Source organism: Clavelina lepadiformis, chromosome 6 (assembly GCF_947623445.1).
Source record: "Clavelina lepadiformis chromosome 6, kaClaLepa1.1, whole genome shotgun sequence".
NCBI lineage: Eukaryota > Metazoa > Chordata > Ascidiacea > Aplousobranchia > Clavelinidae > Clavelina > Clavelina lepadiformis.
In genome coordinates this window covers 18,821,392-18,961,245 of record NC_135245.1, presented here as the reverse complement: position 1 = coordinate 18,961,245, position 139,854 = coordinate 18,821,392, and the positions used below count along the sequence as shown (strand labels likewise).

The 139,854-nt window shown below is 37.0% G+C and overlaps 15 protein-coding genes and 2 long non-coding RNA genes across 27 annotated transcripts in view; 9 read left to right on the top strand and 8 right to left on the bottom strand.

The window, feature by feature from the left end:
- LOC143462292 (uncharacterized) overlaps positions 1 to 1,972 on the bottom strand; it is a 2,954-nt gene extending 982 nt beyond the window's left edge. Inside the window, exon 1 of the mRNA XM_076960387.1 lies at positions 1,494 to 1,972. Coding sequence (XP_076816502.1) covers positions 1,494 to 1,876 — 383 coding nt within the window. The 5' untranslated portion in view covers positions 1,877 to 1,972. The remainder of the gene's footprint in view (positions 1 to 1,493) is intronic.
- Positions 1,973 to 2,745: 773 nt separating this feature from the next.
- Positions 2,746 to 5,044, bottom strand: LOC143462991 (uncharacterized). Of its 2 annotated transcripts, XR_013118231.1 has the most exons (3): positions 4,552 to 5,044; positions 3,804 to 4,121; positions 2,746 to 3,721 (listed from the first exon to the last, which is right to left on the bottom strand). XR_013118231.1 is itself a non-coding variant. In XM_076961333.1 (2 exons), the coding sequence occupies exons 1-2, from the start codon at positions 4,926 to 4,928 to the stop codon at positions 3,649 to 3,651; spliced, it is 450 nt and encodes a 149-aa protein (XP_076817448.1). In that variant the 5' UTR covers positions 4,929 to 5,020; the 3' UTR covers positions 2,757 to 3,648. The 2 variants fall into 2 exon arrangements, 1 of the variants encoding a protein (XP_076817448.1); XM_076961333.1 differs by lacking the exon at positions 3,804 to 4,121 and having other exon boundaries at positions 2,757 to 3,721; positions 4,552 to 5,020.
- A 401-nt stretch (positions 5,045 to 5,445) lies between these two features.
- On the bottom strand, positions 5,446 to 6,403 carry LOC143462990 (mitochondrial import inner membrane translocase subunit Tim17-B-like). The gene has a single exon (XM_076961331.1). The coding sequence runs from the start codon at positions 6,308 to 6,310 to the stop codon at positions 5,816 to 5,818; it is 495 nt and encodes a 164-aa protein (XP_076817446.1). The 5' UTR covers positions 6,311 to 6,403; the 3' UTR covers positions 5,446 to 5,815.
- Positions 6,404 to 10,370: 3,967 nt separating this feature from the next.
- Positions 10,371 to 15,111, top strand: LOC143463158 (uncharacterized). Its single transcript, XM_076961559.1, has 10 exons — positions 10,371 to 10,542; positions 10,906 to 11,008; positions 11,227 to 11,349; positions 11,719 to 12,667; positions 12,770 to 12,847; positions 13,209 to 13,335; positions 13,717 to 13,748; positions 13,858 to 13,912; positions 14,075 to 14,139; positions 14,215 to 15,111. Exons 1-10 carry the CDS (start codon positions 10,475 to 10,477, stop codon positions 14,310 to 14,312), a joined length of 1,698 nt encoding a protein of 565 aa, XP_076817674.1. The 5' UTR covers positions 10,371 to 10,474; the 3' UTR covers positions 14,313 to 15,111.
- A 2,599-nt stretch (positions 15,112 to 17,710) lies between these two features.
- Positions 17,711 to 26,656, top strand: LOC143462355 (MAM domain-containing glycosylphosphatidylinositol anchor protein 2-like). Of its 2 annotated transcripts, XM_076960487.1 has the most exons (22): positions 17,711 to 17,897; positions 18,505 to 18,646; positions 18,945 to 19,090; positions 19,298 to 19,426; positions 19,649 to 19,807; positions 19,941 to 20,103; positions 20,199 to 20,308; positions 20,422 to 20,561; positions 20,625 to 20,737; positions 20,961 to 21,082; positions 22,044 to 22,201; positions 22,388 to 22,520; positions 22,718 to 22,811; positions 23,016 to 23,336; positions 24,156 to 24,217; positions 24,308 to 24,445; positions 24,663 to 24,686; positions 24,774 to 24,932; positions 25,035 to 25,173; positions 25,694 to 25,817; positions 25,949 to 26,066; positions 26,245 to 26,656. In XM_076960487.1, exons 1-22 carry the CDS (start codon positions 17,804 to 17,806, stop codon positions 26,373 to 26,375), a joined length of 2,919 nt encoding a protein of 972 aa, XP_076816602.1. In that variant the 5' UTR covers positions 17,711 to 17,803; the 3' UTR covers positions 26,376 to 26,656. The 2 variants fall into 2 exon arrangements, with proteins under 2 accessions (XP_076816602.1, XP_076816603.1); XM_076960488.1 differs by lacking the exon at positions 26,245 to 26,656 and having other exon boundaries at positions 25,949 to 26,233.
- Positions 26,657 to 34,964: 8,308 nt separating this feature from the next.
- On the bottom strand, positions 34,965 to 35,642 carry LOC143463342 (uncharacterized). Its single transcript, XR_013118295.1, has 3 exons — positions 35,544 to 35,642; positions 35,330 to 35,461; positions 34,965 to 35,205 (listed from the first exon to the last, which is right to left on the bottom strand). It is a non-coding gene; the product is annotated as an uncharacterized LOC143463342 (long non-coding RNA).
- A 4,909-nt stretch (positions 35,643 to 40,551) lies between these two features.
- On the top strand, positions 40,552 to 43,160 carry LOC143463108 (uncharacterized). Its single transcript, XM_076961485.1, has 4 exons — positions 40,552 to 41,085; positions 41,203 to 41,298; positions 41,492 to 41,706; positions 41,817 to 43,160. The coding sequence occupies exons 1-4, from the start codon at positions 41,008 to 41,010 to the stop codon at positions 42,565 to 42,567; spliced, it is 1,140 nt and encodes a 379-aa protein (XP_076817600.1). The 5' UTR covers positions 40,552 to 41,007; the 3' UTR covers positions 42,568 to 43,160.
- A 9,939-nt stretch (positions 43,161 to 53,099) lies between these two features.
- LOC143463452 (biogenesis of lysosome-related organelles complex 1 subunit 4-like) lies at positions 53,100 to 55,690 on the bottom strand. The gene is made up of 5 exons (XM_076961927.1): positions 55,517 to 55,690; positions 54,771 to 54,842; positions 54,575 to 54,676; positions 53,742 to 53,873; positions 53,100 to 53,394 (listed from the first exon to the last, which is right to left on the bottom strand). The coding sequence occupies exons 1-5, from the start codon at positions 55,619 to 55,621 to the stop codon at positions 53,293 to 53,295; spliced, it is 513 nt and encodes a 170-aa protein (XP_076818042.1). The 5' UTR covers positions 55,622 to 55,690; the 3' UTR covers positions 53,100 to 53,292.
- Positions 55,691 to 57,492: 1,802 nt separating this feature from the next.
- LOC143463090 (putative sodium-coupled neutral amino acid transporter 6) lies at positions 57,493 to 64,570 on the bottom strand. The gene is made up of 12 exons (XM_076961461.1): positions 64,330 to 64,570; positions 63,479 to 63,620; positions 61,854 to 62,017; positions 61,451 to 61,577; positions 60,081 to 60,202; positions 59,794 to 59,935; positions 59,374 to 59,697; positions 59,146 to 59,225; positions 58,938 to 59,038; positions 58,654 to 58,778; positions 58,270 to 58,414; positions 57,493 to 58,039 (listed from the first exon to the last, which is right to left on the bottom strand). Exons 1-12 carry the CDS (start codon positions 64,389 to 64,391, stop codon positions 57,867 to 57,869), a joined length of 1,707 nt encoding a protein of 568 aa, XP_076817576.1. The 5' UTR covers positions 64,392 to 64,570; the 3' UTR covers positions 57,493 to 57,866.
- On the top strand, positions 60,197 to 61,401 carry LOC143463091 (uncharacterized). Of its 2 annotated transcripts, none has more exons than XR_013118245.1 (2): positions 60,197 to 60,918; positions 61,058 to 61,401. It is a non-coding gene; the product is annotated as an uncharacterized LOC143463091 (long non-coding RNA). The 2 variants fall into 2 exon arrangements; XR_013118246.1 differs by having other exon boundaries at positions 61,055 to 61,401.
- Positions 64,571 to 65,169: 599 nt separating the features above from the next.
- On the top strand, positions 65,170 to 89,701 carry LOC143463089 (uncharacterized). 2 transcript variants are annotated; one of them, XM_076961460.1, is made up of 15 exons: positions 65,170 to 66,025; positions 69,964 to 70,117; positions 85,725 to 85,901; positions 86,198 to 86,315; positions 86,396 to 86,649; positions 86,787 to 86,996; positions 87,124 to 87,227; positions 87,407 to 87,499; positions 87,638 to 87,814; positions 88,040 to 88,177; positions 88,287 to 88,492; positions 88,727 to 88,743; positions 88,971 to 89,026; positions 89,139 to 89,187; positions 89,276 to 89,701. In XM_076961460.1, the coding sequence occupies exons 3-15, from the start codon at positions 85,880 to 85,882 to the stop codon at positions 89,380 to 89,382; spliced, it is 1,551 nt and encodes a 516-aa protein (XP_076817575.1). In that variant the 5' UTR covers positions 65,170 to 66,025; positions 69,964 to 70,117; positions 85,725 to 85,879; the 3' UTR covers positions 89,383 to 89,701. The 2 variants fall into 2 exon arrangements, with proteins under 2 accessions (XP_076817575.1, XP_076817574.1); XM_076961459.1 differs by lacking the exons at positions 65,170 to 66,025; positions 69,964 to 70,117 and adding an exon at positions 85,284 to 85,489.
- Positions 89,702 to 91,332: 1,631 nt separating this feature from the next.
- LOC143463403 (heat shock protein 30C-like) lies at positions 91,333 to 91,914 on the bottom strand. Its single transcript, XM_076961869.1, has one exon. The coding sequence runs from the start codon at positions 91,912 to 91,914 to the stop codon at positions 91,333 to 91,335; it is 582 nt and encodes a 193-aa protein (XP_076817984.1).
- A 3,537-nt stretch (positions 91,915 to 95,451) lies between these two features.
- On the top strand, positions 95,452 to 114,052 carry LOC143461928 (membrane-associated phosphatidylinositol transfer protein 2-like). 3 transcript variants are annotated; one of them, XM_076959875.1, is made up of 31 exons: positions 95,452 to 95,543; positions 99,479 to 99,693; positions 99,768 to 99,900; positions 100,028 to 100,231; positions 100,731 to 100,906; positions 101,081 to 101,138; positions 101,309 to 101,493; positions 101,682 to 101,787; positions 102,170 to 102,247; positions 102,369 to 102,470; positions 104,412 to 104,513; positions 104,916 to 104,983; positions 105,191 to 105,298; positions 105,566 to 105,699; positions 105,954 to 106,131; positions 106,326 to 106,454; positions 106,990 to 107,226; positions 108,002 to 108,119; positions 108,277 to 108,454; positions 108,681 to 108,757; positions 108,932 to 109,057; positions 109,621 to 109,713; positions 110,088 to 110,236; positions 110,665 to 110,781; positions 110,885 to 111,025; positions 111,134 to 111,258; positions 111,458 to 111,607; positions 111,957 to 112,140; positions 112,388 to 112,516; positions 112,668 to 112,748; positions 112,966 to 114,052. In XM_076959875.1, the coding sequence occupies exons 2-31, from the start codon at positions 99,616 to 99,618 to the stop codon at positions 113,086 to 113,088; spliced, it is 3,867 nt and encodes a 1,288-aa protein (XP_076815990.1). In that variant the 5' UTR covers positions 95,452 to 95,543; positions 99,479 to 99,615; the 3' UTR covers positions 113,089 to 114,052. The 3 variants fall into 3 exon arrangements, with proteins under 3 accessions (XP_076815990.1, XP_076815991.1, XP_076815992.1); XM_076959876.1 differs by lacking the exon at positions 109,621 to 109,713; XM_076959877.1 differs by lacking the exon at positions 106,990 to 107,226 and having other exon boundaries at positions 95,453 to 95,543.
- Positions 114,053 to 115,384: 1,332 nt separating this feature from the next.
- Positions 115,385 to 123,628, top strand: LOC143462442 (E3 SUMO-protein ligase PIAS3-like). 5 transcript variants are annotated; one of them, XM_076960614.1, is made up of 13 exons: positions 115,385 to 116,741; positions 116,805 to 116,939; positions 117,156 to 117,253; positions 117,387 to 117,538; positions 117,841 to 117,958; positions 118,090 to 118,153; positions 118,241 to 118,399; positions 118,579 to 118,773; positions 119,012 to 119,106; positions 119,359 to 119,549; positions 120,207 to 120,375; positions 121,293 to 121,415; positions 122,891 to 123,026. In XM_076960614.1, the coding sequence occupies exons 1-12, from the start codon at positions 116,703 to 116,705 to the stop codon at positions 121,390 to 121,392; spliced, it is 1,515 nt and encodes a 504-aa protein (XP_076816729.1). In that variant the 5' UTR covers positions 115,385 to 116,702; the 3' UTR covers positions 121,393 to 121,415; positions 122,891 to 123,026. The 5 variants fall into 5 exon arrangements, with proteins under 5 accessions (XP_076816729.1, XP_076816731.1, XP_076816730.1 ...); XM_076960616.1 differs by having other exon boundaries at positions 115,386 to 116,741; positions 121,322 to 121,415; XM_076960612.1 differs by lacking the exon at positions 121,293 to 121,415 and adding an exon at positions 121,576 to 122,039 and having other exon boundaries at positions 115,389 to 116,741; positions 122,891 to 123,628.
- A 2,727-nt stretch (positions 123,629 to 126,355) lies between these two features.
- On the top strand, positions 126,356 to 130,455 carry LOC143463145 (cytochrome P450 2B4-like). Its single transcript, XM_076961531.1, has 9 exons — positions 126,356 to 127,307; positions 127,513 to 127,658; positions 127,851 to 127,953; positions 128,102 to 128,211; positions 128,344 to 128,465; positions 128,594 to 128,706; positions 128,849 to 128,993; positions 129,088 to 129,245; positions 129,443 to 130,455. The coding sequence occupies exons 1-9, from the start codon at positions 127,035 to 127,037 to the stop codon at positions 129,761 to 129,763; spliced, it is 1,491 nt and encodes a 496-aa protein (XP_076817646.1). The 5' UTR covers positions 126,356 to 127,034; the 3' UTR covers positions 129,764 to 130,455.
- A 118-nt stretch (positions 130,456 to 130,573) lies between these two features.
- LOC143462266 (uncharacterized) lies at positions 130,574 to 132,850 on the top strand. The gene is made up of 4 exons (XM_076960352.1): positions 130,574 to 131,093; positions 131,821 to 131,965; positions 132,053 to 132,162; positions 132,249 to 132,850. Exons 1-4 carry the CDS (start codon positions 130,839 to 130,841, stop codon positions 132,540 to 132,542), a joined length of 804 nt encoding a protein of 267 aa, XP_076816467.1. The 5' UTR covers positions 130,574 to 130,838; the 3' UTR covers positions 132,543 to 132,850.
- Positions 132,851 to 135,453: 2,603 nt separating this feature from the next.
- LOC143462246 (uncharacterized) lies at positions 135,454 to 136,568 on the bottom strand. The gene is made up of 4 exons (XM_076960326.1): positions 136,295 to 136,568; positions 136,080 to 136,197; positions 135,891 to 136,011; positions 135,454 to 135,764 (listed from the first exon to the last, which is right to left on the bottom strand). The coding sequence occupies exons 1-4, from the start codon at positions 136,503 to 136,505 to the stop codon at positions 135,555 to 135,557; spliced, it is 660 nt and encodes a 219-aa protein (XP_076816441.1). The 5' UTR covers positions 136,506 to 136,568; the 3' UTR covers positions 135,454 to 135,554.
- Positions 136,569 to 139,854: the final 3,286 nt, after the last annotated feature.

Sequence of the window (139,854 nt, the reverse complement as noted above, 5' to 3'; positions counted from 1 at the left end):
TCCGAATGATTTACTCACATGTTGTGGTGTTTTGTTTGCTTGTGATTTTATTGTAACCTGCTTTGCTTATACGTTCAGATTTAAAATAGGGTTATACTCAAAATCAGCTGTTAATTTGTTAAATGTTATATGCCCTAATAAAGAAGAATGTTTGTGGAAGCAGTGCTAAGTTTTTAGAATAAGAAAAAGATTTTAGCAGCTTTTCTTGGCACTTAGTTATGTCACTTCTGATAAGTGTTGGTCTACTTCTAAAAAATAAGGGAAGGACTATGTCTATCTTAAACATACTCATACGAAAACTCCACACAGGCCAACCTTATCAGCATTTCAAAACTTGAGCAACTACGTTCTAAACACAGCAACCATGTAGGCCTATGCCAGCGGTTCCCAAGCTTAGGCTTTCTATAGGAAACAAATATGCGGCCCGCAGTGCCGTATTGTCTTCAAGCGACAATTAAGGCCCGCTACAAGCCTACTGTCAATTTAACGCGTTTAATGAGCAAGTCGTTTGATAAACTTTATTCTAATTTACCTTACACCAGCGTTCTAAAACTTTTTATGCCACAAAACCTGTGGAAATCGCCAAGGAACGTTGAGGAACTCCTCGTGATAAAAATGTAGGTTAATAAACACTACAGTGTAGGTATAGGCATATGTTGTTTCGATGACTCCGATCAATGATTATGGGTTTACACTGTACGACATGCTCAATAAGTCACGTATAAGTATAAATATAACAACAATTTGCTTTATGACGGCACAAGGTAGCGTCTTTTCTATTGGCTGGGACCTCGATTCAACATCACTTTGGTTGTATGGCCCTTCGCCCATAAAAATGGCAAGGCCCTGCTATAAGCCACTATTGCTGGGATATAGCGGCATTTATGATTTACAAGCACAATGGGTTAGTATCGTGTGTTAGCATAACTAAGCAGCCATCCCATATATCAGGGGTGGCCAGACCTGCTTCATGCTCGAGCCGCATATTACAAATTCGAGCTTTAAAAGAGCCGCAACACAAACACAATAAAAAATACGAATTTATTCACTCACAACGAAGTGTAGCTATTGATTAACATTCGTACTGCGTGGTGATACTATGAGTCTCCACCTGGGCTTCACCAACTCTTTTTGCAATTATTAGTAAAACCGTAACCAAGACTTAAAACTAGGTCAACCCTGACGTACAGCTTCAATCTGACAGTTTACTTAACTACAGTGTACAAGTTAGCACACTTCTGTACAATAATGCCCTTTTTGGAGTGTAATTTGATTATTACTAACAATGAGTCCATTGTTACTACGTGTGATAGAACGCATTGTTTGATATAATCTGATCAAACAACTCGTCTAGACCGGGAAAATGCATGTCTAATTCAACAATGATAATTCATTAAAGAGCCGCAATCAAAGGCTCAAAGAGCAGCATGCGGCTCGAGAGCCACAGTTTGGCCACCCCTGCCATATATCATACTCATAACTTTCCAGCTTACCTGTCCCTTTCACTATCAGACGACGGAGGAGAAATTGCCACAGCATGGGGCAATGTTCCGCCTTGTCTTAAAGTAACGGAGATGCCATTGTTCAAAGTACTAAAACGGGCCGGTTGAAATTGACTGGGACTGGCTTTTAACACAGTGACCGTTCTAAGGCAGCCTCTTTTCTCTAAAACTCTGTAGACGTACAATCTTCTGTTGTCAAAAGCATAATAACGACCATTTCTTTTGACCACTCTTATCATTGGTAAATCATCGACACTCATTAAACCGTTTTCAATGTTATAAACAGTTTGATTGACAGATCGGCCATCGCTAAAACGATTGTTTATCTGATGATGCATGAATCTTATTTGCGACGGAGCAAGTTCGAGATGCATTTTCAAGAGTTTCTCCAACTTCTGCTACATAATGTTTGAAACCTGTCTACATAGGCCACTAAAGTCCACAACGAAACTGTTTTCAAACTGGTCTCATATACAGCATAAAAACGAGGGCGAAATTATTGTCTTACCCGAGGGAATTCCCCTAGATGATCATGTCACTCACGATTACATCATTGCGCAATGTGTAGTTTATACATAACCAAGAACACAGTTACACACAGATTACTGCGTATGGGTTACAATTGTGTCGCTTGGTTTATTTTTCGTTATTGTTTGTGGGAGAACGAAAAATAAAATGCTAACCATTATAAAAAAAGCATTTCCTCCAACAAACAATGAGCTGGAAAAAGCAGCTAAGTCTAAGGGCACGTAACCGCGTGATGAAAACGAGTAATAGCTAGCACGGCCACTAAACCAGGTACAATGGGAACGTAAAAGAATTTGATTATTAAATAGACTGCAGAGGTATGGCTACATTTGCAGTATGAAGTCTCGACGTGTTTTTAAACTGTGCATCCTAAGACTTGGAATCCATTCATTGAAATTCAGACGTCTCTCGTGTGGTCTAAAAATAAATTTATCGACATCTGCTGACCTATGAAGTGTAAAACAATCGCAGGAGTCATTTCCTGTTGAATCACTAAAATGAACCCAGCTCTGGTCAATGCACAGTAGAGTTTCTCGGATCTTCTTTTCTCTTTAGCGCTACTAGGGGAAAATCAAAAGGAAATAATGCGAAACCCCAACCAGAAAAACGTCCGGCAATTTGCGAGGTTTCGAGCAATCTTGACAAAATGTTCCTTCATGAAGATTCAACAAGTGAACAACTTTTCATACAAAGAATGTGAGTCCGAAAATTATTTTATTTGATATAGTTAATTTGATGAACGGCAAAGATAAAGGGAGAGAAATTAAGTAATAAGGTTTGGAATGTATTCGATAGCATTAAATCATGAAGTGCAAGTAGACTTATGGCTAATGCTAAAACCCGCTGCTTGAATTCTTTAGTAGTAAGTTATATAAAACGTAACATTGCAGTTGTAGTCTAAAAATGCGGCTTTTAAAGCAAACATAAAACTTCTAAACAGTTAAAAGAATCTGAAAAAGTTCTCATACAATTTGGGAATCAACAATTTCTGATGAAAAAAGCCACAGAAACAATGCACACGCAAATAAAAAGAATTTAAAAACACACAACATTCTTCCTTATATAAAGAAGCGAAAACAGACGCCAAAAACAAAAGCGGGTAGTATCTGTCATAAAATACCGCAAACAAAGTCTTATAATTTACGAATAAAGGCTTGGTTTTTGTTGATACCATTTTACAGCGCTAATGTTTAAAAGAAGTAATAATAGGAATGGAAAACCATAGAAATCAGGAATGCGACACTAAAAGCACCCATATAGTACGCACAAATTTCAGTTTAGTGGTATAAATATATAATTGTGAAAATACATAGGTTATAGGCTATATCGTACTAAAAAATACAAATAGGCCTACTCTACTTATCATACGTCACATAATCACACATGCTTTCAGTATTTATAATGTCGATATCGAAACGTCGCGGCCACTGAAGATATAATTTAGAAGAAAACAGAGAATTCCAAAAAATTATTCGTCACCTGCTCCGTTTTGTGCTGTGACAGTGACGATGATTGCTTCACACGTTAATGGTAAAAAATTAAAGAGGCGACAGCGAGAAAAAATACTTCTATGCACCGGCTCTGGAGAAAAATCACTCCCCAGTTTTCTGCCATTAGTTTACTGTTGGTGATAATCAAGTGAACACAAACGTCCAAACATCCATGAAACTTCGGCAAAACTGTCCACTTCCCTATAAAAGCAACACAGAAGTGAACTCATTTACTTCAAAAGAAGTGAAAGTAGAAAAAACTTGTACACGTTAAATGTTATACCTGCGGAGGTTATCACAGCAGATGCAGAGCTTATCTGTCTTAACTGACGTTATTTTGACTTAATTTACTTGCTGAATTAATTGCCTGACTCTATTGTTGCGTGCGGTTAGAATTCTCTATCCTCTTGTCAGCCGAAAGTTTTTATGTTACAACAGATACAGTTTACCAGAAAAGGTTTTTTTATTGTAGGTACTGTACACGTTCTGAATATTACGCATAATCAAGAACCTGGTAAAATCACTGCTTAAAAAAGGTCTGACCTTTTCTCGCGTAGAAGTTCGAGCTTATAAAACGTGGAGCGATGTGAGCGGAAATATCCTACAAAAAAACACGAGCATTTCAGAACGTGTGAACGAGAAAAACAATGCGTTGGCAAAGGGGGTTACATTCAGTTAAAACTGGCGTGTTTTGAAACAACCTGATAAGTGATAACGTACTAAAAGGAGTTTTCACACGAAGTTATTCAGAGCAAGTTTCCAAATATCAAACGACAATTGAAGTGTTATTAAAAAACAAACTTCAATCTATAACTGGAAAACACTTTTCCAAGACTGATGTGATGGTTTTAAAAATGCCACCCAGGCCGCTACATACCAAAGCTAAAATATTTGGACAAATACCTAATTAGTAATTACCTATGCTGTAGGTTAGACTACAAATGATACTTAGCCCACTTTTGTGGCTTGAATACAGGTTTAGCTGAAAATAGCTTCTTACAACCATAAAATACAGATACTTTTTCGTTTACCTGTCACTGTCGAACGACGAAGGAGAAATTGCCACAGCATGGGGCAATGTGACGTCACCTCGTACAGTGATGGAAATGCCATTGTTCAAGGTGGTAAAACGTCTCGGTTGAAATTGACCAGAACTGGCTTTCAACACAGTGACCGTTCTAAGGCAACCTCTGTTCTCTAAAACTCTGAAGACGTACAATCTTCTGTTGTCAAAAGCATAATAACGACCGTTTCTTCTGACCACTCTTATCATTGGTAAATCATCGACATTCATTAAACCGTTTTCAATGTCATAAACAGTTTGATTGACAGATCGGCCATCTCTAAAACGATTGTTTATCTCATGATGCATGAACCTTATTTGCGACGGGACTAGCTCAAGATACATTTTCCAACTGCACTCCACAGCTATGGCTGTGCATTACTGGCAGCACCTTTATGAAGTTTGAAGCAAAATTCACGTCACAGCCAAGGGTATTCCCCCATCACTTGCGTCCCTTTCCCGTTTAACAGATTACATCATGGCATTCAAAGGCGTAATGAGTAATGACACGTTCAGTATCGTTGTTGCGTAAGCTGGTAGCTTGAGTACCTGGGCTTACTTATATCTACACCTGGAGTGAATTAACTACATAATGCGCGTCATAACTAGTGGTGTACATTTTGCCAATTTGCTCGATGCCACAAATGCCTACCATGGACCACAGAATGTTTCCAGCGTTCCACTTTCGTAATTTGTTGATGAAGTAAGAGCTTGTGAATCGGTGAGGGAAAGTTTATAAGCAATTTAGGCTAGCAACATTTTAGCTACCACAGACATGGGTAAATAATATTAAAATAAACGAAATTCTTTACAACTTAAAGGTTTACCTGCAGTAAATTATACAAGTACGCGTATATTTCATGCAAGACCTTGTAACAATTTATGCGGTGGCTTTATTTTCTATTACTATTAAAAACAAGAGAATTTGAACAAGCAATGAATATGTTCCACAAAGAAGTATGCGAAAAAATTTGTTGGCCTTTATATTACAATTTTACATTAAGGAGGTATCGATAACCTGCCCAAAAATATTGTATGACCACATTTTACTGCGTTTTTCAAACCCTAAAATTGACGAGATCAGAAAAGCAAAACAAGGATTGGAGATTTTGTGTGAAAAACATTCGTCAATTATCCAGCAACTTCAAGTATTTTTTAAAATGTTAGACTATATCTTTGGTTTTGAAAGTCTTAAATAGAAAAATGAAACACAATTGAAAAAGAAAGTTTGGTCACTGAAACGATTGCAGAGGCACACCCGCTGTTGGAAGGCTCGAAGTGTCCTCAAACTGTGGGGGTTGTGGCTTGTACATTTCAGCTTGAAATCTGTTCAGTGCAATTCCAACACCTTCTATAAGCGCCAAGAGAACCCCACCAATAGCTGCGGACCCAAGAGCAGGAGCCATTCCTTGTCGAATCGCTAAAATAAACCCAGTCCCCGCCCCACTCATTATCGAGTTCCACGGGTCTTCTTTTCTTCTTAGCGCAACTAATGAACAGTCACAAAGAGAAAATGTGAAACCCCAAACACCAAAACTTCCGGCCGTTCGTGGGGCTTTGATTCTTGCATTCGCCAGTCCACCCATTAATCTGTTTGTTATTCCTTTTGGAGCATTTCTGGCGCCTCCAACCATTGAAAATAATCCACCACCGATAAATCCAAGACCAAAAGCTCCCCCGCAGTCATCCAGGATGCGCCAAGGACAGGGATCTCTTGTATAATCCATTGCAAGGTTGCAAAGTACCACAAGTACAACTTATGCAATGGTATTTAGACAACTAATGCATGTGCTGTAAAGTAAAAATATACAAAAATTACTAGAAACAAATATTCTATAACCCACTCAGTTTTTCTGGTAAACATGTTCACGACCTGATACTCAATTTTACATTACTTAGTTTTTAAAACATATTCCATTTTTACATCTTCATAAAAATAAGTCCACTTGGTCTTCATTGAAAGCTTTATATTCAGACTTATTTACTATTAGGTGTTACAGTTAAGACAAGATAGCAACCACTGCTCTAATAAAACTTAATAACTCTAACACGCTATATCATAGTTGTATAAACTGTATCAATAGATAACAAACAACGTTGCCGATAGCTTAAAAAATCAACTCTTTTTTCAAGTGGCGGTCAGAAACGAAGTAGTTTAACTACCACTGTTTCTTTTTTGTACGGTAGCCTATATAGTCTGCATATCTGAGGTATCGGTATAGGTCTATGACGGACAGAGGTATGAAGAATTGCAAATCAAAACAAAATATTTAATAAAATTATATAACTTCAGTAATCATGTTTGCATTTTCTCGCAAGATATAAATTTCCTGTCAAATGTCGTAACATATCGCTTCTCTAAATTGCCTGCAAACAATTTCCTGTTAAACGTTTTCTAACAGCTACGCTTTGTGTAGCTTGTACGTTAATTTCTTTGTGATGTGACTTCCTGTACTATCCAGAAAAGCTGTGTATATTATTATGGGTTGAAACCAAAATAACTCATTCTTATTACTCTTCTACTATTACCCAGTCTAATTTAGACTTTCATCAGTCTAGCACTCAAGAGTGTGTTTCGTGATGTTGGTCTAGTCCAGGGATGTCCAACCTGCAGCCCGCGGGCCACAGTGCGGCCCACCTGAGATTTTTGTGCGGCCCACTATTCATTTTCACTCTAAGTAGTATTTTGAGCTTTGAACTTTAGCCTAATTAAAATGTACCAGTCAGCTCTTTATGTATCCATTTTCTTGAAATTTAATAGGTTCTGTGGCCCAATGAATTATTTCAAGTGACCATGCGGCCCACTATAATAACAGGTTGGACATCCCTGGTCTAGTCTTTTTAGTGAAATTGGAATATATTGCAAAGTTAATAAAATGAACTTTTACAACGACAAACTTTGTAAAGTTGAATTGAAAGTTAATGATATCAGAATTTTGGCTGCAGAAGATTTCACGACTGAAAAATACGAGACTCATTGAATATAACCAGAACAATTCAAGCTGTAGCCATGAACTATGAGTGTAACTCTAACAACTGAAGCACTCCAAAAGGTTACAACATTTAGTAACAACCAACAAGATTGGCCATGGGCCTAAAACCTCAACTATAAAGCCATAACAAATTAACTCCAACAGAATTTTGCTTGATATCATTCATCTAAAAAATTTTATAGGAAATTTTTAGAAAAACACAAATTAAATGTTTCAGAATGGCCTGAAAGCTCACCAAATCTTAACGCCAATGGCAATTCATGTCCAATTACAAAATCTCGACTACAGAAATTAGACTAGACAACCATGACCAAGCTGATAGAAGCCTTTGATCAAGTATAGTATTGACAACACTAAAATCAGAGAAAGTAGAATCTAAATCAAAAAGAGTAGGCCTAGGCTATATCAGTTACAAATTTTCTGAAAATTTATGTCAAAGAACAGTTGAAATTAAGTTATTTTACTTTTTTAGTCAATCAATTTGAACAAACTGCACATGTTTAAACATCTGTATAGCCTAAGTTTGCTCATCTTTTCATGACCATGTTGTCCCGACTGCCGACTGGAAAAAAAAGAAGTATAGGCTTAGGCCTACGACAATTTTCTTGCTGTTGCTTTTTATACCTATCTATTTTACGACTTCGCTGGCCAAAGTTTGACTATTTGCAGAGAACATCGACTTATTGATAGGAAGCCAAAATGAGTCCATCTTATCAATTTTGGAAGACAGCAGGTAAGAAAGAGTCAAAGTTTCTAGTATTGGTCCTTCAATGAATCAAAACGGCAAACCGTGCACAAAACTTAAACAAAAGTCACAAGAAGGTTAAAAAATGATGTAATAACGTGGTCCCCAACCACTCGGTGATGCTAACGGTATTTAAATCTGACATTACATAAGCAAAGCAAGTTTTTGAGGGTTGCATTTACTTGGTAGTAGTCTTAAAAATTCCGAATGATGTAAAAGTTAAAATTACGTAACTTATTTAATAAAAACATGCTACATTTATATTAATCAACAAAAAGATGACTTCCTGTAAACAAACAATGTCTTATATTAAAAATTTGGGATCAAATATACAATTTACTGATATTTTATAAACTGTAAATAATATCAGTTTTTATTTATTTAGTTTTATAACAAAGTGAAGTTTAAAAACATTTAAGTTAATTAATGACAACCATGAGTTGGTTTAGCGAGATGTTTATTATACCCGTTTATAAAGAGGGAAATCCCCCAATTTTCCGGTATCCCAGAAACAATTCAAACTTTTCCTGTTCAGCTTAGTCTTCTTACTCGTTTGGACTTCAGTCTACTTCAGGTCTTGGAGGCTAAGAAATCATTCAGAGCCTGGGGATATCTTCGCTAATTACTCTGTTACTTATTTTGTCTTTGGCTTTCTTTGTTTTCTGGCTTATCGGCTCTGTAGCGGAGTGCCAAATGTCAACTGACGCCAGACCAAGTGTTTGGTTCAAAGAGTGTGAGACCCGCATAAAGGCAGAATGAAAAACCTATGTCTGTTATGCATTTATGTATACCTACTTTAATGAAGGTTGAACTTTTAGCAACGGTTAACTTTTGCTTCAATTTGTAATCGCTATTTTATTTCCTATTTGCTGCCGCTCTGAATTTTATGGTGCCAGGATTTGCCGAGATCTTGGTTTTGCAGACGCTCTAACTCAGGTGTGCGACGGCCAACGAAGTGTGCACCTATTCGATCTTTTTCGGTGCATTTCTAGGCTAACAATTGTAATTAGTCTATAGATTTGTCTAATACCCTACCAAAAAAATGTTTTGTGCCAAATAAATTTCATCGATTCTTATCGAAATTTTGCCAATCCTTGTGGCTAAATAGATTATAGCCAGCCTTGCTGATTCATCATGCTTTGATGACTCTACACATTTTTCACCACGTCACTTGTTACCTTTTCCCAGCTATGATTATGTTTTTACGTTGTATTTTGATAGCGACTGGGCTCACCTGCCACTGCATAATATCCAAAGTGTTGGGACTGACTCACACCTTGATAGAAAGTATGCCATGGTCAAATATGTATATTAATAAGCTATATTGACTTTGCGTATGTGGTCCCTTCCGATTTATAATGAATAAACAAAGAAAAACCGTTCGTTTAAACACCAATATATAATAAATAAACAAAGAATTGAGGTTTAAGTGCATGCCAAAACTCGCTACTCTACACGCACGAGTTCTCGGTGAAAAATGCTGTACATTCAAGTTGGGGTGGCAAGCAAGTCGCTACGGCTTTGAAACTTGTAGTTAGCTTCCTGCTGTGATAGGTTGAAACAAACAAACAAACACAAACAGAAGTTGCAGTGTAGTATTATATAGCATTTGAGTGAATATTTATGTGAGTCAATGAGTGTAAATTTAGACTATAAAGTGGCTATTAATTTAGTTCTTCTACAAAGTTAAGTGTGCAGAAAGTTTATTTGAAATTTATATCGGATGTGCAGCCGCCACGAAATACAGACCAGATTTGTGATGTGATGTCACATCTTTATCCTGAGATCAAGGAAAGGTTTTGCACGACTTAAACCAGGCATTGGATTCTCCATCCCGCAATCTTACAGCAATTATTATTTTAAATGGCAATGAACGCAATGTAAATTATTATAAGTATAAGTTTTATATAAGCTAGATTTTTATGTTAAAGTTCTAACATACTGCGTGTAAATGTTGTTAGTGCAATCAACTGCTAGTCAGCTGTTATAAAACATAAGCAAGTTTCTCATTAATTCAAACTTTTTTAAAATGCTTTGCTCGCTTACCTAAAAATCTGATATTGATAGTATATTTGTATATAAGCTTTCCAAAGCATAAAAATATCTGAAATAAAAATCCCAAAGTGACCTAAATAAATCTGTGAGCAGTGACCATGGATAGAACAGAAGACATTGAATTCTATGAAAGACAAATTAACTTTGAAGAAAATCTTGGCAAAATGTGAGTAAACTACTATTTAGGTTGATGTCAAATAGCAAATTTTCTTTGGTAATTGTAAAACGGTTTAAATTTGCATCCAATGACAAAAAAATCAATCTAATTATAGGTTCAAACCTAAAACTAAGTCATTTTTGGATGAAATATCATTCATATAGTAGAAGCTACAGTTGTACACTTTTATTTATTATCCCCCTTATTGCAAATTATCTACTGTAGTGTAGCTGGTTTGTCTTTTTTTGAGTGATTTACCGTGTATATGTATGCAACTGCGTTTTTAAACAATAAACTATCCATTTATTTATGTCCGTAGTTTGGATAAGATAGCAATACTTTAATAATGTTATGTCATGTGTGCACTTGTAGCCAGAAAGAAAGGTCAAAATTGGAACGGGAATTTCATACTTTAGTTCGAAATGACAAGAAATTACAATCAATTCGGGCAACAAAACTTAGAAGTTACTGGAGAGTAAGTGACGTTAAACTAGCTACAGAAAAAGTTAATCATTAAAAGTAGCTTTTTATTAGTTGCATAATAACTTTACTTAGTATACGGTGTTTAATTTTTTACACACAATTAATCTTTATAATTTCGTGAAAAAATTTGTTTTTTATTACAGAAGTACTGATATGTGTTAATGTGATACAAAATGACATTTTTGACATTTTCTTATCTTTAAATCCCAGCAAGTTACGGAGAGAGAAAAGAGAGCAAGGACTCGAAACGAGGAACTCATAAGAGATTTTTCCGACATGGAAGAAAGGATCGCGTTGTTGCAAAAAGAAACAGACAAGCTACAAAAAACGAAAGTAAGAGCTGATAGTTTGCGCTTTAACCACATTGATACTTTTAAAACTTTGTTTACATCTGACCGAGCTCAGAATAACAACAAAACATACAAAAGCCATTTAAAACTCGTGCAATAACTCAGTTCAGTTGGTTTTATCGTATCAAGCTCAGTCCTACACTGGTCTAAGTTGCATTCACTTGCAGATGGGGATTCATTGAGTTCATCTTGATTAATAGGCTTGTGAGCATTTTACACTACTGGCTGGAACTACTACGCAATAACGCCAAGTGGTTCCTCAAGCTTTGAGTCAACGTGGTCACTAAAGCACCACGAGCTTAAGCAACAACGACGATGAACTGTCATTTATATTTTCGATGTATTTTTGTAGAAAGAATATGAAGCCAAGGTCCTGGAGCTCTATCCCAAATGGCGGCAAGAAGTAGAAATCGCTCGTGCTAGAAAGCAACTGAAAGACAGGGGAATCGATTTAACGGACCCCAGAGTTACAAAAGAAATGGTTGATCATACAGCAACCAGCTCACAAGCACTGGCAGCAACTGAAAGTAATGTGTCATTGGTTAATCAAAACATGGTCACAAGCCAAATGCGGGGTGGGCCATTGTTTCAGCTGGTACCATACGGCCAGTCCACCTCAACAAACCCAACCCCTCATGTATGCCCAGACGGCGAAGAAAAATTTCTGCAACCGGAGTTTGTAGAAACAAAGCGAAGCCCCAAATCACCATCTACCGACCCCAACTTAGACAAAGCATCTGTATCAGCTAACAGTCCTTCAAGAGTTTCGATCCCACCTCTCGAATTGCCATCTAGTGCCGAAAGACAGAATGTTGACTCTGAGGTCCAAATATCACCCGTTACTCAGACAAGTGTCGAAGCAAAAGAGCCGTTGTCTTCAGCAAATATACCTGATGCTCCTTCACCAACGTATTCAAGCTTTGGTACAAGTTCAAGTGAGAGTGAGCATGATAACCCAACTCCTGTTACTTCGACACGACACAACCCACTACAAGACAGTCACATCCAACGCGTTGAAATCAGTAACTCAGGCAAAACGTCGCCCGTGCATTTTGCCAAACCCGCAGTTAATGAAGATCTGCTAGATGACTTGTCCATTAGTGACATAAGTGAAGTTTCAAGTAAACCTGTCCAATTTAGAGGAAACTTCTCTGATGCCGAGCTGCTAGTTACTACAGAGAAGCCACCGTCTCCTCGACGAATGGCCAGTGTGACCCACGATGCAAATACAGATACTATCACCTCCATCTCTCCTGTACTGATGTCTCCGAGACGAAGCGTTATCAAAGTTCCTCAGGCTGGTATGGAGGACTTTGTTCCGCTATTTTCACTCAATCTATATTTTTAGTTTTCGATTTGGTTGAGTAAGATTGTGATATTTTAATCATGTTTCTATTATTTAGCTCATGACAATGTAGAAAGCGTCTTCAGTGAGAGCCTAACAACAGAGACATCACATAAAACTGACCTTCCATTGACATGTGAATATTTCACTTAATGTTTTGTAATTGGCTGCTTAAGCTTGTTGCATATTTGTTATAGATCATTACCTTGTTCATTTTTTACAATTCGGAATGATAAGAACAGTCCTCTTGATAAAATTCTACTAGTCATGCCCAGGTTTTTTTTTAAGGTTTGGTTTGGGTGACCGCTAAGTAGTTTTAAGAGACCGCAAGTGTTTCATTTACTGTAGTAGTGTAGTTGCAAGTCCAAATTTTGGGAAACCGCTGGAGAAATTTGGGGGACCGTTTCGGTCCCCCAAAACACCTTAAAAAAAACACTGGGCATGCCAAACATGGTGTAGGTTCAACTTTTGCCACAATATGTCTTTAAATCTTTCAGCGAGTGCAGCTTACCAGGAGTTACGGAAAGGCCATGATTTTGGAAGTACTTTGGTGGGAGGAGGGTTCTCGGAAGAGGAAGATGAATTAGAAGAAGTACTTTCTCCGAAACCAGCCAATAATTATCAGTGAGGACTGTTAAATTTAACTCAATTTTCACCAAGCTAATCAATAAAAACTAATTAAAATGTAATCATTTACATATTTTATTACTTTTTCCAATGCTGCACAATACAATTTTTATGACTGATGTCCAGTGGTGTATTGGTAAAAAAAGTATTGGGCATTCCCTTCAGACCCGCTTATTCAAATTTAATATGTTGATATCAAAAGAAATTAAGGTCAATTCATTTTAATGAACTTTTACTAGTCACAACAAACTTACTTTTTGCAATGTTAATATGCAAAAAAAAATAAAATAGGCCTAATAGACATAAACCCTACAACGCACCACTGCAGAATTACTTTTATTTGTTAATTTCCTGGTGATGCAATTTATTTTATCGCAGACTACATGACGAAGATAGTGAGAGAGAACAAGGTATTGGAATAATAACATTTTAAACCACTACAATGCATATTGCACTGGATGAACATCTTTGCGTGTAACGATTATCTACAAACTAATAGTTGTCTTGATTTTCGTACAGATTCCCAGGTAAAAGCTCTACCCGTTAGACCGACAACAATAGACTCAGAAAGCAGGTAAATTATCATTTAGGCTAATGTACACAAAGTCATTTCAATACTTCTTGTACCGATGTCGTCACTTTTTAGCTTCGTCCACTTTTTGCTTTAACTTTCCATCATGACTTTGTGAACCATGAGAGGGATTTAGGTAATAATTATCCGTCTTCAATTTTTCAGTGAAACCTTGACCGAACCCAAGCAAAATATTGCAAGCAGTGCCCCATACAAACCCATGGTGAAAGGTTAGTGTTTGATTTTAATTTGTCGCCTCTGACTTAAAGTACCATTTCCATGTAATCTAAAGTCTCTCCTTCCAGCTCCATGGGACACTGATTCTGATGATGACAGTTTCGATTCACGTGATGTCGCTAGAAGCAATCGTCTCAACGATGATGATTATGATTTCTATGACTAGAGTAACCCTATTACAAATCACCTACTTGTACCGTAGAAGCTATATGTAGGAAGATTGTTTCTTGTTTTACAGACAATGCGTCGTTCATAAGTTAACACCTATCTTTGTGCTTAGAGCAGGCATGCACAACATACGGCCCGCGGGCCGCATGCGGCCCACGAGATATTCCGTGATTTCGCTCATTCAGGCATTTTCTCCACGGTTACAGTTACATAATCAACGAATCCGATGCTTTACCGCCGCTAAGCGTTAAAAACAATTAAATACTGTAGTGCGAGAGGCAACCGTCTCCTGACAGTAACCATCTTCTCAACGATATCTCTTATTCAACGGTTAATCGGTCACATTATATAAAGTAGGCTACACGTTAGTTACAACAACGTTAGCACGCGGCCCGCGAAAAATATTTTTTCGCTAAAACGGCCCGTGTACTGTTTTGAGTTGTGCATGCCTGGCTTAGAGCGATAATGTTATTATTGCTAGTCAAGAAATGATAAACATACTGTATTTGTTTTCACAGTTTAGATTTTTATGACACAATGCATTGTAAAAATTGAACTTATAACGCACGTTGGTGATATTATTTGCATGAAAATACAACGGTATGTTGATGTGTGGTGAATTTTGATATGTCGTTTCTTAACTCTCGTAATAATAACGCCCAGGTTTATGTTAAACATTAAAAAAGTTCAGCTCTTACCTCTTTGCTATGTTATGTGAAATATAGTTTTAGAATATGTTGTGCGTGAAATTTCTTTCGTAATGTCGCAGGTAATGTAATGTCCGTATGTAGTCGATTAGAAAACGCATGAAATATAGTGCAAAAAAGTTACCGTACGAGAAGTGTGAAAACATTTTCTTACCGACACAGGAGAGCCGAAGAAGTTGGCGCAGCTACCACACGTCCATACCTGTACTGATGGAACAGGATTAGCAACTCAGTCACAGTAGTGCAAACGGTACAGACCATAAGGATTTATTGCGGCAAGAAAAAATAGAATATAAAAGGCGCTGCCACTAACTTGGTAAGCTGTATGCACAGAGCAGCTTATAAGATTTGAGGCCGCGTTAACTTTCGGAGAATTTTTAACCGTTTTTTTGCGCATGCGTATGATCTAACGTCGCCGTGGCAGCATAGTTTCGGAGCAAATATTTCTGTCAAGTGATTCTGATATACAAGACCGCTTGAAAAACATAAACGCGGAAAAACAAGCTTGGCAACCGTGAGAAATCGGCTTGAACAGTGAGGAATGTCTTCAGCTTACCAGGCTAAACCCGACGTAAAATCCGCCAACGAGAAGGCTTTGTGTGAACCTGACGTTAGAAAATGTCGAATATTACACAGAGTGAGGGGACTTTTACCCGTAAACGCGTCCAACTGATTCCAGCGAGTTGAAGAAAAGGCAACTTTGCCGCAAACACGTAGTTTTCGATCGTCTGTGCCATCATGCATCAAATATTAATGATCAGAGCGTTTCAGCTACAGTCCAAGTCGCCTTTGGCTGGTTGGAACTTGCCCGTTAAGAGCCTGATGGCAGTCCCTTTAACCCCTTGTGTATTTTCGGACAAATTTAATTTGCTTTTATAGCCGTTGCCAGCTTTTTTCACGCCTTCACTGCATCGACGTTTCTTCTTGACTTGATTCTATTTCAGTGAGGTTAATGGAAAGGAATTAATCCCCAGCTCAGTCACTAAGTGGAGTCAGCCACGCTGGAGAAATCATAGACTATAATGCTTTATGTGTCCGGTTTTATTAATACGACGAGATACCATTGTGGTGCATTCACGAACAAAACTTATTGGTATCTCTGTTTAATGCCTTTAGTTATAATTATCATCTTATTTGGTAAATTATTATTTTTAGATTAAAAGTTTTATAAATGTGCTGTTATTGTGAATTTCATGACCTACTTAGGCTACAAGTTGTGTAAATGTTCAAACCCATAAACTGCATAATCCTGATTAAAAACTTTAACCACTGTTAACTGAGAAAAAGCCGAACTTTGTCCATAGATTGTCTGTCAGCGTACGGATAGTTAGAGAAAAATTTCTAGAACGCGTCAAACAAATCGATGCAAAAATGCATTTTATTGATAGTCAGATTATTTTCAAAACTTAACTGATTGAAATAAGTTGTAAGTTATATGTATACCTAGAGGAACTGGATTCTTATGGATGCAAACAAACGTTTGTGTCGTAGAAGGTTATCTGTATAACAGCACTCATTCTTTTTCTCAGTTTGCATTGAATTGCTATAAGACAGAATCCGCAAACATCAATTAATGCGGCGGTGTTCGTAAAACAAGTTACCAGTTAAAAAAAATTGTCGTAATCCTCATATGTGTTCTTAATATGGAAAATACTAAACACCCAGCATTGCAACCGATTATCTCTAATAGCATTAGGCACTGTGGTTGTAATACACGTAGAATAACTTTATTATCTAAAACTATAACACACTCTTATAACTGAATATTCATAATAGAGCGAGGCTGCTTTCATAAATTCAGCTTAAGTGTTACATTAACATACTTCCAAATCAAAACATGCGATAATGTTATAAGAGGAACTAAAATTAGCTTAATAACGCATCAATAGCCTGTCAGTCGTTATCAACAGGGAAGTTTTCAGGACGTCAGCCTAACTGTAAGGTCATATTTTATTGATCGATGCCTGCTGTAAAAACCAACAGAGAAAGAAGAAACAACTTTGTGTCTGGCACTCGCGAGACATCGACGAGCTTTCCACACACAAGGATTGTTGTCAGGTTTGCGCCAGCAGATGATGTTTGGACTCAAAAAACGTAAATTTTAAGATCAAAGTTTTGTTTGCAATGAAAAAAGCCTGTTGATAACGAAACAATGAAATACTTGCAAAATTAGGCTGTTTCCAAAAATATTTTTGAACGTGTTGACTTTAAGATTTGTAGCAAAGTGACCTTAATAAATTTATCAGTTGCAAAGAAACTTAATGGGAATTTTTCAAAGCTTGTTATATATTTTTTGATTTATTTTTATGAGTTTTATTCAATTTATTTAATTTGTTTAATTTAATCATTTAATGTTCGCAAAATATAAAAAGAATAATAGCATTCTCTAAGTGGAAATGCATGTTGGAAACCAGATGATGAACATATTTTAGAAACATTTTTGCTGAAAACCTGAGTTATTTCGTCAAAAGTAATATTTCATTCCAAAGCGAGCGGCACCAAAATCGATAATTCGTGTGCAGAAAAATCAACACAAAGAGAATAAAATATTAGCAAAATCAGTTAAAAGCCAACGTTAAAGTAAAATAAGTTAGTTTTCTGTAGAAAAAAGACCATTATAAGAGGAAAAGCCGCAAAAAATGGATCAAATGCCTGTAACTATTATATCTTTATTGTCAGAGAATGGGCTGAGATGAGTATTTAATACGTATAAAGCTACTTCAAACAATATTTTTGTTTATGTATCTATTCATAAACTACGGAAGGTTTACTGGATGGAAACATGTGTACTGCTCTTGTCAAAGTTCTTTTATTAATTTCTATTTCGGTCAGTTTCGCGGAGTTACAAAGATTCGCAAGAGCACCTTCATCGTACAGTAAGAAGTCGATTTACAATATAAAGTCAGTTGTGTTATCTAAGTATTTTTAACAAATTTTATTCAGCCGCTTTGAAATGATAAAGGCAGGTACTATAATTCCTTGTTGTGAAGCCTTCAAGGCATGTTCGAAATGTCAACGGTATGACATATACCCTGTCTAGTACTACGCCGAAATCCGCGATTCTGTCATGAGTTGGACACGATTTATTGAAAAAAAAGTACTTTTAAAAGTTTAACTTGTGTTTTAAGATTAGGCTTCTGTGAAACACGGAAGTAAGTTGGACCCTTGGGAATAAAAGCGCAAAGCACTCACCGACTTGTAAAGTAGCTAAGTCTCCAATACCCACTTTAAGCATGACCGGGGTAGCCTATCTCGGTATTGATTTTCTCCTGTATCGCCGTTAGTGATATATTGCAACTTTCAATTACCAAAACCGTTGGTAAGACACGTTAATCTTAATAATCCCAAACCCATACATAATCGATGCCAATATATACAACCTGTCGATATTTGAAATTATTGTCGCCCAGGGGATGGTAAAGGCTTTAACCTGCCGTCGTAAAAGTTAACATCACTTTTAATTGTCATTTTCATTTTCATTAGAAGCACCATCAGCAAGGATATCCCCTGGTGGGAGTAACAATTACGTCATAAACGAAGGAGGAGAGGTCCGGTTGACGTGTGAAGGGGCCGGCCATCCACGACCCAGCCTCAGGTGGTCAATCACAGGGTCACGCTTGGTCAGGTGGGGCAAATGTGGGGTTCTGTTGATCTCTTTTTTAGTGGTTTGGAGGGAATTTCCCCGGCATATTTTGTGACTCGAGCAACAGGCATTGTTTGAAGAAATTATTTGTTTTTATACTTTTTGATAAGGAATAAAACGCGCTTATTTGCGAATTGTATATAGAGTTAAACTTTACGGCTAATATCAGAATATTCTAAGGTGCATTTTTTGTGTTTTAATGGCAATGTTTGTTCGCATTATTCGTTTGACTAAGCTCTTTCCTTTCCATTAACCTATGTTTTACATTTTTATCATAAAGGAATGACTTAAACGTAATCACGTCCGGATCTGCATCAAATTTGACCATTTCTAATATCACAAGAAAACAACGAGGTCGTGTCTATTGTGAAGCCGACAACGGAATCCGCTCTCCTTACAAAGTGTCCAAGAAGATTGTCGTCGCCTGTAGGTTTAACATAGAATATATCAACATGGTACAGCTGCGTTATTGAAATTGACGATGTGGAAATATATAAAATAAGAAATCTTCACAGGATTTTTAACAGTTTTACAGTTTTAACAGGTCCACATTCCAAAAGTAATTAATAGATAAAAGAACCATTCGACTTGGCATAAAAAATAAAAAGAGTTTCCTATTCATTGTAATTACAGACTTGGATCGTCCTGTACTCAAGGTAAGAAGTGGTTTCAAGAACAACATCTCCATTCTGTGTGAAGTGAAGAGCATTCCTCGGGCATATTTTGTTTGGAGAAGAAATGGAGCAAGGATCTATCCGGAGGGTAAATTTAAGCCCGATTGGAGTCATTTTGATTTCGTCAAGGGTTTCAATAAAATGTTTGAAAACATCTTTGGATGAAATTAACCATTTCAAACCAAACTTTTCTCGACTGGCTTGTTATACTGCAATCGTATTATTATATATGCAATAATAATATAATCAACACACACATGCGCTATTAGATGCAAAGTAGAATTTACTCATAAGTGTAAAATACATTTAGCTACTGTTACTCGCAAAAGCGATGTTACAAGTGTGTCCTCGTCGAAGTTAATTCTAGAACGGACCCCATCTAATGTTGGCAGTTATGAGTGTAGGGCTTACAACAAGAAAGGATACAACGTGTACACTGCCGAAAGTTTCAACTACACGCTTGACATCGGTATGTGTTGCATCTACAACATTTTTAAATATCGTCACGTACATTTAGAGGCTGCAATAGCCCTAGATTACAGAGAAGACCAAGATGTCGGCCGTTTATGGAACAAGCTTAACAAGGCACACTTTCCTTCCAGAGAGCACAAAACTTGCAAGGGTCACACCCAAACAGATCGTCGTAAACCAGGGAGATGATGTTGATGTAATCTGCAATGTGACCGCAGGGACACCTACTCCGAAAATGGTCTGGCGAAGAGACAACAATATGAAACTATCGAACAGAACCAAAATCAACGACGGGTGAGCAATGAGAAACAAAGCTAGCAAAATATGAACTAAGCATTAATAAAACAATCGAACTTCAATGAGTTGCTCGTTGTTTTTTGTATTCACAGTGTCTTGACCATTGCCAAAGTGACGACTGATGATAGCGGTCAGTACATCTGCTGTGGATACAACCGCTTCGAATCTGCCAAATGCATTTCAAACACAGTAATAGTGAGACGTAAGAAAAATAACACAACTTGATTAAACACGAAAGATATCATCAGTAGCGGGCACATTGAATCCTTCAGAGAACTTTGAAAGTTTTTTACTGAACCGAATACCATGCTGTAGGCCTGACAGCCATGACGTACTGGCTTACCCCGGATCCAACTGAAGAGACGAGAACACTGGCAGTGCAGACTGACGTCACACTGACGTGTTTTGCCGACGCAGCACCGAGTTCGGAGCTTCGTTATTTCTGGTTCAAACGAGTAAGTTTTCTATCTTTAAAAACTGTCTTTGTTAAAAGCAAGCATCTAGATTTTCATTTTAAGGACAATCGAGGTCAAAGGGAACCCATTGTTACGTCCTTGAGCAACAACTTATCAATTGATTCATCGAATAACGTGAAGGTTGTTGGGGGATTTAAGTTTCCGGCAATGTCCAGGTAATTCTTTGAATGGTTGATGCAAATTCTCGGTGATCACTTAATGTGCTGTACGTTGAACATCTTGAGTGCATGAATATTGAAAACGCTTTTACCCGTTTGAGTATAATTCTTTGACACATTGCACTTGAAAACCCCAGACTCCAGTTGACTCGAGCATGCTCAAATACTACTAACAGAACACGGCCTACTGGCAAAGCCAAAAAACAAAATTTTTCCGCAGCCAACTTGAAATTCGGTCTCTGAGGGAGAATGATTATGGCATTTACGAATGTTCGGCAAAGTTGGACGGAGACATGACATCGAAGAACGTTTCCGCGAGCTTCATGGTCACCCGTGAAATTGGTAAATGCATTTCTGCTTTAAAAATAGATGACTTTTTGCACAATCCTAACCATAACGGACTAAGCAATTTCCATGAATGAGTCAGCTAAAGTCGGTGAAGTTCCAAAATGAAATTAACTTCCCAATGAAACAACAAAGAGTATAAAAGCCTTTAAATTTCTTTGCAGAACAACCTTAGACAAACGATTAATAAACGCGACACCATGCGGTAGAGCACCAAGACCATTTTGTTGTAAAAGTCACTCAGAGAAGCTAAGTAACTCGTTTCAGTTTTGAAGAAATCGTGTAAAACATATTTTAATGTTCAACAACACCGTATGATGAATTTAATACTAAAAAATATCCTCGTAATCAGTAAATTCAATCAGTCATCGTTGAAGTAATCCTCCTTTCATGCCACGTTAGTTCAAGCCACGCATATTAAGTCAACATTTCTTAATGGGATTGAACACAAGGCACTGTGGTAGTTTAATCAATTTGAGAAAGAGCAATTTTGATCTTGAATACAAAAAATATCAGCTAATACTTTTAACAAATATAGTTATGTTCTTTAAAAATATTAAGTTTTAAGTTAAATTTTTGTCTATTTACGCCTTGGCCATACAAAATAAGAAAGACGACCTTTACAAAACGAGCTTGTAAGTGGACAAATATACCAGCCAGTATAATAAACCGGATTTTTATTATAAGATAAACGCAATTCTGATTGTTTCCGGAAATGGGTAGAAATATCGCTTGAACAAAAGTACACATTGTTTGAAGCTTGAATTCTTAAAACATTGATTTCAAAGCCCCAATCCGAAATTTATGGTCCTACAGACCTAATTACCATACCCAGTAGGTTATATGGATAGGTCTATGCATCTGTATTTATCGTGTACAGTTTAGGCGTTTTATTACATATTTTAAAGTTTATTTTCAATAAACGACAATAGCAACTAAGAAGCTTTTCTTTTCAAAGAACCTCCAAAGATAAGCACCATAGAACGTGACGTCATCGTGCTAGAAGGCAGCACTGCCACCTTGCGGTGCAAAGCTGATGGCTACCAATCCATGATAAGATTTTTTCGAGCTGACAATCTTACTATGCCCAGTGGCGAATCCAACGTCGTAACCAAAGTATATTACTTGTCTATTTGTCTTAGGTGTGTGTATGAGGATCGCACAAATGTCAAACTTTGAGCTTTTATTGAGATTTAGGCATCCAAGACGTATAACTAACATTTTACATATTCTCTCTCAGACAGCGTTGATGGAAGCTCTTAATTCAAAGATTACATTATTTTACATTGATTTTTTTTTCAGTCCGGCACACTGAGGATAACCAATGTAAACCGGAATGACGCGGGCATCTATATTTGCTCGGCGGTTCGCTACAACGGGTTCAGCAAGTTAGCTAAACAACAGACGGACGCTTTTGTAAATTTAATTGTACAATGTAAGCGGCTTTAAGACTTTGCCAAACAACGACTAAAATGTCTAAAGTAATTACAAGTAATATTTTTGCTAAGATAAGGAAGATTATTTTTACAAAATAACTTCAAAGATACCGCAGGATTTTGAAATCGGTGTTCTGTGAAAGTAAGATTATGTTTGATGTTTTGATGGGAGGTTGTTATTTGCTCAATCAAACAGATCCTCCTACAGTTGAACAACAAAACGTAGAAATTCGTAAACCTCTTGGAAGCCGGGCTAGTTTCACATGTAGCACCGCGGAAGGACGAGTTAGGTATCCTGTGATTAATGATTTGTACAAGGTTGCAAACATACTAACCTTTTCAACGGAATTACTTAAACCTGGTGTCAGTTTTTAATAATATTACAGTAACTTTTGGCTTAGACTGTTTTTATTTAAAGTTTAACATTTTTCTTCTGTAATAAAAAATGGAATCGGTCAAACGAAATTCCAATTCATACGCCTTTACGAACGCAGCACATTCACATGGTTCAAGGGACTTAACGGCAGTTCATCAGACGAACTAGGTAGTTCGTCATCGTGGCAATCTAAGTACGAGATATATCAGATTAACGGTAGCGACTACGGAAGGTATACCTGCGTGGTAAAAGACCCGCTGGGTACAAGCAACTGCTCGATTAACTTTATCAACAAACCTTATCCGCCCGAGTTTCTCTACAATGATTATCTCACCAATGATGCCGAGATTTCTTCGAAAGGAAAAGACTTGTTCTACCGTTTCACTTTGATGTGGACGCAAAAGCAGCCGCAGAGCACAGACCAAATCCGTAAATACAGGTATTTGTAGCTTAGTGGAAACGTCTAATACAGTGGTTCTCAACCTTCTGATCTTGGCGGACCCCTTTTGCTGCTGTCAAAGCAGTGGCGGACCCCTGAAGTTTAAGCAAACTAAGGGTTCTGAGACTGCACTTAAATGTTTCTTTGCTTAGTTTTACTTAATAGTCTTGGTGCACAACTGCGCTATTCGTTCAAAATAACATCAAACTATGCGGATATTTTTACTTAAAATCACTGTATCCAGCTGTCTTCTCGTATAATCCGCAATCTAGTGCATCACAATAGGCCTTCCCTACGGGTGATAAATCTCAATAAGCTTTTGTATTGTCCCATCACAATAGGCAATTAAGCAAATGTTCAAGCCTATTTCAAAAAGCAATGATAAACAGCAAAAATTTTTTAAAAACTCGTACTGTACTTTATGTTGCAAATTTCGAAGTTCTCACGGACCAACTGAAAACGTTTCGCGGACCCCCAGGGGTCCGCGGACCACCGGTTGAGAACCACTGGTCTAATATATACGCACACCTAATAAATTCTTACCGTGGATGGCAAGGATCTTCAATCTAGTCTAACAGCAATATGATAAACATTAATTAATAAACAGGATATAGTTTGGCATTCTGAAAGTTAACTTTATATTTTTCGACATGAGCTTTCGCAAGCATAAGCTTGTTTCTTCAGGTGTACCGCGAAAATTTAGTTAACACGGTTCAGACAACATCAATCATGATAAATATTGAAATGGAAAAGAAAAGTACTTTTTTTATACTTTTTTGTGCATATATACTATTTTTAATGCTAATACTTTTTTTGCAGAATACAGTGGCGAAGGTATGGCGCCAGCAAGTGGGAAAAGAATATCGAAAAAAGCACACCTGGTAAGAAATCAATTTTCTGGTACCTGACTGTCTTCTATTTTCCAAATTAACCAACAAAATTCACAGCTTACACAAAACTTTGCTTAACAGGCGGTGTAGGGTACGGCGAAAAAGTATCCTACGTTTTCGACAAACTACATGAAGGAAAATATGAAGTAAAAGTGCAAGCGATAACAGATTATGCAAGAGGAGATCCTTCAACACGATTTTTCACAATCACTGAACAGAGTATGATATAACAGAGTATTAATTTTTATAAAACTTTCTTGCATTTTATTGATTAATTATTTGACCCCTAAAATTCAAGCCACTAGTGCGCTTTAAGTGAAGGCCACGAATATAACTGGACCTAGCGTTAATGCTCTCAATGTTAAATATCTCATTTCTACTGTACTGGGCGTGATAAAGTTATAACCAAATGTAAACGATTACATCATGTTTTTAGCGTCGCCAACTGTTCCAGCTGTAGGTGAGTTGATTCTCTGTATATTTTTTTGTATATATTCGTGAACCACAAACGCCGCTAAATGCCAGACATTGTGATTTCTATGTATAGTAAACCAGGAGTTTTATTGCACATTCGAAATGGACGACAAATGTGGCTGGCTGCCACAGGTCAATGGATCCTTAAAGTGGCAGTTCAACGATGATTCCTACAGAATCCGAACGCCAGGCACCGGACCGGACAAAGACAAAACTCTTGCAATCAAGGAAGGTCGAATGTCAACAACTCTACGAATCGCCTAAGTCACCGAGTCTATAGTTTTCACTTGCTTTTTATCTGGCTTTTGACAACAGGTCATTTTTTTATTTTCAGCCGGCTACGCGTTTATTGATTCTTCCTACAAAAAGCCTGGTGACAAAGCTCGCTTGATTAGCCCACTCTTCTCTTACGATCCTTTAAAGTCGACCTGCCTGACATTCTTCTACCACATGATGGGAAGACACATAGGTAGGTTTGACATAAGCTTTCACTTGTAGAAAAGGTCTCGCGCTTGTTGGTTCTGAACAACATCTTTTAGGATATTTTTTCCTACTTACTTCTAAATATTGTACTTTGTTCAACTTCACAAGCATCCCTGTTTTATGCTAACGTATTACCGGCTGTTTTGGAAATGAAGTCGGACAACTTAGCAAGCTATACACGTACCGTAAGGATGATGTTTAACCATGCAAAAGTTTCAAAAAACATTCATATTCATCCTATGTATATCCTGTTCGCGTACGTCACTGAAATAGTATATCACGGTGTAATTTAGCGATGTTGGCATGTTACGGCCAACCAGTTTGGGTAGAAACGTAGATGCATATTTTCTAACAGTACTTAATTTTTTGTGTGTTCACTGTAGTCTTCGATACTGAAATTACGAGATCAAATGACAGAATTAGGAACAGCGTGTCTTCTTGTTATTATAATATCAGTCTGAGAAAACTGAAGTTAATCTTCACGAAAAAGCTACTTTTAAATCCAGGTAGATTACGAGTGTTGACAAAGTTGGGTCAAACCGGTGTCGAGGAAGAGCTTTGGAGAAAGGAAGGAAACCAGGGGAAAGGATGGAAGCGGGCTTTTTTCGAAATAACCCCGCTGGCAACCTACCAGGCTAGTTGCTAATTGCATAACTTGTCCAAAAAAATCGACCTAATACCAACACCATTTGCACACGTTTGACCTATAGACTTAGAACATATAGATATAAACTTAGTTAACTCTGATATCCATCGGCTGACCAGATTGTGTTTGAAGCCACGATCACGAGGAAGCGTGGTTACCAGGGCGACATAGCAATAGATGACATCGTACTGGAATCAAGTCAAGGCTGCACAAATCATCTTCCAGTGACAACCACCGGTGAAGCTTAATCTTTTATAACAACAATATCGACAAGTGAAAAATGTTCATCGAAATCAGGAAACTAATTTTTCATCCTGAAAATTACCGCATCATTAAGTTGTCAATATTCTGTGGGCAGTACGCAGGCCGCTTTCATGTCAGTGTGTAACCGATGTCTTTGTGTATTGTGTTTCAGTTTCCAAGATAGTTACGGCGCAAGGCAGAGGCAAAGGGCCATCCATACATCATCATGGGTTGTTTTCATGTTTAAATGCATTAACTTACTTTTTTTACAGTTTTGTTTTATTTAGGTTTTTCTTATACTAGACACATTTCAGTCTCTACTTATTATACAGTCTGTTTCATACGCTCTTTGTCATTCAACTTATTGAATATATACGAACACAGCAAAATATCTTTAAATAGACAACTTAAATCGGATAAAATGGAAGATTTTGAGCAAAAGGGTGAACGCTAATAACAAGTCACACTAGGTGGCAGCCAAGGAACAAGTATAACGATAAAACAAAGAATCTACAACTGACAGTATTCTTATTGATCAACTTTTTGGCCATCTTTTAATAAAAAGTTTCAGGGTCCATTTCTACTTTTTATATGAGTTTTAAGGAAATGTCTTCTAATGTCTATCTATACTATTCGTAAAATGACTTCACTTCACTAAACTTCACCACTTCTTTGCAATGTTAGCTTTTATAAGAGACATCAGTTGCAGCTTAGAAACGCTTGGTCAAAACTTCTACTCTGTGACATTAATAACTAACGGTTTGAGAGGAGAAAATTTTCACAGCGGCCAACTTTGTGGTCATAATAACGTAAAACTGGTAGTTGGGGCTTCATGATAATATGAAAGTAATGAAATGGAAGTCGCCGTCTTGATCGCGGATTACACATTCCTTTCCCACACAGCGAAGGTCCCTTATCTAGCTATGTAAAGTATAGGGTATCGGAGTAAAAGCCTTAAGTAAAGTGCTGTGTTGTAGCAGGAGCGTGTGAACTGTCCAACAAGCCCTTCATGTAGTATTAGATAACCTAACAGCACGTCGCGCACTACTCGGAGGACAGAAATTACTTTTCATTCACGAACAGTGATAAGATTTCACACGGCCCGTGCCCGTTCATGTCGCGAGCGCTCTTTTCTTTTAAACAAACTTTTGGTCGCCACCGGGCCAGGTTTCTTTGGGTCATTTGGGTTAATTGAGCGCATTCCAGAATTACAGGAAGAAATAGCTGAGTCTCAAACGGCCGCGCTACAGTTAATTTGACTTAATCGACGTTGAAAATATTTTAATATTAGGTTACACATACTTGGATAATCGTTGCCATTTTTCGACCAAGTTTCATTGGTCGTTGTTGAACAATGTGAATGTAGCCACTGGGAACTAATATAAGTTATTTGGCTTGTTAGCTGAACGCACCAGTATCTGTGACTCACAGTACAACTTGCTTGGGAGTCAACGCTTCCCGAAGCAAAACGTTTGATTACCTTCACAGATGTTTTTAGTTACTGGCGCGAATTTGGTTTCAAGTTCCCTGGAAACGTCTTTGGCTGCGTATTCACTGTTGATAACAAACCTCATGTACGAATAAGTAAACGGTGAAAGTAAAATAACAGTAGCATGTACCCATCTTTATCATATAAGTAAAAAATTAAATAGGATATCACACAACTGGTTACCGAAATCGTGTTTTGAATAAGTAACCTTGGAGCCGGTGACCAACTTCAGGCTGGGATTTTCAATTTCGATTTAAAGCCAAACAGAAATCCGATAAACAAATCATCTTCGGTGGTTTTTGGAAACAACCCTGAAAATTCAATTATGAAGCAGCGAAACAAAACTCAGGAATTTCTGCCAAAACAGCACGAAATTCAAATCGAAAAATTTATCTGGCAGTTTCCAGCCGAGTCCTAAAGGTGAAATTTTCCATTGTAGGTCTTCATACCGGGCACGTTTAAGAAAAGGCGATAGATCATCGTAAGGTTCATTGCAAGTTATGTACAAAGGACTCAACGCTATTTGTCTACATGTCGAGTCTTTCGGTCTTGGTTGGGTCTCGTTCTATGCTCCAACAGACGAATGTTGTATGGAAGTTGGTCATTCAGAGTCCTGGTGGAAACCGCGCTGTCCAGGTCACGCGTGCACCTGAACCTGGCCCAAGAGTTAGACAAGCTCTGTAAGTCAGCCGTGACGAAAGCGACTCGTGCCTTAGGAGCCGTTGAGCACGACGGACATGGGAAATTACCACGAGGACCTCCGAACAACTGGCACTAATCTCTTTTACGAGTACGTCAACCGTAACCCATTATCCAACCCCGTGCACCCAATATCACCTGCAGGTGGAGTGTTTCGACATCGGCGGACAGCAAACTCCTATCATCCCAGCTTTGAGAATAGGATTAACCAGAAGGGATTAGGCGCTTTACACCGCCCAAAATGAACTTCCCCCTACAGACAAAAGCGCCGACTACAAATACGTGCAAACACAGTAGGTCACATCCTAGCAACCTCAAAAAGCGCTTTACGCTTCCAAACAACCTTAGATGAACCGGTCGCCATGGAAGCTGTCTGATAACATATTTGCACGTTACTTGGGGAACGCTATCGGTTAAATCTTAGTCATACCAAAACTGCAACAAAGATTAGAAGGCTTTACTCAGAAGCTAAACTTAGGCGACTTGATGACAAGCGAAGACAAAGTTAAAAGAAGCTGCTGTCGACCGCCGGAGTTGAAAATACCCAATTAAAACTGTGGTTTCGTGTTTGCCGACCTCAAGATTCTTTTGATATGTCTTATTTTGGTAAGTTTTTGCCTTCTACAAATAAAGAATGAGCACAACTAAATAGCTTGAAAATCAGACAATATTTTCGAAAATTTTTGAAAACTTTTCGGAATCAACCTTCCAAAATTGGCTTCAAATGTCCAGTAGGATTTCAACAGCGCAAAATAGGAATTTTCTTACAGAATATTTTCCAGTTTTGTCTCTAATTAAGGGAAATTCATTTTCCGGCGTTTCAGTCGACCAGTTACGACGTCACAAACACTTTCGTGCGACGACGATTATTTGGTGCCATTGAAAATCGATCAAGCGCGTTTTGGTCTCAATACTTTGCTTGTTTATGCAAAGTCACAACGGGATAAAGCATACACGCGCGGTCGGCGTCTTGTTACACGGGCAAGAGCTCGTGCGCTGTCTTGTGTGTGCGCGCACCGATGACGTAGTGTGGGAAAGTGTCCCGTTCTTTCACGCCCGATCGCTTTTCACTCGTCGCGGCTCTTTTAAGAATCCAGCGCGTGCCGAGGCAAACGATCCTGTTACGAATTACGGAAGAGTATTGTTGTTGTTCGATTTGTACGAAAAGGAATCTCGCCGCTTATTCGTCCGGTAAATTAGGCGGGACGTCAGCCGGGCTCGTTTATTATTTCTCTAACAAAATGCGCGGAAAAAGCTTGGTAATGACTTTAAAGAATTCGTATATTTCAACGCACTGGCCCTCAAATTACCGCAAAAAGTGACGAAAACATTTAAATCACTTCAAAAACAACAAATAAATGAACAAAGTTCAGGAGCGATCTTGAACAACATTTGAAAGTGTTTTGGACAACAACAGCTTGACGATAACGACGTAACGATTATCTGATCGTGTTATCGTTATTATTTATGTGTTTACTAACAATCGATTCATAATCAAATCGGCGACGCTATATGCTTGTTTCCCGCCAATTATGTCGTCACTTCCACCATTTTTCACCGAAAAGTGGTTTTTGTCGTAAAATATTGCGGCCCAAGTACCAGGATACAGTAATTCTTTAGTAATTTACAGGGAAAGTGATTTGATGGAGGAGTTGATAGAGCTTATATGGCGGCACTTTGCCTTAAATTTATACCAAAATGTTTAAATCGTAATAAAACCTCTCAACTTCAGTCTTGCAATACATGCGATACATGCAATAGGACAATGCCATCATTTCTAAACATTTTCCTCCCTAATCGAGATTACAACAGGAACAAGCTTTCGAAATCTTCCATCTAAAGTGCTGCTTTCACAGCAGTAGTAAAAGAAGTTGCAAGAAGTTTGCAACTGGGCATAAACTGCATGAGAGCAAAAGCGAAGCATATTTTTAAAATGGAAATAATTTGAACACGATCTTGAAATACAAAGCAGCCCTATACCCTCAGAATATCACTCGCAGTAGGGTGATGGCGGGGTCAAAGAACCCACTCAAATGCGATGGGTTCAGGTGTGTGAAAACTCAACAGTGACTAACCCCAGCGTATGCACGGTAAAGGGGTTCAGAAACGGTTTCCAACGATGGTATAGGTGGTATAACCGCCTTTCACTCGGGTCGGGTCACCTCACACGACCGTGAGAACTTCCGGGATTAACGAACCGAAGAAACTACGTAAACATCGAAAGACAAAAAAAATTTGAAAATTTAGACTATATGACCCCTATAAAACACTTATCCGGAATTGACTGGAACGGCAGGTGCGCCGTAATCAATTCAAGTTTCTGATTTAGAATAATCGAGCGACTTTATGTTTGCCTGTATATCGTTTGCTCTACTTAGCCTCGCTCCATTTTCACAGAAGAATGCGCCACCCAGTTTAATTTGAAGGATTTAAATGCAACGAACAGAAATGCCGCCTTACAAAGCCGATCATAATTGGCGGCAATTTTGAGTTTTTATTTCCAATAATTTTGCCATTTGGAAAAAGTTGTCAATCTTTTACAGAATTTCACGAGTTTAAGAGCGTTTTATGAGCAACTGTAAAAGTATAAATGTAAATGCGCTTCTCGTATTATGGTGTATTATCAACAGCATCATATTTTATCTGGTTTCAGTTATATAGGAGCAAAGATTTTGGAACGAAATTAGAGTCGTTTGAGAGCAACATAATATCGTTCCACATATTTTAACAACTACAGTAATTATAACGAGCAAATTAGCAAAGGATTTCCCAAATCGAATCCATCATTGCTCGCAAAATGAATGTGTTCGGTGCCTCCAACTCCAACTCCAACTTGTTTATTTTACCAGAACCATTTTCCACCATGATTCGACGCCTGTGTTTACTTAGCCAGTTTCCGAGTACGCAATTTAATCTCTATTTCGATCAGATCAAAAACTTCTCACCCCACATGCTCAGCGAAGCGTAACATAACCACGTGACGCCGTCTTCCGTTGAAAGTTTTTAATATCAAATCTTCTCCGCAAATTTCGCCTTTTGAAGGTATGTCGTCATTTTCATCATACCGGACCAACGCTAACAATATACCGTCATATGATACGTTGTAAGCGGAATGTCACTGGCGTATGTCACCATACGCTGTATGGTGTAAATGACGTGTCGCTGTCAGTATTTGAGGCTTTATTCGATAAAAGCTAATATTTGATTTTAAATAGCGTAAGACGCAGGCGATTGTGGCGTCACAAAATACGCAAATTGATAGTTTTCTTGTTCGTTTTGGGGACAGAGTTGTGACAATCGCTCAAAACTTTACGTTAAAATTTCAATTTTTACAATAAAACCTTGTTTATGTGCGTCAATTGTGACGCAAAAATACATTTTTGTGCACAGTATGAAAGTAAATAAACGTCAAACTGGTTATTTTAACGGCTGGTAGCCAAAAAAGTCAACCCAGACGGAAAACAAAACTTCTCATGTTTGGTTGCTTGTGGACTGTGTCACCAAAGCTACTTTTATTTGTCTAAATTAGCCGGTGACATGCCGCTACACCAAAGGCTCTGTGTTTTATTGTCATCATAATTATGACGTTATTTACACAGTAATAAAACCTAAAGCAATTAGTCAATAAACTACAGAAGTTGAAACGAACTATTTATTGGGTTGTTAAACAAATAGCTGCAATAAAACGTCTTTTCGGTGCAACATCAATCGAAAAATTCTATAGTGTATTAGCGGCGCAGAGAAAGGTGGTGGAACTCGCCAATTAGACAGCGTTGTATCTCCATAACTTCATACGTTGTTTGTTGTTTACTGTGTAATCAGATTACTTCAATTGCCCGGCAATCAATCACACTCACACCATTACCCCCGTCCTGCAGTCTTGTCATTAAAAGCAGTAATCCCTTATACATATACGCCGCCTTCAATCAATCAATCGGAGTTAACGAGATCGGCGGTTTTGAAAAATTGCAGCCGTGGTAAAATAATGCAAATTGGGCTGAAATCAACAATAGTTCGCCGGGGTCACAAATCAGGCCTGCGCTTTCGTTGTCGTGGGAAAATAACGAAACAATATGTAACGGGAAATTGTAATTAGTGCGGCTGCAGTAAAATCTCGTATGGAATCAATCGGCTATTATGCGCAAACAGTTGCAAATTTACAACAGCGGGGCCTCGGGCTGCGTGGATGCCCCATTCAATCTTAGCAATTACCGCAATAGATTCTAGAAAGGGAGGAAAATTTACAATGGCTCACAACCAACCAGATGTTTTCTATCCAGGGGATAAAAAGTTTACTTTCTCACGGTTTGAAATCTCTTCCACAGAAGCGTCATTGACAAAATTTGACTGTTTTTTAACATCCCGTTTTACCATTGATAGCCTTCGAAACAAATGTTTTTTGCCGCATTCGTGTCGCGCTGATGGTGAAATGCGTTGGAAATGACCATCAGAACGAAAAAAAGACATTTTCAAAAAGGGCTTTGAAGCTTACCCAAACATACGTCACAGCACTAGTGTCAATTGGTATCATATTTACCGAATTCAGGTTGCCTCGGATAAGTCTGGGTTAAAACCGGTCCATTTCCAAACTTTACAAGAAACGACCTCATGGGCCGTCATGAGTTCCTACGGACAATTTTTAGACCGGATTTCGTGTCTCTCGTAATTATCACATCACAACAAGGTTTGTCACGTAGTGGGCTAAATCCAGAAAGCCTTAAATAGGTCAAATGAGGCGGTAAGTCGCCCGAAAACAAAGCAAACAAGGGTTCCTTTCCTGGATTTTCCTCGTGATTTTCCGCCGTCGTTTGCTCAAAAGACGCATCCAACAATCAACAACGCGCAACGTGACGTCACAGGATGACCCATTCTACGTCAAGGGTATCAATTCTTGAAAAATCGTGTCTTTAACACACCAGAGTGTTTCGAGACAAAAGGAATTATCCGCAAACACTGAGTTTAGTGACCTCATAATGCCCCAACTCACTCGAACTTTAATGCTTTTGAATAGATTTTATGACGTCATAATTACTATTTAGTTACAACTGAATACCATTGAGACGCGGGATGATTCAGCTCACCCACTCGGAACAAAAATTTTGTTTAGTTTTTTTACGACGAGCTGTCGTAACTTCTGTTTTAGCGCGCTCGTAATTGGGCCTTTGGGAGAAAAGGAACCTACTTTAAAGCTTTTTATCCAAACAAGGTAATGCTCTAAGTATAACATCGAGCTTCGACCGGATATCTTCAAGACTTTGTCGAATTGAAAATATTGTTTATATCCTATCTATAGCATAGAAACAATATATTTGTCAAGCAAAAATAACTTAAAATAGCGCGTTAGTACACTACACCTGTTGTTACCGAAGTGATTCCAAGGTGGAAAAATCATTTAGGTATTTGTGTTTCGATTACTTTGACGTAATAATGCAAACAAGCCGAGATTTTATGAACTTTTCAAAATAAAACAGAAAATATTCAGAACTTTTCAGCGACAATTTTGAGCGGTTTTTCACAAGGACAAAATATCAAGATCTGTAATTTTATGCGGCAACATGATATTTTGTTTCTGACTAATATTTTTACAACGCATGGACTAAAAATATAGCAATAAACGAACGCAATGATTGTTTTAATTTAGAACAAGTGGTTCTTATTGGTTGAAAAATACACAAGTGCCCAAAACTTTGCCACAAACTTCAATTTGCTTTCTTGTTGAGTTATAGGTTAGGTTAGAGCTGTGCTTGTTGTGATAAAGTCTTTTGAGCGCTTCCGTTATCATACAGCGACGGGGAATTTCGCAACTAAGCAAATAATTTTCACACTGGAAATTCCGATTGCGAAAGATACGTTGGTAGGGTGATTTGTTGAGCTATTTTATTTACTTTTGTTTCGCAAGAAGCCATACCATGAGGGTTATCCTTGTTGCAAAACAATGTGTGATTGAATCCAACTTGTGCAATCTTAAAATTGTCACAAAACAAGTTTTTAACTTTTTGCTGATATGAAAAAGTTTCAATTTTGAATTATTACCAAAAACCCGAGGTTTCCAAATTTGGATTTGGTTGAAAACTTTCGGTGATAAAAACCAACCATTTACGAATGAAATAATTTTTTCGTAATTTGCTGACTCTCGTCACATTCCAGGCCTGCTACTACAAGTATCAAAATGTGAATCATGAGCGACGTTAGACGAAGGTTAAAAATATTTGCGTTAATCAGGTCCAGCATATTATGTAAGAACGTGTTTTCCGATAGAATGTACAGTTTATATCGGTTGGCGGCCTATAGAATCTTACATGCATATTTGTGACGTATGTGGCGTAAAATATTAGGGATTTGGGTAAAAATTCAAATGCGATTCGCCATTGACAGCTTTTGTGTACATTTTAAGAAGTTTTTCCACGCCTATTAATATAATCGTTCTCCTAACCGTCAAACGAGTAATGATTGTTGTGAGTATCTGATCACTTTTAACCGATTTGTTTCGGTCATAATATGACAATACAATACACAAAGCAGGTGAAATTACCTAGAACAAAAACACAATTATATGCGCGGATGATGCCTGTACTTTGCACGGCGCAATTAACCTCGTACTAATGCGAGCAAACCTAAATGCCGCAGAAATTTTACCATGAAGCGATTTGACACCGGTTCAAATTACTGTTTAGAAAGCCAATTTTTGTCATGAAAAACGCGAAACTTTACATTCTGCACATGGATATATTTGCTTTGATAAGGAACATTTTTTACAAACCGCCTACAGCTTTTATTCTAATGATACCAGTATAGGCCATAATTTTCTTAAAATTTTGCCTTACCAAACAAACATTGCGTCATTGAACGCGAGTCGAGAATTGAAAATAAACATTTTGATCGGATTGTTTCGTTTCGGTGTCATTTTCTCCTCTTCTTTCTCCGGAAATCTTTCTCCGGAAAAACCTTGCGCCGCAATTACAGTTAAATTTAGCCCAGTAACCGTATCAACGGCTTGACATTTTAGATGTCTGTAAATTTTAAACACCCGTTTGTGACTAAAAAGCATGTTATATGAGAACACACTAACCATGGGCAGAATCAACTTTAAACTTATTCCAGACTAGAAGAAGCAACCAAAATATTGTAGGTGGACGAGTTTCATCGCAATTATTATCTGTTTTCAGGTTTTCCAAAGTTGTACAGAAAGACAATTCGTCTGCTAAACGTAGGTTATAATTTTAACCATGATTGATCTATAATTACACATTCACAAGAAAAAATATGTTAAATTTTATTTTTACCTACGTTTATCTTCGTTGCCATATATGGTAAGGTATCTTCAGACGAAAACAAATCGAACCGTTTATCTTGTGTTTATATGATTGTAAAAAAATCATTAAATTAAATCATTAATTGTCGTGGAATCATTCATCATTCTATATTTATCATCGGTGATTTTTCATGTCAAGTCATCTTTTAAATCTAAATTTAAGCATCAGACATGTTAAACCCAACCCTAAAATTACTCAAACTTAATACAAGTGATCTTGTCAAACAGGTGACGTAACCTAAAAGAGGCAAAAAAGCATAACTATGATGAAGTTATCAATCATTGCATAATAGCACCGCACAAAATGTACAAGCCCATTATCTCAACAATAACTGGTTTTTAGTCTTGTAAAACAGCATGTTGGGCGGCGGGTTGAACTGTTAATAAAGCGAATTTGGCGTAGTTCGGTACATTACGTGGGCTGTATTTGGAAAGAACGTGACGTTTTAATGCCTTATCTGTATCCACTGACAAGTGGCGGAGGCGCCAACGTTCGGTTAGACGAAAGGCCAACCACGGATACAAGATGCCAATTACACGTTTAAGAGTCGCAATAAACCTCTTGCATATTGTTAAAATCGAGTCTCAAAAACGTTAATTTCGGGCAAAAACTTCATAAGAAATGATCTCGTTTGCTCTCGGACTAATTGGTCGATGGTGACATGGTGCCGGTGCAAGGTGTGGGCATCCGAAGCGTCTCACCTTTGTTAATGTCATTACGTCATTTATTTTTGGTGAACGGCCACCGTTGAAGAATGACATCATACTTAAAAAAGTACTTCATCTGGAAGCGGGAAGCCTGTAATTGACGTTTTCCACTTAAGTTGTAACTAACTGTTAAGTTAATTCACCTCCGCTCTATATTGAGTCGGTTGCTTTTGCCTCGGTGGTAAGCGACCAATCTTAATTTCTAATTTAATTTAAGATAAAAATGAACAATCAAACGCACCCAAAGTACTTCCTTGAGAGAAATTAATGAGTGGATAAGCCGTTGCTATAAATACAAACCACACGAAACCATCAAGAAAAATAGAACATTCTTGAACCTTTTGCTACCACGATTATGTAACCATTTTTACGAGACAAAGGATAAAAGCAGGTGACGTTATATTGATTGCTTTATGGCGTCAGGTTCTCAACTAGCTCAGCTTTTCTCACGAGTGCATGGCAACAAATTGCACTTTTCAACAATTTGTAAACGGCGAAGCGTCCAATGAAAAAGTTGTCCTTTATTGGGTCATAAAGGGTGTCGGGCGTTCGACACCGGCTTGCTGAACAACGCGACACGACCGACAATGGAGACAATATTAAACCACAATCAAACAAACGAGCCGCGTGAAATGTTGAAGACAACAACATAGAAATCTGCTCCCACGCTATATGTGCTACGTAGAACTTTATGCAAATATTTCAATGGTCTTGTTTTGGTTTTGTTTATATAAATAACAAGTTGGTGTTCCGTGGAATATTGACCGTATATCAACCTAAACACTGGTCCATCGCTGTTTGAGTCTATTTATTCGATTCCCAGACACGCCTAATCGTGTATAAACAAGCAAAACTATTCATTAATCGTGCACTGTAATTGTGCACATAATTTACAAACGGAATTGTGTAGCAAATGTGCAAACGTGTTGCAATAGGCGAGTGACTATATTGGCCATAACTCTGCTTGACAACTACCTATCGCGCCATGTGTTTAGAATTGTCGTTTCCTCGCGTTTAACCTGACATGACAAGACCTATTGGCAGTAATTTCACAATTGCTCTACCGGGAACAAAATATCTGGAATAGGTCCCTTTTCTCAACGCTAATGGCCAATCTGTCAGAGCTATGGCGACCTGGAACGACGTAATTGTGCACGTGACTAACGACAGTCGGGTGTTTATTGGTTGAAAAATGAAAAACGATTGTCAATAGACTTGTATTTTATTAGGCGGCTCGAGTGGATTCGTAAGCGTGGGAAAGACCATTTTCAGCGCGGTGCATCCATAATTAATGGCGCCCTACACACTGTGAGAAAATGAACCTGCTTAGACACACGCTTATTTGCGTTTGGAAATGAGAGCTTTGCGAATGGAGCGGAGTGGCATCACACTTTTATGATGAACGCCCACGCTTGGATTCGCTGAACGATGTCAACATCAAACGGAGCCGAACTTTTACGGGGGTTGGTTTGTTTAGCGACGGGCTGTAGAGGTTATTCTGTATATAGAGTATTCTAAATTGATAAGACATTTCCACAACTTGCTGCACTACCTCCTATACGTATGTATACGTTTATATAACCTAAAATGGAAAATTATAGATTCATTAACAAAAGCATTCAATACCGTATTTTGGTAATGGTTAAAGAGCATTATACGCTTTAACACTTAGACTCGTTACATAACACAAATTAGGAGGAGACATTTACGATAACTTACAAAGTTTAAATAAAGCACAAATGCATCTGTCATTTTGATTTGTGTGCAAAAAAACGGTTGTTATTTTAGCCAAAAAAGAAAATACTATTTTTAATACAAACCTATTTTTATGACGACATTCTTATCTTGACACTGTTTTTGGTCAAGGGAGTGTGATATTCAGAAGACAATAAACACGGAAAATATGCGCTAAACGTCGTGAATTTTTAATGAAACCCGCTTTACTGCACAAGTGCTGTTTCTGACACCTGGTAAACGAATGAGAAAACCCAACCGTCACTATGCGTCTAAACCCGGACGTGACAGTATTCGGCGTGGGAAATTGTTCCAGTCATAAATATTATGTCGGTAGGAGCAGCTCCAATCGCAACCTGGACCCTTTGTTTATTTATTGTTTTACTCGAAAAGAAACAATTTCGTCAACGATATGACATGGTTACGTCACAATTGATGGACGTTGTTCGTGCCAGACAACCGCGCAAGGTGTCAAAGAACCATTTAAAGATACTTGTTTGTTGTCCTTGTCTTGGTAAAATCCATTCTACGTGGACCGATAACAAAGAGGGAAAAGACCGATCGATTATAAACTCGATTTAAAAATCGTTGGTATGGAGAAGAAACGAAAACAAGAAATTGACAGACAGGCAATTAGCACAGTTTTTCACTTACAATTGCAGACTAATAATCGCATGCTGTAATAAAAAGTAACAAAACGAAGAGTGTAAAATCGAATGCGAAAGTGAATCTTCTCTACGGAACAAATAACAGTTGGAAATCTTTTGCAAACACCGAAAGTTTGCCACAATTTTGCCAACGTTTACGTCACGTCTCTATGACGTGAAAGCAACGTTAACGCAACCAAAATCAATGCAAATGAATGAAAGCGAACAAAAATTTTCAAGCACAGAAATATTCAGTGTTTTTGCATATTTGAAAGAAAACGTAAGGATACGTAAATTTACGCAAATCGAATTCTTGTTACGTGGACCGGATTATTGTAACCTTGGAATTAAAACTGGGGCCATTTTGATAACATGATATAACAATCCTATCGGCTATTAATGTGGCTTAAAAATTGAACGAGTTTCTAAACGTCGTTGATTAGTTTCCTTGCAAACAAACCGTAAAAGGCAATCAAATAATTTAGGACCAGTTTGTTTAAGTTTCTTTCACTATATTACCTGCTTATGGACAAGTCCTTGTCGCTATTTGAAAAGATTTTTTAATTTGCTTTGAATAACAGTTATATTTTCCGCCGATCTATTCACCCAGCAACCGGTAATCTCCTGCCCCCGGAATTAAGCAACCGCAAAAAAAATATGACGTCAATTTTAAATACGTCAGCAAACTCTGCGTTCCAACCAACACCATATTTCGTCGCCTCTTGTTCTTAAAATAGACTTGAGTGTCGAGCATTGTTGCGTATTTACCGCGCATAATGTGTCCGATTATGAGCGAACAATCCCCTTTTGAAAAGGTCATAATTACCAAGTCTGTTGCTTTTATTGAGCAAGACCCTCTTTCTCGACCCCTCAAAAAACCTCGCCAAATTTGAGTGGCGAATCGAGATTTACTGAAAAAATTTTCGCTTTTACTCTTTAAGCGCTTTAACATGCAATTTTCCAGTTATCAGAACTAGCACTACCGACTATGCCCAAATCGGATACAAACAATATTTGTTTGATTCTTCAATTAACCGCGCATACAAATCAGTAATCACTTAACACAAAGCAACCGGTAGGTTCAGGTAACATTTTTGCTCGTCACTTTATTTGAGATGTCGTCATAGTAGGGGAAACTGCAATCACTTTAGGGAAATGGAATTCTGCTGGAAATTGCTATGACGTAATTGTTACCGGGATATCAAAAATCAGGGCCGAAATGTTTTCGGGCAAGCCAACACAATGGCAACGCGGCCACCATTTCTATTGATTAGCGCTCAAGCATGGGCGATTGAGGCGTAATAACACGCTTAAAAGCGCCTGGATCGCGTTAATGATACCGAGGGTAAGCAAAGGCAGCTTGGATTAGTCGTTTTTAACCGACGTGCCACAAGAGGATCAAGTGGTTAGAGCGAGTGGGAGGAGAAGAGAAAGGGAAGAGAAAGGAAATTAAAAAGTGAGAAGGGCTAGGCCGCACGCGTCGGCTCGTACGCTCGTGTTTACACTCTGGATGATTGCTGTCAAGGACCGTGGGAACACGCGACTTACGACGTTCGCACAGGCTGCCTGGCGGTTTCTTCCCCTCAAAAGCTCAATCATCGGGCCTTTTTCCCTCCCCACGTTAGTTGGTGAGACTGTTCTCTGTTTGTTTTTTAAAACTGGTCTTTTCATCGTCGCGTATTGTACGGCGGGACTTCGCTTTGAATAAGATTCGGAGATTTCGTCTGAAAAAGGAAAAAAAGAACCGGGCAAGCGAAAGTGGCCTTATACAAACGTCAGCATAACATATAAGGAATCGCGACCTACACGCGACAGTCGCATTTATAAGGTTCGGAGCCGCGATTTCGTTTCACATTTCGGTCGGTGAAGCTTTCGCGGAAAGATGTTATTGGTTAAGGTGTTAGCAAAAGTAATTAGTTATGATATTTAGTTGTGATAATAGAAGAAAGGTTACATAGGACAGTTTGTCTGGCGTTGGAGGTTTAAAATTTCAGTTTGCTGTAATTGAATGTAAAAATACAGCTTCAGTAAAAGTATACGAAGTACGGATGAAGCACTTGGTTTAATTTCTGTATTTATTGTTTTACAAAACACACACCGGGTCTTACTGAGTAAGCTAAGTGGATGTTGATATTGAGTGATGGATTCCTAATCAAAGATTTCTTCTATTTTACAGAAATTACTCTAAACTATACTTTTGTTATCTTTTGACAAATCGCGAATTACCGCGACAAACGAAACCTACGTAAGCTCTTTGAGCAACTACAAAGCTCATTGGAATTATCTAGAAGCTGCTTCGTTTTTTTGGCAAAATATTATCACTTCGACAGTTTATCCATTATTTAAATGAAGACCGTGATGGCACCACACACCGCCAACGTACAAATGGTTTCCTCGGGATCCGTGATGAAAAATGACCGCAGAGTAAGTAAAATATTCCCGATGTCTAGGGTGCAACCATCACCAGATTACGGCGTCCACTTGAAACGTTTCGTAATATTTAGATACAACGATAAACTTACAATGAATTTATTATTACAGGCGTCAAAACCGCTTATGGAAAAAAGACGGCGGGAGAGGATTAATAAAAGCCTGAATGAGCTGAAAAGCATTCTCTTAAACGCATTACGAAAAGACGTAAGTAATTTTATTCACCTTTCATTTAAATAAAATCGTTACAGTGTGTCATACTGGAGGCAGTGCCGGGTGTAAGAGACAAACGTACTGTAAATGATAAAATTAGTAATTACAAATTAAGAAACATAATTCAAAGTCTGCAAAACAGTTCATCTCATTTTTGTTTATCTTTATTATATCTTTGTTTCTTCAGCAAAGCACATGTCATTCAAAATTGGAAAAGGCGGATATTCTAGAAATGACGGTTCGCTATTTGAAAGGAATTCAGAGACAGAGATTAAACGCAGCGATGGCGATTGATCCAAGCGTCATGAGTAAATACAGAAGCGGATTCGTCGAATGTAAAAACGAGGTTTCTCAGTTTCTCGAGAACACAAACGACAGGATCCAGCCCGACGTTAAAACGAGGTGAGTTTTTCAAGACAAATGTTTTCACAAGTTTTTGTAAGTTATTTTTAAGTTGGGTCTTTGCCGTTTGTGGCACATTTTTTAAACATTCTCCGATAATTTGATTCCAGACTTATGAACCACCTCGGCAACAATGTGCCGCAGCCACACATCCCCTCGCATTTGATGGGTCAAGCAAGAAATCCCCGTCTAATGACAACCGCGCCCCCGGTCACCGCAGTTAACGCCATCTCACCCCTGCAGATTCAGATGTCCCCGAACACACAAATACAACAAGCAATGGCGGCAGCAGCGGCCGCCATGGCGCAAAACAGAAGCCTGATGCAACAGAGACAGCATGGACTTCCTTTCAACATCCACGAGGCCATGGAGCAACATGGCGCCGCCAGGGACACTCGTTCGCCGGCACAAGGCACTTCAAAGATGAGCCCATGCGCCAGCGCTGACGGAAGGTCCCCAAGACACGTCAGGCACAACAGCGGGTCATCCTGCACGTCATCGGGTTTTGCGTCTCCCGGATCTCCCCTCTCTTTGTCTCCTTCCGCGACTCCACAAAGGTCCGGATGCGAGAGTGTAAATAAGCACAACGTCCAAGGAAGCTTTGTTCTCATCCCGCAATCGACGTCAACCGCCGTCCCCCCACCAGCCCCCGTATCCATGGAAACAGAACAGCGCAAATCCGCATCGCCGCCCAAAAAGTCCTACCCGATGTGTTGCGTGTCCCCGATCAGCCCAGCTTCATCTCCTGTCCCGAGAGTCCAAGATATTTCGATGACGTCATCATCAATGACGCGTTCTTATTCGCCTGCGTCATCAGCGGGTAGCGACAGCGACTCGGAACCGGTGTGGAGGCCTTGGTAATTGGCGGCTTCGTTGGAACTGAATCAGTTAAAGGACCAATTCCGTGGAAGTTATTTATATTTTTCTACTTCTTTGCTCTTGCCTTGCCAGTCTGAGCGAAAAAATTCCTTCGTTTCGAGTTTGGCTTCATGTTAAGGTGTGCGTTGTATCTTTAGTATTCTTGCTAACTGCCCTCTCTCCTTGTGAAAATGTGCTGCAGTAATTTTAACGAAACTCGGCCGACTAAGTTGTAACCAACTAACATTATGTTGGGTGGCTGCTTGCTTAAATTTGGAACTTTTTTGACCAAATTCTGACCCGAGAATAACCCGTTCTCGTCCACTAAGACACGACGTAAAAACCGTAGAGTTGTAGATTTCCGTCAATTATGACCGTTGACTTTTTCTAGTAATTTGACTATTTTCGCGCTGTATTTGTGACTATTTTCAACTGAGACACTGCTTGTGCCTTCTCGTATGTAGACCATACGCTACTAAGCGTTATCCTGCGGTTTATTTTTCTTTGTGTTATTTCATTACTTTTACATTCAGTTCATGTATTTCTTGTCAAGAATTTCCTTTCTTTTAAAACAATAAATTTGAATTCGAAACACATTTGTGAGTGTACCTGTTGGTAGTAAGGAGTTTGTCGGTTTTTATTCTGATGTAGCTGTAACAAAAACTTCTCCTAATTGACTAAAACAACAGAAACATTTTTTGTTGGTGGCGAACTTTATGCGCAAAGAGATTCTGATTGGGCGGAATAAGTTATCAGGCTGAATCACAACCCTTTTAAGGAATTCTGACATGCGCTTTACACATTACTCACATTAGACCGAAAACAATTATCTAGAACCATGTAATCACATCTAATAACCAGGCAAGGGTGGGTACAGTGGTAAAGCAACAGACGATAAACAGGACAAGTCTGGCAAATGTAAACAACACCTTCATTGCTCGCGTAATACCGAAGTGCGTTACCTTACTGGTAGGGACCGTAATACAAGATCTAGAAAAGATATGAAGGTCCCGTGTCTTTTTCGAGAGGTCCCAGGTGCGGCGGGTAGCCAATGTGGTGTCGGATATCAAAGTTGTCAGCATAAACTGACGGGCTGAAATAGCATTTACACATTGAACAGCAATTACTGGGGCTTCGTTTCAATAGACGCGCGGCGACGGATTGGAAATATTCGAAGGCAATCAAACAACAGTCGCTTTTGATCGAAAGTGCAAACAATTTACGGAAGCCCAAAACAAAGAAAAATCAATTGTTTAAAGCTGTGAGAATGTCGCTAAATGGGCTCCAGTTTCATGTTCTGGACGCGTGTTTTAATTGTAAGCGCATGGGAACGTCTTTGTCCTTCAGTCGAGTTCTTTCCACTGATTATGTATTCAACCTACTAACAGCAAAATCATGGAGCAAACAATACCTAAAAGCGACCAGCAACAGAGCTTCATATACAGGGTAGGCACGAGTTCTTTGTTTATCGCGGTCAGCGCGGTTTTCAGCGTTCAACCGCGGTTATTTCGTAAATTAAATGTTTACAATTAATCATTTGATTACCGTGAGTAGTTTAATCGCACCAGAGAAAATCCTCCTGAATGCATTAAAGCCGAACTTTTGAACTAAAACGTTATTACGACATTGAGAAAGTGGAGGTTGAAAAATGGTCACGGTGCGTTCTTACAAGTAAGTAATATCACGACCAAGCGTTTGTTTTGAAAAGTAGTTTTGCTTCAAGTAATCGGGTGGAAAATAAGTGAAACAATTACACACAAACTGTGGTCTTCTCCCTTCCAATTTCATAATCTTTGGTGTAAGATTTTATATAATGTTTCACATCAACACATAGCTTCGACGTCATAACTAACTACACAATGGGTTGTTTGCGACTTAAGGAAACAGAAAAATAGGGTTTAGAATATCCATGCATCAGGATACAAGGTCAATTACCATGCCAGCAACTCTATCATATCCTGTGTTTTCTACGAATTCGGGAAATCAGTTCTTTTTACAATGTGAGATGATTACTGGAAACGGAAGATAAAATTCGTCGCAAATGATTCACAATTTAAAGGCCTTCGTACTGCTGCCATAATATTATTTACACCACGACAAACCCAAATGACATTATTTACCTCTGACCTGGCAACTGGGTTAACCTCACGTTTCGTGGAAATATTTAATCCTCGCCATCTGACGTCACTTATTTATTTCAAACCAAAATAAAAGTGACCAAAGTTGGCTCATGGGCGACCACACCCACGATCTCTAAATGGTCGAAAGTGGTGAAAATTGAAAAAATATTTTTCATTTTATTTTCGTCAACTGTCTTTACTCATTCCGTTGTTTTTAATTTTCTGCAAAATCCTTTACTGGCCGAAGAGGTGACCCCGGTACTTAACTCATTACCGGGTTAATATTTACGGGTTTGAGCCAAGGCGCCATAATGTTTTGAACAAACTGAGATCCATTCTATTTTAGTTAAAAGACAGTAGGGAAACCATGGACGGAAAATCGGAAGTCAGGCCACGCCACAAGCAGATTTAAAACCATTGCCTATATCGCTTGTCATGATCTACATGTGTTTAGGAGAAATTCATGTAATTTCACGCCCATACAAAACGTTAATTGCTGAAAAAAGACCGAAAAAGTCATGATCCGAACAGCCAGTTTTCAAGTACGCTCCGTTAACGTTGACTTCCATGTTGTATCGTGGTCAAGACCACACACAATTTAATATGAAAATTAATTAATTATATAACCTCAAATAACAAATGTAAAAAGTGTTACGTGACGTTAAACACAGAACCTAGAGAAAACGTGACGCAAGAGTTGACCAATCTGCTAACTCTTGACAAGGGTTGAAATTATTGCAACTTCGCCTTTGACACGAATGACGTAATCCGTTCGAGTGCCGTCATAAGAACGGCAAAACGGTGAAGTACCGACACCGCCGTGGTCTTATAGTGTCACAGGTAAGTGGACGTCGATGACGTTAAGTTCTGTAATTACCGAATATGAAGTGTCAGAACATTTCAAAATGCATTCGATGGAGTTTCCCTGGAATATTAAAGGTCGTTTCAAAGTGTTACGCGATAATTGCGTAGAATGTGTTTACTTTCATGTCCACACAAACACACATTGATTGAAAACTAGCATTGCCAATTTCCTACAACCAGGCTTGCCTATGGAACATTTCTTTTTGTCTGATTTCCAAAACCATAGTGTTTCTTATTTCATGAACAAAAACTACATTACATCATGTCACATGTTCGGTGTTTAGGTCTATAGCCTACGGGTAGCATACATACATATAATGATTTTATGAAAGCTACGAATGTCCTTCTATTTTCTGGCGTCGGAGTTGCTCAGTTAATATCATGAAATAATAATATTAAATAATCTTACACATGTCTAGGGAAAAGACTATATTGAAAACAACTTTTACATTAAACATTTTCTTACATTCAAAACCTTTCCGTGGGAGTGAGTGTGGGACATTACAAATTTTTTGTCCACTTTCCTATCCCATGCTCGAAACCCTGTTCCCATGGCAACCCTGGATACAGCAATCTACCACATACCTATATGTTGATCTACAAAAACGTTGCAATTCATTTCAACCTTGCTCATTAACAAATTGTTAATTACATTCATTTTAAGACAAAAGAAACAAAATTTACAGGATTTTAAGCTCGAAACGCGTCATGACACTTGAATCGCCGAACAACTGGAATTTAGGAGGGCTAAGGACGATTGCGTCATAAAAACATTGTCACTTCTTTCTTTATTTCAAGTTATTTTGCGTTGGTTATTATTATTATGGTAAAATAAACTCATAAGCGCCGCTAACCAATTCGTTTCACTCGTGGGCGCACTTCAAAGATTTCTTTTAAGCGACCCTGAAATTTGTGATTTCTATTAAATGTCATCGTCATTGTGGGCGCGCTGTTGACTTATTTTAAGGAGGTTGTCGTTCTTTGAGGTTGAATCCAACCACCACCATTCACCCATCGGGGATGAAAAGTCGTAAATATTAGAACAAAAATCTTGTTTACTGACCTCTAAAAAGTGACCTGAAGTTCGGTCTAAGAAGGAACAACGGTCGCTATAAAGTCTTTTTCAGTTCATCATCTTATTGGATGAAGCAGAAAAAGAAATCTCTAACGTAGGCGGTTTTATGCAAAATTCACTCATTGTGTGGCCATGAATCACATGTTCCATGTTACAATGACGTAATGGTCACAGAGTGGCTAGGAGCGTCATCGAGAAGTGCTTTATGATGTCATACGGAGGCTAAAAGTTCGGCAACAATCGTTGCCATTGTTTAGGTTATACGGCTACAGTTGTTGCCACTATGTTGGAGATAATTCATGAAAGTCCGCAAAATCCGTAAACAAGTAATTATTATTGTTTAAGTGTAGTATTGCTCCTAAAAACAGTTAGCGGTAACTTGTTATCAGGAGCCGTCAATTAAGTCCTTGAGCGATTTCTGAAATGATTACGTCACTCTAAAAATGCAGACCCTTATGAAGTAAATCAGGTGACATAATTGCAGGGTGATAAAGTGTAGTTGCTAACTGGCGTTGGTTAGCAATAGTTGGGTTGATAACCCTTCCCAGAAGCCACACGAAAAAGTATTTCGCTATAATTTAAGGAAAATTATTGTAATTGATATTGTAAATGGAAATAATTTTCAGGCCGTCCCTGAATAATTATACTTTAATAAAATCAATGGTCGAATGTGTGCATAGCTTTGACAAAAGTAGCCAAATTGTTGCCAGAAACCGGTGTTTAACACAGAAAAACGTGAGTGGTACTCAAGACCCCAAGATAATCTTATTGATAAAAACCATCAAAAACGAACAGACATAAAACCGTCCTCAAATTAAGAATTAACTTTAATAGGCGAAAATACACTAATGCACCGGGGCCTTATCGTTGTTATTACGCCTTACTAAGTTACAATTAGGAATTTTAATGGAGACGAACCATTTTGAAACCGGAGATAGTGATATCCAATTTTGGGTCTTTTGACGTCAAGACGGTAACTGTACCCATCACAATAATTGAATATCAACGCTTTAATAACATATCATGCAACAATGAAGCTTAAATGCTCGAGTTTAATTGCAGTTACAATACAAGAAGGTGCTTTCCGCAGGAAATTTTATGAATGATTTTCTCACAATATTAGGCATAACAATTAACATGAAAAATAACTTGAAAAACAGTGACAGTGACTCTAAACGCACAAAATCCGCGACAACGTTGTAATGTCTTTTTGTCATAATCACGTGAGGTTTTATCGCGTCAGACGCCAGTTGACAAAAGAACGGATTTCGATTGACCCGTAATTTCACAAGACACGCGCCGCGCTTCCGGATTTCAAACATTCCTGTGGACTTGCGTTGGATGTTGGTAAACGTGACAATGGATTAACGGATAAAGACGCGTCCGATGACTTTGAGTTTATACATTTCTTTGGGATTTTGCCAGATTAAGCACAGCCGTTTGCAAACAAAAAATTCCAATATAAAGGGATTTAAATCGTCGATTTCTGATCAGACAGGTGCAGAGACACGACACGTATACAGATGATTAATTAATGTCCCCGGACGGATTTGGAGAAAATAGAAAATCTTTTTAAGTTTTTATCGCCGAGGAGAAGTAAATTATCCTCTAATTACAAGCTATTCCTATTATTTCACATTAATTCAACCAATCATAGACAACAAATTACGCAAAATTTCTGTTTAACAGAAAAGATATTCTAAGTGAAAACATTGTTGAATGTATTGACAAATTTACTGTATAGGATCAAAAGTGGTTACTACTCAAAGTAAAATGGGGCGACACTTATGAATCACTTTTATTATTACGAAACACAGGCCCATTATAACGTGCAAAAGTCTTTGAAAGTAGCGCTTTCGGATTGGATTAAAATATGGTCCAAATGATCTCGTGACTAACGTCCGGATTTCAAATAACCATAAACTTCCCGCCTAAATATAGAAATTGAGAAATAAGACGATGACCGTTGAGAAATGCGACCGCCTTGGGAATAAAACTAATACTTAATTTTCTTCGTTTTCATCAAATTGCACGAGAGACCGTCGTCATGATATGTAAGCAATAATGTAGCGTGCTGTCATCATCTTATGACCGGACCTTTAATTCCCAAAGCTTCGCCGCGTGAATACTGTGCCATAGACATGTAATTAATAAACTGCCCATCTCTGGAGCGCCTTGTTGCGATTTAATAATTTTTTTACGTAGTTTGAACGACGGGCATCGACGCACAATATTTTTGAAAATTAATCGTTTCACGATGACCCGGATTTAACTTTCAAATACCTAATTTCCCGAAAGACCTACCGGCATATATGAAAGGTTGTTTTCCGTTGTTAGGGCGATGTATTTTCCCCACTGAAATGGGTGGTCCAACCATGACACGATCAGGGATCAATCTAAATGTTCAAAGTAACACAAAATGAAAAGAAAATCTCGAAAAAGTGAATTTGACTTGGTGGCAACGTTCTTGCGGTCTGTATGTTACTTCACCCTGAATTCCAATTCTGTTTCGTTTTTTTGCAGTTTTGATGGCAGGGCCAAGCCCAACGCTGCCTTTTGGAAGCCGATAAAACAACAAATAAGCCAAAAAAAGCCCTAACAGTAGGTGAATGCGCGTGTGTACAGAGCGCAGGCATATCAGGCCGCACGAAAAATGCCGCCCACCGTATAATGAATAAGCGGAATCAGCGTCTTGTCTCACATAAAAGGCCTTTTTAGCCTCAAAAGAGGGAGATCAGTCGCCTGGAACGCGCAATTGGCTCGGCAAAGCGTGGGAACGTGATCCTACTTGGGTTCACAACAGCCTGGCACATGCCTGATCGCCGTCATTATCAAAACATCTGTCAGTAGACTTAGAGAGCCGTAACCAATTGCTCACTCGTCCTTTCCTCTCTCCCTGGTAAAGCTGCGAGCAGGCTTTGTTCAAACGGGTATTACCAGCGCGTTAGTTAACCGGTTGGGTGCCTGCGCCGTGTTTTGTCTGTTCAGATGAGATTTATTTCCACGATTTTGCTCCTTTCAACAAGGTCGGTGTGCCTTGCACAACCATCAAGGCAAGTTGACTTTTCACAGGGCTTGACGAAGGCGCTTTTTCCTTCGCAACTGCAAATCGCTTGTTATGCCAATAAATTTTCTCTGGCGATTAATTCACTTGACTACCAGTTGGAGAGCAATCAATCTTTGTCAGTTAAGGCAACTGCGTATCGCACTTGGCGTTTCGAAATCACGAAAATGAAATGGCGGTCTGGGCGTCATTATAATTGGATTTACGACAATAGTTTCCTATATTTAAGCTCAATAATTTTGAAATATTTTTACAGTGTCCATTATTCTGTTTTGAAAACAGAATGTTTGCGTTTTCAACTTCATGACCTTTCTTCAAATATCAGTTTTTCCACAGAAGAGCTTTGTCAGTTTAAAGTAAACCATAAAGATTTTCGAATGATTAAATGTACCTCGACTTTCCAACCTTTTTTTTGTGTTACGCAAAACAAAACTACTCCATGTATCGTGAGTGAAATAATGTTGGTAAAAACGTATAGGTTTTTATAGAGGTTTAACTCTTTCACTTTTCGAAGTTCTGTCAAAACTTAATCAACCGAAAAGGTAAGAATACACGTTGAAGTGATACGCTTGATGGGCTGCTACTGCTCTTATTCACGCAATCTGTTAAGAAATCCCTTCTAATTCACAAAGCTACTCCACGCACCTGGGACGGGCTACGTGTGACCACTCAGTTTAAAAGCTTTTTGAGTAGCTATTTGGAGGCGTGAGGTTATGCTTGGAAAGTAAAAACGTAATGTTAAACCGACTTGGTGTTATTTTAAACCGTCTGTTAATTTGATAAGAATGTTGGGAAGTATGCGGCTTTCATGGGAAAGGAAATGACCTAATGACCAAAAAACACCGCCTTATAACTCAGAAACGTCGTTCGCGAACATTTTGAAACTTATAGAATAATTCACAAAATTAAGTGTTAATTTAATTGAATTAGGGATAATTACACTCTGTATTACGCAAGTTTTGCTTAGGCTCTAGGTTAGGGTATTAGGCTATCGCTCAACACGACTGAAGCCCGGAGTGTTTTTCAGACGGCGTTGCTTGCATAATTGTCGTGAAGACGGATAACAACGTTTTTTCCGACAACGAAATCTTCCCGTTATTAAACCGAGGGTAAATTAAAGACGTATTGGTGATGAAACGACCTACTTGGTGTCATCTTGTCGCAATATCTGTCAAACCAGCTTCAAGTTTTATTAAGCAAGTCCCCTCCCCATTCGATAATATTTACGACTTGGCTAAGAGAAAAAGCTGTAGGCCACAGTGATGCGTCCCAGCAAGATCAACGGCTCAGCGGGGGAAGTAATACACTAGAGGTTACGTCACTGCGGGAAGCAGATTTCGGCAAAAACTTCGTCTATTAAATCTGTCATTCAAAATTTCAAATCATATCACAGGAGCGAATGTCGCAGGTGCTTGCCAACCAATTTAAACGGTTACTCCTTTGCCGCCAATTATAAGCGATATGAAAAAATGAAACATTTCTAGCCTTTGAAACAAGGGACGTTTTGCAAGATAACCTCCCCTAACATTTCCACAATTTAAATTTCCTCTTGGAGTTTGGTGCAGCTCAATAGAAAATGCAGTAGGCCGCACTTAATCGCTCGTTATCTAGACATGGAACCATCATTCAATTAAATCAAAACAGTAAGTTTTATTATATCATTGAAGAGAACTTTGGCCACGTGATGTCAAGTGCAAATATTGCAAAAATCAGGTTCAGACCTGTTTTCAACAAACGTCAGCACAAAAGCGTCTTTATGTTCATCTAGTTTCACAACAGTTTCTTCGTAAGGTTTAAAACTGTATTCTCGTACGTAAGCACAACAACTGCCAGATAAAGGCTATTGTATCCACGAACAATATAGTGCCTTTGTACTTGTCAACATTCTCCGTAATATTGGCGGTTATCACATTTACTAGTTCCTGCCTGATCGATGTGGCATCAGTGAAGGGAGTAGATTACGTTCAGAGACTGTTTGGTGAACGGTGGTATTTTTAATGCATAGTTGAGAACGCTTTGCACATCCTGTTGGGGCGTCTTTTCTACTTTTGCGACCTCCCATAGCACAAAAATAAAAGCTTCCTTTTCTTTGAAAATTAAGGTGAGTCGTTGTTACAAATTCAATACAACATAAGATGTCTGTGATTATTGAACCAACTGCCCTGATTGTTTCTGGTATTTTGACAGCGCATGACATCATTTTTGAGATTCACTGTTCCGAATTCCACTGTGATAGTCAAAAATATTGTAAGTTTGTCCAACGCAATGAAATGTTTTAGCGCCACCGTGCGACTGTTATCAACAGTTTAAAAATCCAACACATCAACATAATTACCAAAAAGCATGGGAAAATATTTGGTATGGTTGGCTATTACGCTTATATTTTCTCATAAAATCAGGATGGGTATAAGCTTACTCAAAAAAAAACTAAAGAGTCGACAAACCTGGTCAGTTTCTGTTTCTTGTTTGTGTTGTTTTGGAGCGAAATTACAAAAAAATGAAATTACTTGAAAATTCCCGCACAGAGCTCCATAAAATTTTGCATGTAATTTTAGTATGTCTCAGGCTTTTTATCTCATAAAATCCCATATTTCTAGCTCTTGCAATAGCCCGCTAAATTCAGGATTGCAATTTGGGCTAATAATTTAAAATGTATCAATTTTTAATCACCTTTCAGACTAATAACCTGAAACATTTTAACCCGCATTTGCTAGGGTAATCCCCGCACTGAAAAACAACACTGGTCATGTTGGCATCTGATTGGTCTTAAAAAATTTTTTGAACATTTCGTAGAGCGTCGAACAAAATCATGCAAATTTTAAAGGTTGTAGGCTCCTTAAGAAGCCATGAAACTAAGGTCTTTATGATTTTGTTGGAGTCTCACGAAAGCATTGAAGTAGCCGACTAAATCAACCAGAAGGCGGTATGGTTGGTGTTGTTTTTTAGCCTGGGACTTACCCTATCAGTTGGTATGCTTAAATATCTCAGGCTGCTTACAGGTTTAGGCTAAAATTTGCCATGAAAGTAGCTAAAATTGTTGATTTAGGCCAAACATTCTGGTGTCGCTGTTGCGCGTCTGCTAAAATAATCTGAATCATGGTTTGTTGATGGCATTTTAAGGAATATTAATCCAAAGCATACTAAAGTGACGTCCAAAATTTCAGAGAGCCCCGTGGACGAGTTTTCGAGTAATAAAATTTTTAGTAATTTCACTGTATAATACAACAAACAAGATTGCGTCGGACGGCTTCTGAAGTGGGGTCTTCAGCGCTGAACCGCCACCAAGCGGACTGCTGTGCCGCGTTGGTTGCGAGGCGAGCGGTATTGTTCAGGGTCATATAGTATTTGATTTAAGCATAAGGGAAGTAAGTAAAGTTCTACACTGCACAGCCTGGTTACGCATGAAGCGATCTTTTGTAAATGTAGGTCCAAGACCAGCTACAATCTTTCTCTGGAAACAAGGTCAAGTTGACAAATCAACATATTGCACAATAAGAGTTGGAGGAAATAGTTTAAAATAAAAGAATAATATCAAACGAGCAACATTGATATACATGTCTCAAGAAAGATTCAAGAAGCAAAGAAGGTCTTTAATTTTTCTCCCCCTATCTCCTCTCATCTGACTTGATGTGATCAGAGGTGTGGAAAACAGGTGGAGGAATATAAGGATCGCTCTGCACTCTATCACTTGGCTGTACTGGTGGTTTCTGAAAAACATTCAAGTTACTCAGAAGCTGCGACACACTCCTCAAACTTCAACAAATCCACTGACACTGCACTTATAACTTAGCAACGACGATGAGGGTGAAAAGAGTTTGTTGCAATTTATGAAAATCTCACTCAAGATTAAAAAGTAACGATGCATCAACTGCTACCTGCACATGCAAGTTTTAAATACGAGTAGACATGATCGTTATTTCGTATCTTTATGTCGTATCACTCAATAACTTTGCAGCAGTTTTTAGGACAAATCCGAGCAATTAAAAAAATTGAACACCTTTAAAAATAAAAGCAACTCACGCACGCTGAGAAGAGAACAATAAAGATGTTTTACCTTCTTCCATGAGAGGAATGAAAACCCACTAATTGCTTTTTTAAACGAGTTAAAGGTGCTCTGGTTCTCCTCGATATTTCGAAGCTCTTTTTCCATAGCACTGACGTCTCTCTTTACAACTTGCACAAACGACTGAAATAAAATTAGAAATATTCGTTGTGACTTATATGTCTGTTTGGCTCACTGATGCTTTTTGCTGATGCTTACATCATTCCGCCAGGAGTAACCTAGGTGGAGCAAATACAACTAAAAAATGTGACAGAAGCTTATCTATGTAATGATTAGTTTTCAACACAACAGTTGCTACCTTTCTAATAAGTAACCTGCTAAAAAATAGATAAGTACATCAGAGACGGATATGTTCACACTCCAAGCATCTTGATAAGTACACAATACCAGGTAGAAGCTAGTTACGGTGTTTACATTTTTATTTTATGTTCATATTATTTCAGAGTGATTTTAATAAAACAATGCATTGAATCATTGCCAATTTGTGTATGCAGGATGGTTAAAACCTCACCTTTAAGTTGGAATTTTATACGTAAAATATTTTTATTTATCAATGTCACTTCGCAAAACCTCCTCATAAATATTTTCTGCTAACACCTATGCATTAAAGAGGTTGGTCTGTGAAACCCAATCGTTACAAACAAAGGGTTTCCGTGAGGAGACATTACAATATAAATTTGTTCCTCAAATTTGCTAGAATGTTTTTAATGTTGAAAGTTTCTTTGAAATAAGATTATAAATTTATCACGACATAAAGAAAAAAAAATTAGTCAATTATTTTGCCGATGTCATGAGAGCGTATAAATACTTTTACAATCTAATACCTCCAGAAAGTCGATTTGTTCAAACACTGGTTTTAAACTTGTCATATTTGCTCGAATTTGTGGAAGTAACTCCTCAACTGCATTGGCATTATCACTTCGAATCTGTGATTAGATTTTTCTTATGTTACCAGCACAATTCTACAAGTAATAGTGGAACAGGGAAGTCAAAATGTAATGTTATCACAAGAGTGTATACCATGTCTAGCATTCCATAAAGCTCATCTAGTCTTGTAAGAACTTCTTCTATACTTTCCTCCATGTTTGTGACCTGTGTTATAATGAAACCAATATTATAACAAAAAAGAAAAATAGAGCATGCTAGTGAAGTTCTGTCAACAGTCTAATGATTGCATAGTATGTCTGAAATGTATGCGCATTGCTCATGACCACAAACAGCTTAGCAGGGGTTACATGGACACTTGCCTTTTTCTAGGCTGGAAATACATGATTTGCAGGCCTGAGTAGTTTAAAATTGGATAGCCTACATGTGCTTTAAGGCAAATTCTTACTTAGCGTTACAATAAATAGATACAATTTCAAAACTCATCAAGATTTGCATTAAAATGGGAAGAAAGCCATTAATGACAAGGAATTGTGCTTGCAAAGACACAAATTTTGGTGTGATCGTGTGCATAGAGATTGGAGCTTAAACTCTCAGCTTATTCAGTATAAATTGGCATTTAAACAGCGAAATGTGCTTTGTTTATTTATTATAACTTTGCATTAACATAAAGGAATTCGGTATGTGCTGTACTTGTATAGTTTGGTGAATGTACCACACTTATAAGGCACCACTACCTGAATAACCTGACTATACGGTATCTGCTTTTCTTGGCAATGCAAGAAGACAAACTCCAACTGGGGCTCAAGCAATAGAAAATTTGCAGTCCGAGGATACAGATTATGATACCATTGTCAGATTGTAGCCTATTGTTTACTTACACTTGACTGTGGAGAAAGCTTTAAAAATTCTGAAAAGTCTGATGACGTTTTTCTAATGAACTCATCATTCAATTTTTGCTTGGTTTCGTCTTCATCATAATCCATAGCGGTTGAATGGTAAGAAATGCTAATCCAATGCAAGTCCAGAAGCCAGTAAGTTAGCCTTGTCTGCAAAAGACTTGAGATTGTCTAGCGCACAGAATTTTTGTCAGCGCATTTAACAAAAACAATTCTAGCGACATGATTTTTTATATGCTTAGCGGTTATAAGCATATTCAGTCTGATTTTAATACAGTTATGAGTGACAGTACACAGTATGATACAGTATGCCAAGCAGCCAGTCTATTAGTTAACTCTATTTATGCAAAGACATTACTTATCTGTTTAACTAACCTACCAATTATTGTTTTCACAACTTTTTGCTATTGATTTTAATATTGTTGTGTTGGGCTTTTATTCTTATACAATACGGTCTTTCTTTCTTCATACATTTGATAACTTAAGTATGAACTGAGCCTCAGAACTTCAGAATGCTAAACATAATCCATTCTTTATTTCCTAATTTCATATGCTTGCAAAAACCTGTAACTCCGTAAAACTTGAAAAATTGATTGAGAATTAAGATTGACCAAAAAATTCAGCAACCAAGTTTCAGCCCATTTTGTATCAATTGTTGTTCATAAGAAAATTTAATTCGGTTATTAATATTCATGCGGTTATGACGCAAAAGTTCAATCAACCCCTTTGCCGTTGCTTATGTTTAAGCTGAAACAATTCCAAATTTCAAGCCCTGATATGGGACGCCTTTCGGAAAAAGTTATTAAGCATAACTGCGTACGAGTTTCGGACAATTTTGTTGAAAATTTTCTAAAACTTGCAACGTTAGCTAATTGCTAAATCGCACGATTTAAATTTGCACGTATAGTTAAATTTCAATCCGCCTAATTATTTAATCAAACCAAATTTGTTCTTAATTTCTACGTATTTTTTGCAACTTGTCCGGAATTGGTCCGATTTTTTACAATTTGTCCGTAAGTTGAACTCCTGCTTTTGATTTGATTTTGTACCTGCTGATTTTTGTTACTTGTGCATTAATGGAACGCATTTTTCAACTTGTCCACAAGCCGCACGCCAAAATGCGTTCTACTTGCAGACAAGTTGCAAGAATGTGTATGACTAATTACTTTCAGGTTCGCTAAATCGTGAAAATCAATTTGCTGATTTAGGTAAATACCCAATTTAGAAAAATCGTCCAGTGAATTTCTTTTTCACACATTTCTGTTAAATCATTTGTTACAAATGACACCCAATGCCCTAAATTGTCAATGCAAGGTTTTTGGAGATAACTTATTTGCTTCATATTCATCGCTAACTTACGCGAATAAAAACATTCATTACTTGTTACAAACTAACTGCTGCAGATAGCAGGCCTAATATAAAAACAAAACCACAATAAGTTATCTAAATTTCAGTTTTTCTTTTCTTCTATTCAAAAACCATAGCGGCGCTAAAGAGCAAGATTGTTCCACTGCAATGTTTGCACAATGCACGTACAGCACAGAGCGCATTGTATCAGTGATAAACAGGCCCTACGACGTTGGTTTTCCATTGTTTGCCTTACTTTTCTCCAGGCGATTAACATTAACCTAACGTTATGCTTGGATTAACCTAATAGCAGAACTGGGTAGGCTACATGAGTGAACTAAAGAACTCAGATGGGACCCATAGTCTAGCCTACTAGTCAAATAGACAGAAAATTTTTTAAGTTTCCTATTTTCGCTGCTGAAATTGGCCATCAGGCCACGGGCAAAGATTTACGAAGTCACTTAGGCTACAAATGACATCACAACTGAAAATGAAATGCCTGTTGTGTATGGCATAGGGTAGGGTTATTCCAATAGGTCATAATAAGCTTTGCTAAAATAATGTGCTTGTAGGTATTTTGCAATTAGGCCTACATGAAGCAACAAAAAGCATTACGATAGCAAATTTTTATCTCTTCGATTTTTGTGAATAAAAACAAATTTTGTACAAGACGTATTAGCAGACTACAGCAGGGAAACAAGTAATAGAAAACGAAAACAGAAAAATATCAAGAGCAATCAAAAAAATTGGCAATGTCATTGAAATATAAGATGACAAAATTTGCAGTTACTGTACGTAATTACTAATGTACAATTGGCGTGCTTTAGATAAGTGTTGCGGCAAAGAAGAAGGGAAATTTAATTCAAACTCAACTACGGCGGTTTATCGCGAAACTCTTCTTATATCGCCGAAGGCTTTAGTTAAGTTGGCCTGGTATACATCCTGTCTGGAAGGTTTAATTCCAACAAATGCTAAAAATAATTGCCTAGTCAAAGTATCCGATGATGATAACTGATAGGGATTCTATCATAAGACCAATGCCTGTGATACACATGGCAGCAGCAAAGATCTTTTTCGGTGATTTCATTGGCCGTGGGTCCAGTTTGATGAAGAATGTGCAAGGCAGCACAAACACCAGCATTGTTGACGCAGTGGCACCTGTTTCAAATTCGAATGAAAAACTTGTTTAAAGCGAAATTTATGCACATGTTGACTTTTTCAATATACAGCCAAATTGTTGCCATGTGTTGGCTGGTACATAAAGTATACCCACATGTAGATCATTAACGATAATTGAAATAATTTAATAGAAGATGGGAGAATACCGAGTAGTTAACATAGGCCATATTTCAATGTAACGGTTATTCCATGTTTACAACGTTACGCACCGATGATTCCGAAAACTTCTCGAATACTCGGGACGAAGATGACCAGGAGGTTGATGAAAGAAAGAAGGAAAAACATCAAGCCAAGGTGAATCTTCCATTGGAAGTCTTTGTTGGGGAAGAGCAGAAATGTCAAAGCCTTGCGAGCCTGGATACAACAAAAGATTTGTCAGTTAATAAAACATCATGTCCGCTATAGCCAACGTGTTTAAATAGAGTTTGTCGCATGGAAAAGTCAACAGTTTTTCAAAGATAGCTCTATTACTGTATATTATTTTAGTAGATTTAATACACCACATTATTGCAATACACACAGCAAACACAGTTATACCATATTCTAAAACTTGCAACTATACGACAGGTGTTTTAGGATTACAGACAACATACAGGAAAGTGGGTAAGTGGCAGGGTTAGTATGACTGCAACGAGCACGGTCAGACGAACGATCATCGTAAGAATATCGGTCTCGCCTGTGTGGCTGTACATAAGTAACATTTCAGCCTCCATCCAGTCTGCATAAAAAAGGCGAGAATTGGCTCATCATTATGTAAGCAAAATCGGTATTTGTGCAACACATACATTAAACTTGCTATAGTTCTTCGCTACGTATCTTTAAGCTATCCAAGTTAACGTCAAGCTTTGATTTTGTCATCAGTACAGCTTTTACTTACTGTAAAAGGTGAGATAGCCGAAAACAGCAGAAAGCGAGTATACGACAAAGCAAATTCCAATAGATGTGTTGGCTACTTTCTGCATTCGGTTGACGGAAGGGCTAGGAACGAAAAATTTATCTAGGAACACTTTGCCCAGAGTTAATTGCTTATTGCTGGAAGCTTAGCTGCCAAATTAATCCAACGCGAATTCTCTTTTAAGACTTACTGCTTCAGTTCAGCGTAGATGGGAAGGACAGCTGTGTGGCAGACAAAGGAGAATGTCATTGTCGGGATGCTGTACGCCCACTGAAAGCACAGAACGCTATGTATGTTAATTTGAAATGTTTGATGGAACGGTTTGACAAAGGAACAAGGCTTAGATGTTGTTACATGTTACAAAATATTCAAATAAACAACTTAGTTATCGTTAGCTGCAACCTTTAGTTAGACTCACCCTTTTTGTTAAGGCAAAAGCTTGTGCCTCACATACTTGGGGTCCATATTTTTCATGCAGTTCGATGGCATTTTCTTCCATATGAAGCCGCGTCAAGTCCTCTTGACTTGGGGTAACTTGCGACATGTTACTGGCAACCAATGCGACAGCTGCCGTACCAAACTCTGATATTTCCTCTCCAACAGATGTCGCTACAGAGGTTACCACATCTACAATGTCGTTCATGTCGTTCTGGCTGACGTTGTTGGTTGAACTCGAGTTAAGTGATTTGAAAAACGATTCATCAAACAGTGGACACGAGATGGCGAATTTCTTGGCGATTACCTAAATGCAATGACAATCAGTCGACTTGTTGAATTAATAATTAGATGTTTGTCGTGTAATAATCTACTGGCTATTTTTCTAGCTCACATGACTTACCACACCGATGAAGAAAAACATACAGGAGATGGAAAATCCGCTCGTGTAACCAAGGAAACCAATGTTCTTGAATGTTGCCAGAGGCATAATGATGACCAAAGTCACGAGAACAACGAGGTAGTTTCCATTCAAATACCACGAGCTGTGTAAAAGAGAAAATGATTCTCTGCGAACTGTATTGTATCTCAATCTAAATGCAATCGCTTTCAAAGATTTGTTGGTTAAGCACTTATCGGGTTATAAAAGTACAAATTGCAATAAAGGGTTAAAACATTGTGCAACTTTACCCATCGTTGCTGGTGAGTCCCATCAGGGTCATCAGCACATTGGGAAGTTCGTACTTGACAATAAAGAGGTAGCTAGACATGGCTCCGATGTTTTGCAGCAGAATGCAGCAAGCAGCAGTGATCTAAAAGCAAGGAAAGTGGTTTGAGCATCGACACTAGACCTGAAATTTGCCAAATACACCAACAATTCTATGTACAAGCTGACCGTGGTTTTAATTGTATATTTTACTCTCGCAATTTGAAAAGATTATTGATAGTGGTTTAATACGCAAATCATTAAGAAAATATTATGGCAACAAATAGCCTAAGAGTTAGCCCGACTTAGTAAATGAGGATTCTCGCGAACGAATTCTTTTGTCTTAAGTAATCGTCAATTGTGTTGGATAGGTTACATGCAAACAACATGTTTGGGGAGGAGGGATACCCTGGTAAATAAAATGGACCAATTGCGGGAACGTGAATGCAAAGTGTTTTGGATCAACTCCTTTGAGCTAGGAAAAAAATGAGTGTTACGAGCCTGGTAAAGTCGTAAATGTGACAGGTCGAATAAATCTGGTTTAAACCAGATTGCTTCACAGTGATTAGGAATAATGGCATTGTCATAAACACCAATTCCCCAAGGTCATTGACCTCAGTTTGAGTTCATTTTATCATACCACAGTCACCTTATTAAACCTATCAAACGTGCTTGTAAGGTTGTTAATTTAATGTACAGTTAAAAACTCGCAATGTACCAATATTCATTGTTATAATTGGTGGCAGGGCACTATTGAGTCACATTTCAATGAACCTCCAACGCCAAATGTTTAAAAGCTCTCATAACCGAAGCTCAATAATGGTTAGGATGCTTTTGACTTTTTTACTGTACCGGGTTTATAACTGGAGGTACTGTATATGTACAGTACCTCCAGTTATTATACTGTACTGCGATGACACCTATTCAGGATTTAATGTGATGTTTGTGTTGATGTCAGCAGAGTCAAAAGTCTTCTGAAAATGTGACGACAACGACATTGTTTTAGCAGTCGAAGACAACAACATCATTGCTTTTCCGTGCTTATGACATCACAAACAAAAAACATTTGCACTTTGATGATGACGTCATAACCAAGGCGTTGTCGCGATGTAAATATTGTGATGCAATTTATATTATTCAAGTTATGAATAATATTTGAACTCCATGGATAAGTTTTGTGCAAGAACACAACGATTGTTACTCTGTTGACGAAATGAAAAGTTTTCTATGGAACCAGGCTACAACGGAACATTGTGAATGGCAATTTGAATAAGGCGTTTAGATCAATGCTTTCGTTTATGTTTGCTTATGCGTTTTGCTTCCTAATCAACAGAATAGAAAACAGCTTATTTACCCGTCCAGGAAGGCCAAAAGCTTTGAAGCCCAATTTCTCATAAGCCTTGACTCCAGTCATGTCGCACATTACGAGTAATAAGTGGATGGCATAGAGAGCAAAGAACGCGACGATAATGGTAAATATGCTGAAATCATCAAACAATAGTCAGTAAAGTAAACGTTTAAACAGCAAATTAACTTTAATTGAACAACCTAGTTTGAACAATTCAAGTTACTTTGCCTAGCGTGCCATGCAAAGTAATGACCACCTGTTATTATCGATTGCCTACTGCAATTACTTCCGCAGTGGCGGTCGCTCAGCAATCACAGAATGATATCAAACTTTTCGCACAAACTCAAACAATATTTCAACAGTCAGGTACAATTAATCATCCTTTGAAATCGGCTTGTACTGTACTTACAAAAACAAGACCATGCCAAGTTGAGCCATAGCGTAGGCCAGACCAAGAATCCCAGAGCCCAGAATAGCGTTCATTAGATTGAAGACGCTGATAGCGAAGGAGGCGCTGCCTCTGTGCGGTTCTTGATGATAGACACTGAGCTTGCGTTGGCTGTCGGTAAGTGGCTAAAATTAAAAATGGTATTCTTGTTATCGGATAGTAAAAAGGAAACTAACAAATATACTAAAACGCTATAAATGATGCCGCGTCCTTTCCATACGAGGTGTTACAAGTAAACTTTGGCTTATTACAAATCACCCACCCAATGCCTTTGCCGTGTCTTGCGCAACGTATTACCACTTTAGCACTGGTTTCCCATTGCAGCAATATGTTTACGGCGTCCATTTTCGGAAATGACGCAACAATTACAAGCGAAATTATTAGCTTACAGAGAGAGAACGCTAACTTTAATTACCTAATATATTAACCCTAGTTTCATTCATTCGATTTTATTTAAGTTCGGGTCATTGTTCGTTACAATTCACCACCTATAACTCATTCTGGTTTTTACCAAACCCAACCAGTTTATTGAGCTAGGGTGCGCCTATACCAACATAAAATTACGTTCAACAGCTTTCACGAAAACAAGGGGATTGAGGAAATATACAGCAACATTGTTTTTCAGATATGGACCTGTCCAAAGGTCCTATTTGCATTTCTCACATTGCTGCACCCGCGCCTTCACTTCGCTGAAAATTTACTTCACTTCGTAATATGTCCGAAGTAATATCTGGAGCATAATCACGAATTAATTATTTGTTAGCTGTAGAACAGCTTAGGTACAATTTTAAATGTTTTCTGTGAGATGCTTCAAATGAACTTTGGCTAGTGTACTCCGTACTATTGTAACAAGCAGAAACCGAGTGACACGGCAATATTTACATTTATATAACCTTACGAGAACAATAACGCTTTTGTCAACTTCTATTGCATCATACTATGTACAAACGCATAGCATTTTAGAATTGGAGGGTTTTTCTCGCTACGTCAGCGGTTAACAACATATAACTACAAAATAAGCAATTAACGTTGGTTTGTTGTGGATGTCATAAGCGCAATTCTTTCGTCAGCGAAAGTTTCCTTATGTTCGCACAATTAGGCACTGATCACCTGATGTCAGACAAACAACAGATTTTCCCTACTATCAGTTATGAATAACTAGTTAGTATTGGTTAAAAAATTCCTACGCTACATTGATAACTTTTTACTACCCTGGTTAAAATACCAAACGTTTTGACTTGTGTTGGACACAGAACGGGTCTATTAATTGCTGTGGAAATCTCGCGAATAACTCTGAAATTCAATTAAAATTAGATGTGTCGCTGAAGAAAAGCATTAAAGATAGGTTGCAGCTTTTCACAAAATATTTCCCCAAACTTTGACTAGGTTAAAAATTGAACAAACGCAAATGTACTCGGAGAAGGGCATGACCCGGTCAAAGTTCACTTATGTGCCACATACCGTTGCTGCTGTAAACAGCTTTTGCCAAGTGTGCTTGCGCAAATGAAATTGGGCAATAAAATGCAGTCCGTTGCGCAAAGTCGTAAGGTAGTTGATGATGTCATAATAGGTCATTGTGATCTAACCTGGGTGGAGAAATTCCCCTCGGACTCTCTGGGCTTGTAGATGCGGCTTTTGTCGTCATCGGAAATGAACATATCGGTTTCTTTCATGTTGCTCGTTTGATTTCTGGTCCACGGATCGTGAAATTTTTTGTTGTAGTTGTTGCTGAAAAAGCAGATGTTGAATTCAGATATAACTATAAGTCTATATTAAGGCCAATGCAAGTATTGATGTGTTTCAGTATTCAACCTACGATTAGTTGAATTAATCGCTACGTGCCAAACTGTTAAATGTTGGTATAACTATTTTTAATTCTAAAGAATCAGTATGAAATATGTTAGATTGTTAAAGTACAAAAATTAATGCTAAACTCCATAAGTTTTGGAGGAAGTTAGATATCTAAAATTTAAAATCTCTAACGAGAGTAACGCCCGTTGGCCAATAAAGTATTAAGCCGATAAATAAAGTATTTTGTCTTTATTTTATACGTGTTCGTTTTCGGCTAATAATGTACCTACAATATTTCTTAATTGCTAAAAACCTTTGTTGTTTAAAATCTTTAGATGTTATTTTTGGCGTTATTATCAGTACCTTTTGTTACTTCTGGTGTTATTACTAACTTGGTTAATTTTCCAAATCCAATAAAATAAAAAGTTTCCCAAGACGTATTTGCTTAACGCGTTTCGCGAAATAATTGTTAATCTTCTTTGAAGTGAAAGAATAAATGGTTACTAAACAGCAACGTAATAGCAGCGCAAGCATTGGGGAAACCGCAAACTAAGATTCAAAAAATCCACATAACTTTACTGTATTGGGCAATACTACCAACTTATTCACTCACTGGTAGTTATTATGAATCTCTGACTTTACTTACTTTTCCTCCATGAAAACTTCGTCGTTTCTACCGTTCCGTCCGTTCGTATGGTATGTCTCCATGGCGACCGGGTTCTTTAGCTATTGAGGAATTACAGTTGTTACTATTGCACCTACCCAAACGCGATAATCACCGAAAGGCTGGCTTTTCCGCTTAAATAGGACGAATGTTTTCCTGCGAGAACCCAACCGCTCAAGCCTTATTCACACCAGTAGTTCATCGAGCAACGCAAATGCTGACTTCGCACAAATGCTGCAACACTATAAGAGCGCTTCGCACATGCGCAGAAAAAGGGAGAAATACATATAGAAGATATTACGCAACATCCTATCCGTTCCAAAACCGAACAAAGAATCCATCGTTCCACATACGACCGACGATACCTGCTTCATGATAGGTAATAAATCACGTGACCATTTTCTTTGAGTATACAGTGTATACAATCATATAAATAACAATTATAAATACAACGTTTTCTGTGTATTTTGTCAGGTTGTTTTGAAAACAACTCACATGACATGCTTCTTGTGACGTAATAATTGATTCTCTTTGTTTATGTTTTATCCTGTTTCCGGTCACAACACAAAGGAATGATTATTAGGAAACAACCTGGTAAGGAATTTGTGTCCACGCGTGTTTTGATTCGGTATTCTGTGTGATACAGATCATTCGAACTGTCCTGTATTGATTGCAAGTTTCATTTACAGTTAAACTGATTAACTGGAATGCGTTTAACGAAAATCGTCTTATCTTTGGGCACGAAATTTTACAACCTGGATGATTCATCGCTGAGTTAGCAAACATAGCTAAATATTTGATCAGATGTAATAGCAAGACGATATACTATCATTGTTAATAGATTGGGTCTAACTCAAACCGGTTGACCCGAGCGTATGATGCCTATGAAACCGCCATTGTTCTACGTCATGATTGACGTCATAAGATATTAAACATGTAAGTTGCTTCATTAACCTTTGCGCCTTTGATACACTGTCAAGCATATTTCAGAGGTACAGAATTAAATATAGATTGATATGGTTTCCTGTTTGTAAAAATCCTCATCATAGCTCATAAATGATTTTGTATCAATTGCAACAATAGATATGAAGGCCTGGTGTACTGAATAGTCAACATATTGTAAGTATTTTGTGTGTATGGTGATAAAAGCAATCCATATTAGCCCTGGAGTAATGACATTACACGTTTACATCAGGGTAATTCATAGCTTAATATAATACCAAAGCGTTATATTCTAAATCCTTACCCACATATAAAAACCAGCAGCGTGTACAATCTAAGGGAATATCGTTTACAAGTGTTCAGAAAATTTGCGGTCGAACCACTGTGCGATGAAATGGGTTAAATATCTGCTGATTTCGCACCTAGTCGTGATCACGTGCCCGTGACTGCCAACGCGAGCTAAGTAAGCAAACGAACTCTACCAGTTTGTTTTGGCAAAGTATTTGTTTAATGCACAAACAGAGATATAGGTATTGCCTACGTAGGAAGTTATTGGCTTTTTACCCTTAAAAGGTCTTGGCAAGCTGCATAATATTTGACCTACTTTTATTTAACATGATAGCGTTGTCAACAAGTTTATTCACAGGTTAATGGACTATAGAACGTGCAATTAGATTCAGCTTATGCTGTGATAATTACATGTTTGTTGCAAAAGAACTCTACATCTTCAATAAAGGTTGGTTCGCTTTGACTAATATCCTCGGATCGTTGCGGATTCCTGTTACTTTAATTTCCACAACCAATGAGAATTCCACTTTTACCTGAACATCGAAAAGTGGTCACTTCAAATGTTGGACTCTGCATGAAAATTAACAAGCTATTTATAAATTAGGCTATTTATATACGCAGCAGGCGTTTTTAAGGTTTGACTATGGCGACCGCTAAGAGATTTCAAGAGACCACAAACCTTTGAAGATTAACTGCTAATTTTCTGCTGCAGTTGCAGAAGTATAAATTCTGAGAGACCGTTGAAGAAATTTAATAGACCGTTTTGGTTTCCAAAAACTCCATTCATAAGACAGACGTTGTTGCAGCTACACACCAGTATATTAGAATTTTGTTTGTCTTGAATTTGGTCTGTTTATTCGACCACCATGCTAAAAATTTTTCATGCTAAAACTTGCTTTCATAAATTCATTGTATTTAGACGAAATAGTACGTTTTTATTAAAAAACGTCGCCCACTTATGGAACGACTTTGTCTTCCATTTCTACACCAGATGGCAGAAAAGGGTGCTAGCGTCGAAAAAGCCATTTGTAAAGGTTTAATATCGATATAAAGTATTCAGTTCTACCGTACTACGCAGTTAACCAATCTGCAGGGACAATTCCTTCAGAAATGGGAGACGTTTTGCTGTGTACAAAATCAAACTTCAATGAACAGTCTATTTCGTTTATTTGCACATTGCTTCATATAGGACGATTATATCGTTTACAGCTAAAATAGATTTGTGCAATATCACATCTAACAATTTTAAGTGGTATGAATGGGAGCAATAAACTCTGCTCAACAGCTCGTTATCGCCCCCTGCTGTATAGTTACGCAATAAGTCAAAGCTTTCTTGTACAATGCCCTGCCCGTCCAGACAAAATCGCAATTGTTTTCAAAAGCAATGACCATAAAGTCAAAGTTGCTAAAAAGTCAATTATTTAATCTCTTACAAAATAATTCTTTAATCGTGATTGCATTGCGGCAAAGCGTTTATTCATGTCAGACGCTAAAAGACGTTTTTAAATGTCTTTTGTCTCTCCAGTATCCATCTGATTGTCTGTATGCCCTCATATGTGTGTGTTTGTCTGTGTCCGTCAGCCAATTAGATCAATGGTGGAAAAAATTATACCATAAAATGACTTTTGTTGAAATGTTTATTTGAAACAAAATTTTAAAAGACTTAATGCAATAGTATCACTTCGCATACATTTTTACAAAGCTGCGTAAAGTCATGTGGAATTATCATGCTACGTACAGTTAATAGATGAATAACATAGAGTAGTCTATTTCAGCTTTCGTCATTACTGAAGATTTCTTTAACAACCTTCAAAATTCGAAATAATCGTTCTACCATCTTCATGAAGCTTTTTATTCTTCGGGTCAAGACATTTCCTCCTTCTGGATGAATCAGAAGTTTTAAAATCCGGTTTCGCTCTTCCTTGTTTACTCCGTCATACATCCGTACGAGAAAAACAATCATTCCAAACATGCGGAAATTTAAAACGTGATTAATGGTTTGTGAAAGTCGTTTGACTTTCACGTGATTTTAAGCGACAAGTTTTGCCTATTATTTTAAAAACAAAAATTTAGTAGCTTAATAACATTTAAAAACACTTTGAAACAAGTTCTTGTTTCTGTTTTTCGTCACTTCACTTATAGCCTACTTTGCTCTTGGAAACAAGCATTGTTTTGGCAAAGATTAATTATGATTGTACTGTATTGTACTATCGATTCAAATGATATCAGTTAGTACTGAAAAAACTAATTTCACTCAAGAAATATAATTTGCTTTTTGTCAAACAAAAACGAAACAATCACGTCTAGTTTGTTACTCACATCCACAGCTTTATGACGTATACAATCATTGCGTAAAGAAGAAGTACAATCGCTGAACTAATCAAAACCTGCATCGTGACGTTATTCTCTACCTGTGGCCTACATAGTACACTAATTAAAGTTAATTGTTAGCAAAGTACCAAGGCATTTACACTGTTTACAAAACAATTGTTATAAAAGGTATTACTTTTACAATGAATGGTCTTCAATAAACGTATAGGTACAGGTGAAGATATGATAACAATAGGTTTCTGACGTCATCGTTACCTCATGTTATTTGACCCTCTCTTTTCAGAATTATTAGTTTCTCCAATATTTTTATCAACAGTCGTCACGCAAAGCGCGGCTTGTTTTGTCTGTTTGTTTGTCTGATTCTTTTTTCAGGCCATGGCCTTGAAAACTTTGTTTTCCAATATGAAGCAATCTTGTTTGGTCGATGCCCTTCTTGTCACGCTGTCGGCAGAATTTAAATTGTAAAACTTGAAATTGTCAGCACAAACAATGATAAAATTTTTGTTTTTGGAAACTATTTGTGTTGCAACCCTTTCCAACGCTAAGGTCTTAGAAACACAGAATTAATTATAAATAAACAAATAAACGCAATTTCTAGTATTTTTCGCATTATTTCAGCTATACAGTACTACTGGACACTAGGCAATATCAAATCAGTTCAGCATAAAATAAACTACAAGAACAAAGTTTTATTTCAAAATATTAAACGTTGTATGTTTGCATTTACTTTTCCTCCGCAATTTCATTGTCTTTTGCAGCCCTTCTTTTCATCGTATAACTGGCTTAAAACTCAAGCTTTTTTGCACAAATTGCTGCTCTTCAACTGTGAGGTGAGATTGTGAGGGCGCTTGCTTATGCTCTTGTCAATATTTAATTCCAAGCTTGGATAAAATGCTATCCACTAGGCGACAATACAGCTTAATTGCTTAATATACAAACAAACGCCAATGCTGTATATGACCCAAGCAGTTTGAAACTGAAAAGGTTAAATTCAAACAAATTACACTGTTTACATCCAGAACATTTTTTTCCTTGTCTTTATCATACAGTCGTTATGTTTTCTGTTGTAAATTACTCATTACACGAAAATTTTCTAAACAAATAAGACGGTTAACAACTCACTGTGAGTCAGCAAACATACAGCTCACATATCGATACTTACTACGTAATCTATTGGCCAAAATTATAGTAGCAAACAGATTTTTGCGGAAGTGCTTGGAGTGGTTTGGGAATTTTCATTTTGAAGAATTTTTCAGAAACTTGAAAGCGAGTTTTTTTATAATACCATCGTGACTTCAACAAACTGATGTGTACAAACACGTCTGCTGACGTTCATTAAATTATCAGGTCATTTTGTTTATCATAACACGTTTCGGTATTTTCATAAAGCTGGCTTCGTGACAGCGTTGTGGCAAAAAATGTTCATGGAAATAATGGTATTTACGATTTTAGTTACAGCAAATGTATAAATAAAGCTTTTTTATCGTCATATAGCCATGAGTTCATATATGTGTTTATGTATACTCAAAATATATAAACATTACTCCAAACTTCAGCAGGCTTTATAATTCTTTCTAACTTTTTTTGAGACTTCTGATGCTATCGATGCAGATTTCACTTACCTTTTATTGGAAGTGGATTTCACAAACATTGGTTGAATTTAAATGATTATAAAATTTGAACAAAAATTTAATTAAATTACAGAGAAAGCATAAATACATAAATGTCCATTTGTGTTAACCACAATCTATAAAGTGAATCATCAAGCTTTAATTTGGTAAGCAACTGTGGTAAATGGTGCCAAAATATTTTTATTTCAAGAAACTATACTTATAAGAAAGTGGAAAATCTTTGTAACATATTCAATGTTTTGTAAACAACGAATGACCGTTGTAAATCGATTTGAAAAAAAAATAATTTTAACCAAAAGTACTTTAACATTAATTACTTGCTGCAATTGCTAAATAAGGATAATTATTTATTTGTCGCTTAAATACTAATCACCAGACAAATAACATAATTAACGTAGAACTGAACGTTGTACGTTTATTTTAGGTTGGATGGCATTTATCCAAAACACCCTCACGGATATTTAGGCTTCCACGTACTGGTTGCTCCACAAAATAAACAGAGCAACAATCTGGAAGATCACTGGATGATTGTGATACGAAGATATAGATCCGACGCGGCAGCAATCTGTAGTTACCAAGTAAACGAAATTGTACACTAAGTTTTCTTTTTATGTTTATATTCGATTTAATATACATGTGTAACGATTATTTTCTCGTTCGTATAGCCAGGCTTAATTTCACATTTACGGTGAACCGCGACACCTTTAACTGCACGTAACTGTGCGTAACTGTGAGTAACTGTGCGTAACTGTGCGTAACCTTCCACTGCGAGACTGTGTAACGTTATCATTTATCACGCTAATGAAACAAACCAATGATCTTCGACAAGCCACATTTTATTGGTCTCGGCCAGACGCCGACTCAGACTCTCCCCCCCCCTCTTTAAAAAGCGCACAATCTTTATATATAACAAAGGTGCCAAATCACGTGATTAAAATAGTTAACAAAAGCGTAAAAGGTGCTGATTGGTAAAAACGCTTCAAACGAAAACACGATGATAAGTAACAACACAACAGGTGAGGAACAAAGTCCGTAACACATGTATTTTTTCAAGGTTTATCTTTATTCATTTTTAGCAAAAAAGTGAATGAGGAACACTTTCTGACAACTCGGTATATACAACGACAAAGCAAACACAGTTTTGATGAAATGATTTGTATAAAGGCAAATAATCGCGTCAATGTAAATTCCCCGAAGGTGAAAGAAAAATCCTGTTCAGCTGCGAAACGGTTCTCTCGACAAATGATGTCATAACACGTGACTTTGAAAAAAGTGCCTTTGAACAAAACTAGCGTGTCAAAGGAGATACAGTAATTTCATTTTGATGTAATTTCATGTATTATGATAAGCAGAAGTTTATGTACACGTATTTTAAATGGAAATAATTAGATCAAAAAAATAAGCCCTGTCTTGTGATTGCTATCATTTGACTTATATCTAACTAAACAAACAAAACAAACGTATTGCAGGAATCCATGTAGGACTATGTCGTTAAATGATCCATGTTATGCTTTATTAAATTCTGATCCGTGTTGATTATCTTTCACGCTACAATCAAATAATATGCTACAACCGATGAAGACCTAAAGCAACAGTCATGGAGCATTCTTATTGAGGTTCTGGTTGTTGTATGTTTATTAAGTATGGTTGAAGTTCATTCATCCAATACTTTTCCTGGTCGGATAACCTTCTATGTATTGGTTTTTCCACAAAATAAACGGAGTAGCACGCCACAATAACCGGGTTTCCCTTGTAGAACTCTGGATGCTTTTTTTGATAATGAATTTTGAGGGCTTGGCAATTATTTTCTTCTCGGCATTGTAAACCTTTCCAAGCTTGCATATGTCCTTTTGTCCATCTTTCAGTGAAGCTTTTATCTGTTTTTCCCACGTATGCTGCTTGGTTGTTAGGACATTTCTTACACACAGCAATATATATCCCGTAATTGCTGCAGTTTAAATCTGCTTTAACCTTTATAAGCTTTGTTCCTACTTTAAAAGAACTGACATCAGCGCGCACCATGCCACGATGAGTAGCGCTGCCTTTCTTACACAAGTCACATTCAGGCTCTTCACAGGGGTTTGAATAATGTTCCATTACTTTGTAGGACCAGATAGATCTTGTAAATAGTATTATTATAATGCCTCTTTACGCAATAAGCGTCAGTTACACAACCTGGAAATGTACAAAAAAACAAAGGTAACTGTTTCATGAATATTTCAATTGATGGACAAATTAAATTAACAAATTGTGAATAAACGACACTAAAATCAGTAATTTATATAAACATTTGTAAAAAATACATTAAAATCGCAAAACTTTATACATTGCTTAGGAAACGCTTTGGAAAAAGAGTTGTTAAACTCTAAACACACATGAAATATACGTAGGCCTAATAAAGCTGTTTTTTATAATATTGCCCTGAATTTCGATTAACATACGCTAGCAAAAGAGCTGAAACTGTTCCTAACAATTACTCAAGCTGCTGCAAACCTAAAGAGTTAAACGACTACTGCCCTACATAAAGGCTTGTAATGAAGCGATTTCATTGACCCTGCAAAAGAAGGAACCTCTCGCTCACTTGTTTTCTCATCAAACAAACGATGAAACCAGGAAACGTGGTAATATTCCACTCGATATCTTTCTTACACACTTTCTAATAAAAAATCTCCCAAAGTTGCAATCTATTAATTTTGATAAAAACATTTTTATTCCACTTGTTTACTAAAAGACCGAAAGATTATTGGATGATGTTCGTGGTAATGATGTTTGAGAGCTGGACAATTACTTTTTTAAAAGCATTCGCTGTGGTTCCAATTTATCCTATGCTGGGTCCATCTAGAAGAGAAGCTTTCTCCTGTTTTTTCCTACGTAAGCTGCACGGCATTTCTTACAAACGGCAACGTATATGCCGTAATTGTTGCAGTTTAAAGCTGGAACGGAAAGATATACACGCTTTGACTCAGCTGTGAAAGAGTTCACGTTTGGCACCATGCTTTTAGTGTGGCCACCACGATTACCACACAGAGCACAACTACCACAAGGACGAGATAATGCCATAATTTCTGGTTAAAATAACTATAACATTTAAAAGGATTAACATTTAAAAGCTGATGCTTTTATGAAAGGATGGTTTATATTAATAACATTACATATTACTAACATTTACTTTTCCTAAACTCAGCTTTTCCCAAAAGGTTTGCTAAAGATTTTTCTAATTTTGTCACAAAATCTGTTTATTGATAACGCGCCCAATTTAAACAATTCGTGAAAACGCTGACTCTTTGTAAGTCGATTGCTGAACTCTGATCATTAATGGTTCGACCATTTTTGAACCAACGGAATAAACCGGCAACATGTTTAGGAGATCGTGTTATATATTGACACGATAATCACGTGATTGTAATTTCCCTAAAGCGAAAAAATCCTCTTCTTTCGTAAGCAATACAAAACCTCTTTTTAATTAAACGACTGACGTCACGGCACGCGATTCTGTCGTTTATTACAACGGGCGCGAAAAACTGACAACGTCTTTCTTGATTGTTGCACATAAGCAGGAGTTTAAATAAATTAGTTTTATGAATTTATAATGTGAATATGAATGAATAATAATAATATAATAATATGAATGTGAATTAGAAATTTGTGAAAAATATTTAAAAGACTATAACTGCGATTTCGTATAAGGTTCAATTGACATATTTTATAAATGTTAAATTTAATTGCGATCGTCATTTGCATTTTAGCTGTTCTTTAAATATCTGCAATGTTTGTTTCAGTTATATTTTCATCTTATTGAGATAATAATATACAGATTCGACGCGGCAAATGAGCTTGAAAGCAAGATATAATTAATTTTTTGTTTCAAAGCATTTTATTCATAAATTTACGAAATCTACAATCTATAAGTTTGGATTAAAATTTTCCTATGTTGCTTGTTTATTAAAATATAAGCATATTGACATAGAAATATGTAGTTACCAAGTACAGTAAACGATATTGTACACTAAGATTTCTTTTTATGTTTCCTTAAAAACGCGCCGTTTATGCCGAACGTTCGGGCTCAGGTTTGAGTTCGGTACACTATTGATGTACGGTAGTGTATTTCAAATTATTCTAACTTATTTTGAGCGGAAGAAAAATGTAGAAAATTATTTAACAAATCAATTTATAAATAATTATATATAATAACTAAAAGCGACTAAGGCAAGGGCTCACAAAATTGCAAACAGAAATATAATATATAATAATTCAGTGGCAGACCCGTAAACTACTTTCGCTGTTAACTCGATATCTAAAACGACAAAGCAAACACACTTTTAATGAAATGATTTGTATAAAGGCAAATAATCGCGTCAATGTAAATTCCCCGAATGCGAAAGAAATATCCTGTTCAGCTGCGAAACCTTTCTCTCGACAAATGACGTCATAACACGTGACTTTGTAAAAAAAGTGCCGTTGAACACAACTAGCGTGTCAGTGGAGATATAGTAATTTCATATTGTTGTAGTTTCAGAAGTTTATGTACACGTATATTATAAATGGAAAAAATTAGATCAAAAAAATAAGTCCTGTCTTGTGATTGCTATCATTTGACTTATATTCAACCTGGAATTCTGATCATATTGTTTTGTGAGGTGGCCATTTAGTGGCTATAGTCAAGTCTTACTATTTTAACGATTAATCAGTTTCTGGCCAAGTCTGAGACAAGATCGCAAAATTATAGCGTGGCACGTGGACTCTTTCAAAGTAGGCGCTTAAGTGAATACATTAACAAACCTTTTCTGAATGTTTTCTTTCTAAAAGTTTTTTCTTTCAACTTTTGTTACTGACTCAGCCATTAACACCGAGAGGGACGTTGTATGTTTACTGAAGATCCAAGACCGTTTATCCAATCCCTTTCACGGCAATCTATTCTTCTAGGTGCTGGTTGCTCCACAAAATAAACGGAATAACACTCCGCAAGATCCGGTTTCCTCGAAAAGATCCTTGGATGATGTTCGTGGTAATGATGTTGGAGAGTTGGACAATTACTTCTTTGAGGGCATTCGCTGTGGTTCCAATTTGTCCTATGCTGATTCCATCTAGAAGAGAAGCTTTCTCCTGTTTTTCCCACGTAAGCGGCACGGCAATTCTTACAAACGGCAACGTAAATGCCGTAATCGCTGCAATTTAAAGGGGCTGAGAGAGATACACGCTTTGACTCAGCTGTAAAAGAGTTGACGCTGGGCACCATGCTTTTAGTGTGACCTCCATAATTACCACACAGTGCACAACTACCACAAGGACGAGATAATGCCATAATTTCTGGTTAAAATAACGCTAATTTTAACTACACACTGTTTGAAATGCGACACTTTTGTATTACAATCTATATAGAAACAAAGCAATTAAAATCTGTTTAGTAATAAACATATAAAAAATATTTACTGTATCATTTACTATATTATTTCTGTATAGCACTTTTGCGTAGAAGTTAAAATATATTATTTTGTAAACTTTCCTGTTCAGCAAAAATTTCTTTCTTCACTATTAAGTCATTTATATGTATATATATATATATATGAGACATGTGAGAAAGTGCCAGAATAAAGAAACCGGATAAACATTTAAAAGCTGATGCTTTTATGAAAGTATGGTTTATATTAATAACATTACATATTACTAACATTTACTCTTCCTAAACTCAGCTTTTCCCAAAAGGTTTGTGAAAGATTTTTCTAATTTTGTCACAAAATCTGTTTATTGATAATGCGCCCAATTTAAACAATGCGTAATTGACACTGACTCTTTGTAAGTCGGTTGGTGAACTCTGATCATTAATCGTTCGACCATCTTAGAACCAACGGAATAAACCGGCAATACGTATTGAGGAAATCGCTTTATATATCGTTATATAGTCACGTGATTGTAATTTCCCTAAAGTGAAAATATCCTCTTCTTTCGAAGGCAATTCGCAATCGCGCATTGCGCAATGATATCGTAATGATATCGCGCAATGATATCGTTATATAGTCACGTGATTGTAATTTCCATAAACCGAAAGAACCTCTTCTTTCGTAAGCAATGCAAAACCTTTTTTTCATTAAACGACTGACGTCACGGCACGTGATTCTATCGTTTTGTTTAAACTGGCGCGAAAAACTGACAACAACATCTTTAGTTGTTGCTCATAAGCAGGAGTTTAAATAAATTAGTCTTTTGAATGTTTAAAATAAGTGACTTTGAAATTTATGAAAAATAGTTAAAGGACCATAACGACCCAATAGAGATATGGCATAAACGTCAGTAACACCGCGATTTGAAAATGATTCTCGAATGTTCTATTCTCAAGAAAAAAGCAAATGCCTTCAACACTACAACCAGTTCCATGTGGTGGGGAGAGATTTTTAGGTGAATCCCCACGGGCATGTGTTGCAATACAGTATGAGGACCCACGTTTTGCACCATTTTATTTATTGCTCAAAATTTACACAGCCAACAACCCTGGCCGGCCAATTGTTTCTGGCAACAGTACACTCACAGAGATGATATCTGGCTATGTAGAAGGTGTGTTAAAACTATATATAACGTCCACATTAGCATCATTTTTTATTCAAATTATATGATTTAAGTGCTAATGATTTATATGATTTTGTGTCGTCCAAAACTCCAAATATTTTTGTCAATGCGTGTCTAGACTCGTAGTAATTCTATTTCCTTATCTTAAATTCCTTTCACACTGTCCTTGTGATCGTGGATGTGAAAGGACTATATACGAGCATTACTCACGAAGCCTGTCTACAGGCCATCCGTCGTAGCCTTCCACCTAACGACACCTCTACCGTTGCCGAATTTTTAACTAAATTTATTAGTATTAATGACTAAAAGACTAAAGACTAAAATGCTGTGGGAATCCAAGAATTACAATAACTTTTACGTAAATGCTTACAACTAGACCAACCAGCACTTCTAACATCACAACTAATACTGTTAACAAGCATAGTGTTACTACGTTTGAAACGGTATAACACCTTTGCTGCCTTAAATTGAGTGAAACACAAGGATCTCGAAGCACTGAACACTACTGTACCAGGCCCAATGGAGATATGGCTGCCACTTTCCCCATAAACGTCGGTAACATCGCGATTTGAGAGTGTTTCTCGAATGTTCTATTCTCAAGAAAAAAGCAGATGCCTTCAAAGCTACAACCAGTTCAATCTGCTCTGGGAGGCCGGTGGGGAGAGGTTTTTAGGTGAATCCCAACGGGGATGTGTTGCAATACAAAATAAAGACCCAGTATTGCACCGTTTTATTTATTGCCCAAAATTCACACAGTCAATAAACCTGGCCGGCCAATTGTTTCCGGCAACGGTACACTCACAGAGATGATATCTGGCTATGTACAAGGCGTGTTAAAACCATCTGCATCTGGAAGCAGCAGTTACATCCAAGACACCACTGAATTTCTGAAAATTTAGCTGATGCTTTTATGAAAGTATGGTTTATATTAATAACATTACATATTAACAAAATTTACTTTTCCTAAACTCAGCTTTTCCCAAAAAGTTTGGGAAAAATTCTACGTTTGTCACAAACTCTGTTTATTGATAAAGCAACAATTCTAACAATTCGGGAATGGCGCTGACTCTTTGTAAGATGATTGCTGAATTCTGATCATTAGAACCAAAGGAATAAATGGGCCACGTGTTTAGGAAATCGCGTTATATAGCGACAGGATAATCACGTGATTGTAATTGCCTTAAAGCGAAAAAATCCTCTTCTTTCGTGAATGGAAATGTGAAAAGTGAATGAAGAAGACTTTCCAACAACTCGATACATACAACAAAAAAGCAAATTAACTGTTAATGAAATGGTTTGTATAAAGGCAAATAATCGCGTCAATGTAAATTCCCCGAAGTCGAAAGAAATATCCTGTTCAGCTACGAAACCGTTCTCTCGACAAATGATGTCATAACACGTGACTTCAAAAGGAATTACCGTTGATCACAACAGACGCCGAAAAAGATGTTACTTCAATGTATTTTGACATCTTGGTAGAAATCCAGGTAAATATTTTTTAAATATGCATCTTTACATATGAAAAATATAGCACATGCTGTGATCGATTGTCACCATTAGGCCAAACCAATCTGGAATTTTGATCCTGCTGTTTTGTAAGGTGGCCATTTATTATAGTTACTTTTATCGAACCTTATTATTTTAATGAATTATATGGGTTTGTGGCGGCGTCTGAGCCATGAACGCAGATCTTTGCGTCGCAGGTTGACTCATTCCTAAGCATACGCTTTGGTGAATATATAGTAGCAAATGTTTTTTGGAAGTTTTTTCTTTAATTTTTTTTATTGATATGTTGAAATTACCGACAGGACGTTCGATTTGTAATTCCAAAAGAATGCCATAGGCTTGTCAGGGAAAGCACCTCAATCATGCCATGCTAGCAGACATAAGCGGCCGCCATTTTTCGTCTGTTGAATCAAATAAATCGATATTCTTTGCTGATGTCGATGATTACTGGGTTTGTGTATTCCTACTGAAACAAATGTGTCTATATTGTTGCCATATTTATTATACTTTATTCAATTGGTGTTGAGCACTTGTTGGGTGTCGATACTTTTTTTAGTGTTTACGCATTTATTTTGTGCCATTTATCAATTGATCTGTTTTGTTTGTTTTTGATTTTTTATCGTTTGTACTGAAAGGGTTATTTCGTTTATAATTTCCACATTTTCGTTTTGCAACTTTGCATTAATATTATTAGTTTTTCGCATTTGATGCATGGACCAATTTTGCCATCGGCATTCCCTTCTTATCGTATCGGATTCCTGCGTTTACTACTGGTGAATTTTCAAATCAATTTGGCACTGGCAGTTCGGTAGAGAGTGTTGATTAAGCAACAGCTTTTATTGGTACAGCTATTTCCTTCTGCTAGATTGTCTGACCAGGTCTGTGTAAGTTGCTTACAGGATGAGACGTCGCAGCGATTTAGTGGTTTTGCATCTCGCTTTTCTTAACTAATGATGTTCACTTTTATTTGATCAAGTATCGTGCCTTATCCGGGTGTTTTAATCTTTTCAATATACCAGCACTATCATGGTGACTTTGGTGTGACGGTTCGCCGTAAGGAAGCTAACACCTGGCTTCCGTGTCTTGCGTAACAGATATATCAGTTTTTTGTGACATTATTCGCTTTCTGCAGGTTGTCCTTATATTTAAGACCCGATCAACGGTAGCCCTGGAGTAAAAGTATAAATGAAGGCGAATGATAACAATAAGCTTTTGAAGCCACATTTACGTCATCGTTACCGTATGTTGTTTAGATCACTCTCTTCAATGTCTTTCGTTTCTCCATTACTTTTATCACCAGTCGTTATGCAAAGCGTCGTTTGTTCAGTTATGTTTTTTTTCCTCTGGTTTCTTTTCTATGAAAGAGAAAATCTTGTCTTGCTCGAGGAACCGCTTTTGTTTGGCTGATGTGCTCTTTGCAAACGGTTGGAAGCATTTAACATGCGGAACAGTTTTTTGTATGGATCACACTGGGACAGACTTGTTTCAATTTTATTACAGCACACTACGATGTTTACGAATTTGTAACAGATCTCACAAAAACTGCCTAAAAGCAATTGACCAACATTGGACAAAGCAAATATTTAATATGACTAATCAAACGTATTGCAGGAATCCATGTAGGCTTATGTCCTTAAATGATCCATGTTATGCTTTATTAAATTTTGATTCGTGTTGATAATCTTTCACGATACAATCAAATAATATGCTACAACCGATGAAGACCTAAAGGAACAGTCATGGAGCATTCTTATTGAGGTTCTGGTTGTTGTATGTTTATTAAGTATGGTTTAAGTTCGTTCATCCACTCATTTTCCCGGTCGGATAACCTTCTATGTATTGGTTTTTCCACAAAATAAACGGAGTAGCACGCCGCGATAACCGGGTTTTTCTTATCGATCTCTGGATGCTCTTCTTCATAATGAGTTTTGATGGCCTCCTCCTTGCGACTATTCCAAGCTTGCATATGTTCTGTCCATCTGGAGGTGAAGCTTCTATCTGTTTTTCCCACGTAAGCTGCTTGGTTGTTAGGACATTTCTTACACACAGCAATATATATCCCGTAATTGCTGCAGTTTAAATCTGCTTTAACCTTTACAAGCTTTGTTCCTACTTTAAAAGAACTGACATCAGCGCGCACCATGCCACGATGAGTAGCGCTGCCTTTCTTACACAAGTCACATTCAGGCTTTTTACAGGGATTTGATTGCATTACTTTTCCAAAAATTTACACTACTATATCTACCTGAGGCAAAATATTTTGTTCCAGATCTACAATAAAATAACAAGATTTAATCAAAAATAAACTGACAAGTATGGTTTGCTAAAATGCTTGCGCTAAACCATCTAATGAATTTTTGAGATTGATTATTACTTAAAACCACTTCAATCTTTAGAAGCTGTTCCAAAATTTCCGAATTCAAATCCTTTTAAGTTGAAAAGGGCAATATGATTTTTTTATCATGCGCAGACCAAGTTTTAATTATGCAAAAACCTATTTAAGCTGGTTGGTGAAGATTTTGATTAAGTGGGCCGGGAAGCCAAGTAAAGGCAATTTTCATGCCCATCTTTTTGTATGTCTTTAAGTGCCCTGGCAAGGCACAGCCGTGTGCCTTCGCAATGAGCGTCGATGCGACGACCTCTCGTACGTCGGTCTGCCTCTTTGCCGCTATATAGGCTACTTGCCAACTATAATATGCTGTTATACCTAATTATGAAGGTCGCTTGTTTAACCTATGTAACATCTACGATAAGCTGATTATTACTGTAGTATAGATTTTACAAAGTTTAACGCAGGGTTTCCCAACCGTGGGTGCGAGGTAACCTTTTAGGAGGTGCATGGGAAACCTAGGTAAAGTCAATTATTTGGATCTCGAAATACATTGGTTTTGTTTGTCGAAAGCTGCAATTCGTGGAAAAGGCCGTGCAAATTTGCATTAAATTGTTGGATTCCATCTTGAGGAAAAGTTGTCCACTGTTTGTCCCACTATCTTAATAAGACATTGCTTGAATACAGCAATTTATATTCCGTATTTTGCCAGTTCACTGCTAGAAGTGAAACATACAACAAGTGACACAACTTTAAAATGTTAGCATGCCGTTTCGCCAAACTAACGATTTCCGTTTCTGGTTTACGTCACCATGTTCTGGGGAGAGTAAGTGTTGGTGTTTTGACTTAATATTCGTCTGTCAAGTTGCGAAATGGTAGGAAAACTCATTTCGTTGAACATCTCATGACTTGAAATGCTTTGAGATTGCAAAATATATTTACCTATATTCGATCACTTAGCGGCAGGACAAAACAAAACTAGAGACGACTCACAACAAACTCTCGTTGCACTAAAGGAAATAAGAAGAAAGTTAAAAGTAAAACGAATTTGTCACAAATTGCATTAACCACGTCATGTTTCCAACTAAAAAATGTATCAAATAACAATACACAGTGATTTGTTTCAATACCAAACAAAAACAGAAAAACTTTTGCTGCAGTCAGTTTGTCGCACCTGATCACGCTTATACGTGCAAACGGAAAATTAAATCAAAAGTTAAAGGTACGAGGTGAGGAACCTGAGTTTTTGACGCTTTACTACCTCTATTGATCGAACATTTGCACGTTTTACTGAATAAGAAAGTGTAGGTCAGTATATCGACACAAGAAAACTTACTATTATTATTAGCAAATCTACAACTGACATTGCCAGTGCGCAATCAAACAAAACCTACTCCACAGAGGGATCGTTTTTAAGTGGTTCTATCGTTTAAGCGTAACCCGTACACTTAAAATAAGTTGTTTTCAAGACCGTACGAATATGGCCTATTTGTAGCAGAAGCAAGCCCTGTTCGTTGGAACCACTTATTTGCTATATGCTTGCCCATACTTTAATATCGGGTTTTTTACCCACAGTTTCCTTCTTAATTTGTGGTAATTTCGTTCTACTACAAAATCTACCAGCCAACATTTTCGTTGGCCATTGGGTTATTCTAACAGGACTAAACTTTTAAAGCTGTGTTTTTAGCTGGTGAAAGCTCTATTTTGAGCAATCCAAGAATTGCAATAACTTTTACCTAAATGCTTGCAACTAGACAAACTTGCACTTTTAACATCACAAATAATACTTCTAATACTGTAACTAGTTCTTCTACGTTTTAAATAGTGTAATACCTCAACAACCTATTTGGTAACGACTTCCAAAACACTACCAGTTGAAATATTCTCAGTTAGGAATTATTAGCAAAATTGTGATGCCCAGTACAGTACAGTACAGTACAGCCGCTGTCCAAAGGTGTAGCAAGGGATAAAACACCTCTAATTCGTTTCCAACCTCAACCCTATTTTTGGAAGAAAAAAGAAATAAAATGTTGGGTAAACGAGGGAATGAGGTTTGGGTTTCTGAGGGTTTCTGTCCAATATCAAACAGGAGATGAAACTATTTTAATTCTAAAATTAATAAAGTTTTCTTGAAAGTTCTACAAAATTGTATTCCCCAACTTTATCATGATTATTTCTCAGTATACAAAACGAACTCTACCGAGTATAATGCTCCAACATTGCTCATATCCTTTTGCCTGTTGCATACAAACGTGTATGCACGTCTAAGCAGGTTTGTAGAATAGTACATATTGGCTCGTACAACGGAAATTATATACTGTATTGATAATGTGTAGGTACTTTCCCTGAAGCGAAAGAATAGTTTATCACACGATGAATTGTGCAATTTCACGTCAAACAAATGACGTCATGATTACGGTATTTTCAAAATTTATGATAAAATCCAAGCCCAAAATGAAGCACTTTATTTCCATACGACGTATCAGGGTTGCTGATTGACAATTGTTATAAAAATTTCGGAATATTAAGCCGAATATTTTGATAACAAGCCTATTTAGGTTTTAATTTTGTTAACAGTTGAGATTGCTAATACAAGAAAAACAAGTAAAGGTTGGTACCTTCGGCACCGAGTAAATGCTTTGTTTATTCTCCATTCAGTTAAAAATTAACTAAACGACATACGTCATTATGTGCTCCAGACTCCAAAGTTGACTATTCGACCAATCTCGTTAATAATAATAATGGAACGTTCGATCGCGCTTTGCTTTTGGTTTCATTATCGCATTCATCTGATAGAATTTATCTCTGCAGGTTTCATATGTTTAGCGATATTAAAAATAAAAGTAGCAAAATTCTGATGAAGATTAATAGCTAAAATTGCTAAACAATCACCAAAAATATTATAAAATCAAAAAGGAAAACTAAAATAAAAATATTGAAATTGTTACAATATTTTTGTAAGAATGGTTTGTCAACCTTTCCAACTCAAAAAGTAAGCAAATTTCAAAACAAAATGCATCTTATTTTTGACGAAATCTTTTGCTGATGGTACGATAGTATTTTGGCGGATTTAAACCCAGCACTCCAAATTCATCTGCAGAGAGATTAAAAGGGCTCAACTAAAACCAATACAGTTAAACAATTCTCGGCTAGACATTATCAACAGAACTGGGATAGGCAGTACCAGCAACCGCCATCTCCATCTTGCACCGCCGTAGAAGGTAAGCAAACGAACTGGTTACTGACTCATAGCAACTAACATTCTAGGCTATACCTAGAACAAAGCACACATATCTATTAAGCAAAAAAGGTTTTCTCAAATAATCAGTCCTTTTGCTTAGTAATCGCTACGACGTTATAAAACAAGTCAATATTTTTCTTTTTGTTCCTTTTATCCGTTTGATAGATTTCATTGGTTTCTTTGATTTACATTTAGAATATGAAATTTTTGATCTTTCATTTATTTACGATACATACTTCAAGCAGAGAAATGTAATTGTTATACAGAGTTTTCCAGGTGTAGGTCATTTTACAAACTAAATGGAATACGAAAGACGAAAGTATTAACCCTATTTTGCTTATGTGTTGCTGGGATCCAACCACAAGCTAGAAATTTGGAATTGCGCAAAAACTGCACAAGATAAAACCGAATTTTTTTGACTTTTTCTAAACTTTATCTCATCATCAGATGAATGTATTTTCATCCAATTGTGTTGGTAAAATTTTGCCAGAAATGACAAGTTTCAACACTTCTATCAAGTTATTTTTGATCTGTAGATCTTTTGGTTGTTGTGGAGAAAACATTCGAACTAAGAAAGCAGGGATACGGTTAATTACCGACCTTCTGCGACTTCCTCCTCCTTTTCTTCCTCTGACCGATTGTATGACCGTTTCTTCTTGCATTTGCATTGTTCATTTGCGATCACCAGTAAATAGTTGAAATCTTTCAAAGAAATCTCAGATCCCTCTGTAACGATTAATTTTGTAATCGGCAAAATATTCTTCACCCTTGCGAATTGTAAGTAAAATATATTACAATCTTGTCAATCACGTGAAGAAACGGCGATATAAAAAATTTTTTTTGAAAAACTATGCAGTTTAGTAGAAGATGTGCGCGGATGTATAAACCAGGTGTTGCGTATAATTAGTATTTAACATTTTTACCTTAATTAGTCAAGAATGACCGTCATAGCTTTTGTAGTTTGTTTGATATAGGCCGTTTAAAAGTTGTGGGTGGGATCCAGTCAGATAGATGTAGTACCGTACCAAGCGTGAAAAAATGTGCCTGATGCGCAAAACCAATTAAGTGTCGCATTGTTAGTAAATACGTAAACGTTTTTGCATCTAACAAACGTTCTCTCCTAAAACGTGTGCATTTTAAAATTTTTACCAATTGAAAAAACTGCAACAACGAACGCCTACTGTGACATGTAGTGAGTGATGTTGGGCTTTATGTCATTTTCAATGAAATGTGCTATAAACGTTTTGGGAGACTGAAGCCAGTGTTACGTTCGTCTTTTTTTTCAGTCCTTGGTGTCGTTACGTCAAGATAGCTTCTGCCCATTGAGTTCATTCCTCAACCATATACACACAAATGTAAGAAAAAAAGCAACACAACCAAACACTAAGACAATATGTACAATTAATTGCTGTAGGCAATTATGTAGCTGGTAGATATGACAGTATTGAATTCGGCTTAGCCCGTCAAAAGTAAGTATGTATGGTAAGCAGTAATAAAAAGGAAATAATGATGGATGGTGCAACTATGGTGCGTGGTGATGAGGTTGAGCAGCTTTCAGAAGAGAGTGAGACTTATAGTAGAATGACTGATAATAATCGATTCCGCATTTTTTTCCTAAACGATTTTGGTGTATGATCGTCGTATAGATTTGCAGACTGTGTATCAGTTTAGTGACGGAAACTATGGTGCAACTATGATGCGTGGTGATGGCAAATTAGCGTGGGAAATAGAGGAACCGACGTTTAGTACTACTTTAGTGACTCACAAAAAGTAACTGAATTGTTTCCTTGTTCCCAAAGCAGTTTAGTCTTCCTAAGAGTAACGAAGAAACTCAAACAGTTAAGAAGCCTGCACAAGTAAAAAATGCTCAGCTAAGAAAGTTTGAATGACAAACCTGCATGACGTAACTTCTCAATACTCGATCTTGATCTAAGCGTGCATTTACTTGCTTGACTGTCAAAATCTATGGTTTTTATTTATTGAAAAAATCATTCGATTTCGTTTTGGCTTCATGAATAGAGTAGCACGTTAATACGGTTGGAGAGTTAGGAGCAGAATAAGAACAAATGAAACAATTATTTTTCTGTCCTTGCCTCTTACTGTAGCCTATCTTATATCTTATATTACAGCCTGTATTATATAGCTGTCTTGTCTATTTTGAATAATTATTAATTATAATTATAAATAATAATAATTAATTTTGAACAATAACATTCAAAACTTTGATTCAATGAACTAACATGGAAAGGGTGTATCGTTTGATAGCAAGTGGGGCTATATTTCAACTACTTAAAGCATCGTTGGTTAGAGCAAGTAAGTTGTGCAAAATGTTTCTATCAAACTACATCCTATTTTTTGGCAAAGTTCAATTAAAAATCGAATGAGCTTTTCAGCCTGAATGCACAAGTACAAATAAATTTGCATGAAATGAAGAAAACGATTTCAAAAGAGTTTTCTTTTACATGTAAAAATCGTAAAATTTGAATTTAAGGTTGCTTCGAAATCATTCAAATGATGAATCAAAATGAAAAAACAATTGTTTTCATAGATTGTCCTTCATCCTGGCAAGTGATTGACAACAATCTTTTCATTTTGTCCGATCATCAAAACACCAGCAACGAGGCAGAGAATCAATGTTTAACAAATGGAGGATTTTTGGCCAACGTTGAAAATCACGACCTCATAACTCAACTCCATCTCTTAATGGATAACAAATACACAACAAGTAAGCCAAATCCGAAGAAATAACAAACAGTCAAAGAACAAACAAAACAAAGATTTTCTTCAGCTGTAAATGTTTTCCTATACTGTACAATGGTGTGCAAATACACTCTGACACAACACGCATACAGCAGGAAAACACTACATACAATTTCACTTCAACTTACAATAACATCAGCTTATATGCGACCGGGTCGAGGCTGAGGGGCTTTAGGAAGATAGTGAGACTTATAGTAGAGTAACTGATAACCGATTCCGTATTTGTTTCCTAAACGATTTTGGTGTATGATCGTTGTATAGATTTGCAGACTGTGTTCCAGTTTAGTGACGAAAAAAACCGACGCTATTCAAACACAAGGAACGTCAGTTCATCGTGGGGCATTGTTTCAGACTTTCCCCAATTTAATCTATACAAGAGGTAAAAAGTAGTTTGTTAAAAAGTTATAAAGTTTGTAGAACTCTGTGTGGTATCAATTTTATGTATTTTATTTCACAAAGTCCTACAGGCGAATACAAAACTCCGATCTACTTTTGCAAACATCCGAAAGTTAACCCCGAGAAATGGTGGGTTAATTATGGTGAATGTGATAATGGCTGGTTTCATGACTTCACCTTGTATGGTGGACAAAACTCTACCCCGGCAGTTCGAGAAATTTTTTGCTATCGTAACTCATTTTGGTCGACCAGACTGACTCTATCTCCAACGATATTAGAGCCGTACTTATGGAATGTTTCTTCAATATACATTCCCGGTATGACGTCATCATGCTTAATTCAAAGGAGTATAACGTATATCCTTCTATAGTATAAGTCTACCTTTGGAGTTCTTTGCCAGCGTAAAAATTTTAAAATTTATTTATAAATTTTATTTTAATATCGGCATTTTCAGACATCAACGTATTCATCGGAGCTCGATCAGACATCGGTGACAGCGACTGGTTTTGGAATGATGGATCTTTGCTCACTAATCCAAGTTATCTCCCAGCAAACTCCAGCGTTTGTCAGCAGATGGCTTATCATTATAATGACAACAAGACTTGGGAACTATCTCCTCATTCATGTGGATTAACAAAGGCTTACTATATTTGTCAAATTAAGTGTAAGCTAAATTTCAAAATAACGAAGTTTTTGAAAAATATGGTTGAATAATAGTATGCTGTAGTTGAACAATTTTATCTCAATCAGCTAAATAAGTTCAAACTCGCACATGTTTCATTCCCAATCAGTTGATATAGAAGCAAATCCAGTGTTATGTGATGGAACGTCACTCACAGTATCCTGGAAACCTGACCTTTTCAGTGATTTGCTTCAGTCATTAAACCTTTTGCAGGTATTATTACATTTTACAGAACACTTCATAGGAAGTAAAGTACTATTTTTGGAAATACACCGAAATAATTTTCTTGTAAGATAAATGAATTCGATTAAAGTAATATGCAATTTGAAGAATATACTAAGCACTGGTATCAACATAGTACGTGTTTTGACCTTTTCTCACTTTCGTTTGAGATTAACATAATGGGAATGAAATTTTATTCCAACTTCTCAACTGGAAGTATCATTGTTCCAAACTTGATACAAAGAGCTTCTTATTTCATAAATGTAAGTATTGCAGTTTTAGCTCTTTATTTCACACAAAATTTCTATAGTATTATGGTGATTTTTTTTTAATTAACCAAAGTGTAACATTAAAAAGATTGATCTTACATCAAATACTGAAACGTTTTATTTCTGATTTAGGCCACCGTAAGCTCTCAGGATTGCCCACGTTTCAAACTCACCAGCAACACCATAAGAGCTACAACAGGTTCCGGGTTACCCGATCCAGTCACCACTGCTTTCGTGAAGAACCAATCTAATCAGTGTGTTGTTGAGTGGATTCATAACAGCTCAGACATAAATATATTGCAATATGAGGTAAGTTTTTTTAAAACCTATATTACTCCCGTTATTTGGGGTTTCAAAAGTTATATGTATTTTACTCATGTCTGCTAAAATATTTCAGGTTTGCTTTATCTTATTGCTTTGTTCACTTCTACAATAGTTTAGTCTCAAAGCATCATATCCCCTACTTCACCATTACGCAGCAAATTATTTATAAAGTCTGATCATAATTATTATTATTTCTATAAACTTTATAAGGTCATAGCCACAAGCAACGTCAACTCAACTTCAATCGTTTTCTCAAATCTTCCTCCATTCAGCTTCCCAGCTGAACAAATACTCAGAATGGTTGTATCACTTGACATTCACGGAGCTGGTGTGGCCGTTTCGATGACGGTAAAGTTATATAAAGTATCTATAAACTATAAAGTTGTTTTAGTTTTCCAGCATATTTCGAAGAGTTATAAGAAAGGAGTTTGATGATTCAAACTTTTTCAAAGTGCAGATTCGAGCTTGTACTTGCGCTGGATCAGGTCAGTTTTCACCTGTCAGTGGCTTCTGTATTTCTCCATCCCTTCCACAATGTCAGCTGCCAGTGACTGAAACCCTGCCACCAACTCCACAGTCGATGCTTGGCATCATCGTGGGTTTGATTGGAACAAATGTGCTTACAATTGCGGTTTTTACTGTTCTTCTAATTTATTGTAGAAGGTATGCTTTTGTAATCACGTAATAATGTATTCAATGATCTTTTTGTTAAATCTAGACAATTTAATCGACAACTTTAAAGAACAATCTTACAATCTCAAGCAACTTTTTAACCAATTTCCAATAAAGGAGTTTTCTTACGATTTTAGGATTTTTAGTTTTTCTTTTAGCAATATTGGCTTTTTCTGGGTTTTTAGTTTTGCCTATTTGCTCTACGCTACCTTATTTATATTTCAGGAGAGCACCTACTGGAAGTAAGTAAAATTTTGTAAATACTGAGTTTCGTAAACTTTTCGTAAAGCTTTTTTTACCGTTTATTAAAACTAAAATTTTGTAATCAAATTATTTGAATTATAAAATGTTACAAAATTCTATAAATTGTGCTTAACTTTGCTAAAAGTGCTTTAATTATCCCTTTATTATACAATAATAATTCGCTGTTTAATAAAAATTTAAACGATAAATTTGTTTCTGCCTGTAGTTTCTGCAGAGCAAACACAATCAGCCAGCAAACATTCTATAGAAGAAAGAAATCAGGTGCAAATGCTGGTGTTTTAAACGTGTGTCATAAACTGCTTGAAGTTCTGTTTTCTAAAACTTTTTTAGCTCGCAACACTTAAACTTTTCACGTTCCAACAAAAATTTTCAGGCTATAATCAACAACCGAAACAAGCAATGTATTCCAAACTCTAAAAACGGTAAGTTTCAGAACAACCAATATACTTAGGTTTTTTACGTAAAGAACAGAACTGAAAATCTCTAAAAGTTGAAAAACTCCATTGATAGAAAGCGAACTGGACAAAAATAGTCCATGCACCAGCGCTCATTGCAATGCAATTTATGAAAATTGCATCGAGCCGGAGTCGACGTATCAGAACACATACGTAAAGTGAAATTTAAAAATATGATTGTTAAAAGCATGATGTATAAAGCTTGTTTATCAGTGGTTTGTAAATAGTGTATACACACATAGTTGATATTATTTTGTTGAATAACTTTTTCGTGTTGCTTTGTTGACGTTTGGTTTTTAATTTTTACTCAACGTAGTTTTCTCGAGATTTATGGAAAATGGTCGTCTGTTATATTGGTATTTTTTGTACGTTATGTTTATCAATTTGCTTATAAACGACGTAAATGTTAATACTCATTATTATCAATAAAAGTAATGTGGGTAATTATAAAAATGTAAAAGCAGAATTTAGTGGTCAATTTGCTTTGGCGGTCGACTCGTTTATCGTTCGTTGTTAATTGTTACGAAGCGAAGATGAAATTATGACCGTTACAGCGAATCGATCGGAAATATCATGGGCAATGATGAATGTCATAACAGGGGTGAATAAATGTAACTTTTAAATATTTGGTCTATGTACAAAATTCAAATAGGCCCAACACTTACGGAATCACAACAAGTCAGAAATTTGGTCTCTTTCTATCGTGCGATCTATTTCTTATTGCAATGATGTCCTATGGTGCAAACCGTTTTCGTGCTAAAAACGAAAAGTATTTAGTTCTGAAACATTTGTATCTACGTTTATATGTTTATGGTACGTTAATTGCAGCAAGAAATGTACTATACAGTAGATGGGCCTGATCAAAGCGGTTTGTAGTTTAGGCTGTATTTTGAAGAAGCTGGCAAGTTATTGGTCTAAAAGAATGGTATCGCAAATGACTTCATCAAATATAACTGCAGATATTTTGAGAAGCAGTCGCCTTTATTTTGGGAAGCTAAAATCCTGGCAGTTGCTTGATAACTTGATTAACTACACGAATTAACAGTAACAGTGCTTGGCGTTAAATATTTCTATTTAATAAATATAAAGAAATAAACATAAATGAACGCTGCTCACAGCTTATTGTTGTTGAATTCACGTGAAATAGATTTCTTCGCTGGGACTTCCCCAGAAGCAAAACTTTGTTAGTACCCAGTTAACAAGCAATGGCGAAAATTACAGCACACGCGCATAGGAGACAAAACGAACGCCGAGTTTTCCGGTTCATGCTCATATATTGCGCTTTGTCAACACCGAGTGGTCAATTGTGACATATTGTGCAAAGCGGTTCTGTATTTCAAGCGGTGCTATTTGGTTATTACTAGCCGATCGTTAGCTTAGTTGCAGTCAATGAATTAAGAGAAAAATAGCTAATACACTTTAATTTTGGTGTTTTATACGGCCTTTTCGGATCGAATGAAACATTTGCTGCTTCTTTTTATTAGTTTCAAACTTCACAAACATTTACCCAGCACATAAAATATGCCTTCCATGGCGTAACAAACAGGCCACAAGAAAAAAATGTAAGCGTGCATTCCTCATGTCATCAACATCCGTCATGTATCATACCGTAACCATGTTATCGAATGTTCCAGAATAACAGAAAAGCGCGAAAATAACAAAAACGCCTTAATCACTGTAATTAATCATTCATTCACTTAACATACACGTCCGAAAAACGAAATTTGAAACAGCTGAATTGCATTGGAAGTTATGATAAGGTAGGTTATGTACAAAGCTGGAATCATTGTAACAACACACACACCAAATCTGCTGAAGCTATGCTTAATGATTAGCGCCATCCAAGGCGTAGTAAAGTCGAAAGCATAAAATGTAAGCAATGTCCCAGAATAACAGCGCCTTTGCGCATTAATTGCTGTTGTCAATCATCCATTTATTTAACGCAAATGTTAGAAAACAAAATCCGAAAACAATTGAAATGCTTTACAAGTTATAACAAGGTAGGCCTATATACAAAGTTGGAATTACTGTCACAAGTAACACGACTGTACACACACCGTCACGCTCTCTGGTTAAGCAAGACTAACCAGCAAGTTTATAGTTGTTTGATGTCTATGCTTCAGCGGAATCTTTGACAGCTTCTTGCTCCCTCTGGATCTCGATCTCCATTTCTTGTTCTTGCGGGGGCGGAAGAGCCAAAAACGGGGCAGAAATCCGAAGAATGCCCTTGTCGGTGATAGTAGACTTGACATTTTCCGGTTTGACGTTGTCCGGCAACTGAAGAGACCTATGGTAGTGTCTACGGCAGTAAGACTGCATTCCCTCGTGGTCCGTGTGCTCTTCGCTGTCTGCTTCAACGACTAGTTTTCGGCCAACCGTCTTAACTTTGATATCTTTAGGCTGAAAGGAGCTCAGGTCGTAATGATACTTGAAGTTTTTCTCATCAGAGTCTGGTCCTTCGGTAGGCACAAGGCTCGAATCACCTTGGTCCTGACTTTCAACCTCAGCACGCCTACGTCTGCCTTGGCACTGGGGTCCACCAGTTAGGAACCTTTCCCAGTCGGAGAATGGGCTCTGGCGGCCGCGCCGTCTTCTCCATCGGGGCGGAAAAATCAAATTTTCTTCATCATCAAACCAACCAAAAGGATCATAGTTTGACAGATCCCAAGACGGATGTACGAATCGAATCGCCATACCTGCTATCACTAACTACAAAGTTTACAAGCAGACGGGCTAAACGTTGAATCCAACTTTCTAAACACCACTGATATACTACGCTCTGCTTAAGCGATAGGACTACGCTCCTATATATACCACTACTGCGCACTTCTGGCGTGATCTGGAAATTCTATTTCTAGAACGTTCTCTTTCTAGAAAATTGCGAACGAGGGCCAACCAATAAGCGCTTGTTGATCAGAATCGGGCGTACCAAAACGTTTTGCTTGTATTATTTTCCATCTAAAAACAAACAAAAATTATGCAAATCTCTATTAAACATTTTAATAAACAAACTAAGGAGTTTTTTTTTTGTATTAGATTATTTTCATATTAAAGAATAGCATGAAACATTTTGTCTAAATCATGACACTTTTGTAAAAGCGTGTGAAATTCTGTTGTTGTTTTGTGGAGAGACGCCCTTTCTATGTAGTAAATATGAACTTATATGAACCGGAATTGTTATGAGAATTCAATAATACACAAAAATAAAAAAAAATTCTTTTTCTAAGCCAAAATAAATCTGTTTTACAATGTGGACCATTATAATATCAATTGTAATTGCAAATATTTAATTAATCAGCTGCAAAACTCACACAAATATGCGTACGTGACCAGACGTTTGCAGCCAATGCTGCGTTTATTGTGCTGCCTGATGTGTGTTTTTGTGCATGAAGTCACGTACTACTGCCCAATGCTCGTCTTATGATTGATTTGTTTATGACGTAACAATTGGAGCGTTATGAAGGTGGAAAACATTAAATATTTCTGTAAAATGAATTGAAATCCTACCTCTTTTTATTCTCCAATTAAAAGTAGAGTCTTAGCTCTCTGCTGTACTTTAATGTTATTATAAGCTGCTGGTATGTTATTATAAGCTTACGTAAAGTATAAGCGTATTCTCTAAATCTAATCAATCATTTATACCCTATCGCAAGCATATTATACAGATTAACATGAAAATGAAAGACAAGGGCAATAGGCCTAAGCAAATGTCATAGAGAGGCCTATTTTCAAGATTTTGAGACCGGTGAAAATCTCTCACCAGTGGAACCCCATGAATCGAGTCGATTGCGACACATTTGTGATAATAAGTTTTGAAGAACTTGATATGTGAATTTCGAATTGAGTTTACCACAATGTTTCGAAGCCAACATGCCTCATTGTCCAGTGCATTAGTTGCGTCAAGGCATATTTTTTCTTGTCCTATTCACTACTGTTAGTTGATATTTTGTTTTCAAATGCCCAATAAATGACCATGTGTGTATATGAATTCATCTAACTAAAGAAAGACCGAGCGCTAACATATAACGTAGATTCTGACTCAACCACACTTTAATCATCATGTGAATACCTTCTGAACTGTATTCCCTATTGCGTAATTCTGAGTTGGCTTATTCCTTACTGCCATTAACTTTGACAAACTTTATTACAAGTTATCAAAATTGTTGGCATTCCTCAAGAAAGAGCAATGACAATTAAAGGTAACTATTAAGGTTATTGCAAATGTGTGTTAGACATGTTTCAATTAATGTATATTAACCCTATCCAAACCGGGCTCGCGACTTTACGATTTTAACTAGGTGTGGCCGACACTGCACACACATTTTCAATCGTTAATTACTCGAAAACTATACGTCGTAAACTGATCGGATTTTGACAGGTTAGTGGCAAAAACATCTGGCTTCCTGTATACATCATAATTGTAAAATTAAAGAAAGTGAATTGAGTGTAAATTAAGTATTTCTAAAAGTGATACATTTCTGTAAATTTTTCTTGTTATGCCGCGTCCCCGCTGTGCAGAAAACCAGCTGACTGCGAGAAGAGAACGCAAGGGAATAGTTAGTCGAGCTGGTGGTGCCTAAATGAGTAAACGAAAACGATACGCTTCAATGCGGAGAGAGAGCAAAATTGTGAAAATATGACAATATCTCAAAAATTACAAAATCCAACTTTATAAAACAAACATGGACAGATAGCTGAACATTTTTTAGGAAAAGTCACCAAATTTCAAGTTTCTACAGCAAACAATGCAACTGTAAGCCACGTTTTGATGTGGCTGTGTGCAGGAGAAGCCACACGTAGCCTACCTACTGAAAATATGGTTAACTTAATATGTTTATTATTCGTGTATAATAGCTTACCTAATACAGATAAAGTAGTCTAATGCTTATTACACTCTAATTTCGGTTGTTTAACAGACTTCCTACGCTCTGTAAAAATTTCGCATACATGCACAAAGTTTGTAAATAATTGCTTATTAACGCAATAAATGTACCAAATACTGTTATAGCGCAACGAAAGGACATTACGCTATATAAATGTTGTTGAGCTGTTCCTGATCCGCCACTGCGGCTAACTTGATGTTATTTTATTGGTAAATAACATGCTCCGAAGCACAGGCATAACTTGACGCGGAGCGACGTCTCAAAAGAGCGTCTGAATTTCTCCTTATTTAAAAGAAGACTAACTCAAAATGCGAACAGAGAATGAAAAGAAAGAAACACCATAAATCTTTGGGCAAATAAACGTAGAGCCCTGCCGCTATCTAGCGGACGGGGTATTAAACGCTACCCCGTAGAAAATTTAAGTTTTGACTCAATTCTTTGCATCTTTTTTGTCTACACAAGTTGCCGGATTATTGTGTATTTAGTTCTTCAAAAAATTCCGTTGCCAAACTTTAGCCTCATTCACTCTTCAACGTGAACAAAAGATGTTTTGTCTTTTGTGGCGACCCAAAAGCATTATTTTTCAACACCAAATGCGCTTACAAGCTACCCCAGGCAAAGTGAAGCCGCTTTTTATTGTTTTTGCTAAAGATTGGTTGCAGTCATTCGAATTTTGCAGATGCGCTTGCAGTAGGATTATGGGTTCTAGTCATGCATAAATTTTTGATGGGTTCATTTTTACTACATGAGCAAAGTTACCGTATAAGATGAATAGCAAACTTTGGAGTCAGATCCGTAGATAACAGCATCAACCTTTAACCTACATATATAGGCTGTCCTTAACCCTATAGCCTATGTAGTAAGCAAGTGGCATTACTGACATAGATCTAGGCCAGGACTATTACGTAGTCTATCTCTACTGGATAGTATGGCAGTTTTTGACGAGAAGTTGTGCACATAAATGAGAAAGAGTTACACACAGAGAGAGAGATTGTTTGTTTTCACCATTTGAAATAAATTAAAAAGTATCATAATATCCTATAATTTTAACATAACTGATTGGTGTGGGGCAGCGAAAAGACCTCACGGTCATTCTGGTCAGCTATCCCACATTCTAGGCCTATTGCAAAATAAACAATTAAAACGGATAGAAAACTGAAACTCAATTAAACAAAATAATATTAAAATATAAAAACAAAGACACACTGCAGCGCTAACAGCAGAATAGAAATTAACAATAAAATGATGCAAAAGAAAACAGTAACAATACATTTATTACATGACATTACAATAACTTGACAAAATGCTAACTTTTTTTTACCTTTTACTATTTTGGTTCAGGGAAAGTATAAGTTGGAATAAGAATACTCCATAAGAATAAGATTTAAGAATACTCCTGATAAAATAGGCCTAGTTTGAATCCAGAACTTTATGCAGCAGGTAACTCCATTTTTGTATGGGAAGGAATATTTTTCTATATTAGGCCTAGTCGAAAGTTTGAAAGTGTTTAACTTTGACTGGGCTGTAAAGCCGTTTTCGACAAAAATTCGTTCGTGCAAAGACGGACATTTTGGCAAGCACTGCGGCCTCAATTCTTTGTATATTTATTATGAATCAACGTGAAGATAAAAAAGTACGACATACACTTTGATGAACCTCATGCGCTGTTGCGTTCCGGTGCCACAGTGTGTAAAGACTTTTGTCTCACAAGATAACCTTAAACCCTTGCCCATTTGTCCAACGATCTCAGAAGAATAACCGCATGTAAAATATATATATACAATCTAAGTTTGTCTCACTGATTTATATATAAGAAATAAATAAAGTAATATCTGTTGTTTATGTGCCAGTTTATAGTAAACAAACAAAGAATTGAGGCTGTCACACCAAATTGATTCCATCTGACTGTTTAAGTGCAGCACTGCCCATGTATCACAGGATGCATTTATATTCCAGACCCCAACTACTCAAATTGTGACGTCATCTGGTTGTGCACTTCTGCATTAAACCCCATATATCATTGTATATTTATATGTCATATATATTCATGTTAAAATATTTTCTTGTTCTCTATTTGTACTTAGGCCGATATATTTTTTACAAATACTTTTTTACTTCATCACTTGCGTATTATGCAGATATAATATGTACTGTAGATACCGGTTAACACAGCAAACCGCTTTTTACATCCTAATTGCTTGGGACAAAAGTAATTCTTCCATTACAAAAACCTTGGTTAATACATCCAGCCACCACTTGATACTTAACTTTCGATTCCCCATGCAAGCCAATTGCTCTTTTCTGTGTACAATAATGGGTTATTATGAGTGACAATGTGTTGAATGGAATATTGTGATGAAACAATAGCCTATCCATAAAAACAGAGCGTGTTTGTATTGTATTGAATATTGAACTGCAGTCAGTGTAAATGAATAAATAAATACAGTAAATTTAATGATTACGTAATATATAAAATATATCCCAGGGGGCTGTTTAGTGGCATTATTTAGCATGGACATTTAAAATCGGTTTTTACAACCACCGCTTAATTACATCCAAAGATCTGCTGGCCAGAGGTGAATGCATTAACCGAATTCTGCTGTATGATACTTGTTGTAATGATATGTGCTTAATGCTTAAATGTATACATAAAAGTAATACATTTTGTTTCGGACTTGGATGAACAAAAGGATTTCATATATAAATATTCCTTTAGCCGAATATGTTAGGTCCTGGTCTATTTGTGTTATTAAAGTGTTTGTCAATACAGTACTTCAACATTTGCCTTAGTCGAATGAACGGTGTGCCAGAAATGAAATTAACTATATCTATAATTATAAACATTTTTGAATTTTAAGAGGCTTGTCGGTTGTCTTGGTCACATGCAGCAAGGTTTCTTTATATTTATTGAGAGAACGAGAAGTTACTTTAAATGAATATTGATTTTTGCTTCAGAATAAAATTAACTCGTCTGACATTTAGAAAAGCTTCTTTTATCTCAACCAGAGCTGAGAAAGTTTATCCGTTTAATTTCCGCTTAGTGGTTAAAGCTCTTAGTGAGTGAGAAATTTTTTAACCATTAGCCTAAAATATCTTTGTAGGAAGGGTTTGAGATGAAATGTATGCAATGTATCGACCAACGTATGTCAATGCTTGTTTTATTTATCATGTTTATCTTTTTAATGCTTGAGTATTTTATTTTTATGATAAGGTTTTGAGTGTAGCTGGACAAACTTTGCTAATATTGTACAAAAGATTTCAGTCCAATTACAGGAATCAAAAGTCGTTTTGCCTGAAATAAACAAAGTGACTTTACAATTAGCGGCTGCATCAACTAATCCAACAATTCCATTTAACTAAAAAAGACCGGCTAGACTTCGAGCCCCAGTCTCAATCTTGGCATTTTGGATTCCAGTCTTAATACACTAGGCCCAGCAAGCAATGCATTGAACTCGTACAGAACTGATATATTATGCATATAAACTGTATCTGAACTTTCTGTCATGAGGCACGATTAGATCTTTTATGTCAGTGTTATAGATATATATATATACATTTACTATGTCAGCTACTGAACCTGACTACCACCTCGTTCATGAACAATTTATTTTGTTGAAATACTCTGCAAAATGATCTTAGTTAAATCACATGCAATCTTTGTAATGCACCTTCCAACAATCAACACAATCTCTGCTGAAGCAAAAAGTGCTTAGTTTTGTACCAGGGTTGCAAATTTCAGCAAGACACACACTCACCTTATATTAAGGCAGTAATGGTAAACTAGAGCTCATTGAAAAAACGATTAGTAATAACTAGGGCAAGTTTTTGTTGCACTAAAAACGTGAGAAAGTTGCACTTAATTTTAACAAAAGTTGCAGTAAAAAGTTGCATTTATGCACAAGTTTTTAAAAGCATTAGGGTATGAGATACTCGAAAGGATCCGTTGTATAACCCAACAGTTTAAGATTTGCAGGGTGTCTGCTTGTTCCGTTTCTTTCTTCGCTATACAATCGATCATGCATACATTTTTATGTTCTTTAGGTTTGAAACCTACATGACAGGATTTCGCTGTCAGCTCCTGTAGAGCTGTCAAATTTGGTACTTTCCCATTTCACGGACGGCCTGGCGAGACCGCCGAAAATAGAATTTTTTGCCGGTACGCAGCAAGAAAATAACGCAATGCGGAAATAATTTTCCGCAAAAAGCCAAACAGCAAAGCGTTAACCCACCCCTCCCCCCAAAACAAGTCAAATACCACACCCCAAACACCCTAGGTCTCCAACTAACTAAGCTATCTCAACAAAAACTGACCTCGAAAGACTAGACACAACCTGTTTCCGTTTGTGCGGGCTTGGCCAAAAGCCAAGTCATACTTCCCCTTCTAATTTAATTCGGGCACTGTCGTGCTTGGCTGGGGTTGTTAAACTTCTAGCTTGCAAGCCAAGTGTTGCGTCATAGATAACATTGAGATGCAGCTAATCCAACACACATCTCTTTGTTATGCAAAGCAAAGAGAATAGAAACATACTAGAAAAAGTTTTATAGCATGTTTTTTAAATCACTCCGTTACATTTTGCGCAATACTTTATAAAAGTTGCAGTAAAAAGTTGCATGAAAAATAGAAAAAAGTTGCAAAAAGTTGCAATATAAAATTCCTACAAACAGCTTAAAACATCATACTACATAAATTCTGAGTATTTAGGAAGCTGCCGGAAGCTGTAAAAAAAAGTTGCAAAAGTTGCAAAAACTTGCCCTAGTAATAACTAATAAGTCACACTGCGAAGTGTTGTTTTTTTGTGCATTTTCGCCAGTGCCTTATGTTACACTGCTCTTCATTGAGAAAATGCAGACAGACCAACTGGGATCACTGTATTTTTGGTATAACTCAGTGACATCATCGCAATTACTTTGTGACGTTATAATTGGTTACTTGAACTCAATTGAGTGCTGGTAATAATTGTAATCACTTGATAAACAATATGCAATTTTAATATTACTTGATAAGTAATATTATTTTTGTCCAACTTTGGCTGTATTGTAAGCTGTTCACAAGAAAACTTGTCATTTTTTAGCAGGTTGTACTATACAAAGGCATTTTTAAGATATAAACACTTATGTATATTATGTGTGCAATTTGAATTGTAAAGAGACAATGAGCAATTATTAATGACAGTTCTTTTCACAACAATATGCATGTGCTTTTTCACTCAGGTCAGGCAGTGCAAAATGTATTTGAACGTCAGATAGGCAGATCTAAGTTTAATCAGTATCATATATAAGCCCAGTGCGACAATCAATATTTAACATTTGTATGATAACGATGATATCACCGTTATCTGTCATCAGCCTATGTAACGCTCTAACTTATTTTCCAGGTGTATTAATTTATGAAATGGATACCTAGGTGTAGCAAAATGCTGGGACTTGAGGCTAGGCCAGAGCTGACGAATTATTCAACAACTCCTAATGAACCTCATTTGTGAAATAAACAATGTGTTAAGACGGCAACAAAATGCTGATAAAAGAATACAAAATTCCCATGCCCTTGAGTGTGGATGAATACAGAATCGCCCAGCTCTATATGATTCAGGTAAATGCCGTAAATGTATATTCTGCAATTTAAAGTTACGTAAATCTTCTCAAAGTTTGTCGTGCTATTTGCAGAAGAAAAGCCGTGAAGAGAGTCAAGGAACAGAAAGTGGAGTGGAGATTATAGAAAACCAGCCGTACACCGACGGTCCTGGTGGCAATGGCCAGTACACTCATAAAATCTATCATATCAGTAAACACATACCAGGTATGGTTTCAGGAAGTGAATACAAATATTAAATTGTTTTTAAAAATCTGCTAGACCTTTTCATCAGAGTGACAATGGGCGTACAAGTAGCCTTTATACATATGATCACATGTTTGGTTTTCTTAAGGTTGGATTGTATCAATTCTGCCCAAAAATGCCCTGATTGTCGTGGAAGAAGGGTGGAACGCGTATCCCTACACCAGGACCCGATACACTTGCCCGTTTGTCGAGAAATTTTCCATAGACATCGAAACCAAATACTTAAACGACGTTGGTGAAACCAACAACATATTTGACTTGTCACCGGCTGAAATGCGCACTAGGATAGTTGGTAGGTACTGATTTGATACTGTCTGTTCAACCACGGATTTCCTCTTTAATATTTGAACAGCCAGAGAGGAAGTGTGTTGGTTATTGAAAAGATTTCGCTATATATGTGTAATACATTTCTAATATCACATAAAAATGATTGTATCCGTGGTTTATTCATGGTATTATTCATTACACACTGTTCCTTCTATACAGCAGCCTGCAAAGCTTACTTTTAATGCATCTAGTTATTTCTCATTTCATATGCTACTGATTTTACTATCACATATACGCACGTTAAAATTTATTTTTAGAATGTAAAGGAAATGTGCAACTTAATGCACTGCTTCATTTAATAATTTATGAGTAAGTTATATCTCAAGCATGTAGTAAACTACACCTCTACAATGTGCATAATAGTTACCTGCTCTGCCTTTTGAGATATAAATAGTGTATCCTGATCGTCGACCTATAAGTACCCAACAAGCTCATTTTTTATTTATTTTTGCACTTTTCTGAAGACGAAATTGACATCGTGAAGGAGCAAGTGAGTGATTATAAGAAAGAGGAAGATCCGAGGTATTACAGATCAAAGAAAACCGGCAGAGGTCCGCTAAATGAAGATTGGTTGCCCACCATGAAGAGGACACCAGCATCGTCTCGTGGAAGAGTGATGTGTGCCTACAAGAGATGCAAGGTGCACTTAATTCATTGTTTGAATGAGCACTTAATTCATTGTTTGAATGAGTTTTATTTTTTCTGTTTTACTTAATTTGATGTGTTTAACGCACTGCTTTTAAATATTTAATTCCAATATGTTTTTTACTAATTTCAGGCATTAGACTAAAACAGGGTACATTATTATCTGCAGGTTGAATTCAAATATTGGGGAATGCAATCCAAAATAGAAAAGTTTATTCACGATACTGGTGAGCAAGTTGCTTTTATTTGCTACACCTAAATTTCAAGGTCATCTAACAAGTGGAATCTGTTGCAGAATTTAAAAATAAATGGTCTCTAGTTGCTTTGTACAGTACATGTCTGCTGCTTAAAGCCCAAGGTATTTTGCTCAAAGTGATTGTTTTATTTCTATGAACAGGGCTCCGAAAAGTGATGTTACGAGCACACAAACAGGCCTGGTGTTGGCAAGACGAGTGGTTTGGTCTGACAATGGAAGACATTAGAAGGTTAGAGACCGAAACGCAAATGGCTTTGCGTTTGAAATTTGTCACTGAAGAAGAAACTGATGAAGCTGGCTTGGAGTCTTTAGATGGTTTTGTTGAAGTAGGAATAAATTTTTGCAACTTTTAGATTTTAAGCAAACCACTTCTATACATGGATATGTCGCCCAGTTCTCAAATATTTTAGAAATAACATAGAGAAACATATTTTTAGCTGTCCAGTTAAGTTGACAGCAAATTAATTCAGGGTTTTCTTCCAAAATATGACGTTGGTTATTTTACTTTTCACAGGAAACAAAAAGTGAAACGCCAACGTTACAAAATTTTCAACAAAACTCCAGCAACAGCGATGACAATCTTGTAAGAAATGGCTCGACTAGAACTTTTTGTGCCAATGGTAAAGTTGTTTTGCAAAAGTGTTGCGTGTCATGACAGCATAGAAGCCTGTTTAACTATCGTGCTTTGACTTATTTGTTGATAAAATGGTCTATATTGCAATACGTATATTGATTGCCTTACAGGTAAAGCAAGGTGTTCTTTTTTGTGTACTGTTTTATTATAACTAAAGCCGTTCACTGGATATTAATATTTGATGCTTTTGTAAAATCTAATCCTGGTTTTAATAGATTTTCCTTCTACTCCGTTTGTGAATAAGTTACAAGACCGATTACCATAATTACCTTTGCATAGGGTATAGCCATGATCATTTTATTGTGTTTTATGAGTTTTATAGCAATTTGAAGTCGAGAATGTACTGTATTTTTGTATATAATTCTAAGGTGGACGTGGCAAGCCATTTTTCACCCGTAAAACATCAACAGGATCTATGCTTTCAATTCGAAACAAACCCTTTGAAAGTTAGTACCAAACTCTACTTAACTCTATAACTCATGCTTAAGCAGGAATAAATGTGCCATTTGCATTAATGACACGAAACTATTATTAGAAAAGCGACTTCAATAGCAATTAAATTTCCAGGAAGTTCAAGTCAGTTGAACTTTGTCGATGCGAGACTGGAAGGCATTCGACGCTACAGCACTGATGACAGTTCGGATGACGACGAGTTTTTCGACGCAAACGGTAAGTCTCAGCTTAAATACATAGAAATATGCATTTGGTTGTTATGTCGACCTTACGTTAGGTCCGATCAATGATTGCAAGTTAGCTTTTTACCGTGTATTACATCTTATAAGCCGACAACACCAAAAACATGTTTTTACTATGTTCCTGGTATGTAAACTCCTTCTTTTCTCCTGTTACAAACCTTTTACGACGTGTAGGAAATAGCTTTACAGACCATTTAAATGTCATCCTAATCTTGCGTGCTGAAGTTCATGTTTAATTGTTTGTTACGGTAGCTTAAAGGTTCCTTGAAATAACAGATGTTTACATTCAACAATTGTGGAAAAACAACTCGTTCAAGACGTGTTTGACTTTTTACTAACGTTTTTTCGTTCCGTCTATAACTAGTGAAAACAAGATACGACGACTTTAGCGCAGGCGCTGACGCCATCTTGCCTCCGTTGCGGTCGACAAAGACAAATCAACTTTCCCAGGTCGAATGGTGTCCATTAATTAATTATCATCAATCAAGTATTGACCAAATTCGCAGGATAATTAAATTGCGCTGGTTCGCACTCCACATCATAATTATAACGATAGCCAGATTCTATAAATTCATGGCAAAATACGACTCAACGCGTCCGGTTATATTTCGTCTGTCTTGGCTTTAAATGACACGGTATCTTCTGTTACTGTTACACATTTTGACTTGATGCGATGCCAAACACGTTTCAATTACATCGACGGTTAATGATTTTTTCCAACAGACTTTAGCTACTAATTCGCTTTATAATTGCCTGGGCTCTGCCGTTTTAATGATAAAGATTTACGCATGGTTCATAATCCTTACTTCGATTTTTGGCTGAATTTTGTCTTAATATGGTATCTTACACCACGGTTTATAGGTTAATTGGAGCGTTTTGTTAGGTTCACAATGTAGTTTTCTCTCCATAAAGCTGTTCTTTCAGCGCTTGGCGACAAGAGCTTATAGTTGTTTTATGCAATTCTGTGTAAATGATTGTTTACAGTTACACCTATGATAAGTTAAGCGATGTTATAACGAGAAAACAGCACTGGCAAGTGAATGCGGTCTAATTTAGAGCATGATTAAGTTTTCGCGACATTAAATCGTTGAATAGACGCGGTGTCAAGGAATTAGATTTCTTAAATGTCACCTTGTCAATATTCTACCTCGGCCTATTTTCAAAAGGTCACCTTTGTGTTCAGCCGCTTTAAGCTTTCAATTATACCACTAGCTTTGAAGTAACATTCAGCATATCTGTTTATGCCGTGGCAGTTGTCATTTATCCACATATAATGACTTTATTAAGTGGTTTATTATCAGACCGGACAGACCTAAATTGGCCCCTGCAAGACTTAATTGCAGTTTTAAGATATAAATAACCCTGTTGTTATGGGACACTGATGGGCTTGCACAGGCAACTGGTGTGGTTAATTACACACACAACCGTCTGTGTCGGCTTGGCGAGATATTGGTTGATTACTGCGTTGGTGCTATTCGTGATATGTCACAACGTAAAGGATTAATAGATTACTACCTACATCATGGCGAAGGTTATCAGCACTAAGCCCACTTTCCTTAGCCTACAATTGCGTGCATGTGTGGAAACGCATTGCATCAAAGCAAAGCTTAAAAATAACAATCTAATATTCGACCCGCTCATGCTTCACATAAATTAAAAACAATGCCGACGTAGCCAGTTGTTTTGCTGCAGCATGTGGATGTAGGCACAGTTGATGAAAATATTACATACAAATACAATGCTAAGATGACTAGGTGTATTGTTTGTCCTTTCATTTTAAAACATAATACTCCATAATACTCGCTTTGTTACACGTAAACCTTTCAAGTTAAAACAGAAATTACAGCAATTAACAAAAATATACTTTGCAGAATTTCTTATACTGTGCATGCAACATTTCACTGTTTCTTCACAGACCAACTGCCCGAAACCTCTCTGCCAGCGCTACGCAATCTGGCCAAGTACAGGCCATGGGGAAGCTCCATAGAAAACTTGGCTGAGAATCATTCAAATAATGGTAACCTAGTTGGTCAATTTTCTTGGTTTAAATCTACCTATATGTTGAAGAATGTAAAAATGTATTAAACCAAAATTTTCAATCTAATCAAAGTAGTACAAGGCAAACATTAATATTATTTTTACGTTGATTGCAAATATTTAAGCAAAGAGAAAAACGTAATTATGTTTAATAGCCTTTCACCATCGTAATGTTACATTTAAGTAACATAACATCGCAGTAGTCTATTTGTTCAGAATAGAAGTCCTGCTTGTGAGAATTTTTGCTGATTATGATATTAGTTTGCAATTACATCCTTCCCGAAACGCTAAACGCTTGTAACAAAACCCACTGTGCCAGTTTTAAATAAGTAATTTACCGTCTTCATAAAATGTATTCAATAAACACCGATGTGTTAATTAGATGTTTATGAGAGAGAGACAAAGAACATGGAAAACCAAATAAGCATTGAGAGTGACGTTTTGGACCAGGTAATTTTACTTCCTTATACGTCATAGAGTGCTCAATTTGTGTCTTTTATACAAACGAAATTGGGTGAATGTTATTTTTCATAAATGTTCAAGCGTAGAAATGTTGAAAAATGCGTGATAGTACAAGTTCGTGAAACCTGTCATTTGTTTGTGTATTTAGGTATTTTCTCACAGTTTTACATAAAAACAGCTCCTATTTTTTGACAGGTTGTTTCCTCTGATCCAACTCCATGTAAAATTGATATCGTGTTTCTTATTCTTCATGGAGGCAATGGTTTAGAATCTTCACAGCAAGGCTTGCGATCAACTAAACAGGTAATTTCGACACAGCAATTGAAGTTTCATACAGGATAGAAATAATCAGAATTTTTGATACATACACCTTATCTTTATCAAGGTGATCAAGACATCTTGCTAATACTGTTTGCATGGTTAAAATGCTGTGTACACTTGACGTTTGTTTGAAATTAATTCCCAAGTGTTTACATTTAATCAGTGAATAAACTTGCGTACAACCATTCAATAATTGTTTGTCGAAAGACCATTACGTATGGGAAAGTTGTAATTCTAACTCAATTCCAGAGTGACCTGAACACACTACAAACAACGTTCGAATCAGTAATCAATGCACATTACAAAGCAGCGATGGGTCGAATTGCCATGCGCCTGGTCGCTTGTCCGCAAGTGTGCAACGAAGCATATCAGCTTCTTCAGAAGTAGGTTCGCTTAATATCTAGGTCGTCCATGTTGCGAGGAAAAATCAGTTTTAAAATTAATAATTACAAAAACAAACTTCCCATTGTAATTTTTTTTAAATACTCTGTGTCTGTCTTAGTTAATGTCAAAGTAATATTATGAGTTCTTTCCGAACAAGATCCTTTAGTTTTTTATCCAAGCGTGTGAAACACTGTTCCACTTTACTGATGCTGAAAGCTTTTATTTCCAAAGTACCAATTTCTTATTTATTCAGTTTAAGTCCATTCGGGCATGACAATGATATGGAGCAGACACTGTCTAGTTCAATGATCTCTCTTTTTGCAACCTCCTCATCAACCTACCTAGACATGGTCCACAGCCTGGCAACATCCTGCAACCTGGTCTACAACAGCTTTCTTGAAAGTGCCGTTGGAAAGGGATTTCAAGGCCAAGTATTACCATTGCTACTACTGTTGCCAAGTACTATTAAGTGTAGAATTTTTTCTGCCAACTAGTTCATTTTACCTGAAAAACGCAAAGTGTAAACATTACCAAAAACTGTCTATTAGCTCGGTATCGTTTTCTACCATTCAAATAAACATGTGTATTTACTTGAAACACTTAAAATTCACCCTCGTTCTTGCAGGTTTGCATCATCAGTGATACCGTGGGTAGCATTCTCGGTTACGACATGTTGTGTCAATCTGTCATGCGCAGAAGCAGTAGCTCGTACAGTACTAGTAGTCGACGTGGAAGTTCACTCAGCAATCACGAAGTATGAAAAGCGGCTTTGACGCATGCAATTAAATGGTTTTCTTGGATGAAATCTTAATTTGTACGATACCATAATTTGTCAAATCATTCTTAGAGTATTTTACAAGCCACTCCTTAGCATCAGCCACTGGCATGGAAACAGTTTGGCATTTTACAAACCGCACAAGAATTGCAAAATTATTTTAAAGCACACTTGGAACCAGAAAAGTGTGGAGCTAATCTTTGTAATTATCTACTTAGTAGTTTTTGTTGGCATTGCTTTCTTGGTGGCACTGCTTGGCTGTTGTTAAATGCAGATAAATATGACCCTATAATATGACACTCCCATGGCCCATACTGCGCTGGAAAGAAATCAAACCATAAATATTTAAATATGAGTGTACTAGAATTAATTATTCAGCTTTTGAGGTAGATTTTTCACTTTATCTTTGAGGTTGCATCTTGCTGTTTTCGTAACAAAATTTTGTTGACATAGTTTACCGTTTTTAAGTTTTTGGTGTTTTTTAATTTCTTGCATGCGTCACTAACCACAACAGGAAGAAGATGAAGAAGAGTCAATCTCCAGTGTTCCTGGCTCCCCGAGTCTAAGAGTTTTCCCCCCGCAGAGGCAGGAGCAACGTAAGAGACGCAGTTCTGCATCACCCACGTTAAGCAGTAATAGTATTTTATTCGAAGCATCCCAAACTTCCGTAAATCTCGCCCGTAACACGCTGCTTCCCACGCTTCCTCCTCAGCGAAGAGCGAGTGTCCATTGCGGACAAGAGATCATCCAGGTAACTCCGCCACATCGACATCTTATACAGTAGACGGGTTAATGAATACTGTCTTTCAGAATTCATCAATACAGGGTGTAATCAGCAATTCCTTCAGCATATACCCATTAACCATACTATATACTAGGTGTGCTTTCAGCAAATAACAAAACTTTCTCATTGTGCTTCTAACGCTTGCATTAACACTGAAAGCTGCTGCTTAAATCACCCAATACGCATCACAGGTTCTGGGTTTATTAAGTATAGTTGAGCAATGCTTGTTTACTAACGCTTAACAATGCTTATAACTTCATACGTTTGCGTACTATCTCACCTATTAGTTTAACTTCATTCTTTCTCTTGAGATGAATATTTTGTAAAATATTAAAAATTTCCAGCGACTTTCCCAACATGAAACCTTGAAGTCCAATTATTGGAAAAATCTCCGAGAAACTGTAGCAATATTAAACTTGCCTTGCTGCATCATCGTGATTTTGTTGACCATTTGATTGTATTTCTTGATTTTTTATTTTGCAGTTAAGTTCTCTGCATGAAAAATCAGTTGATAACCTTTATGTCGGATACTGAAAACAGTGACATGAAAAGTAAATTTTGGCAACATTTCTGAATAGAGATGATTTTTTAGTTCAAAATTCAAAAACTAGTTCTGATGAGTTAGCCTTGATTGGTGGAGTTATGATTTGTAAACAGCAACCATGTTTTCTGAATTTTGTTTGCAAAGTTGTGATTAAATGGTGGCCGATTCACAATTGCATAATTAGACGTACTATCACAGAGATCATCAAGTTACTCGGGCATGACTGCTGCAGCATCGACAGCATTACATGCTCAAGCAAATCTAGTTAAGTTGGAGACGAAGCTGGATTTCGAAGTCGCAGAATTCTTTATGCTGGGTAAGAAGAAAACCTCCCCAACAATGCACCCCCTCACTATTTAGAATAATCTTCACTTTTGCATTTTGATACATCCTCATTTGCTTTGTGACTACATTTAGTTCGGTTAGTTTTCGTTAAAATGGCCGGATAAAACTGAACAAATGACGCTTTAAAGGTTCGCCTCTGGGACTCGTTCTAGCTATGAGACAGCTAAAGTCAGGCAATGATGCTCTTATGAAGTCGGACGATTCGGTCCAGATTTCTCCGTCACAGCCTGCATGCCGTCACATCTACAATCTCTTTTACACGGCCGACCCTTCTTCAGCCAGAATTGAACCCTTGCTTGATATGAGGTCAGTTTGAAACTGCTCACAATAATGTTTGTCATCAACCAACAGATTATCTTGGAATACCTGAAAGGTTTATAAAGCTAAAGTTGTAATCCTGGAAAGCCACTTCTAAGGACCCTACTTATTTTTAAATATTTGTGGTGCATTTATGGAATTTGCTTCTGCTTTCTACGTGTTCTTAATGCACTTGTTGATTTGTTGTGACTGGAAGTGGTTGTTATATACGCAGACTTTCCAACTTCCCACCAACACGAGTCGTAAAATATCAGATGTTTCCCCTAGGAGATGGCCAGTCCTTGTCTATTGGTGAGTAACTCTACTCTTAAGGACTGAGACAAATTGCTATAAATCAAAATAGCTCACCATGCTATTTACTACAGTTACTTATAGCTATGGTAAGTTATCCTTGGATAACAAGCATAATTTGCAGAAAACCAGTGATAGAATTGGCAGTCTTAAAAACGTTTAGATGCTTTGTAGGAGATATGCTCACCAGTGGCACCGACCTCTTCAATGACCTGTCACGAAGAAGTACTCGTCGTGGAAGTGAGTGGAGCGTAGCGTCTGGTATCGTTGACCAACAAGTCTCAGGCAATTTACTTCAAGGTACTTGCCCATCAATTTGCTAACTAGACTTTACTCTTACAAATTTGCGTAAAGTTTCAATTACTTTTGTTTTAAGTTCACTGAAAAGTGACTTCAGTGAAAAACTTATGCTTTGTTTTCTGTTTTACGGCAATTTGTAATTTCTCAAGCAATGTGCTAATTGTTGCAAATTGTTCTTGTTGTATTATGTACACCAAAAATGGCAATAGATATTAAACTCATGAACCTGTAGACAACATTTGATCTTTAAGGCAGTTTCTGTCAAGTTTAATTCCATAACCATTCTGAATTTTGACCTTAATACCATGCTAACAAATGATATTTATATATCACAACTACTTACTAAATTTCATTTTAAAGTATTCGAATATGGTCATAAATTCATCAATTGCCAAACACTTCACCCCATTTCTATGTATCTTTGCCAGTTCTCATGTGGTTATTTTGTGTTCAACTAACTCCTACTCATTTACAGTAACATTGCTACGATTTCAAATTTGTTTGAAATTGTAAGTTGTCTGATCCACTTTTTGTTTTGTGTAAATCTTGCATGCCATAATAAGGTGCAACCATGCATGAAAAAGCGTTAAATGTTGGCGATGATGCTGATGTTTTCAAATCAGACATGGAATCAACTAACGACGTAAATATTAAAGGTACTGTCTTCAATCATGCCTAATATGAACAGTAGCTTATCGTGTTCACAAACGATTTTTTATATTTTCGTTGCTTGTTAATGTTGTGCCACATAATTAAGTGCAGTGTAAGCATCTATATGTCAGTGATAGAAATATTTTATTTCAAGTGAAGATGTTGTGGTAAATCACAATGATTTCCTATTGTTATGTTTCGGCCTGCCCTTGCATATATGCTGGCTTAATGCGCATTTAAACATGAACATAAAAAATAGCCGTCAGACCTAATGTTTATTCTCCACCCTGGTTATTATTTTCATTGCATTGCACAAACTGTTAAGAGCTATTGTCACAATGGCTGTAGCATCTCCTTATTTGGGATTTTTACAACTTAGTTGCCAATCGGTGGTGGGGAGAAAAAAGAATCGATTACGCTCTTTTCTGTCCGGAAGCTTTGTCTGAGTTCCCCACATCATCCCTCCCCCATCTCTTTCACACCAGCTTCTGGGAGTCAACCGATGTTGCTGCGTTTGTGCTCAGACAGGTATGAAATAGGTGGTTTGCTTTTTACCCACCATTTAGAAGGTGAAAGAGAAAATGGCTGTGCTTGAGTAATTATGAACCCATAGGCCAACAACCTTTGTGAGCCTTTTTCCACCATTTGTAAGAAGGCACCCTTGTTTTTGAATAGTAAACAAAAGGTGCTTCCGTACAAAATAGGTGGTTGGCTTTTACAGTAAATAGGAAAATGCTAGTAACTGATTATTTTAATTAAAGGAAATATGCTTTTTGTGATAGAAACATCCATATCTGCTGCTATTTCTTCTATATCCTTTCCAAACTGCATAGTTAGAAGTCCTCTTTAAAACCCATTTTTAAACAACACTTTTCCTCTTTTTTGGCAAAAGCATCGACTACTACGCATTGAAATAATATATCATGATACCTTCACATGATACAACTTATATTTAGGTTGTTAAACACGATCACGTTCATGTTCGTATGAACGATGGAAAGGCCAATGCCCTCTTCACACCTGCATTGCCTCGTGAAAAGTGGCAACGAAAACGGACTGCAGTGAAGTTAAGGGTAAAGCCGCTACAACTTTACATTAATTAATTAATTATTGTAAATGGTTTAAGTGAACCCTTTTCATAGTGGATTTTTACAGATCTTATTAAACTTGTTTTAGAATTTGACATCAAACCACCGCATGCGTGACGGTGTTGCGCTTGAAAATCATCCGCAGATAGTCAGCGGTCGGTTCATGTATGGTCCACTTGATATGGTGACCATGGCCAGTGAAAAAGTTGACGTGTACGTCATGACTCAGGTACCTTAGCAATTTCAAGAACTTTAAGACGAGCCGTATCTGTGGCAGTTGGGAAGCAATTTTGTGGTTTCTACGAAGATCTTCCCCTTGAATTTCTGCATTTTTTAGCCACCTGCTTCAGAATGGGTACTTGTGGCAACTGAGATGACAAACAGCCATGGGAAGATCACTTGCGTCATTCCCGATGAGAGAAAACTCGGTGTTGGAATCTACCCTGTTAAAATGGTGGTTCGGTATGTAGGCGTTCTACACATTGTTTTAAGTAGTGAATTTTATAAATTCCTGCAAATGTAACTGTCAACATTTCAATATAACATTCATTCAATTAGTAACTACTTCACTAAAGGCATTAACTTACCAACAAAAGGAACACAAAATATGGCAGAAGTTTTCCGGAATAAAATTCTGCCAATGATTTTTTCCTCCTCTCAGAGGCGATCACACGTCTGCAGATGGCTATCTGGCTGTTCTTCCGACGGATGTGGAGTGTGTCATCTTCAGTGTGGATGGCTCTTTCACGGCAAGTGTATCAATCATGGGAGCTGATCCCAAAGTCAGGCCTGGAGCTGTCGATGTAGTGAGGTATTAACTGATTATTTTATCTATGGTAACCACGGTACTACACCCATGAACATAATCTGTTGTGTGGTAACTCTTTTCAATTAGTTTAGTTGTAAATGTTATCTTATAAATCTGTATATGATATTTTAACAATATCAAAAATTTATCAATTGAGTATATATATTTTATACAGTATATGTAAATTTTGCATGGGTACAATGCCTTGGTAAGTGTGCTTTCTTTGTAGCCTTATTTTCAAAGGACCTACTTATGTGAATCAATTTGTCTCTTCTGACAATTGTTAACCTCACACCAATGAAGAATTTTATGTGCTTTCCATTACGCTTGGTTACAAGTTAACGTTGTGTAGGTACTGGCAAGATTTGGGCTATCTAATTCTCTACGTCACAGCCAGACCGGACATGCAAAAGCAGAAGGTTGTTACCTGGTTGGCTCAGCATAACTTCCCGCACGGCCTCATATGGTTTGGTGACGGCCTGTCTCATGATCCGCTCAAACAGAAGACCATACTCTTGAGGAACATGCAAACTGATGTAAGCCATTGATACGAAATGATATTAACACTTTGTTTCAATAAGATTAGGCCACGACCCACACAAATACCAGAGTAAATTTCACTGTCTTTTCACATTCCTTATTTTCGGAAGATGACTTTCGTTGGAGCGGGGTTTGCGGCTGTTACGTTTAAACTGTGCTGCTACTTTTCCCTATATGCGATCTAAGCGTAATTTAAAGGTCGTTTTTAATTGCACTCAACACAGTGAATTGCCTTCTATGTAGTACAAGATGCGCTATGCCGCTGCGTATGGGTCAAGTAAGGACATCAGCGTTTACTCACAACTCGGCGTCAGCCAAGAAAAAATCTTTATCGTTGGGAAAACTTCGAAAAAACAAAGCCAACAATGTTGTGTAAGTGACAGGAAATGAGTTTTAATGAATTGTCACCCCCTCTAAAGGGGAATTCCCCTTCCAGTGGTTATAAGTCACAAGTAAGAGGTTATTATAACATTCCCCTTCAAAGGGCAGTGTTAGCTAGGCTGAGCGTATTTCCTTTCCCCAGTGTCTACATGACGGTTACTCATCTCATCTGACTGACCTGATGTCTGCAAGTGCTGTAACTGCTGCCAACTTTAATGCGCAGGTATTAGCGTTACTTATTCTCATAATTTCATAAAACTAGATTCTTGGGTTTCCTTCGCAGCTAAACCCGTGCCCTTCAGCCTAGAGTCTTGCGTGTTTAACTTTAAACTTGAATAGACTTATTCAAGCGTGAATATTTTCGTCGTTTGCTCACAAGAAACGTCTAATTACTTAACTAACTACCCTGCTCATTTGATTCAAACTTTACTTGTTCGCAGCTGATTCTTCCGAAGGGCTCATTCGGCCTGCCAGGGCATTCAGTTACACGTAAGCAGCGCCATTCTATGTCCAAGAAGATCCGTGCTGTCTCGCTACGCACCAAGGGGCAATCTTATGAGTAGCTGACGTCATGATTGATGATGTCACGTTATGTTAAGTCCACATGCTCCGCTGCGCTGTTGATAACACTTTGAGCAGAATTTGCTTGAATTAGGAAATTATAGCGTTAAAGATTTATGAATTCCTTTGCAATGTTTGCCTTTTTTTGTTTTGCAGCATTAGCATTTTTTTATGTTTTTTTGGGCACGTCACAATCTATATACACGGCACGAATTACCTTCTTTTGTAGCTAGCAAATCACAGTTTCCACCAGGAAGTTTTAAGGGCAAGGTCCTTCAATACTTTTGCAGCCATTTTCCACATGTTAACAACTCTTTGTTGCCTTCATTTACCTAGTCCCTGTTATGCACGGTTACTGATATTTGAAGACGACTTTGCACATCAATCTCAGCTGAGGTCCGTGGTAGGCAGGAAATTTTTTTTATTACTTCCAATGTACTTCGCCGCCCGTCATTATCACACGTTCTGTAGTTTATCTAATCACATTTTGTCTGAGTCATCTCGTCGAATATCGTCTCATTAACCTCATAATCATCAAATTAGAGCAAATTAAATGAAATGTAGAATCAGGCATTCCACAAAACACCCTAAAACTTCATCTACTCTGCCTTAGATCTTGTACATTCAGTGTGTCGTTTTCTTCAAAATAACTTTCCATTTATTTCATAATCACTGATTGTTTTGCTTGTATATTTCGCAACTTTATGTATTATGACTACTCAGTATTGTTCATTAGCTTGTTCCATTGTACTGATCTTAATTGTGCAATACTTAGCTCAAAATCAATGATATGACTGAAAGTAGGTTCATGCTTGTTATTGTCACACTTAGGCGGTTTTCCTGTTGCAGGTTGATCACGTGATTTTGTAATATAACTTTCTTGTGTTACATTTTTTTTGAAAAGTGTTAATTGCCGTATTAAGAATTGTTTGAAAATAATTTCAATGGAAAAGGTTTAGAGTCTTGCACTGTAGTTTAGTTTTGCAGGCTAGTTCTAGATTAGACTGTACTTTGTCCGAAACGCGGGCGTTATGGCTGGGAGTAGCAAAATCTGAAAATCTGGCACACGCAAAATGTTACTGAAGAAAAAACAATATCACCAACCACCTTTCTGTGATTGGCTGGTTTAACGAATTGTAACTAACCCATTTCCGATGCAAAGAAAGCAGGGAAGAGAATTTTTTAGCTATTTTCCTTTTGGCTTATATTGTTTTCGCATCACTCCATCTTTTATCAATTTCTTTGATCAACAAACAAAAATATACCAATAGCCTAAATATGAGAGTGTACCCATAACAAGAATGTAAAGACTTAAGGCGCTCGGAAAGTTATGACTCCGTGATAACGGGTAAGGAAGGTTGCGTTTCCCAGTGAGCACGGTCCGTCCCGAGCGTAGCCTATTTCTAACAGGTCCAAGTTGATTTGCTGAACTCGTCTGTCCGAAGAACAAGTACGCACACATATACATATAACGACCAAATACCGCGCATACCACAAAAATCGGGTATTCTTAAATTTGCGCGAAAATCATATGATTAAAACAAAGCTGGAAATAGAAAAGCAGTTTAAATTTACATGACGAAATCGGGGACATTTATAACATTTATGTTCTGATTATGACAGATAAAAACGTGAAAGGAGAGATAAAGTCTCACTCCCTCCCATCTGGAGTAGTAGCGTTGCTTTTCTCTATTTGTTGTACAAACTGACTTTTAGAAAAGGCTACTGGAAATCATTCAAATAATCGCTTTTCAAATAGTTAACCAACGTTGTATTTCAATTAACGTTCAAAATCTGACACGGCAAAAAAAAATTTTCTAAATTTTTAGCAGGTTTTTAACAGTAACCAATTATATTTTGAAATCAAACTCTCCGAAAAATTATGTTTTACGCACCCCGAGCAAAAGTTTTACTTAAAAATGGAAACCCTGGTGAAAACCGGGCAGACAATAAACAAACCAAAAAGAAAAAAAGAAGTTGCTTTTTTCTCGCAGAGTGTTTGTTCTTTTATGCGCTTTTTCGGTATTTGCACAACGATTGGTCTCAAATTAATACAAACTATTACTTCCGTAAAAAAAAGTTGTTTACAAGTGTGAGACGTAAGCTTTACAGGTAGCACTTTTGTTTCGTATTAGAAGAAAGTAGTTTTGTCACGATATTATTTTTATTTGCTTAACTTTCTGTTTTTAAACATGCTTGGTGATGCTTTCATAGGGGAAGCGTTGAAGGGGATTTTTGTATTTTTCACTACAAGTGAATGTAATTTGAGGGGTCAGGTTTTTCTTTGGTCTTTTATTTGCCTGGGGTTCAGATTTTATAATTTGGCGAAATAGGAACTAGGAAGTTGATTTTAGTGCTGGTATGTGATAATTTGACGGATTTTTTTGCTTTTCTGTTGGCAAATTTCGCGCCATTATGAATGTTGATTAGATATAATTGCTCATACCGTCACACCGGTAACTCTGTAGCTTACTTTAACATAATGATAACTTTCTGGCCAAGGCTACTGTGTAGCCTATTAAGACAACAGTTGGTGAAGTTATTCAAAATATTAATGCTGTTACACAGTCATTCCAGACAGTGTTAGCCGAACAACTTTGCACTTGTTTTAAAAATTCGTCTGCCGTGTTTTTTTGAAGCTGTAACACTAACTTATGCCAAATGTTAGACTATTGCTCTGTCACAATGCCCTTGTGACAGTGATTAACTGACTGATACGAATTCTGTATAGGCCTAATGTTTCTTAGCCTATTGCCTCCATACAGCTACGTTTAGCCTAAAAATTGGGAGGCCTATCCTTGAAAAGTTAAAAAAGAATTTAAAGATAGGCATGCCTATATGTTTTTGGGTTAAATAGCCTAGGCTACTGTTATCAGTTCAACTGGAAAGCACGACAGTTTTTAAGAAGAAATCGTGTGAGCAATTTACAAAGGCAAAAACTTTGGCATGACTGGGTGCATTGAAGCCTCAATTCTTTGTTTATTATGATTTGGCATTCAAACCACCGGCTTTTTTTGTTTATTTCATTTATTATAAATTGGCATGTAAATAAAAAAGTCTTCCGTGCACTTTGATAAATTTCGTGTGTGCAGTGTGTGTGTGCAGTGTGTGTGTGCCATAGTGGAAAGTTTCTCGACTTTCTGCAGAATATTCATTGTTCAGACGGTGTATTGTGAGTGGCAGATTATGAAACTTTTTTGTTTAATTATAATGTCAATGTAAACATTTTGTGAATACATTTTATATGTGTATAAAAGTGAAGATAATTGAGAAAAGCAAATAAATCATTCTTGATTGAAGACATGGCACTTTTTCACAAAATCTGGCCTGTCCAGAGTTTGTGGGGTAACTGGGTGCAAAATAGCAGAAGGAGATTGTATTCTGATCTTCCTTCTAAACAAAAGACTATAGTATTATACGCTAATAATAGTTACATAATGTGTCTATGTATTGCTTTATTTTTGCCAACTGAATAAACAGAAACTTATCATAATTATGTAAGTGATGGGATAGAGCCTGCTACAGGTTTCTCTGTATTCCTTCTTCTGATTTGCATTTCCTAAGTCTATTTCCCTCCTGTGGTGTTTTCAGCATATTTATATACCTTTTTAACAACATGGCTGGAGCGCAAGTAGATGCAGACAATGAGTTACGGGTAAGATCGCTTAGACACCTGCACGAATTTTCTCAATTGGTCAATAAGACTTTGTATCTGCAGAACATGGTCATGTGTTTTCGAGTGTCCGAACTTCAAGTTCTTCTCGGTCACGCTGGAAGAAACAAGAGTGGACGAAAGCACGAGCTCATGACCAGAGCTCTCCAACTTGTTCGATCGTCAGGATGCAATAAGGCAGTGAGCATACCTACTACTAACATTATGCTCTATATTTATAATTGAACTTACATCAGACACGTACATATATAGCTGTTCAAAAAGACAAGTCAAAATTGTATGGTCCATGAACCATAGCCTATATATTTAGCACTTTATTCCATGGTTTCTAACCACTTTCTAATCACATTGAAAACTTTGCATTATTAAAGAAAGATACAAAACCATTATATTTAGATCCAAGCAAAAGTAATTGACTTATACCAGCAGCGTTACCCTCACCATGGTAGTGCCCCACACTATCCGAAAAATGACATGTTTTCTCCCCCAAGAAGGTAAGTTCAAAGTTTGAAAGTTTTTTTTACTGTGTTTTTGCAGTGTTTGGAAGTATTTCAATTTTCAAATAAAGTACTTTTTTCTTCAGGCAAGCATATATGGATTCAACCAAACCTGTTTTTTTATATGCAGGGATGCAGTGAATGGAAAATCTCACAACTTGAGTCCACAACGTCCAATGTTGTCATCCACACGACATGATCCAAGCTATAACACACATGTCCATTTTAAACAGCTTCCATTTTATGATAACGTGTCAGATATTATCGGCCCAGTCGCCTTGCGTACGTTTTTACTTAAATTATATAGATTGTTTTAAGCAATTTTTGGAATGAACGTATATACAAGAGATATATTGTAGCTTTATAGGTATGAAAATTTAATGTTAGTGTAGTTGATTTGAATTAAAAGTGATAATATATTGCAATTTAATCAATAACCACTTCAGATTGTAAAATGCAACAAGCGTTTTTTTCTCTCTCAAAAAATTCTCACTGTAATTAGTAAAAAGTAGCAGGATTCTAAAGTAGAACGTGCCCATAGTGAGTCGTTAATTAGTAACAGCGCTGTCTTCAATCTCCCATAGGGCCTCGAATGAATCGAATGCTTCAAGAAGAAACATTCAAATTTGTTTTGAATGATGATCAATATCGCAAACTGAAGTCGAGCTTTAAAGACAGACACAACTTTCAACTACAGTTAAGGTAAACTTCCCTACACTGTAATAATATTTTTTTCAAGGCGTAGATACATAAACATGCTTCAAACTTTCTTGTTTTAAAATATAGCTATGGGATACTTCCCAATATTAATATTCTCTTTGCTGTTATAATAGATTTTGTCAATTGGATACTTCGCAGAGTCAACCTGATAAGCTTCCACAGAATCTGTTTGTTAAGGTGTCTTTCTTTGTTGAATTTCTCCATGCTTCATCCATTCATCATTTTTTCATGCAATTTGTTACGCTTGCTTTCATGAATTTTCAGATAAATCGTTCAAGCGCCAACCTACCACCATTTATTCCGCCGACAAAATCTGGGGTTCAACCGCGACGCCCAAACTTACCCATAAACATCTCAAGCTTATGTCGATCAAGTTATGATGATTTTTCAATCGAGGTCAAATGGTCAACTGAATCTGGCAAGGTTATTTACTACTGTCACAGTGGCATTTATTGTGTATTATTTCAAGTTTTATTATTTTAGTTTTATTATCGCAAATGATAAAAAAATTTTAATATCTGAATACCAATACCGTAATGCTTTATCGTCACTAACATTGTTCATCACTGTGTCATTGATTTCTTGCCGTTCTGTATTTACAGAGCTTTAATGAAAACAGTTACGCGATGACAATCAACCTCGTACAGCAGCTCACAGTCGACGATCTTCTTCGTAAACTGAAAGAGCCGCGTGTGTTGCCAGCCTCCCACTCACGTGATTTTATTCGGGAGAAACTCGCCAAAGATCCGGACTCAGAAATTGCAACAACAAGTTTGAGAGTTTCTCTCTTGTGTCCGGTTAGTTAACAACCGTTGTCTGTTTTGCGTTTGGACATTTTTTGTTATTTAAAATGTAGCAAGAACAAGAATAGTACTTGAAAAAATGTTTAACCTGTTTGAAGCAAGGTCTATGTCTTTTGACTGGTAGAAAAAGTACAATTCAGTGTAAAAAAAGTTGCTGTAATAACATTGTGTTTGATAAATGTTTTGACAACAATTTCCACCATTGATGTCTATAACTTTCTAAACATCACAGCTTGGCAAGATGCGAATGAAGCTTCCTACTCGACCGAGCACATGCCGGCATTTACAATGCTTTGACGCTTCACTATTTCTCATGATGAATGAAAAGTAAGTTCTGTGAGTTGTTGAGAAGCCATGCACCACTCACTTGCGGACTGTATTTCCATAGCCACTATTTTTCGTTTGGTTTTAATACACATACTTTGCCATTCTAACGCATCAAATATATGATATGTTTTGTTGCACGATAAAGATTTGCAAGAAAGTTGATTAAAATGTTTGTATAACTGTACAATATGATAATCATCCAGTGAAGTGCAAAACATTTTGCGTACAAATTTTCTTACTTTTTCTTTTTAGAAAACCCACCTGGATTTGTCCTGTATGTGATAGACCAGCAGAATTCCGGAAACTCGTCATCGACGGAATGTTTGTCGAAATATTGGCCAATTCCGACTCAGATGAAATTGAATTCACTGAAGACGGAAAATGGCATGCTACTAAAAAGAACACTGAAACACTTGTCATTGGCACGCCCATGAAGCCTATCGGTGAGTAGTTATCCTGGTTGTAAAGCAAATTGTTTTTAACTTTAGCATGTCATTGTTGTGAAATATAATACGTATATTACTAAAATGAAATATAATATAATACGTATATTACCAAAGTAGTCAGTTTTGAAAATTCACAGTACAACATAGCAATGTTTGATAGTAAACAACCCAAGTTTCACTATAAAGTTGATACTTCCGCTGTTCAGCTTGTAATTGTGGTTACATCATACACATTGGTCCGTTTTTCAATTGTCAGCTGTAGTGATAGCGAACTCAGATGACATTGTGTACTTGGGTGACCGAGAAACCAGAACCAGCACATGCACTTTCAGCAAAACAGAAACCGTAGCTTGTAAAAGGAATATTGAAAAGTATTTTGAGGCGCACACAGTTGTAAGAAGGAATGCAGCCAGTGACAACAACAGCAACAGACAGTGTAAAGCGAAGTTTAAAAGCTTCGATTCTCGAAAGCGAAAGAAAAATCCGGATGGTAACAGCATAAACTCAGCATTTTTAATCTCAAGTTTTGTAATAAATACCGATTGTATGGAGACGTATTTTAATAAAGTGTATATTGTTAAAATAAAAACGCGTATTACCAAGGTTTATTTATTGACATTCAAACTGCATTCGATAAATATTTTTTGTTTGTAGATTTAAGCCAGAACCGTACGAAAACACAGGAAGAAAAAAAATCGAAGCAACCAGAAGTGATTGATCTCACTTGTGATTCGAGCGATGATGAGGATCCTGCTCCTGTTTCTTTGATCTCGTCGCCACCATCAGTGATTCCCGATGGAACACCAATGTCAGTTTCATCATCGTAAGTAACTCTTCTTGATAATAATTACTGGTTAGCTGTTTGTTACTAATGCTGAATTGTTACCGAATCTGTACCAATGAATATAGATCAAGAGAGGTAGTCAATCATGAACTAATTATCCCAAAAGAACTTTTGTGATGCAATTGCAACCAATGTTCCCTCTAAGCTGCGCGCGTGCGCAAATGCACACTGCTGACAAGGTCTCCACGCACAGAAAATCTGTGCTGCGCACAAGAAAAAAATCCAACCTGAATTGAAAATAAAATAAACGCATAATAATGACCACAGTGCGCACGTCTGATGTTGCTCACAGTGGTACAAGGGACCGCTCAGGGAGTTAGTGTGTTTGCTCAGACTCGTAAACAATTGCAGGGAACATTGATTGCAACGTATTTTTCACTTTGATAATGGCCGAACGGTGGCAAGTTTGTAGGTATTATTATTTAACTTAGAACTTTCTAAACATTCTCCAATTCCTTCCGCAGAAGGTCAATGATGTCCTTTATATAAAACAAATTGGGGTTAAAAATAGAACAATTAGAAACAATTAAGATCCTACTTCACAAATTCTAATAATACCAAAGTGAAAGCTCGCCAGAATCAAATAACAAATGCACTACTGTACCAAATACAAAGCAAGTCTGGCCTTTGATTTCAGTGGTAGTAAATGCCACTTCAATTCTACCCATGACCCATAGACAACCAAGCAATATCGTAAACGGTGAATCTTTTGGCTTTCATCTATATAACTTTGTGATTGAACGCTGTTACTTGCATCATATACATGGGATTTAGCTGTGTTATTCTTGAATTCTTTAGATGACAAATTTTTTATTTTGTCAGCAATTTTAAATACAAAAGTAAAGATTTGAAAACGTTAACTGTGGTACGGTAGTGCATGAAACAAAATCTAACAGGCCCACAGTGAACAACGACGATATTTCAGCCAAAGCAATTCCAGACGTATGCGATGGAATGGATCAGCGTCTGCATATCAGTGGAAATTGCCAACAGTAATACATTGAATTTAGAAAATACAGGTGCCCAGCACAAGTGAGCGTTGTCTCTGATTTTGCACGAGACCATTAGAATGCTGGGCTTGGACATTTTGCGTGTTTGTTTTGTTTTTTTAAAACAGCATGTAGTCTTTTTGCACAGCTTTTTTCACTGATTGTGTTTTTTGCACTTTTCACTTCACAGGCCAGGGGATGTCGGAAGCCCAAGGACACAGGGAAACAGACTCGAGCTTCCTCTATCAAATTACTCTTCCACTTCTTCAAGAAAGAGCCCTGTGCATCACAAGAAGTCCACTGTGAGCCGTCGTTCCCCCTCTCGATCTCCATACAGTCGAAATGAAGGCCCGTATTACCTTGGGTTACCGCCTTCCCGTCAAACACCCCCCATACTTAACCCATCCCCACGCATAACCCCACCGTTACATCAGTCGTCAGTGTCATCACAATCCTCTCCTATTTACCCCTTAAATGGGATAACTGCCACACCTCCACTGGGTACACCACCCATGCATATCCCTGCCATGATGAGCGCAACCTCACCTGGGTTAGTCCCCCCTAATTTAGACATGGGAATTAACAGTTTCTCCCACACACAACCACTGTCTTTCATGGGGCCATTGGGCGATCCGATTGGATTTTCGCAACTTGGTATGTTGAAAAACACAAATTAATCACTTAACTAGCTCTAGTTTGTTCATCACCATCTACTTTGTGCTAACTTTTGTTTGTTAATTGTTTTTGTCTTCACTTGTTTGTTTTTTTGCACTTGCTCAGTGTTTCTCAAACAAGTTTTTGCAACAACCCTGTATTGTTTCTAAAACACTTGGATTTATACTTCTGGTTTACTATTTAGAGATACATTAATGGACTGAGAAAAACTTCATCGCATCTCGAGCTGTTCAATCTGAACATTGGGGTTGCAGCCCTCTGTTTGAGAAATACGTTGAGTAAATTTTCCTGTATAAGAGCAAAGACAAGGTATCGTTGAGTTTAAAGTAAGGGCAGCAGATAAACTTATTTAAAATGCTATTTACAGGAGATGAGAGATGTTTACCCATATATTTCGTTGGTGGTGATTGAAGGCAGAATGATAAGAAAAAGGTTAAAGTCAAATAGTTGTGTTACTTTCAGCTCAGATGAGCACATTTATGCAGTTGTCGTTTTCAGTTTGTTGTTAGTGAACCAATCTTCTTTGTTTTGATTTGGGAGAAGCCGTTATCTTAGCCTCAGGTTATTTATGTGGTATGAGATCATGTCACAAGTTTGGTATTTTCAGGAAAATTGAGGCTAAGAACAATCCTTTTTGATTTCCAAGTTTGCAATATTTGAATTTATAACACTCTTAACGCCACTGCATTGTGTTAACTTTGGTTTTGGAAGAGTTTTTTTAATAACTATTAAGCATTATTGTTAAACGTTTTCGTTCTTGTGGATAGATCACATTTGAGTATATTTAAATAATCCCTTTTCTACTTGCTAAAATTCTTTGTATTTTTCAGATCTGTTCAACGCAAGATCGTACCATGATTATTTCTCACGAAATCCATTTCTGGGTTTTTCTCAGTTTCCTCAAAATCCAGTGTTTGATTACAACAGGACTCAACGGAGTGCAGCAGCCAATGATGTGCGGATCCATAATTTGTCCCAACGTTTCCAGGAGGAAGACTTGAATTTTCCATCCGACGGCATTTCCAGTGTAGATTGATTTATGGATCCTAGACCGTTCGCGAGTCATATCTACATTTTTGGTGTACCCCAAGTTGCTGGCCTTGTGGGTTTGAGTTGGTGGTGCATTTTGTCACATAAAGTGACATTCTTACTTATCATAAAGTGTTTTTGCTAAAATGTAAACGCTTGAATTAGGAGAATGTCTTTTCCATGCACCCATAAGATTTTCTTATTTATATGCAAGATGAGCACCACATAAATTTTAGGGCACGTCTTCTGATTTCATATTTATTGCAAAGCAGTCAATACTTTTCCTACAGGTTCCTGCTTTACAATTTTGTCTGGTGCAGATGCAGACTTAATTACTGTTCCAGTTGGCGAATCAGATCAATTAAATTCATGTAAAATGCAATTTATCTGTGGATGCTATTTTTCTTTTTGTCATTGTTCTTTTTCTTAAAGTTTCGTTAAAATCTTGGCTTATGTAAATTAAGATTTTCGCCTGTATGTCTCTGCTATTGTAGCCTGTTCTACTGTTTTGTCAAGTAAAAATATAAGTATTTCAACTCACAGAATTGCAGTAGTTTCAAGGACCTACAGTAGACCATTTTTTATTTCATATTTTTGCAAACAAGTAAATGCAAGCTACCAATCTTTACTATGTACTTTGGTCTAGTCTACACCATGCATTTAGTTAGCCATAAGCTTTTAATCTGTTCTCTAGCCACCACACCATAAAACTCATGGGAATAAGCCGTAAGAAATGGTCGCAGAGAGTCAAGTTGGCATCTCCCACAGTAAATTGATAGCGCAACCTATACACTAAGTAGCTTAGAAGGTTTCGCTACATATCGCCGTCAAACCTGAAGGAACTCAATAATTTCGTTTTGAAATATTTAAGGTTGGCGAAGAGTATCCATGCAAACCAGGCTTGGTTCTACGTTGACATTTTGTTGACACCATAATGTCAATCAAATTCCAAAATTTATTTATATGCAGCGCTGTGAACACTTACATTTTAAGTTATCTTTTGGACTAATTTCTAGGTAAAGCCTAGCTTTGCCCTGGGGCCAACCGACACATTTCCGAATTTTGACTTTTGAGCTTCGAGTTCAAGTTGTTTACATGCATTTTAGACAGGCTTACCATACGTCCCGTTTTAACCGGGACAATCCCGGTCAGTCAGCCGAAAGTCCCGCTTTGGCATTTAGTCAGCCAGTATTGCCTCGCACTACACGAATATTAGCATACTGTGATTGGTTTGTTTAGCCAACTTGCTGAAGAGCAATGCTCGATGCGTGTTATTGTTTCGTTGTGTTAAAAGTAAAAGTAATTGCTACGTCATTGTAACAGTTAATTGGTCCAGTAGTGAGTTTATTGTTAGCGCATTCGCTAGTTCAGTAATAGTAGGCTAGAAGGAGAAGGTTATCTTTTTGCAGTTAGGTTATTGAAAGAACTTATTTCGTACCGGTACTTGTTTGCATTTTCTTCTGCAAAAACCATTTGAATGTGAAAGCCCTTATCACCTGCAAAATTAACACTGACTTTTCCTGCTGTGATTTTTATGAGAAAATAAAGTCGAATAAAGACTTCTTGAAGAAAGTATTGTGTACAGAAAAGTATGATTGGACGATTATGTAAATTTACAAATGCTTGAACATTGTTTTGTTTCCTAGTAAAATGCATTATTTTAGTTTTTCTTGGTGTCTTACTACTTAAGTTGTCCCTGACGATAGGAATCCAAAATAGTCTCATACTCCTAGAAAAATATGAACCACATTTATCTGATAAGGCTCGTTCTTCTGAAGCGTCCCGGCTTTCAATCACAAAAATATGGTATGCCTAATTTTACTAGAAACAAGTTACATCCAGTCGAAACAAGTTAAGTTAATTGGAGATGATAGCCTATTGCTTATTTTTGTCTTTATTTGGAGTCATCAGAAGTTTCAAGTTACCAACTTCTACTGAGCTATATACGTTTAATTCCAAATAATGTATCCATTCTGAAACATATACATACATACATACATTCTGAAATTTAAACATATACATAGCTCCAGGTTACTCCAAGTATTTTAAATAAATGTTTGGTGTTAACCGAAACGTGTTTTGCGTTCTGAATGGCTTGGTGACTGATATCACTTGACTTAACTCAAGTTTTATTAGCCAAATCACTGGACTTGACTTACTTACTTGACTGGACTCGAGTTAAGTCTTGGTTTCGACTCTGGTTACCGGTTTCGGTACTGAAATAGTACCGTGGTAAGTTACTGCCCACCAGTGACGGTTCGTACACAAGGTGGCCTGCAGGGCTGCAGTACTTTCTGTAATTTGTGTTTAAGTTAAATTGTATTGTTTATTTTTCGTCATGTAAAATATAATTATGTAACGAAATGAACAGACAAATAAAATGAAACCGTTACCAGATTTTATTTTTCAAATCTTGGTTCAAAGTGGTTAATACTTTTTACTTTTTTTTTGTTATGTTAATTGAAAGCACCAGGGGCTTACCCCAAAGGTTTAGGTTTGTTGTCTTTTTGACTCCGAGAAGAGAAATTCTGTTTTAGCAAGTTGTACACGAAATGGTGGCCATGGCATTTCACCAAAAGTTAATAGAAAATTACAAGTTGTACCGGTATCTAAGTAACGTTGATTTGTAAGTTAGTTGTAACCATTGTTTCTTCCCATTATTGGGTTAACAATAGGCTCAATTGTCCGCACATCTTGTGTTTTCCATTAATTTTTATTGCACCAAACACGGGATTGCATGTTATGTCAGCATCTGAATCATTAAATTAGATAGGCCTAATAAACATTTTCGAGTAATGGCCGCAATTTTTTTTTGGTGGCAAGACTTTTTCAATCGTCCGTATTTAATAATGGAAATTGTCGACCCACTTTGATTCTTTGTTAAATTACAAACATTCTAGGCGTTGGATAGTATAGATTTAGCTCAGTTGAGTAGCATAGCCTATGCATTCCTTTGTAAACGTGATACAATTTTGCAAATGTTGCCTAGTTCTTATTTTTCTGCGGTTTGAACCTACACACTGGACTTGTTGTATAAGTATAAATAAATCGTAATCATAAATTAACTCGAGTCATTACTCAACTTGGCTAGAATCAGAAAAAATGAGATGGTCACAAGCCTGAACTTCGCCTTGAATTATTATATTTGGACATAAACTTTATGGTCAAAATTTCTTACACAGTGTTTTATTTGATGAACATGAACTTGTTTAACAGTTCACTAAGCCAAGAGTAAAGTAGCTGTTTATTATAAACATTATTATTTATTCTTGGCTGTTTATAATAAAGAAAACAATGAACTTTGAATTTACTGCAAATTTTTCACCATGGTTACTAATTTGTAGAATTAATAATACAGCTTGCATACTGGATGTAAGAGCATCTTTTATTATTGGTATTATGTCTGATAACAAGTACAGCTGTGCAGTACCTGCAGTAAGGTCATACTATTTTGTTGATATAGCAATTAAAACCAGCACAACAAACAATTAACCATGCAAGTAACAAAAAGACCAACCTCTAAATTTTGAGTTGATTTCATCATAGACTTCCTTAGATTTCCGGAAAGAGGCCACTACAATTTGTTATAAAAAGTTTTAAGATTTGTAATAAAATTGAGTATAACTGAAAAACCGTCTGGCAGCTTGCACAGTGGCCTTGTTTGCTACATAAGACTCAGTAAGAGAGAGTGTGTAATAGATTCGCATTTTACCATAAATGATTAAATCAAGTGTGTGGGATTGTGGGCGCAACCAAAACCCCACTCATTATCTTGGTTCTGTGCCTGTAGTAACAGTAGATTTTGTTGTATCAGAGCTTAGTTAGTTACTTTAAAAGTATTTGGCAGTTAATGATGCCATGTTGTGTATTCAGTTATATGGTTTCTACCTCCGTCCTATAATTTATTGTGAAATTTGTTTGATGTCCTATTACAGTCTTTAAAAAATGACTGTACTAAACTTGCCAGACGTTTTGTACAGTCCCATAATTTTTATGGTAGCGATCATTTCGCTGTACTTTGTATATGGTAGAAGACACAAAAGTAACAAGTTTCCACCAGGCGTTCGTGGTATTCCTGTTGTTGGAGTTATCCCATTCGTGGGGAAATATCCTGAGCGAAAGTTTTTAAAATGGAGCAAAAAGCATGGGGAAATTATGTCTGTACAAATGGGAATGAGCGATTGGATTATACTGAACAGCCTGGAAAGTATAAATGAAGTGAGCATGAAAGTGAATTTGCTATTAAAATTTATACAATTCCTAATAAAACTGTTTTGTAAGTTACTTTTCTTGAATGGTTGTTTGAAAATACCGTTCATACGATGCAACTATGCCAGCATAAACTTTTTGTGAAGTTGTTAAGTCTGCTTAAGCAGCAATCACCAATCTACATTTTGTCCAAACGAGAATAACTTTTTTGCAGGCACTCGCAAAACAACCAACCAAATTTTCAGGGAGGCCGATACAACCAGTTTACCATCAAATTGATGCAGGATATGGAATTATATTAACTGATTATGGGGCACTTTGGAAGTCACAGAGAAAATTTGGCTTGATGACTCTTAGAGGGTAACATTTGCCTAGATTTCTGATAAAGCAATTATCCTAAACTATTTGTAAAAGTGTTGATATGTAGATACCGATATTATTTTTGCTGTTTCGTATATCTACAGACGATACATTTTCGAAATTGAGATGACTTAAACATGTTCCTAAAAACTTGTAAAATAGCTTACCTACTACATATCATATATATGATAGGTTTGGGGTGGGAAAGAAGAGCATGGAAGATCGGATACGAGAAGAAGCAACTTATCTTAATGAACAAATCAGAAAACAAGGACAAAAAGCTTTTGATATTGCGGTACTATAATACATTTGAATGGTATTTTTACCTGGTGATGGCTGTTACGTAAGCCTACACACGAATAGGATCATTATGAAGCTTAGAATATTTTCTCACAGTACCCTGTGTGAAATGATAAAATTTAGCGTATTTTGATGTGTTACAGGACTTGTTGCCATTTGCAGTTTCCAATATCATTTGTGGAGTTGTTTTTGGAAAGCAGTATGACTATGACAATCCATTTTTTTTAAAAATTGTCACAGCTGTTTTAGAAATGTAAGTTGCTGCTTTCATAACATTCCAAAGCAGAAAAAACAATTGGTAGTTGCCACGCTCACAGAAAAGTTGTAAGTAAGGTTAAGTGAAATTTTGTTATGTAGCTTCAATATGTAGGCTTACTGTTAATAGGTTTGGATCCATGATGATTAATACAGCAGTTACTATCATGTCTTTTGCACCCATACTTATGCATATTCCACCATTCACAATTGCCAATAGGATGTTTGCGGCAAAAATAAATACTATCAATGGTAAATATATAAGAGTTTATTCTAAACATTTTTGTCATAAATATTTTATATGATGATAGTTTTTTTGTCAAAACTTAACAGAAAAGACAAAAACAACATTTTTACTCAGTTTGCTGTAAATTTTGCAGAAATCGTGAAGGACATCATCGATGAACATGAGAAAACATTCGACCCTGATCATCCTCAAGATTTCATTGATGCCTTTTTGAAAGAAAAGCGGATAGGGACCCCTTGTTTCACAGTAAAGTTGTCAATATTTTGTCAATGAACTGGACACTCGTGTATTAATTCAATAATTATTTAATAATTATTAATTCACTGAAATTAAACGCAGTGCACGCTTTATTCCTGCCTGCCCGTTGTTTCAATGTTTTGTTTTTCAGAACGACCAGTTAATGGCATATGCTAGACATCTTTTCATTGCTGGTACGGAAACAACGTCTAGTACCTTAAGTTGGGCCATCTTGTGCCTTGTTCATTACCCTCAGATCCAGAAAAAACTCCGCAATGAAATTTTGGAAGTTCAAGGTAGTGCGGTTTAAATGTCGAAAACAATTTATCTATTGATTGTTCGCATTCTAACAGTTTCACTATTTCACCTGTAACTGTTCGTTTCATGTAGGTGCCGGCTTTGGCTTGTTTGACAGATCGAAGATGCCTTACACGAATGCTTTCATTCACGAGTTGATGAGATTTCGTACCATTGCCCCGTTGGGGGTTCCCCATAAACTGAGCGAAGACAGTGAAATCTATGGATACGTAATTCCTAAAGGAACCCAAGTAATTATTGCGGAAATTTGACAGAACATAATGATATTCTTTTGCATACTTGTGGGTTTCTAAACAAGGACTTTATTCAGGCGTTTTCAGACAACAATCCATGTTATATTTACCGTTTTAAACCCTGCCTTCAGGTGTTGTTGTGGCAATCAAAGTATCAACAATAATTGTTTTCAAGTTGTCCTCTGAATTTTTAGGTACTTACAAATCTTTGGGCGGTTCACCACGATCCAAGCTACTGGGACGACCCGGAAACTTTCAATCCCGGTCGATTTATTGACGAGAAAGGGGAATTTGTCAAATCAAACCACGTGATTCCCTTTTCAGTCGGTCCCCGCTTTTGTTTAGGCGAACAGTTAGCGCGCATGGAAGTCTTTATTTTTCTCGTTTCGATCGTTCAGAAATTTGAAATCTTACCTGACCCAGATGCCGGCAAACTTCCCGACATCAATGACGGCATAAACGGCGTGGTTTTCACACCCAAGCCTTATAAAATCCTCTGCAAAGAATTGGAGTGACTTTTGTTTAACCAGCTCGTCCCACGCAGATGCCGATCTTAATTTAAAGCGGCAGGCAAGTAAATTTTAAACTTCTAGCGTTTTGTTGTTGCGTTGACTTTATTAGAAAATTGATTGACAAGAATACTTATTTTTTTAATTACGTCATAGGTTGAATATTGCAAAAATCATTAGTGTTAGTACTGCAACGTTTGCAGTACCGACAGTACAGCTTACACATACTATTTTACTTACACGTACACCTACTAACATTGCAATCAAGGTTACGGTTAATCAGATGCCATCCATTGTGGAATTTTGTGTCATGTGCGCCTCGAATTTATTGAGTTCAGAATTTTATTTCTTATTAAACATACGTTATATTGATTAACTTCTGTAAGTGTATTTGATGTGTAGTATGATGACCGCCTTTAATTTTTTGCACTTGTTTCCAACTTATCCTTGAAAGTGGATTTTGACAACGGTAAATTGTTGTTGCTTCATCAATACGTTTTTAGATTTTTTGGCGTAATCTTTGACTTTTCTTCTGCTGCACTTCATTTAATGCATGTTGATGCCACAGTGTTTACGTCACAGAGTCATTTCGTATTCTCATAGTTAGCTACTAACTGGAGTATAAATGTCGTCACTATTGCGTTTGTTATTTCATTGCAGATTTTACGCTTTAACCCAACAAGTTCGAAACTTTTACCTATGGTCCTATGCATTGGAGACTAAAATTCGCTCACTTAGACCCTTCCAGGCGTAAACTCAACCAGTCGCTTTCAGGCAACTCTGCTTGCAATGCTTTGATAGCTTTGCACGCTTCACTCAGCCTGACTTAAACAGCAAATCGTGACCTTATTAAGCGTATGTTTGAACACAGGTTTAACTACAGCAAATATTGTAACGCGTAGTTGGGGATTAGCACTACTACATCTTAAATAGCCGAAGGCAATCAAATTTTTTAAACACTCGCTTCATGGTAGTTTTGCTTGCATCGGTCGAGAGTAGTAAGATCTGAACGGTGGGGTAAATTTTTCCGATATTTTTAAACGCATAAGTTATACGACCGTTGCGCACAAACCAGCTTGCAATGAAAGTGATCGTAGCTGGATATTCTAAAACTGGCACAAAGTCAATGGTTGTAGCTCTCAATCAGCTTGGCTACAACGTTTATGATTTCTTTGATCACTTCTGGTATCATGGCGATAAGTGGGAGAAGTTATTGTCGAACCGTGGTGGAAGTATTGAGGATTTCAAAGAGATGTATGAGTCAGTGGATGCTGTAACTGACTGCCCACCAAACATATTTTGGGAAGAAATCCTGCAAGCATTCCCAGATGCAAAGGTAAATATTCCATTACATATAGTTTTGATGCAAAGGTTTATGTTAGTTGTGGCAATTACATTAACAGGGGTTCGCAGAAAGCTCAATTTTTCCTCACGATTTTGTTCGTGCTTTTTCTCTCACATAAAGCGGTAAAAACAGAAAAGTCTGGGTCTAGTTTTGCGTCCCAGCGCCATCTTCGATGAGCTTTCAAATATTTATCTTTTTTTTTGTATCACTGCCGAGTGACGAATGTTCGGTGGAAACCTGACAACGGTTTATTAGTAAAACAGATGAAGGTGAAAAATTTAAAATCGCGCATAAAAACACTGGCTAAATATCACGGCGGCAAGAAATTTCCAAAATTGTTTAATTAGGGTTCACATTAATTGCGGCTTTCGGGCTATCAGCAGGGTATTAAGAATGATCAACATGCAAGCAGCGTTGGCATGAACATTGATTGACAACTAAACGCGGATACCTGCTTGTCGAATCGCAGCATACTTTGTGGTCTGCAAATTCTTGTTGCTTGAGGCGCTTATATAGCCTACTCTGAAGGCCGAGATAGCAGACTTTTCAATGAAATCTTTCAGTTCAAATATTTTATAACTTACTTGTGGTCAAGTAATATTCGCCACTAATTGCAATCCCGACAACAAGGCTATTCATCTGGTGTAAGATATTTTTTTGTCAGAGAAAGCGGGCACCAACCGTCAATTTATTCTAACTGATGTGAACTTATTTCCAGGTGATTTTGACCACCAGAGACGAAGAGCAATGGTACAAAAGCTTACTTAAACAAATGCAAGCATTTCTCAACAATTACATCTACGGCTTTATGCAAATTGTATCGCCAACTGGACGAAAATACTTCACATTCTTCCGAAATGTCGGTTAGTCTATAAGTTATATCTGCTGTTTTTTTCACTTTACCGTAACCTTAAATATATAAATAACGCTAAATCTGGAAATGTGTGCAGTTAGAAGCCTGTGGGGCTCGGATATGCGGCATCCACGCGACAGTTCCGCTGTTGACAACCAAATGATGATAAAGAAAGCTTTTAGGCAACATGGGAAATATTGCGAGCAAGTACGAATGCGCAGAATAATAATTGCTTTCACCTTCTGTGCGAATCTCCAAGCTTTTATAATATTCACAACACTTACAAATTGTAGAACTGCCCTCCTGGTAAACTCCTGGTCTACGATGTCCGACAGGGGTGGGCTCCTCTGTGTAAATTTCTTGGAAAAGAAATTCCCGACAAACCTTTTCCCCATGAAAATGTTGCTGGAAATGTTGTTGATCAGATGATGGCCATACACCCTGCTTTGATCCGCATGCAACGGGAAACTGCTGTGATTACTCTTCTGCTATCTCTTGGCTTACTTTTCGGGTCTTACAAGTTATACAATTCTAACCGCAGTGCGTTTGCAAGCAAACTGTACTCTGTTATTAAACGTGGCTGGTAAAGTATTTTCCACGGTGCATGAATTATATAACCAACAAATTATTCGAATATACCATAGCAGCATGTATTCCGTTTACCTTCATAAACTTAATCAATGCCTGTTAGTTCATAATCTTGACTTTCATATTTCTGTGACAAAACTATCCTGTTTCTTTAGAAACTGCAGGACTTGTATTACCTAATTTGTAAGTTTGATACCATCAAACTAAGTTGGGAGACTTTTGATACCTACAGTAATACTATCACGCTGAATTTAGTTCAAACGTTTTCGTTATATGCATTTTCTATACACTTGCAATGTATCTTGAAGAGCGGGTCCTATTGTTATAATATGCGGTAAGTTATTTTCCTCTCATCTTAAAAACTTTCGCAAATGTAGGCACGTTTTGTAATGATTGCCGAGTACATGAGGTGAGCGAACTTGAAGGTGATTTTGGTAACAACGAGCGAAGATGATTGCCTTATGACATACAGTGAACTCTCACGAACGGTAAGTTTCACCGCTTAAAAGTAAGTGCATTTGCAAAATTATGCACGCTACGGGCCAATCTCATACAGAAATATGACTAAAATCACATATCTCACATTTCTGCTACAGATGCGAAAAAATGCATATTTGCTTTTCTTCATAGAAATTTTTAGCTACAAACTACATGCAACTTAGAACTTCTCAGATCGCTGAATGCATTAGGGTAATTCCCAGGCTAAAGCAACACCAACAATGTCCACCTGTGATTGGTCTAAACACGTTTTTACACTTTTATACGTAAGACTTTGACGATATCATAGAAATCTTAATTTCTGATTTTTTTATAGCCTATATATTAATTATTGTCCGAAAGGCGCTGACTCCTCTATATTACAGTACATTTGTTGATACTTATTTTTCCAATGCACTATCTAATAATTTATTACGTCATGAAATGGAGTAAGGCGAAGTAAGTTTAGTCGGTTTGTTTTATGTTCTTTGATCGAGTTTTCTTTCGCAAAGTAACATCAGTACGAAAATTTGTAGTTTGTCCTTAAATTAAAAAACAGTTAAGCTTCTCTCCATGGTTTGGTTGGATCTTTATGTTTTGAATCTATATAAATACGATTTGTATCAAAGACGTTCACATTTCCATTTCACAGCGTGTCCATCTAAAGCTAAGTATAATAATTGAACTGTAATTTTTTATGTTTACCTTTTTAAGGAAACGCGTTTGTAATTTACAATTTTGACCTGTTAAATTTTCTAACTTATTACGTTGTAGAACTAATCGATCGATCTATGCACTTACTGCATTTGTGTCGTAATCAACGTGTTTTCGTAGCTAGTTTTCATTCAGTTTAGGATGATTTGGTGATAAAATTCCCCAGTAACAATTTTCTACCTTAGCAGCCTATTGTAGTTTGTAGGCAAGTTGTCTACTGTAGAAAAACATTAGCGTTGGACGAAATCCTATTCCTTGCGCTTTGAAAAAATCTATCAATCTGAAATGGTCCAATCTCTCCTCACTTTAAAGTTCTTACCAGAGGGTAATCTAAATTACTTCGGACATTTTGATTTTTTAACAAAACATTTTATTTTATTTTCAATGCCGATGTCGACGGATTTTTATAACTTATAAAAAATGTTGTCATCGCTATATACTGCATACAAACCCACACAGTTTCAGTTGCTCTGAATGTTATAAGTCGAATTATATTTCAATTTTGAAGCATACCTTTGAGAACACAACTGGAATTAAAGCTATAACTTTTTTTAACATGCATTGCTTGCCGGCTCGGTGGCGTAGTGGCTATACAGCTTGCCGGGTTCGATTCAAAATTGGGCGCTACACTTGTAATACTTTTGAGAAAATATGAACAACGTATGCTTTTGTTCAGTGGTCCTGATTAACGGTTTCAAATTCGACCAATATTATAAAATATCAAAAAAAAAACGAATAAAAACGTGTCTCAATTGAAACTATAGCACAAACGCTAGTTCGGTAATCGGAGCCCGAGAGATGAAGAATTATTATTGGGTTTAAGTCTTGCAAAGATTTTCCTCAGTCCGAGAATAAACATTGTAACACCACACAAAACCATTCGCAGTGCGCCAACAAACAGCCAAAGAGCCAACATTTATCAATTTTGTGATGGTTGCTGTTAAATTATGTGAAATCAGCCAACAGCAATAGCATCTCATGAAATTAAGTAGAGCTGGAGGTGTCTATTGATCAACTGGCTCCAGCTCCAACTGAATTTTGCATACAGCTCCAGCTCCTTTTGAAAATGCAAAGCTCCAGGGCTCCGGCTCCAGCTCCAAAGCTCTGGTTATAATTTTAATATAGTAACCTAAATCTAACCAAACTCTACATTCCAATCTTAAACTTAATTTCAATTTAACCCCAAACTATCTTTTTTGCATGCCCAGTTTCACCACTTAATCACCCGTCTCAACGGGCTGTGCGTTGGGCTACTATCTAATTTACATGGGCGGGAGCAAGCAACAGCTAACAGCAAAAATAAACGAATAAAAACGTGTCTCAATTGAAACTATAGCACAAAGGCTAGCTCGGTAACCGGAGCCCGAGAGATGAAAAATTATTACCGGGTTTAAGTCTTGCAAAGATTTTCCTCAGTCCGAGAATAAAGATTGTAACACCAGACAAAACCATTCGCAGTGTCTGATTATTATGAGAGACGGTGATAAGAAATAAATATTTGAGCATGAACACGTCCAGCAAATGCTGTTGCAAAACGCCAATGAGGTTTCTTATTCAGCGAAATTTCATTTATTCAACCACCCCATATTTTGTAAGTCTACGGGCTACTGTCCAATATACATGGGCAGTAGCAAGCAACAGCTACAACTGGAACTCTATACAGATAATAATTCTCAAAAGATCTTCTAACGCGGTTTACTTCTATAGCTTTTGCGAATATGAAAAACAACAGATTTATTTTTTATAGGTTTTTCTTAGAATAAGTGAATCCAAGGCGTGACAATTTGAAAAAATCTGTTGCTACATTCAAAGTATTTAATTTAAAGCTTTCTTAAGACAAGCACGACATTCAAAACGTGGTCATATGCACCAGGATAATTTTTGTATTCTTCTTTGTCGACCAACTCAGCTTCCTTTGCGTCGATCATGCTTTGTAGGACTCTATCAAAGTCCAACTTGTACGAACCAACTTTCGTATTTCGGGTTGTTAATATCATCACACCTCCGTGTTTTAAAGACTTCAGCATACCCTGAAAGTAGAAGAGTATTAGTGCGAATCGCTAAAACTGTGTAATCTAGAATCTATATTACACACTTAGGAAATTCCGACTTTTATCATCAAACTCGAAGTAAAACTTGCGAAAGGCAAGACTTACGCGCATCGCCGTCACAGGAATGTGATTGGGTACAAACGATCCGACACATATAATGACGTCATAGCTTCCTTCCTTGACGGGTAATTCTCCCGTATCGTCAACCCAATGCTGGATGAAGTTCCTGTAGCAGAAAACCAGCAGTTTATCCTACGTTTCGTAGCAATATGCGCCTCATTTCATGACGTTTACCTTATCTTCAGCTTCTTCTTGTCGGCCTGTTGCAGCATATTCAAGTTAAAGTCGAGAAGGTCAAGATCACCATCGTATCCATATTCTCCTCGTATCAACTGAGCAGCCTTTCCGGTGCCTTTACAAAGAGTGTTTTTTTACAAATTTAAATTCAAACTACTGAGTGTAAAGTTTATTCAAGTGTGTGATGTCATAATGGTGCAATTAAGTAGAACCTGAGGCAACGTCCAGAACGGTTGTGGCGTCCTTGCAATATTTTCCAAACATCTTTGCCGCTTGCGGAGGAGACTGGTAATTGAGAGTGTCCGCATCCTTGTCATAACTTTCACACCAGCCACTGTATTCTTCTTGCGAGTCTTTCACATTGTCACAGAAAATAACAGCATGAACGTTATTTAAGGCAGCTTCTACCTTAGTTTCTTCCATTTTGATATGTTTTATTTTCAGGTCTTTATCTTCTGAAGTCGGACGAACTTGCAATAAACATTTTTACCGTAGGTTGATGGGTATAGTTGTAGTGCAATAGATATAACCACAGCATAATTGTGCTAAACAGACCAACGTTTTCAGAAAGGTATTTGTCGGATCGATCCTGACAAAATAACTTGCGACAGTTGGTCTGTGTAGATCAGGGGTGTCCAACCTTTTTGGCCAAAGGGCAACATGCGATTTACGAATGATTGCGCGGGCCACTTGAGTGTTTACTGCTAATTTCTAATTAAAACCCTCACCCCAAATTTCTAATCTTAGAAATAAATTGTGATGCAATAAAATTAACTTGAACAGTTGTGCACCCCTGCACTAGAGACTATAGTATATTATCTATCTATTGCTCTATTACAGTGGTGGGCAAACTGCGGCTCTCCGGCATGTTTTTTGTGGCTCTTCTAGTCGAATCGTAAAATTCCAAAAAAATTGTAAAGGCTACCAAGAGTACCGTTTATGAACGTTTCTTTCTTTCTTTATTTAGGCCAGCATTTCGTTTATGACGTAACAGTAGACATAGAATCTGAAGGGTTAGTTAACAGCAAGTCAACGCAATTTCACTGCTAAGACAGTAAGCTTTAGCTCAGTTTAGTCTACTTAAATACATTGCAAAAGAAAACGATGACATCTAATGCTAGCAAAAAACGAAAATTTGAAGATGAAAACAGAGGTTTTAATCTAGAGTGGGAAGAAAACTATGCGTTTCGTTTTTATTATTGCTGAACTTGCATTATTTATCGTTTTTGTATTGAAATAATTTTGAGGCTCTCTGGTACTTGTATTTTCTGCAAATGGCTCTTCCATTGAATACATTTGCCCACCCCTGCTCTATTATCTATATTATCTATTATCTCAACTATCTATTGCTCTATGCCTCTATGGTATAGAAATATACTATAGAGCAATAGACAAAGAAAGCAAATAATAAATGCCAATTTCTCGGAATGTAAGTTCGTCATAAATTACGTAGGCGATTCAGTTGATAATATAAGTCGTTTCCAAAAGTACCGCGCGGGCCACAGATTGGACACCCCTGGTGTAGATTCTAAATCCAGGGTTGGATTGCCGCGGGGCCCTCCAAGAACTTTCACTTTTAAGTTATCATTTTAAAAGTTAAAAGCTAGTCATTAAGAATTAAAAAACCTAATTTAGTCCAACTGGCGTCTATACAATTATCAAAAAAAATACCCTAAATTTTGCAAGCAGCCTAAATGTAGGAATTAGGCCAAATATCCTAAAAGAAAAAAAGTTTCTCGGTTAAATCAAAGACTTCACTTCTTTGCTTGTGGCGCTTCAAAGTGCGTGGTTAAATGACATTACGGCCCTGTCCAAAGCTTACACACGAATTGTGGCAAAAAGACCTGAACGAACTAACCAACTTAAGTTTAAGCTTAAAATCTCCATTCCAATACAGAACAACAACTTAAAAAGACTATAGACTTCTGCCAATTAAGCTTTCCGTAAAGGCATCTGCATTCTGCAAAAGCTAATAATTTTTGTCTTGGTAAAAACTTAGCATACTTTGTTTTTGTGGTTTAAAACAAGTGTGTACCTACGGCATTGTGCTTCCTGACAAAACAATTAAAGCTACGATCATGCAAGCTTTCAAAAAAAAAGAAATCAACTAACAACGCACGCAATGGGCACATACAATACATCTGGTTAATTCTCTCTGTGATGAGGCATTTGTTCTATCGCAACCCTTTTCCGTACTGTGCTGCTTAAAAGTATGTTTTCGCAGGCTCCTACACCTAATCCAATAACCTAAACCTAATACAAACCGAGTTTCGAATCCAATGGTCACGCGATGCGCCGCTTCACGCCAATCAGCTGAGCTTCAGGCAAAGCAAACAGAATGAGCTCAGCAAGGAAATAGATACACAAATTCGCCACGAATGATTGCAAAATACTTAATGACATTGCTTTACATGTGAAACATATTAAGTGTGAAACCATGAATATACGATCCTACTTCAGGCGGAGGCCATCTTTGTCTTGTGATTGCGCCGAGCGCATGAGCAGTTAAAAGGTGAAAATGCTCGCTTACCCTTACGCAGGACATTCACTCTCTTCTAGACTACACAGTCCTACAATATATCATTTCTAGCGAAACATACGTGTTGCTTCCGTGAATGTCTTTGCAGTATCTACACTCTACAGGAAATATCATCCACTTCCAGTATGTGCGCAGCATTTCCTTTAAACATTACGGCACCGCGGTGCCTTTTTTAGTCGATTTAACCCTATCCTAACCAGGCTCGCGAGTTTACTAAAAAACTAGGTGTGGCCGACCCCGCACACACATTTTCAATCGTTAATTACTAGAAAACTATACGTCGTTAACTGATGAGATTTTTACAGGTTAGTAGAAAAATCATCTGGCTTCCTGTATACATCATAATTGTAAAACTAAAGAAAGTGAATTTAGTGTAAATTAAGTATTTCTAAAAGTGACAAATTTCTAGAAATTCTTCTTGTTACGCCGCGCCCCCGCTGTGCGGAAAACCAGCTGACCGCGAGAAGAGAACGAAAGAGAATAGTTAGTCGAGTTATTGGTGCGTAAATGAGTAATACGCTTCGATGCGGAGAGCAGAGCAAAATTATGAAAATATCGCAATATCTCAAAAATTACAAAATCCAACTTTATCAAACAAACATGGACAGATAGCTGAACATTTTTTAGGAAAAGTCACCAAATTCCAAGTTTCTACAGCAAACAATGCAACTGTACGCCACGTTTTGCTATGACTGTGTGCGGGAGAAGCCACGTCTAGTTAGAATAGGGTTAAGGCCTGTGCACGACAATAACAGTACGAAGTTTCGAGTTTGTGCAACCACATGCAATATTATCTAACTTTTATGCCTTAGGGCCCAGGTTCAGCTAAAAGGTCACCAGTGCAGGATTACGTCACAAAGTGTTATGCTTCGCTGATTCGATAGACGAGAATTCTATGTCGTACACAATTTTATGTTACATTAATTGATATATTTATCACAAGGCATTTGTTCTATCGCAACCCTTTTCCGTACTGTGCTGCTTAAAAGTATGTTTTCGCAGGCTCCTACACCTAATCCAATAACCTAAACCTAATACAAACCGAGTTTCGAATCCTAGTTTATCCAAGTCATTTTCTCAACATACTTACACAAGCTGTTAGGCCTAATTTTGATGAAAAGCGTCATACAAGCAGAGTCACTTTCAATGATCACACGATGCGGTTTACATGCAAGTGCGTAATCTTGGTCTTACATTTCGATTAATACGGCCTGTAAGTAAGAGCGGCTTATA

Bases quoted from the DNA above. Each gene is read 5' to 3' on its own strand.
- LOC143462990 (XM_076961331.1), bottom strand. From the start codon at position 6,310: ATGGATTATACAAGAGATCCCTGTCCTTGGCGCATCCTGGATGACTGC.
- LOC143463145 (XM_076961531.1), top strand. From the start codon at position 127,035: ATGACTGTACTAAACTTGCCAGACGTTTTGTACAGTCCCATAATTTTT. The intron at 128,212-128,343 runs GTAAGTTGCTGC...TACTGTTAATAG, and splicing joins GTCACAGCTGTTTTAGAAAT to GTTTGGATCCATGATGATTA. The intron at 128,707-128,848 runs GTAAAGTTGTCA...TTTGTTTTTCAG, and splicing joins TAGGGACCCCTTGTTTCACA to AACGACCAGTTAATGGCATA.
- LOC143463403 (XM_076961869.1), bottom strand. From the start codon at position 91,914: ATGGCGATTCGATTCGTACATCCGTCTTGGGATCTGTCAAACTATGAT.
- LOC143462442 (XM_076960612.1), top strand. From the start codon at position 116,703: ATGGCTGGAGCGCAAGTAGATGCAGACAATGAGTTACGG. The intron at 118,400-118,578 runs GTTATTTACTAC...CTGTATTTACAG, and splicing joins GGTCAACTGAATCTGGCAAG to AGCTTTAATGAAAACAGTTA. The intron at 122,040-122,890 runs GTATGTTGAAAA...TGTATTTTTCAG, and splicing joins GATTGGATTTTCGCAACTTG to ATCTGTTCAACGCAAGATCG.
- LOC143462991 (XM_076961333.1), bottom strand. From the start codon at position 4,928: ATGTATCTTGAGCTAGTCCCGTCGCAAATAAGGTTCATGCATCATGAG. The intron at 3,722-4,551 runs GTAAACGAAAAA...TTGCTTTTATAG, and splicing joins TCGTCGTTCGACAGTGACAG to GGAAGTGGACAGTTTTGCCG.
- LOC143463108 (XM_076961485.1), top strand. From the start codon at position 41,008: ATGAAGACCGTGATGGCACCACACACCGCCAACGTACAAATGGTTTCC. The intron at 41,086-41,202 runs GTAAGTAAAATA...TTATTATTACAG, and splicing joins TGATGAAAAATGACCGCAGA to GCGTCAAAACCGCTTATGGA. The intron at 41,299-41,491 runs GTAAGTAATTTT...TTGTTTCTTCAG, and splicing joins TAAACGCATTACGAAAAGAC to CAAAGCACATGTCATTCAAA.
- LOC143462246 (XM_076960326.1), bottom strand. From the start codon at position 136,505: ATGGAAGAAACTAAGGTAGAAGCTGCCTTAAATAACGTTCATGCTGTT. The intron at 136,198-136,294 runs GTTCTACTTAAT...CTCTTTGTAAAG, and splicing joins CGTTCTGGACGTTGCCTCAG to GCACCGGAAAGGCTGCTCAG. The intron at 136,012-136,079 runs GTAAACGTCATG...TTTCTGCTACAG, and splicing joins AAGAAGAAGCTGAAGATAAG to GAACTTCATCCAGCATTGGG.
- LOC143461928 (XM_076959875.1), top strand. From the start codon at position 99,616: ATGCTGATAAAAGAATACAAAATTCCCATGCCCTTGAGTGTGGATGAA. The intron at 99,901-100,027 runs GTATGGTTTCAG...GGTTTTCTTAAG, and splicing joins TATCAGTAAACACATACCAG to GTTGGATTGTATCAATTCTG. The intron at 100,907-101,080 runs GTGCACTTAATT...TATTATCTGCAG, and splicing joins GTGCCTACAAGAGATGCAAG to GTTGAATTCAAATATTGGGG.
- LOC143463089 (XM_076961459.1), top strand. From the start codon at position 85,417: ATGGAAAGGGTGTATCGTTTGATAGCAAGTGGGGCTATATTTCAACTA. The intron at 85,490-85,724 runs GTAAGTTGTGCA...TTGTTTTCATAG, and splicing joins AGCATCGTTGGTTAGAGCAA to ATTGTCCTTCATCCTGGCAA. The intron at 86,316-86,395 runs GTAAAAAGTAGT...TATTTCACAAAG, and splicing joins CAATTTAATCTATACAAGAG to TCCTACAGGCGAATACAAAA.
- LOC143463090 (XM_076961461.1), bottom strand. From the start codon at position 64,391: ATGGAGACATACCATACGAACGGACGGAACGGTAGAAACGACGAAGTT. The intron at 59,226-59,373 runs GTGAGTCTAACT...CTGTGCTTTCAG, and splicing joins CTTTTGCCTTAACAAAAAGG to TGGGCGTACAGCATCCCGAC. The intron at 59,039-59,145 runs GTAAGTCTTAAA...TTTCGTTCCTAG, and splicing joins ATCTACGCTGAACTGAAGCA to CCCTTCCGTCAACCGAATGC.
- LOC143462266 (XM_076960352.1), top strand. From the start codon at position 130,839: ATGAAAGTGATCGTAGCTGGATATTCTAAAACTGGCACAAAGTCAATG. The intron at 131,094-131,820 runs GTAAATATTCCA...ACTTATTTCCAG, and splicing joins AAGCATTCCCAGATGCAAAG to GTGATTTTGACCACCAGAGA. The intron at 132,163-132,248 runs GTACGAATGCGC...TACAAATTGTAG, and splicing joins ATGGGAAATATTGCGAGCAA to AACTGCCCTCCTGGTAAACT.
- LOC143463452 (XM_076961927.1), bottom strand. From the start codon at position 55,621: ATGGATTATGATGAAGACGAAACCAAGCAAAAATTGAATGATGAGTTC. The intron at 54,843-55,516 runs GTAAGTAAACAA...ATTATAACACAG, and splicing joins AGCTTTCTCCACAGTCAAGT to GTCACAAACATGGAGGAAAG. The intron at 53,874-54,574 runs GTATTAGATTGT...ATTTTATTTCAG, and splicing joins AACAAATCGACTTTCTGGAG to TCGTTTGTGCAAGTTGTAAA.
- LOC143462355 (XM_076960487.1), top strand. From the start codon at position 17,804: ATGTGTACTGCTCTTGTCAAAGTTCTTTTATTAATTTCTATTTCGGTC. The intron at 19,427-19,648 runs GTAAATTTAAGC...AAATACATTTAG, and splicing joins AGCAAGGATCTATCCGGAGG to CTACTGTTACTCGCAAAAGC. The intron at 20,738-20,960 runs GTAATTCTTTGA...ATTTTTCCGCAG, and splicing joins AAGTTTCCGGCAATGTCCAG to CCAACTTGAAATTCGGTCTC.
- LOC143463158 (XM_076961559.1), top strand. From the start codon at position 10,475: ATGGATAGAACAGAAGACATTGAATTCTATGAAAGACAAATTAACTTT. The intron at 12,848-13,208 runs GTGAATATTTCA...TAAATCTTTCAG, and splicing joins AACTGACCTTCCATTGACAT to CGAGTGCAGCTTACCAGGAG. The intron at 13,336-13,716 runs GTGAGGACTGTT...ATTTTATCGCAG, and splicing joins AAACCAGCCAATAATTATCA to ACTACATGACGAAGATAGTG.